We start from the raw sequence: 144,179 nt of genomic DNA, 5'->3' as shown, positions 1-144,179 counted from the left end.
ATCACTGTCAGTTGATAGAATTGGGACTGGTAGAACATCTGAAAGTTAAGAAAAAAAAAAAATCCTAGTGAGAATGAACCCATACAGAGGCAGCTCTCAAGTATTCAGCTAACCACTCCAAATTTTTGGTGAATCTCTGAACTGTAAGTGATACACCAAGGAGCCCAATGGGGGAGAGGGAAAATGGTAAAAGTCTGATAGGAGTTGGCAGAGATTTTAATTTCTTACTGACACCCATTCTGTGGAAAACAGAATTTGGAATTCAAGTCTTTCCAAGTTAGGCAGTGCTTATGAACACACTGAAACGCTTCAAAAATCCATGTCTTAGAAGTATAATATATTTTATTCCAAGGAATAAAATATGCACCTAGAATAAGGGCAAAGCCAAGCTAGACTCATCCTAAAAACAAAAACAGTATTTCTATACACTTCAGGTAATTTGCCAATAATTTAATTGCCTGCTAGAATAAAACAAAACATTCTCCAGAAGATGGTAAATTAGGAGCAGATTAAGATGGCAGATTGTTTACATGCCTGTATCTGAGCAGCAACCCACTACCCCAAAAAAGGAAGATCAGAGGACCCCAAGAAGCACCCATGTGGTCCCATAACCAGCAAGAAGCAAAATCCTCTGCCAACCCACAAATAGAGAAACAACTAACTGCAGGAAGAGTGGGAAGAATGACCTGCAGCTCCATATTCCTTATCCCTCACCCCAGAAGTTGCTATACAGCTCCAGGCTCCATTACTTGGTGGTAAGTCCCACTGGCTTGCACACACAGGAAACTGGAGCTCCACGCTCCCCCTAATCCAAGACGCTACCTTCACCCTGAAACACCAGGGAAACCAATATCCTTGTGTAAGCAGGTCCCATGGCTCCTATTGCTTCATGGGTAACAGAAGGTGCAAGACAGCAGGCTTGGTATCCCTGACAACAGTGCCACAGAACTGAGCCTGTCTCAGAACTCCAACTGCATGCAGGCTTTGTTCTCTTAAGCTGGCAGCAGTGCCACAGGACTGCACTTCCAGAAACTAGTGCAGGAGATCAGGCCCTAAACTCCTGCTGCCTGCTGGCTTGGTTCTCCTGAGCAGGCCACAGTCCCACAGAACTGCACGCCCTGAGGAGTGCCCACGCTCCAATGCAAGTAGACTCCAGGGCCACCACTGCCTGGTGGACACCAGATAATTCAAACCCACTGGACTTGCTGGCCCACAGGTACCCTCAACTTGCTACACAGAGCAATAGCCTGCCACCACACCCCCTCATGGCCTTGCTAATCTGCTGGCACCAGGAGGCTTCCTTGGAGGCCAACGCTCCCCACTGTCCCTGACAAGTGAGCCCTTGCTCCCCCATCAAAGAGCAAGAATGTCAGATTACCCACTGAGGAGCAGAAAGCTAAAACCTGCTACTCTGCAGGCAGCACCAGAAGGCCTGTTCCCCCAAGGCACACAGAAGCCCAGCACTAAACACTGCACCTCCCTGCAGGAGAGTCATGTCTCTTCTGTCCAAGATCTGAAATCCCAGTTCCTCTACTGAGTGGCAATCTGCTACCCTGTGGGTTCTAGGAGGTCCAAACTTCATAGTGCACAGGTACCCAGTGCTCCCCACTGTGACTGCAAGAGAGCCTCTGTGACCCCATAAAAGAGTGGGAACTTCTCCCCTCACTGAGAGGAGAAAAGAAGCAATTGGCACCACAACAATAACCCTGCAGGGGGTAACTTATCCAGCATACCCCTCTCTAAAGAACACTGTTGGATCTTCAGGAGGGAAAAAAAAACTCAAAACACCAACTACAGGGGCACAAGAGATAAAAACCATAATGAAAACAACTACAGATGCATAAATCTTGATGCAGAATGAAACAGCAAGACAACCACTCTCCATTAAAAGCAAATTCCACCACTAAAGATCCAATCACATGTCTAGAGGAAGAGCTGTCAAATAATGAATTTTTACAATAGTAAAAATGATTAACAACCTCAAAGAAGAAACACAAAACTTACTATTTGACCCCAAAGAGTACATGAACAAACAATTAAGTGAGCTCAAAGAAAATACAAACAGATGAATGAAAACTATCCAGATTATCCAGGCTATTAAAGAGGAAATCAATAAAGATATGGAAACCCTGAAAAACAGTCAATCCAAAATAAACAACTTAATATCCCAAATAAATATCACAATCGAAAGCTTGGTAAACAGAGTGGAGCAAGCAGAAAATAGAGTATCAGAAATTGAAAACAAAGTAGAGGAATTAAACCAAATAGTGAAAGATCATAAAAAAATACCAAGAAAATATGAATGGAACATGCAAGATATCTGGGACACCATGAAAAGGCCAAACCTATGTATCATGGTGTAGAAGAAGGAGAGGAGATACAAATTAAAGGAATTGACAACCTATTCAATAGAGTAATAGCAGAAAACTTACCTATCCTCAAGAAAAAGAGAGTTACTCAGGTGCAGGAAGCTTATAGAACACTAAACCATCAGGACCAAAAGAGGAACACCCACAGACACATCAAAATCAAAACATTCAGCACACAGAATAAAGAAAGTGTTCTGAAAGCTACAAAAGAGAAAAGACAGGTCACATATAAAGGCAACCCCATTAAAATAACAGCAGATTTCTCAACTCAAACTCTAAATGTGAAAAGGTCATGGAAAGACATAATCCAGGCCCTGAAAGAAAACAACTGTCAACCCAGACTAGTCTACTCAGCAAAACTATCCTTCCTAATTGAAGGAGAAACAAACCTTCCACAACAAGGAAAAGCTAAAGGAATTTGCAACCACCAAGCCAGCACTACAGAAGATACTGAAAGGACTTTTACATATAGAAAAAGAAACTAGAGTGAGACAGGTAGACAGAAAGAATAAACCCTTTGAGCAAGCAGACCAAAAAACAAGGAATAGGTAAAACTAAACAACAGGGAAACAAAAATGATTGGAAACAACAGGCACTTCTCAATACTAACACTGAATGTAAATGGCTTTAATGTCCCAATCAAAAGACATAGAATAGCAAATTGGAATAAAAAACAAGACCCAACCATATGTTGCTTACAAGAGACTCATGTAATCAAAAAAAAATAAACACTGGCTCAAAGTCAAAGGGTGGAAAAATGTTTTCCAAGCAAACGGACCCATAAACAAGGAGTAGCCATACTCACATCTGACAATGTAGACTTCAAACTAAAATCAATCAAAAGAGATAACAAAGGTCACTTCATATTAATGAAAGGAACAATACATCAGGAGGAAATATCAATCCTTAACATATATGCACCAAACACAGGGGCACCCATCTACATTAAAAAAAAAAAAACTCTAATGGCCCTAAGAGCACAGACAGACACTAACACAGTGATAGTGGGAGACTTGAATACCCCACTTTCACTAATAGATAGGTCATCTAGACAAAAGATAAGCAAAGAACATTTAGAGCTACTACACACAATAGACCAAATAGACATGGTTGACATCTACAGAGTATTTCACCCAACAACTAGGCAATACACATTCTTTTCTTCAGGTTATGGAATTTCTCCAAAATAGATCATATTTTAGGACATAAATCAAATCTCAACAAATTCAAGAAAATATAAATAACTCCCTGCATCATATCAGAGCACAGTGGAATAAAACTAGACCTCAAAAACAAAAGAATCACCAGAAAATACTCAAAAACATGGAAACTGAAGAACACGGTGCTAAAAAACCAATGGGTGACTGAAGTCATAAGAGAAGAATTCAAAAAATTCCTAAAATCCAATGAAAATGAAAATACAACATATCAGAATCTGTGGGACACAGCAAAGACCATACTAAGGGGAAAGTTTATAGCTATAAATGCTTACATTCAAAAAACAGAGACCTCTCAAATAAACAATCTAATGATTCACCTTAAGCTCCTAGAAAAAGTCAATGAAACAAAAAGTTGGTTCTTTTAAAAGTTTAACAAGATCAACAAACCATTAGCCAACATATACAAAACAAAGGAAGGAGAAGACCCAAATTAATAAAATCAAAGATGAAAAAGGGAACATAACCACAAATACCAGTGGAATCCAGAAAATAATTAGAGTATTTTGAAAACTTATTCAAGCAAACTGGAAAATCTAGATGAAATAGATAAATTCCTAGACACATGCAACTAAACAAAATAGAACCAATTAACTGTTTAAATAGTCCTATTACATGCATTGAAATTGAAATAGTAATAGTCTCCCTAAAAAGAAGTGCCTGGACCTGATGGATCCACAGCCAAATTTTACCAAACCTTTAAAGAAGAACTAACACCAATACTCCTTTAACTTTTCCAGGAAGTAAAAAGGGAAGAAACACTACCAAACTCCTTTTATGAAGCCAGCATTGCACTCATTCTGAAACCCAATAAAGATGTAATCAGAAAAGTTAATTATAGACAAATATCTTTATTTTTTTAATCTAAACTTTGAATTTTTGTATTTATTTTTATTTTATTTTATTATTCATATGTGCATACAAGGCTTTGTCATTTCTCCCCCTTGCCCCCACCCCCTCCCTTACCACCCACTCTGCCCCTTCCCTTTCCCCCCTACCCCAATACCCAGCAGAAACTATTTTGCCCTTATTTCCAATTTTGTTGTAGAGAGAGTATAAGCCATAATAGGAAGGAACAAGGGTTTTTGCTGGTTGAGATAAGGATAGCTATACAGGGAGTTGACTCACATTAATTTCCTGTGCTTGTGTGTTACCTTCTAGGTTAATTCTTTTTGATCTAACCTTTTCTGTAGTTCCTGGTCCCCTTTTCCTATTGGCCTCAGTTGCTTTTAAGGTATTTGCTTTAGTTTCTCTGTGTTAAGGGCAACAAATGCGTTTGTCCTTGATCTAATGTCCACATATGAGGGAGGACATACAATTTTGGTCTTTTGGGCCAGGCTAACCTCACTCAGAATGATGTTCTACAATTCCATCCATTTGCCAGCAAATGATAACATTTCATTCTTCTTCATGGCTGCATAAAATTCCATTGTGTATAGATACCACATTTTCTTAATCCATTTGTCAGTGGTGGGGCATCTTGGCTGTTTCCAAACTTGGCTATTGTGAATAGTGCTGCAATAAACATAGGTGTGCAGGTGCCTCTGGAGTAACCTGTGTCACAATCTTTTGGGTATATCCCCAAGAGTGGTATTGCTGGATCAAATGGTAGATCAATGTCTAGCTTTTTAAGTAGCCTCCAAATTTTTTTCCAGAGTGGTTGTACTAGTTTACATTCCCACCAACAGTGTAAAAGGGTTCCTTTTTCCCTGCATCCTCACGAACACTTGTTGTTGGTGGTGTTGCTAATGATGGCTATTCTAACAGGGGTGAGGTGGAATCTTAGTGTGGTTTTAATTTGCATTTCCTTTATTGCTAGAGATGGTGAGCATTTTTTCATGTGTTTTTTGGCCATTTGAATTTCTTCTTTTGAGAAAGTTCTGTTTAGTTCACTTGTCCATTTCTTTATTGGTTCATTAGTTTTGGGAGAATTTAGTTTTTTAAGTTCCCTATATATTCTGGTTATCAGTCCTTTGTCTGATGTATAGTTGGCAAATATTTTCTCCCACTCTGTGGGTGTTCTCTTCAGTTTAGAGACCATTTCTTTTGATGAACAGAAGCTTTTTAGTTTTATGAGGTCCCATTTATCTATGCTATCTCTTAGTTGCTGTGCTGCTAGGGTTTCATTGAGAAAGTTCTTACCTATACCTACTAACTCCAGAGTATTTCCTACTCTTTCCTGTATCAACTTTAGAGTTTGTTGTCTGATATTAAGATCCTTGATCCATTTTGTAACCTCAACTTAGGTACACACAATCAAACCTTCAAACAACTAAGACAACTAAATGACAGGAATCACCACATACCTATCAGTACTAACACTTAATGTTAATGGACTTAATTCACCCATCAAAAGGCACTGCTTGACAAAATGGATTAAAAAGGAAGATCCAACAATTTGTTGCTTACAGGAGACCCATCTCACTGACAGAAATAAGCATAGGCTTAGGATGAAAGGCTGGAAGAAGATTTACCAAGCCAATAGCCCCCGAAAACAGACAGGAGTAGCAATACTTATCTCTGACAAAGTAGACTTCAAACCTACATTGATCAAATGAGATAAAGAAGGACATTCCATACTAATAAAAGGGGAAATAGACCAAATGGAAATAATAATCATCAACCTGTATGCACCCAATGTCAATGCACCCAATTTCATCAAACATACCCTGAAAGACCTAAAAGCATATAGAAATGCCAACACAGTGGTTGTGGGAGACTTTAACACCCCATTATCATCAATAGCTAGGTCATCCGAACAAAAAATCAATAAAGATATGTTTAATGAATATGGATGCAAAGATTCTCAACAAAATACTGGCAAACAGAATTCAGCAACACTGCAAAAAGATCATATACCCTGACCAAGTTGATATCATTTCAGGGATACAAAGATGTTTCAACTAACATAAATCCATAAACATAATATAGTACATAAAGAGAAGCAAGGACAAAAACCACACGATCCTGTCAATAAACACAGAAAAAACCTTTGACAAAATCTAACACCCTTTCATGATAAAAGCTTTGAAGAAACTAGGAATAGAAGGAACAGTGCTCACCATAATAAAGGTTATATATGACAAAACTAGAGTCAACATCATACTAAATGGAGAACAACTGAAACTGTTTCTCTTAAAGTTAGGAAAAAGACAGGGCTATCCACTTTCTCCACTCCTATTCAATATAATTTTGGAATTTCTAGCCAAAACACTAAGACAAGAGCAGATGACATGATCCTATACCTAAGAGACCCCAAAATCTCTACCAAAAAAGTACTACAAAAAACTCTTTCAGGAAAGTCACAGGATATAAAATTAACATACAGAAATCAGTAGCTTTTCTATATACCAACAACTCACAGACTGGGAAAGAAGTCAGGGAAACAATCCCATTTAAAATAGCCTCAAAAACAATTATGTACCTCATAATAAATTTAACAAAAGAAGCCAAAGATCTTTTTTAATGAAAACTGCAAACCACTGAAGAGAGAAGTTGAACAAGACTCCAGAAGATGGAAAGACCTTCCATGCTCATGGATTGATAGAATCAACATTGTGAAAATGGCCATACTACCAAAAGCAGTCTACATGTGCAACACAATCCCTATCAAAATTCCAGTGACATTCTGCATAGAAATAGAAAAATCAATCCTGAAACACATATGGAAACACAAAAGACCTCGAATAACCTCGAATTCTGAGCAAAAAGTCCAATACTGGAGGCATCACAATATATACTATACTACAGAGCCATAAAATAAAAACATCATGATATTGGCACAAAAACAGACAGGAAGACCAATGGATCAGAATAGAAGACCTAGACATAAACCCACACATCTATAGCCAGCTAATCTTTGACAGGGAGCCCAAAACTCAAGATGGAAAAAAGACAGCCTCTCCAACAAATGCTGCTGGGAAAACTGGACATCCACATGCAGAAGACTGAAACTAGATCCCTGTCTTTCACCCTGTTCCAAAATCAATACAAAGTGAATCAAAGATCTTAATATAAGGCCTGAAACTTTGAAAAAACTCCAAGAAGCAGTAGGAAATACACTACAACAGATAGATTTAGGGAAGGACTTCTTAAACAGAACTCCAAAGGCTCAGCATCTAAGAGAAACAATAAACAAATAGGATTGCATTAAACTAAAGAGTTTCTGCACAGCAAAAATAAACAACCACCAGACTCAAGAGACAGCCCACAGCATGGAAGAAAATCTTTGCCAGCAACTCGCCTGACAAAGGTCTAATATCCAGAATCCACAGGGAACTCAAAAAACTTAGCCCCCAAAGAATCAATACCCTAATGAAGAAATGGGCACATAAATTAAACAGAATTCTCAAAGGAAGAGGTACAAATGGCCAGTAAATACATGAAGGAGTGTTCAAATTCCCTGGTTATAAAAGACATGCAAATCAAAACAACACTTAGATTTTATCTCACCCCAGTTAGAAAGGGCAGAATCAAGGGTAATAACAACAAATGTTGACAAGGATGTGGAGAAACAGGAACATTTATACACTGCTAGTGGGAATGCAAATTAGCACAACCATTATGGAAAACAGTATGGAGATTCCTCAAAAAACTAGAGATAGAACTTCCATAACATCCAGTGAAATTGATCCTGGGCAGTTTGCAAAAGAACGTAAAACAGGATACAGTAGAGACACCTGTATGCTGATGTTCATCACAACACTATGCACAATAGCTAAGCTCTGGAAACAACCCAGATGCCCTACAACTGGTGAATGAATCATGAAATTATGGTATATATACACAATGGAGTATTACTCAGCCACAATGAATAATGACATGGGGTTTGAAGGTAAATGGATGCAATCGGAGAACATCATGTAAGTGAAGTTAACCAGGATCAGAAACACAAAATATGCATGTTTTCTCATACATGGAAGATGGATCCAAAGATAAACATATACACAAAAACAAACATGATCATATACAAACTCGGTTAGAGAACATGTTTGTAATAGTGTAAATACTCTATAGAACTGGGGAAAGAGAAAAAAGAAAGGAGCATGATAGAGCAACAGTAATATCTCATACCACAAGATGTGAAGGTGGAGGATATAAGAATGTGTATTAAAAGATGTTGAAAAATGGGAGGTGGGTGTTAAAGGGGTAAGGGAGAGTATTCTAAGAGATTGAACAGACCAAAGTAAAGCACACAACAAAGGACATACATTGAGCCACCTCTCAGAACGTCAACTTAAATATTAATTATGAAAACTGGAATTGTAAAATAGGTATAGTGTGTGCAGAGGGGGTAAAAGTCAGAGGGGAGAGAGTGAACTAAGATTAAGGTGACGGTATATGGTAGATAGACTTCATATATCTATATGAAACAGAACTGGAAAACCTCTTGCAACTGTTTTAAGTGGGGTGGGGAGGGGGCAAAGGGGGAGAGATTATGGGGGCAATGTGACTAATTAATGTGCAATATAAGTCTAATTGAAATTGTCACTATGAAACCCCCATGTATCATGAATATATCCTAATAAAAATTTATTTAAAAAGAGAAGATGGTAAATTGGTAAATTAGAGTTGCTACAGTAAGACATACACAAGGAAGGGTATGCAATAAAGAATTGGTAGATATGTAAGAAATCAAAAATAGGATATACATCCAAGAGAATGATTTGTTAATAAGAGACTCACAAATAATTAATACATGAATAACTGTGACAAATATGTCAAAAATTCCTCAAGAAAAGACAGACATACTAGGGGGAAAGTGAAGTAATTCAGAAAGGATAAAAAAGATGAGTAAGGAAATCCTGCAACTGGAAGTTCAATACATAGTTACAAGATTCTTTAATGGTATCAGTTGCAGATTATCTAGAACAGGAGGAGGGATTATTAAACATGAAATAAATTAGTAAAAATCATACAATTTGAAGGATAGAAAAGAAGGATTTAAAAGGTGTATCTAAATCTCAGTAACTTTTACAACTGTATCAAATATTCTAAAATCCCTATCATTGGAATCTCAAAAGGAAAGACTGAATCAAATTCATGACAAAATAGTAGTCAAAAATAATATTCCATATATCTTTAAAAATAGTAATTTATAAATCCAGGAAGATTAAGAAAGGCACAGAGAAAGCCATATCTAGACATATCTTAATCAATTACAGAAAGTACATGATTAAAATATCTATGAAGAAGAATAAAGTGATACATTGTATTCAAGAGAACTCCAAAAACACTGAGAACTGCTATCTCACTGTAAGAGTTGTATATCATCAGACAGTAGAATAAATCTTTTATGTGCCCCTAAAAATCTTTTAACCTGAAAGTCCCCTAGAAAAATATCTTTCAAAATCATGGCAAAATAAAGTCACTTCAGGTAATTACATGTTAACATTAAGTTCTGCTTTTTGTCAAGGCAAGAAATGACCACTTCAATTCTACCTTCCACTGATCACAATTAAAAACACTAGACAAAATACAAAATCAACCACCTGAGGATTCTGAAATATGAACAATAATAGGTGCCTTGTGGAGGGAACTGAAACTTAGCAAAGTAACCCATATGGTGTGGAGAGGGTGAGGGGTAAGTTTTCTATCATTTTTTTTACACAGTTGCATAGTAGAACAGTGGCATAGGTAGATAAAACTTCTATAAAATCCTACTTATCTTTCAGAAGAATCTAGAAAAGGAAACCCTCACAGGGTAGAGTGGTAATTCTGGAAATAAGAGAGAAAAAAGGAGATTCCTTTTCTCTATATGAAAACCCCCACAAATTGCAGGCCCATTCCTTATCTCTGAATGATTGAGACAGACTCAAAATAGTAAAAGAAAGATGTTGGGAACTAAAATAAGGTTTAAAGCACAGCCCAAAGCTCAGACTAACCCTGAATGGTACACCTGTGTGGTAGACAAAACCACAGCAAAAACTTTGAAAACTAAACTGAGATTAGAAGTACCACCCAGAGGAAGCAAGCCAGAGTTTGGGTTCTGAACCTCACTATGCAGATTCCTTACTAAATCAATAACAACAATGACAAGCAACATTTTTAAGAGGTTCCTAATAGACTTCATAGTCTACAAAAAATATTAAAATTTCCCAGGATTGATCCAAAATTATTTGACACAAAAGACCCAGGAAACTTTCAAGTGAAACAATAATCTAGGAAAAGAGCTAGGTGTTGGAAGTTTTCAGTTACAGCAATTAATATGACTGTGTTTTATGAAGTTAAGTGGGACCATATAAAATAGATAAAATAAAAGTTTTCAGTTGAGAAACAGAAATCATTTTAAAAATTGGAAATGTTAGAATTGAAAATGTAAAACCTTAAGTGAAAAGGCAATGGATGGGTTCAATGACAAAATGGAGATAACAGAGGAGGGTCAGTGAAGTTGACAGTGGAACAGTGGAAAATCTTACGATTATCACATTAGATGCAGAAAAAGCATTTGGAAAAATTCAATATGCACTTGAACTGTCAGCAATAAAAGCTAGGAGCAATCTTTTTAATCTTATAAAGGATAGCTATTAAAGCAACAATAATGCTTAAAGCTAACATCATTCTTAAGGGTTAAATATTAAATTCTTGCCTTGCAAAATGCAGGAATAGTCAGGAAATGTCCACTCTTATCCCTATTATTCAACATTGTACTGGATGTCTTAATGAATCTAAAAGGTAGAAATAAACAAACACGTACATACATACATACACATGAGAAAGAAAAAGCAAACCTGTTTTTATTCAAAGAATATCCAATGATAAAAATGAAAATTCTAATTCATCTATAAAAATCTACTAAAAAAATTCATTGGCTTAAAAATGTCACAGGATTTAAGACTGAAATTTTAACAGTTAAGTGTGTTTCTAAATACAAGCAAAAGCAATTGGAAAATTGAATTAAAATAAGATTGTTTTTTAAAATAATGCAAAAAGGATAACATCTTAAGAATAATTTGATGCAATGTGTCCACAGCACCAGGATTAAAAGTATAAAAATTTTAAAGTACAAATATGACTGACAGAAACTAAGAAAATACATGCACAAAAGCCAAAAAGGTAATGCTTTCAAATTTATACACTAAATGTTGTTTAAGATGTCAGCACTTCCTAAATAAGTTTATACATTCAAAGAAGTCAAACTCCACCTAGATATTTTGTGGAAATGTAAAAGATAATTCTAATATCTGAATAGAAATAAGAAGCATGATAGCTAAAACAATTTTTAAAAACTAAGCTGAAGACTTTTTCTACTTTATGACTTATAAGGCTATTGTGATCAGGATAGTGTAGACATGGCAGAAAGATAGGCCAAGAGGTCAAGGGAATCTGGAAATAAAGCCATATATCTATAGTAAACTGATTTCCAGCAAAGGGACTAAAGTAATTCAATGTGTAATGAATAGTCTCTCCAACAAATTGTGCTAGAACAACTACAGAAGAATATTGGGAAAATTGAATTTCAATACTATCTCAGAAAAATTAATTTGATACTGATCACAAAACTAAGCATAAAAGTTAAATGCAAAATTTCTAGAGAAAATAGAGAATTATGTATATGAGCTTTATTGAAGGAAGCTTTCTTACTTAAGATATAAAAAGCTTAAGTGAAAAAAAAAATACTTCATCAAAATTTAAAATTTCTGTTATTCAAAAGATGCTATTTTGAGTATAAAAATTTAGAGATCCACGATGGTGGCTAGAGCAGGGAATCAGAAATCCTAAGCGCCATGATACCAGAAACCTCCTTGAGATGTTAGAACTACACTTGGGTAATTTTGGTTGTGTCTAGCCAAAATAATAACTGTCATCATATTAGGTGCAGATAAAATTTGAAGACTGAGCCTTAAACCAGCCTTTAATTACACCTAACAGCTTTGAAAATCCCAGGTGGCACAACCAGCAAGGCATGTCCTGCCCTGGGAAGAAAAGCACCCCCTCCAGCCATTTCTCTTTTTTTCTTTCTTTTTTTCTCCCAATAAGCAGAAGACAGAGCATCAATCAGAATCAAACTCTGCAACATCCTGGATCACTAACCCATGGAAAGCTTCCCTATGCTGCACTGCACTGAAAAAAGCAGCACCATTTCTCCCAGCCAGCCAGCTCCAAAGCAGCTTGCATGAAACTACAGAATGAACAGGTGAGCATCATGTGCAACTGCCCTACCCACCCCCCAGGAAAACAATCTAGCACAGCCCCTGGGCAAACTGAACCCCCTCACCAGCAAAACTGAAAAACATAAACAGTGAACTGTAATCTCACATTGACACTTGAGGTGGGGGTGGAATGCTGAACCTGCCTAGGAGAATGGGGGTGTGGCAAGGAGCTGAACACTCATCACTCATCACTCTCAGTGAAATATGGGAAAAATGGCAAAGGCTGGAGGGGGGGTTTGTGACAAGCCAACCTCCTCGAGGAGCCACTAACACCCAGCAGACATCAAGAGAAGCACAAAGGCTGACAGCAGAAGTGGGGAGACAAGCCAACTTCCCAAAGCAAGGCAGGTGGTAGATCCTGGAGCTGATCTCTAGGACAGAAAGCAGCATTCAAAACTGAATTGCCCCACCTTGATGAGGAGGAGCTGACCAAACAGAGTTATGGCTGAAGGGCAACAAAACTGCTGCCTGGTGAAAACAATAGCTCTGACCACCCTACACAAGCTGGCAGTCTTAACTTACCTCACAATTCCAACTAATCTTATGGACAGAAGAACCAAATACTACACACAAGCCTAGTGTGTCTCACCTCATGAGACCACATCAGAGCTTCCATTTGTATGCCAATAATAGGATTGGACACTTAAGGAATAACTCCAGAACTTTTACCAAAAAACTGAATTTTTGTGGTTCCTAAAACCTGGCATTTTTTATTGTTTCTCTTTTTTCCCCCTGTATTATTAACTTCACCATCACCATTCTCTTATCCCTGTTCTTACCCTCTTCACTTTCCCTCCTCCTGTGCTATAACCCTTTGTTCTCCTTCCCAACTACTCTTTCTGCCCCTTCTCATACATTCTTTCCATCATCTTCACCTCCCCCTTTTATCCTCCCCAAACCTATCATCACACTATCCAGCCCTCCTACACACTTACCACCCACTAACTAGCCTACTGTACCACTGTACACAACCCAAGCCCCCTGCAATACATCAAATAAGCACCCTCCACTACAACAACAGAAATACACCCAAACACACACAAGGGCCACAAAACCAGCACCACCCATTCCTCTTCCCCTACTCACCCACCTCTTTTCCTGACCCCTCTTTTTGGTGCCACCTTTACTGATTTCCCAAAAATCTATAACTTGCTTAACAATTATTACCCCCCCACCTCAACTACCACTGTTGATAGATATTATCCTCAAGGGGTTTTCTATATAAAATGTAAATAACTGGTCTGGCACTGAACCTGTGAATTTCTTATTGCTAAATTACACCTCCAGACCAGGGACAGAAAAAGCACATTGACCTAGCTAACAACCATGTCAGTCACAACACAAAAATTAAAACAGGGAAAGAAAACAGACAAAAAAATCACCAACTAGCCTATCACAAACATAGTTGCACAGTGGGGCTATGGGAAGAAGAAGAAGGGATGGAAACCACTCTCCACAAAAAGAAAATCCAATACAGAATTCAGTGGGAAATAAAGAAAATGGATACCCAGTTCCTGACCTCAACAAAACTATGATAAATGTCACTAAGGAACCCAGTGTCACCCACATAAAACATTCAAAGAAGAAATCTTGGACAATATTGCTGAGAAACTCATGGAGAAGATACTAGACATGGCTAACCAAAATGTAAAAGATGCTCTCAACAAATTTCAAGACACCAAAAATAAAGAACATGAGAAGACACAGAAACAAATAAAGGAACTCAGAAAGAACTTTGACAAACAACAAAGTAAAAAAAAGGACATTATAAAATGAGAGATTTATGAATTAAAGATGACAACACAAATTATAAAAAAAAAGTTGAACAAACATATGGAACACCTCAGAAAAAAAAATCAAACAGAAACCCTGGAAATAAACAGTTCCTTTAGTTAAACAAAAAACACAGGAGAGGGCCACTCCAGCAGACTAGAACAAATGGAAGACAGAATCTCAGACCTCAAAGATAAAATAGAAATTAAAGGAAAAACAGAAGAAATATTAGTAAAACAAATCAAGAGCTGCCAAAGGAATGTGCAATAACTCAGCAACTCCATCAAAAGACAAAACTAGAGGATCATGGGCAGTGAAGAAGGAGAGGAGGTGTAAGCCAAAGGGATATGTAATATAGTCAATAAAATAATAACAATAATAAATCTCAAGAAAGTTTTTCCCATTTAGGTACAGTAAGCTTCCAGGACAACAAGCAGAACCTCCCCACAACATATCATCATTAAAACAACAAGCACAGAGAACAGAGAAAGAATATTGAAGACTGTAAGAGAGGAAAAAACAAATAATGTATGAAGGTAAACCCATCAAAATAACAGCAGATTTCTCAGCAGAAACCTTAAAGCAAAAAGGGCATGGAGTGAGGTATTTTGGGCACTGAATGAAAATAACTTCAGCCCTAGGCTACTCTACCTAGTAAAACTATCATTCTAAGTTGATGTAGCAATAAGAATCCTCCATGATAAACAGAAACTAAAACAATATATTACCACCAACCAACCACTACTGAAGATTCTACAAGGAATTCTACACACAGAAGATGAAAGCAAACAAAACCATCAGAGGATGGGAAGTATCAACCCACAGGAGGAGAAAAGACAAGTAATCAGAGAGTAGCATTAGTTTGAATGCACACAATCAAATGCTTAAACAACAAAAACAACTAAATGGCAGGAATCACCACATACCTGTAAGTGATAGTGGGAGACTCTTACGTCCCTCAATCACCAATAGATAGGTCATCCAAACAGAAAAATCAACAAAGAAATCCTAGAACTGAATTATACCATAAATGAAATGGACCTAACTGATGTCTGCAGAATATTTCATCCAACAATGGCACAATATACATTCTTCTCAGCAGACCATGGAACTTTCTCCAAAACAGATCATATCCTAGGGCACAAAGTAAGCCCCAGCAAATATAAGAAAATAGAAATAACTCCCTGCATTGTATCTGATCACAATGAAATAACACTTTGCTCAATGACCAGTGGGTCATAGAAGAAATAAGAAAGGAAATAAAAAGGTTCTTGGAAAGTAATGAAAATAAAAACAGAACCTACCAGAACCTATGGGACACAGCAAACACAGTCTTAACAGGAAGGTTTATAGCCATGAGTGCATATACTTAAATGACAGAAAGATCTCAAACAACCTAATGCTACATCTCAAACTCTTACAAAAACAAGAACAAGCAAAACCCAAAACAAGCAGAAGGAGAGAAATAATAAAAAAAAATAATGGTTGAAAATAATGAAATAGAAACAAAAAAAAAACCCATACAAAGTATCAATGAAAAAAAAAAGCTGGTTCTTTGAAAAAATAAACAAGATTGATAAGTCCCTGGCAAATCTGCCTAAAATGAGGAGGGTAAGACCCAAATTAGTAAAATCAGAAATGAAAAAGGGGAGATAACAATAAACAAGGAAATACAGGGAATCATCAGAGACTTCTTTGAGAATCAATATTTCAATAAATTGGAAAATCATGAAGATACTTACGACCATCCAAAACTGAACTAAGAGGATATTAGCCACCTATACAGATCTATAACATATACTGAAGTTGAAGCAGCAATAAAGAGTCCACCAAAAAAGAAAAGTCCAGGACCAGATGGGAGTCTCAACTGAATTCTACCAGATCTTCAAATACCAACACTCCTTAAACTTTTCCATGAAATAGAAAGGGAAGGAACACTGCTCAAACTCATTCTATGAAGCCAGCATTACACTTACCCAAAAACCAGAAAAAGACACATCCAAAAAGGAGAACTATAGGCCAATCTCCTGAATGAACATCGATGCAGAAATCCTCAATATAATAATGGCAAACCAAGTCCAAAAGCATATCAGAAAGATCATTCACCATGACCAAGTAAGCTTCATCCCAGGGATATAGAGATGGTTCAATGTATGCAAATCAATAAATGTAATACAGCACATTAACAGAGAAGCAAAGACAAAAACCACTTGATCATCTCAATAGATGCAAAAAAAAAACCCCTTTGATAAGATCCAACACCACTTCATGATAAAAGCTCTAAGAAAACTAAGAATAGAAGGAAAGTACCTCAACATTGTAAAGGCTATATATGACAAACCTACAGCCAACATCATACTTAGTGGGGAAAAACTGAAACCATTTCCCCTGTAGTCAAGAATGAGATAAGGATACTCACTCTTCCCACTCCTGTTCAACATGGTCCTGTAATTCCTAGCCAGAGCAATAAGGCAAGAAGAAGAAATAAAAGGAACAAATTGGTAAAGAAACAGTCAAGATATCCCTATTTGCAGATGACATGATCCTATACCTCACAGACCCAAAAAACTCCACCCAAAAACTCCTAGACACCTTAAACAGCTTCAGCAATGTAGCAGGTTACAAATCAACTTACAAAAAATCAGAAGCCTTTCTATACACCAATGATGAACAATTGAGAAAGAATATAGGAAAACAATTCCATTTACAATAGCCTCAAAAAAATTCAAATACCTATGAATACACTTAACAAAAGATGTAAATGACCTCTAGAAGGAGAACTACAAACCACTGAAGAAAGTGGTCAAGGAAGACATCAGAAGTTGGAAAGATCTCCCATGCTCATGGATTGGCAGGAACATCACAGTAAAAATGGTTATACTACCAAAAGCAATCTACCTTCTCAATGCAATTACCTTCAACATCCCAATGGCATCCATCACAGAGACTGAAAATATACCCAAAAGAGCAATGCTGGAGGTATCACAATGCCCATCTTCAAGCTATACTACAGAGCCATAGCAATAAAAACAGCATGGTACTGGCACAAAAACAGATATGAAGACCAGTGGAACAGGATAGAGGACCCGAATATGAATCCATACAGCTATGCCCACCTTAGTTTTCACAAGGGTGTCAGAAACTTACTATAGAGAAAAGACAGACTCTTCAACAAATGTTGCTGGGAAAAGTGGTTATATACCTGCAGAAAACCGAAATTAGACACATGCCTGTCATCCTATACCAGTATCAATTCAAAGTGGATAGAGAACTTTAATATCAGACCTGAAATCTGTCAGTTAATACAAAAAAAAGCAGGGAATACCCTGGGAGCAATAGGCATAGGCCAGGACTTCCTCAGTAGACCCCCAGGACTCCAGCAACTAAGAGAAAGAATGGACAAATGGGACTACATGAAATTAAAAAGCTTAGGCACAACAACAACAACAACAAAATGGTCTTTAAATTGAAGAGCTCCCCCCCCCCCACAGAATGGGAGAAAATATTTGCTAGCTATCCATCAGACAAAGGACTGATAACCAGAATATATAGGGAGCTCAAAAAACTAAACTCCCCCCAAATTAATAAACCAACAAAGAATCAGGCAACTGAACTAAACAGAACTTTTTCAAGGGAAGAAGTCCAAAAGGCCAAACAACACATGAAATAATGCTCATCATCTCTAACCATAAATGAAATGCAAATCAAAACCTCACTAAGATTCCACCTCACTCCTGTTAGAATAGCCATCATCAAAAACACCACCAACAACTGATGTTGACAAAGATATGGGGTAAAAGGAACCCTCATATACTGCTGGTGGGAATGCAAACTAGTACAACCACTAAAGAAAACAATATGGAGGCTTCTCAAAAAACTAAACACAAATCTGCTGTATGATTCAGGAATCCCTCTCCTAGGGATACCAAAGGAATATGACTCAAGTTATTACAAAAGCATCTGCACAACCATGTTTATTGCAGCACTATGTACAATAGCCAAGCTATTAAACAACCAAGATGCCCCACTACTGATGAATGGATGAAGAAAATGTAGTATTTATACACAATGGAATTTTACTCAGCCACAGAGAAGAATGAAATTTTGTCATTAACAAGTAATGGATGGAACTGGAGAACCTCATCTTAAGTGAATTTGGCAAGGCTCAGAAGGGCAAAAATCTCATGTTCTCCCTCATATGCAGATTATAGACCTAAAACAAATGCAGTAATATTATTGGACATGGGTCACACACTAAGGGGAGAATGCACTCAGGAGGAATAGGGAAAGAAAAGGAAACCTAAACCTTGAATGTGGTTGATATGTCCACTGTAGAGGAGGAATATAGTAATCTTAAACTGGCAGAGGCCACTGTGGGTAGGGGACCAGGAAATAGCAAAGAGGTCTGGCAGTGATAAACCAATGTGGGTTGCAATACACAAATGCATGGAAGCAATACTAGGAATCTTCCTGCATAGCTATCTTTATCTCAAATTAGCAAAAACAATATGTATTTATTATCACTTATGTTTTTGCTTCAACAAAATTGGAGAACAGGTTCTGCCAGGACAGGGTGAGGAGAAGGGCAGGAGGAGGGGAGAGGTGGCCCAAAGAATGTGTATACACATGTAAGTAAATGTAAAAGTGATAAAATGAAAAAAGGGAAAAAAAGAATAAAATTTAAAGCATAAAATATTTGGAGAAAATATTACATATAGGCCTAAACATCAGTAATAAAAAATAGAAGCAATGTTGAACAAAATCTTGAGAAAACATGACACAATTTTGGCATACATTTGAAAACATGTTCAACATCATTAAGTATTAATTATTCAACTACCATGAACTGACTTATCATATACGCCAGAGAAAGGTAAAATTAAATGTTCTCATAGTGCTTGGTGTTGACAAGGATGAAGATCAAATGAAACTCTCTTACATTGTTGATGGGATATAAAATTACATACTTAGGAAGAAAGTGTGGTAGTGTTTCATGTAGCTAAAAAATTCTCTACAATCTAGTAATTTTGCTCCTGTGCACTAAGCTAAGAAAAATTAAAGCCATATGTCAAAAAAGAATTATAGAAGTGAATTCATTACAGATTTCCTCATAATGACCTCACTCTGTGAACAATCCAAATTTCCATCAATAATTGAATGAATTGATTGATATATGTACACAAATAATTTCAGCAATAATAAAGTCACATTCAGCAACATAACTGGACCTCAAAAAACATGATCCAAATAAGAGGAGCTCAGCATGAAAGAGCGTGATTCCATTTATGTGAAGTTCCGAGAGGCAAAACTATGTTGTCATAACAGTAAGAGCAACAGATGTTGCCTTTGGGATGGGTGCGAAAGGTTCAACTCCAAAAGGGTAAGGAAACAAAGAAATTCCTGTGTGGCTGAAATATACATAATATTATATATATATATATATATATATATATATATATATATATATATACACATGTACACATACATATATATTTACTTATATATTATATATTTATACATATAAATATAATTTATATTACTATATATAAATATACAGTAATATTATATATTATAAGTACATCCCTATACATATTTATAATATATACATAAAATATATATTATTATATTTTTGTGTATTATAATAGTTCTGATTACACAGATATGTTATATTTACAAATAGATTGAACTCTATACTTAAAATGGATGCTTTAAATGTATATAAACAATACTTCAATTAATATTAATTACATTCAAACAGCATTTCAGTTATTATCAACAGTCAGGAATTTATAACTGATGCAGTGATAACACACTGATGTGCAATCTTAAGCACACCACATGCTAACTTCTGAAAATTTGTGTTGTTGCTCTGAAGGTACAACCTAATAGTTTGCCATTGTGGAAATACTAAATGAGATAGTATATGTGAGGAATGTACAGTAAACAATAGCTATTTTGAAGAAAATGTCCAAAAAATACTAGTGGAGACTGAGTGTGCATGTGCTAGGTGCACTGCTGAGAGACATTGGGTAACTATAAGCTGTGACACTCTATTAGTACAGTCTAGGAAAGGTAATATTTTCAATTTTAAGACCCTCCTTCTTTGCACCACGTGAGTTTGTCTTCTTTCCCATAAGGAAGACTGTGTGAGGCCATCACACTGCCTCATTTCTCAAATCTGTGCCTCACAGCAGGGGACCCTGTACAAACTATGACACACTTAGAATCAGAAAACACAGATCTGGATGGGCATGGTTTTGTGTGCCTATAATCCCAGCTACTAAGAAGGCAAAGGTAGGAGGACCAAGGTCTGAGGTCACTACAGCACAAGTGCAAAACCATATCTGGAAAAAACAAACTGAAAAGACCAGGGACATGGCTCAAGTAGTAAAGCAAGACCAAGGCCCTGAGTTTAATCTCCAGTGTCACAGAACAAAATGGAAAAACCCTGCCCTGACTACCTTTAGGGAAACTTTAGAGGCAGAATTTGGGGTTTTCATTCTGCAAATTAACTCTGAGAAAATAAATTCATTTTTCTATCTAGAATCTTGGTAAATCTTTCCAGACTGCAGTTTCTCCTGGCTAAGTCTTTAGCTTACTAAAGTGTTTTCTCCATCTTTAAGTGTCCACTTTGTTATCCTGCTTAGCAAAGAATAGTATAAGTCTTTCATTTAAACCTATGTTGTATGGACTATCAGTAAAAAGATTATGGAAAATATCTACTTGCTTTTGTCATTATTCAGGGGATAAATAGCTTCTCTAACATATATATTTCAAAAGACATACTAATTTATCCAAAGATAGAGTTTCCAATAAAAATAGCCAAAACAATAAGGCTACTAGGAAGGATGGACATTTTCATTAAGATCTTTTTCCTAAAATTTTCAAGGTGCTATGCTCAAGGGAAATATCAGTATTGAATACAGAGTGTTTGACTCAAGAAAATGAAGAAAGGATTTACCAGTCTTCATGGGTCTAGGAGAACCTTCTTGATTCTAGTAAAATTGTTTAAATTGAATATGGCCTTAGCCACCTATTCTTATTCAAAACGTTCTTCAGTTGATTCCCACAGAAATGAGTTTTTATCTTATCATAAAACTGCCAATTAGCTTGTGCTCACTGAGTTAATTTTATGCTAGAAAATAAAAGCAGTCCAACAATTCACTAACTGATGAGTTGAAGGGTCTTGGTATCCCACATTAGTAGTCAAAACACCTCAGAAATAAAATTCTGCCTTCGCCAAAGAGGATGACATTTTGTAATTCTTGTGTTTTGCAGTCTGATACCTGGTAATAACGTAGTCTGTAATTACTGATTCCTTGAGACACTGCACTTTTTCCGTCTGTAGCAAACTGTTCAAATCTCATCTTCCACATTTAATGCAATACCTTAATTTTACTCTGTTCAAACTTTTAATCTTCTCATCAGCTTAATTTTTGCTTCATGCATATGCCCTCGTTGTCAAATAACTTAATGACATCTTTTTATCATACTAAATGACAAATTCAAGGAAAATTGTCATATAAATCTCAGGTTACTGTGAGAACTAAATGAGGTAATACAAAAAAAAGCCCATAGTATATTAAATGGCATGTTTGAAATACCCTGTGAACATAGCTATTATGTGTGATGAACTCCTTGTGGAGAGAGTCTTTGTTTTTAGATCTGTATGTGTGTGGTAATTAGCACTAATTCCTGCCATCAATCCTAAATTAATTTTGTACAGTAATTTCATGAAAATGATTTAAATTGGGAACACATATGTTTCTTACTACTCATGTACTTTCCTGATACTTTTTGAAATAAAATCTCTTTTCTCTTTGGTAGGGAGAGAGTCAATAAGTAAGGAAATGTATCAAGTAGAAGAATTGAAAAAACACAATGACATCCTCTTCTGTGAGTTGTCTGGATGCATAAAAATGCCATTAACTGTTAGTTTTATTGACGATCATAGATTACCTTCCTACTTTGAACCTATTCAATGAATCATAATTGACAACTAAAGTAAAATTTTTAGTGCTTAGAGACTTAATTTTAAAGTAATACTAAAGGATTCAGACAGTAGAATATCATACAGTGCTAGAAAAGGATTATCAAGCCAAGAAAGGACATGAAGGAAGTTTAAATTCATGATACAGAGAGAAAGAAGGCAATCTGGGAAAGCTACATACCATATAACTACAATTACATTGCCTTCTATAAAGGGCAAACTATGGAGATAGTGGAAAGATCACTGATTGCTAGGGCTTGGGAAATGGAGAGGTGAATAGACAGTGTACACAGGATCTTTAGCACAGTGAAACTGTGTGATAAAATAAGTGAGTGCATGGTATCAAACATTTTTCAAACCCATAGAATGTACCCAAGAATGAATCCTGAAGTGGACTATAGACTCTGAGTGATAATCCTATGTCAATGAAGCTCGTCAGTAGTAACTAACACACTCCTTTGTGGGAGGTGTTATGCAGGGGTGGGAGTAGGAAGTATATGACAAATCTCTGTACCTTAGTTTCAATTTTGCTGTAAACCAAAAAGTATGCTTAAGAAGATTAAAATCTTAAAAATGATAACCGAATGTTGGATGTTTCCTTTTTAGTAGATATTCTTCACCTAATCTCAGTCTAATCATAAGCATTCCTCTTTCTTATTACACTGAAGGTATAAAATTAGTAAAAGTGACAGAATAAATGTTTTAATAGAAATAGAAACACGTATTCCTTTTTTGGATCTCCATGTGCTCCGTGCTAGAATACAAAACTTTCGAAGGAGGTGTCTTTTTTTTTTTTCAGGAAAAAAATGTTAGCTTAATAGCAGTCTTCAAAATTTGCTTAGGTGTAGATTCTTCTCTGGCATACTGGCAATATATCAAAGAAGTGCACTATACTAGATTTCCTGAGCCATTCTTTTTCTATTTAGAAGCAATTTTTCTTTTCTCTAATTTCAGAGTGGCCAAGTTGTTCCTTTGACATTGACTAAGTGCTCTGCCTTAACATAGTCATAGTCCATAGTCTATCTTTACACACACACACCATTGCTCTGGTTGAAGCAACATTGATTATCCTAACTATAAGTCATTTGTACAAATTACCAAAAGAACTTAAATTGAGACTTTTAAAGATAATCTAAGAAATAGTATTTAATAGGTACTTAGAAGGACATTTCTAATTGCCTCTAAATTTAAATATAAGACTTTCTCAGAGTTAAGTAGAGCTGCATTTTATTTCTGAGCAGTAGGGCTGGTGGAATGGCTCAAGTGGTAAAGTGACTTCCTAGCAATCATGAGGCCTTAAGTTCAAACCCCAATATCACCTAAAAAATAAATAAGGGGGTTATTTCTGAGCAGTAAAATCAAATAATCATTGTCAACTATTTTACTGTGGTTTTCATGATTTATTCTTAAGACAATCAATTTTTTAAAAATCTGTCTTTAAAGTATTACTTAAATCCTATTATTCCTTGAGTGTTTTTGAATTGTACATCAACCAGTGTTCTCTATCAGGATATTTGAACATTGCTATTTCTCTAAGAATCTGCAGTCATGCTCTTCTTTCTAAGACACTGGATAATGGCAAACTTCTTCGACAAGAGATGTACAATTCGTGTGGTCATCTATGTACCAGGTTTGCATGTGTTGAAAATACTGAAGGTATTATCAATTATCTGAATGTTTGTGGGTCAGAAAGTTGTAAACATCTATTGATAGAAATTATAAGGAAGATTACCTAATTTTCCTCACCTTACTTTCTTTACATACAAATGGGTATGAAATCTTTGAACTACATATGAGAGAATTTATATTAATGACTTTGCATAGGGCCAGCCAATAGAAGTTATCATTATAATCAGTATGGTGATTACAAATACCTTATAAAAAGGCTGATGTTGGGAAGTAAGGCAACAGGATATAATGAGGAGAATCAGTATTTCACAATATAGGTATCAAGATATCAAACATTTAAATCACCCAAGCTCTCTTTGTCTCTTTGTAGTCAATTTCTCGTACCAATCCTGGCCACTGGAAACTACTGATTTACTTTCTGCACAATATTGTCTTTCTTTTTTAGAAATGAAAATAAATGGATGCATCCAATACTTTTGCTTGGTCTCTTTCACTAAACATAATGCTTTAGAAATTCATCTTTGTTAAATTTTAAAAATTTTCTGAGTACCGATATTTTAATTTTCCACTTTAGTGTTTCACACTGAAAAGTAAATATTACTACAGCATATACCATCAGTACATGTCGAGATTTTCCCAAATGTTTATTAATTTTATTGCTGCTCATTCCATTTTTGTATCTTAAATCTTCCATGTCAAAATAATTTTCATTCCTATTATTAAAAGGAAAACTTTAAAGAGTTTGTTTCAACAGAAAATGATTCATGAATCAGACAAAACTCAGAACAAGAGGCCCAGACAGCTCCATCCAGCAGTGTGAGTAGCTTGGGGTTTTATAGGTCAGACCCAAAAGCAAAGTGAAGAAATTAGGTGATTGGCTACAGTTGGGTGTCTGTCTCCTTTGAGCACCTTGTGATGAGTTGGCTACATGTAATTGGCTGTAGTTTGCTTGCAATTGGCTAAACTTGTCTATTTGTTGCAAAAATATATTTCTAGTAGGTTTTTTTTGTTTACTGATTAAGTTAGATTGAATTCTGTTATGTAGGAACTCAAAACACAATAGACAGTCTCAGCCTAATGGCTCTCTCCCAATTATTTAATTTGATGCTACTAACATAAACTTTGTAGAACTCCCTCTAGTAAGGTTAGATGAAAAATTCAGTATTTTGGTCTAAAAAAACTTTTTATCTAACTATGAGTCTTGAATGTTAATTTACCTAGGTCAAGATTAAGGTTGACAGAACAGAGATGGTTAGCTATTTAGGAAAGACGTCTGCATAGCTTTTAGGACATAGTTTTTAATTTTAGAAAAGTTGTGCCTAGACAAGGTCCTATATTTCTCATCCTCTTTTGCATCAAGGAGGACCTATATTATTAGTTCTTTCTAAAGCATTGTGATGCATGAAGCTTTTCACTTTCATTGCAAAATGTTTAAAAAGAGGTTTGCCTTTTACATCTACCTTTTCCCTATCTCTAGGTTGAGCATCTAAGGCTCTGAATGATGGCATGTCTCAGGATAAAAGGAGTCTTATTAAATCACCGTACAAAGGTCCATGAATCAAATACCACTTGAGCTTCAGATGAACAAGAAATAACTTCCTGTACCATCACACAAAAACATAATCATACAAAACGTAATTATCCGATATTCAATTTTAGATATAGCAGCTTTATTATTTTATTTAATACAATTATTTCCTCTCTGAATTTAGAAATTATTATTCTACTGTTGAAAAATTTGGTGTTGGTCTTATTGTATATATTTTTAGTATCATATCTGTCTTTTCTCCCTGATGAATTTTAAAATCTATTGTTGGTGTTCCACAATTTTGCTACACTTCATTCAACATCTTGTTTCGCAGTTATTATCCCTTCTAAACACAAGGATTTTGGTTTTTTCTTTAATTCTAAATAGCTCTTGGATTTTATTTATTTAAATGCCACCTCTACTTTATTCTTTTTTTCATTTGCAATTATAATGAAATATATTCAGAAGCATTGCATTCTGTCTCGCATTTTTTTATATTTATTTTTGTATTTCCAACCTCCTGGTAAACTATTTAGATCTCAGTTTATGTGTGTTTAATCTGATGCTTTGTTTATTTATTAATATCTTTCATTTTAAATAGCACTGTTATATTTTTTATGTAATCAATCTGCTCTCTTTAAATAAGTTGTTCCTTGCTTATAATTTTGATTTCCCTCACATTTTTTTAATATATGCTTTCATTTTATCATCTATATGATAAATCATCCATATGAAGATTTTGGTGATTTAATTCTACTGCATATTGTTCCTGTTGACTTGAAGGGGTTCATGTTTTCCCATGTGTTTTATAATTTTGTACTGGCTCTCATGCTAGTAAAGCTTTTATCCATGGAGTCTTATGAAACCTGACTTTAGGGTGCTTTTCTCCAGAGGGAAGTTGCTTTTACTTTTGAAGGGTAACTGGGGCACTAATAACCCAGGTTAAGTCTTTTTGTTTTTTTAAGATAGGGTCTTGTGCTTTTGCCCAGGTTGACCTGAAACCATGATCTCCCTATCTCCATCTCTCAAATAGGTGGGATTACAAGCATGAACCACCCCACTCAGCTTATTTGTTGAGCAGGAATCTCACTATCTTTTGCCTCCAGCTGCTCTGGAACTGTAATACTGATGTGTCTGCCAGTTGAGTACCTGGGATCACAGGCATCACAGCTGGGAACACCCAGGTTATTTACTCAGCAGATGTCAAACTGTATTTTACCTGAACTGTCCTAGAACTATGATCCTCCTACCTCAAATTGCTGAGAAGCTGAGACTACAAGTGTATGCAACCATACCCAGCCCACAGGGCATATTTAAAATGAATTTCTCAGTTTGGGCTTCCTTGTACTTACAATTAGTGCCAACTGATGTCTTAAATGTGTATAGAGCAATGCCTAATTTCACTTTAATCTTTTTTTCTTCTGTTAAGTTTGTATAAAATTAAGTGGGTTTATTAATAAATTTTAAATGATATGTATAGGAAAATCTGTCATCTGCCATGCTTGTTGCAGGAAAACCTTATAGCATTAGAGAAACATTTTACTGCAAATACCTCACAGAGAAGGAAGAATTAACATAGTGCAGTTTTCAAAATCCTAAACAAACATGTTTACTACTAAAATATTATTCTTTCAGTCATATTCTAGGGTACAATTTCCTGAGCAAACATATATTCTTTTGTAGAAGTTACTGCTACTTCTTGAGGACTTCATGCTGCTGAAATACAAATTAAAATAGTGATTATAAGTTCATTTACATTCATTTAGCAAACTTTTATTGTTGACTGGCAGCCATTTGAAAGTCTGTATTTAAGATTAGAGAGAAAGCTGAGTGGCAGAACATAACCTGTTCTGTCACCTTTAATTTTACTCATGGAAAGTCTTTGATCTGTGACATTCATCTATACACAGACTTACTGCTCTTTGATCCCAATTACTCCAAAATTATCATTTTCCTATTATGCCCCATACATTTTAGGAAATATTAGCATTATATAACTTCTATATGTAGTTCCTACTGCAAGCCTTAGTAATACTGGGTCTCTCCAAAATAGTACTGTTTGCCTAGACTCTATTCTGAGGTACTTCTTTATTATGTTACCAAAAAAGACACAAATATTTCTATATTTGATTTTAAAAAAAATATTATTAAATAACATGATTGTAAAAGGTGAACAGTTTGGGGGAGAAGACCAGTGGGAGGGGAAGGAGAAAGGAGAGGGTCATGGGAGCTGAATATGACCAAAGTACAATAGCATAATGAAACCCACTAGAATCTATAAAATTAAGGAGGGGAAAAGGGTGATGGGTTAAGAAAGAAGAATGGAAGTATATTGCACACACATTTGGAAATATCACAATGATATCCCTTTGTACAGTTAGTTTATGATAAAAGTTATTATTTTAAAATAAATAAAATGCTATTTACATTGCAGTCTCATTTTTCTGAGCATAGGTCTTATTTACAAGATAGATTTATGGTAAGCATTTTTTATCATCATCTAAATATATTCAAATCAACATTTAGCCCTCGTTCCTTATCCTAGTAACTAAAGTCTTATAATCCATGTGAACAGTATAGAATTCAGATTTGAACAGATCTCATTGAATTCTAGCCTATTACTTATTATCCTTGAATCTCTAGGTAAGTTAATGAACTCCTCAGAGATTTTCTTTGGGAAAACAACTCTCCTGGGATTATATAAAATAATGTTCAAACAATTTGGTTTATATTTCCTTTTACTATGGCTTCATTTTTGGCAGGTGATATTTCTGGACATAGTCTCCCTGTTCCAGGAATAAAGTTTATGTCATGTAGCTGACATACTTTCTTTCTTGATTTCTTTCTTCCTTTCATATTTATTTTTTTATTTTTTTATTTTTGGTGGGTGCTGGGGATCAAATCTAGATTTTGTGCATGCTGAGTAAACACTTTGCCATCAAGCTACATCCTTGGCCCTCCTATGACTTTTAATACAAAATACTAACTGTATAATAACTGCCAGAAATTTAATTTAATTCACAGCCATTGCTCTTGGATACTCTCCAACTCCTAAGATCTTTGTGCTCACTTTTATGACTGATTTTTCTATGGGTACTTTTTGAGCATGAATGTGTTTTCCCAGTTTCAATTCCACAACCATTTTAAGTAATAGATGATTTAGTCAGAGAGATTTTTCAATAGTAAAGCATCCACAACACACAACTCTTTTTTAATGAACTAGAAGAAATATCTAGCTATTATGGTATTTATATTCATTCATGTTTAGAAATTAAAGGTTAGCCCACCTAGGTGCTGTTTTGGACTTGCTTAAAGCTTTCCTGGACAGAGGCATAGGCACAAAGAGGCAAATCAAGGGGACATTCTGCATTCTTTGTCCTTAATGTGATTTTCTGTCCTAGTGTCCTCCTCTTAACCTATGGATTGACAACTTCTAAAAGATCTCTATCTCTCTGAATGCTTTTGAGAAGTTTCACTGTGATCCTGCATCCTTTCAGGTATTTGTGCCATAAATACTGCATTTATTAAGGTTCTTTTGCAGGCAAACTACAGAAGTTAATTCAGGCAAGCTTAAATTAAAATGTAAAAGAATGAGGAGAAGGAAAAAAACTATTTGAAGGATACTGTATTTTCTCAAAGAAACAGAAAAGGTTGCATAACCAAGACTTAGAAGGGAAGGGGTTGTGATTGCCTTGGGGACTTAGACACAGGAAAAGCAGGCATTTTTGTCTTTAGAATATGGTTCTTCACTAGACTTGGCTCAGTGATTAACAGTCACCATTACTCTTTGGTCCAGGATTCAGACTGGGGAGAAAGCATCTGCTTGACCCACTTGGACCAGGTGTCTACCCCAGACTGATCAATCACAAACAATGGATAACTATAGACAATTGCAGAATCATTGAATAGTCACCCTGAGCAGTAGCTCCTCCACCTAATGTGTTTCAACTCTATATTCTTTATTTTGCTGTTGCTACTGAACGTTCTTTTTTCTTCTCTCTTTTTATCTTTCAACAAGCCAGGCATGGTCCAGTGAAGTGAAATATCTTTATCCTCAAACAAAACAGTCTAAGATTTCTTCTTGTGGCTAGGGAAGGTTAATTTTTTTCCCCCAATATACATGGAGATGATGTTTGGAAATGGTTATTGCAGAAGTTTCCTGTTTTCCATTTTGAACATTTCCAATTATGGAGTCAAGTGGAATACACTCCAAAGGACTTTAATAAAACCTGCTGCATGGAAGAAAAGCCTTTCCTCATTGCTGCTCCTTGCTGGGTTTATACTGACATAACCGAGTTACTACAAGAATAAAATTAGTTCTGAAGTACACAGTGATTGTAATTCAAATAGATGTTTCCAAATCTGTGGTTCAAATTAAGAATTTAGTTTGTATAATTGTTGTATGGTATTAACTCTCAGCATTCTTAACAAGGTTCTTGGGCTTGGAGGTTGGAGGTGGATAGGTTAGAAAAAAGTTAATATTTTAAGAACTAATCAGAAAATAAAAGGAAATGTCATTAGTAATTATGTGAAATCACAGTTCACAGCAACTAAGACTAACCTTAATATTTTAAATATATCTATATCATATAAAAACCCCCATGGGTTCTGGGTTTAGACATGGGGAAATTTGAATAGTTCACATTTATAGCAATACCCCATATCCCAATGCTCTGAGTCTCCATACTTAATTAGAGAAGGCTCAGTGCTTCTCGGTTCTTCTGTATAATCTGAGCAATGGCCAGCAGCTCTTCAACATTCTATCAGAGAATCCACTGATCTTGACATTCTGAACCACTGCTGCCCTACTGCCCCTAGTACCTATACATTGCTGCTGCCTGGGTTGCTTTCCGTCCCTAATGCTGTGGCCACTGACTCATGGACCTACCTTATACCATCACGCCACTCACTGCTGCTTCTTCTCTACTTCTGCCCACAGGAGGGGATCTCCTCTTCTCATCATCTATTCGTTTTCTCTACTCCCAAGAGAGTTGTTGACTCTGTTGTGACACTTTTACCTTTTTGTCACAGTCCTCTATTTCTTAGGCCACAAAGATACTTTGTGGAATGGAGCTGTATATGTGTTACATGTGACAATTCCTTTGCATTTTAGCAATATATAAAAATATATACAATTTACCTTTTCAGTGTACATTATTGGCATTAGCACATATACATTGCCTAACCATAATAATTTTCCATTTTTAGAACTTTTCCATTATCCCAAACTGAATCTCTACATTAAATGCTCCCAATTACTGACTGCCTTATACTTCTAATACCCAGTATTTTCCTTTTTGTCTTTATGACTATTCTAGATGCAAGTAGAATCATATACTGTTTGTCCTTTTTTGTGCAGTTTATTTTACTAAACATAAAGTTTTCAGTGCTTGCCCATGCTGTAGACTGTGTTAGAATTTCAGTCTTTTCTAAAATTGAAAAGACTGTGCATGTATTCCATATTTCATTTATCCATTCATCTGTCCATGGACTTAGACATTTGGTGGGTTCTACGTTTTGACTACTGTGAATAATGTTGCCATGAAAATGGGCATACAAATATGTGCTCCTATTTTTGTTTCAACTGAAAAGGAATAAGAGTATCAATCTTCATAATTAAATTCTTTAAAATTAGGCAGATTTTATTCAGCTATTTCATTTAAAAATAGGCTTCAAGTGTTATATACATTATTTAACTAAATAATTTATCATATTATATTATATTATTATTATATTAATAAAGACGAATTCATTTATTTAGATTCATTAATTAAATTATTGAGAGGCTTAGGGATACAAATATGAATAAGATAACATTCTTGTATTTTAGGTTCTTATAGTCCTATTGAGCAGGCAGACAAGGAAAGGAATACTCAAAGGATGTGATAATTGTCAAAGTGGTGATTGATGTGGGTATCTGAGTGTGATGGTAACACAGAAGAGAGTACTTAGCTCCAAGAGATTCAGGGAGGTTTTCTAGGAGATATGATACTGACACTAGATCAAATCTGGAATTATCAGTAGGATATTCTCTTGAGAGATTGAGAGAAGAGGGGAGAGTTTTCTTGGCTAAGAAAAATCATGAAGGCTGGGAAATGAGATTCAGGAAATGGTTAGTAGTTAATATGTGTATAGCACTGTGAAAAGTAAGATGCAGTGAGAGCTGAGACTGGAGAAGTAGACAAATGTGTGATCATAAAAGACTGCATTCCTGCATGTGCTAAGAAGTTTGAATTTTATTCTAAAAGCAGTTTCCTGACAATGCAGTTAATTCTCCTGAATGTTGAAATACATTCAGATAAAAAACATATTTCTTGCATTAGTTTGGATCAAGTCTGTTTCCTGACAGGTAGAGCACAGCACTGCCACCTACTCAAGAACAAATTGTGCCAATACTTAATAGCAGTCCACCCACATGGACTTTTAAAACCAGTATAATTAGGAGAGATTATAGCTCTTTCATGCTAGTAATTTATTTGTTCTCTGTTTTTATCACTGATAAATGAAGAACTAATTCTGGATTATCTAGAAGTACCCCAAGTTCTAAATAGAGTTTTAAAACTAAAATGGCTCGAAAATCTTATTTTGTTTGAAGTTGGATCAGAGCTATTTTATAAAAGATTGAGTGTTGCATACCTGCTATTTATTTTCTTTTTGACAGACTCCACCTTCCTAAGTAAGGCCTTTTCTTTATATGCAGTTTAGTCATAATGTAAACTGATAAAATTAATGGATTCCATGGTAAAGAATCTTCAATAATGCATCCATTTTGTTGGCCTGCTTTGTAAATTCAGTACTACTCTATTCCAGTTAGACATTTATGACTCATAATTAACTGAGTGTATAACTTGAAGATAAAGTAACAAATTGCTCCAGAAATTAGTCTATTTGCCAATATACAATCAGGAGAGAGGGACTTTGAGTTATTATGTTTTTCCACTAACCTAACTTGCTTAAAGAGCACTCTTCTAAAGCAGTACATAATAACAATTGTTCTAAACTTTATGACAAAATATTTATCATTAGCTAAAGTTATGTAGAGATATTTAACAATTTTACCATGTTAAAAGTTACTGTGGCAAACGGAGACTGCCTGTCTAAGGCAGACTCTTAGGAAAAAAACTGTTAAATACTTTGTAACCTCCAAAAGCCATAGGTTTAATTCATTCTCCTAAAAAAATCTCTCATACAATTTGGAGAAACCCACAATGAAAGGTAGAAAACCTGAAAACTGTAAGCACACTTAAAAAAAAAAGAAAATCTACCCAAATCTAAAGGATTGCAGAATTTGGATAAAGTGACTGAGTTACAAATATTTTGATGTTTACATGATGAAAATCTTGAAGAACTGACAAGAAAACCTCTGTATATAGCACAGTGCGATGGATTAAAAAAAAGTGTTTTGCTCTATTGAACATATGTAGATAGTTTCTATAACATGCTTCTGGCTTATAACTTCTTTGCAACTGTGTTGCAAAGAATACAGGATAATTTTTGAAGCACATTTCTTTTGGAGAAACCCTAAGACAGAGCTATGGAGAGACAATCACATGCAACAAGCATTCTGGGGAAACAATTTGTTGTATTATATAGATCCTCATTTATACATTAAGGAAATTTATAATCTCTTTAACACAAGAAAGTCAAATCTCAACATAACATTAAATCCATGTTTTAGTTACTTCAGACTGCTGTAACAAACTACCTTACACTGGAAATTTATAATCCATACAAAGTTACTTTCTCAAAGTTTTGGAGGCTGAGAAGGCCAAGTTCAAAATACCAGTAGATTATGATGTGGTGAGGACCTTCTTCCTCTTAGTAGAAAGAGCGAGCACATTCCTCAGTCCTCTTTTGTAAGGGCATTAATTCTATTCATAGCAGTGAGGCTCTCATGATTTAATCACTCTCCAAAGCCTTTGGTCTCTCTCAAAATTAATGCACTACTTAATGTTTCAATTTTGATTTTCATCCTTAAAGTACTTCAGTGGTTAACTAAATGTAATAATTTCAAATTACATATCAGCTCAAAGCACACTCTGAAGATAATTGACTACTTTTGAAAGGGGAAGGCAGCCTGAAAGAATGAACCCCAGAAAATTGAAAGTAGTTACTGAGATTGTATAGTGGGATTTTGAGATTTTTGCCTTCTTTTTTGCCTTTATTCTCTAGCTCTAATTAGAATTATTTTTTAAAGCATGTAAAATGCTTTGAATAAGGTGTTAAATCTTCAAAGTGCTCAGAACTAATTTTTATTGTGAATAATTTCATGACTGTGATTATTAAACAAGGCAAGTTGTTTTTCAGAGTGTTGGTAATTTTGGACAAAATACAGCTGAAATAAATGAAAATTCAGTTTTACAATCTCACTATTTGTCAGACAGGAGTTTCTGTGTAGCTATCAGAGGAGAGGCTCTTGGAGATATCTGATTGTACATACTACTCCTATGAACCATTAAATGGGAGCTGAGCAGTTTAGTGGAAGAAGGAAAAAGAAAATGTGAAGATTTATAACTCTAGGCTTTATGTAGATTTTCACAAGCTTTTTTTTCAGACTACATTTGCAAGAGTTATATTCCAGGACCCATTCTTTCTTAAAGCCATTTAAAATGACAACTGCAGTGATTTACAAGAGCCAGCTTTGTATTGGAATGTAAGAATAAGAAAAGCAAGGCAGCATGAGCTGGGGAAGAGTGGGGGTGTGACCTTCTATTGGATATTCATAACAGTCTACTTCAGTTTCTGATTAGCAATATGAAGATACCAAATTTGTTGCTTTATTTTGTCTGTCCATGGGAGTTCCACCAATTCCAAACTATGAGCACTATGAAATAAATTTGTGGTAGTAAAAGCTAAACTTGTAATGAACAGATATAGGTAAACCTAGAAGAATCTTTCATTCACTTATTGATGTAGCAGATATTTACCAAGTATCTACCATGTGCCAAGAATGGAGCTAGATCCTGGGATTATAAAGATTCCACACATAAATTTTATCAAGAATAGCTACACTTTCAGAATGGGATGAAAGGAGTGAAATGAGGAAATTACAAACAAGCACTTTCATATGCTATGTGTATTAATTTGCTGTCACTGCTGTACAAATTAACAAAAATATAGTGCTTAAAACAGTCCAATTCATTCTCTTGCAGTCTGGAGGTCAGGAGTCCAATGGGTTTCACGGAGCTGAAATCAATGTGTATGCAGGGCTTTGTTTCTATGAAGAGTTCAGGGGTCAGCCAGTTTCCTTTTCTTTTCTAGCTTTTGCATTCTTTGCCAGTTGGGTTTGTTGTTGTTTAATTTTGTTTTTTAAACCTACAGAATTCAATGCATATGGGAAAGAGAGAGAGAGACTTCCTTTTTTTTAGAGCAGTTTTAGGTTCATAGCGAAATTGAGTGGAAGGTACTGAGATTTCCCATACTGTAACCTAAATCCCAACACATGCTTACATTTTTTCATTATCAATATACTCCACCTGACTAGTCTATTTGTTTCAGTTAATGACTCACATTGACACATCATTATCACCAGAGTCCTTAGTTTACCACAGGGTTTACTTCTGGTGTTATATATCATATGAATTTGGATATATGCATAATGTCATGTATTCACCCTGACATGTGGTAGTTTCACTACCACAAAAATCCTTTGTGCTCTGTCTATTTGGCCTTATTCTAAAACCCCAGATGGCCCACACCCTTGGTCAACGTTTATGATAATGGTCTTATCTCCTCCTTAGGGAAACCATTCCCCATATCAAAGTTAAATTGGGAAGGGCAAAGGGGATCACATGTGTGCAGACAGCCATTCAGTTGTCACACCATTTTTGGAAGGCCCATGGAGGAGGATTTCAGTTTCATACCACTTAGTAACTCCACCATATTTGATAAAACCCCAAGTCCCAACAGCTTCCACACAGTTGACTCTTATGCAACTGTTCACCTCACACCTCAGGGTATGCTTTTGTTTTGCTAATAAATCACTCCTTACTATCTTCCTACTCTTTATGGTTCTTTTGCCACAACTGGGGGAGCATCCTGATCTTAGGTATTGTACCCAAGAACCAAGGAATACCTGAAACACCCCAAACACTGGTAATACACTGTCCCTAGTCCCTGGCAACCATTAATCTTTTTACTGCCTCACAATTTTGCTTTTTGCAGAATGTCAGAGAGTTATGATAATACAGTACATAGCTTTTTCAAATTGGCTTCTTTCACTTGATAATTTGCATTTAAGTTTCCTCCAAATCTTTTCATGGTTTGAAATTTCACTGGGTCTACCCATTTACCTGTTCACCAACTGAACGACAATCTTGGTGGGTTGTAACTGTTGGCAATTATGAATGATGTTGCTATAAGCCATGTGCAGGCTTCTTTTTTGTAGTTCAGAGCTCTTTTGAATAAATACCAAGTTATGGCACAATTATTGAATAATAAGTTTAAGAGTACATTTGGTTTTCTAAAAATATCTTCTAGAGTGGTCATACCAACCAGCAATGAATGAAAGTTCCTGTTGCTTCATCCTCATCAACATTTGATGTTTTCAGTATTCTGGATTTTGGCAATTCTAATAAGTATTTAGCAGAATCTCATTACTATTTTAAGTTATGTTTTTCAAATGATATCACATGTGGAGCATCTTTTCATGTGCTTATTTTTGATCTTTATATCTTTTTTTGGTGAAGTGTTTTTTAAGGTCTTGACCAATGTATTAATTGTTCATGTTCTTGCTGTTGAGTTTTAAAGGTTCTTAACATATTTTAGATAACAGATGTTTATCTGACATGTCTTTTGCAAATATTTTTTCTCTGTCTGCAGTTTGTCTTTTCATTTTACTGCAGTTGCCCATCACAGACAAGAAATTTTTAACTTTAATGAAGTTTAATTTATCAATTTTTGCTTTAATGATGTTTTTGGTGTAGCAACAAAAAGTCATCACCAAACTTAAGGCAATCTAGATTTTGTTGTATGTTATCTTTTAGGGGTTTTAGTTTTACATTTAGGTCTATGACCCATTTTGAGCTAAATTTTGTGAAAGGTACAAGTTCTGTGTCCAAACTTATTTTTTACATTATGGATATACAGTTTTTTCAGTGCCATTTATTGAAAATACTTTATGGTATTGCCCCTGCTCTTTTGTGAAACATCAGTTGACCAAATTTGTAGATCCCTGTTTCTAGGCACACAGTCTTCAACTAATCTTCTTTAAATGCTGTCTTGAATATATACACTCTGATTTCCATTGAGGAATTAGTCTCCAGTGGATTCCAGGCATCATCCCCACTCTCTGACTGGTAGCAGATTGTCTAATCTATACAAAACCATGTTCAAAAGTAGAACCAGGTTCAAACTGTAGAACATGTATGGTGGCCACCAAGAATCAAAACTTAAGTCCTGAGTCTGTCAATGATCATTTAAAACAACTGTCAACTGTTTGACATCATAGTATATTTATTCTTAGTTTTTTCATTTAATATTCCAATTGTTGCTGACATCATTCAAATATGAATTACTTTCAGTTAAGAGCAAAGTTCTCCTTTTGACACTACAACATGAGTGACTAATACATTTCTAGTAATATTATTAATATATTTTACTTGATAGTAAAAATACTGCCATATAGTATCAAATTTCTTATTATTTTTTCCTCAAAACTAAGAAATGTAATAGTCTGTTAGAACAATTGGTTAGATTTAAATCATTTAAATACCACAAACTCAATAAAATAGAAATTTACATTGTACTAGAAATTTTTATAACAAAACACTTTTCATAAGGAAAGGGTATAGGAAGGAGAATGTGGTGAAAATATTATGTACTCATGTATGAAAGTGGAAAAATAATACCTGATGAAACTATTCCAGGAGTGAGAGTAAAGAAATGTTGTATCCCCGGTACAACAAAAATGCAATTATAAAAAAAACTGAAAATGATTATTTTCTGAAACAGTTAATTGAGACAATATATTGTGGAAGTTTTATGTGATAACAGTTATCTAAGGAATTTAAAGTATTTCCACATGTTGGTTCGACTTCCCTGCATTTAAAAAAGCATGCAAAATTTGAAAATTAAGTTCTGTGAGATAGAGGTGTTGTCACAATGAACATATTGAATGTTAATATGTTTATTTTACTTTTGAGGCATGCATTTACAAGGTCTTGGCCGTTTCAAGTTGGATAATCAGACTATTTTCCCCTTTGTCATCAAAATGTATTTTTTCTTTCAATTTTATATAGAATAAAAATAAAGGGTTTAACATAAACTCCTCAAAATATTTTGTTTTCAAGGTGATAAGTGACACTGATTTTTTACAATAAAGGCTGATGAAAAACCATTACTAGTCAGTTCTATGAAAGAAAATTGAACATTTCAATTGAAAAGAATAGTAACCATATCCAGTCATTAAATATTATTTAAGTTTTCTAAAATATAACTTGAAAACATTCAGCATGCTTATTTCAGTACATTGGATTCAAGACCAAGTATACATGTTACAGGCATCAAGGCTAGATTGCAAATTATCATAGTCATTATCATCATCGTCATCTTCTTCATGTTTTCTTTTCAATGAATTTGATGATTCATTGGTTGTATTTTGTGATGATACCATAATGGGGGTAATAAAGATGGTTTTGGACCCAATTAATGTTGGATTAATCAGACCATTTTGAACTGCTGATGCTGCAAGGAATTGGTGCTTTTATAGCAGGGGACTGAGAAGCAGGCATCTGTACTATAAATCTTTGCCCTATGAGAGACATTGGAGTCCCTACTTCAGCTAAAACAGACACGTTTTGTGGGGTTGGTGTGCCAGTGTGGAAGTGCTTGGTCTGTGAGTAACTGAACCAACAACCATGGAACAGTTACTCTTCCTGTGGAAGTAGATGCTTTTTGTGTGTGTGAAGACTTAAGCCTATTGTTTGAAGCTGTTAAGCAGTCTCTATCAGGTGACAATCTAGGACTTGAATATGACTTGATCAAGGGGTTTGATTCTTTGCCTTGCAATATCTAATAAAAAAATCTCTCAGAGGAGGAGAAGTGAAAGACTGATCAGCATGATACTGGATTGTCAATCTTCAAAATATTTTAATAATTTTATTGAGATGTCACTCATACAGCATAAAATTTACACATTTAAAATATAAAATTTGATAGTTTTTAGAATTTTCACAGAGTTGTGCAGTCATCACCACTTTTTATTACCCTAAAAAGAAACCCCAGAACTCATAGCAGTCATTGCCCATTTGCCCTCAATACCTAGGCACTTGCTACTCTATTATCTCTTTATAAGATTTGCCGATTTTGGACATTTCGTATAAATGAGTTCATACACTATGTCATGTTTTCCACTACCTTTTTCATAAATTTTTTTGTTTAAATGTTGTCAAGTTTTATAAATTTTGTTACATGTATCAATACTTGATTTATTTTCATTGTCTAGTATTATGCTATGTTATGAATATGGTAACATTTTCTTTATTCATTCATGAGTTGATAGGCATTTAGATATTTTGATATTTGGGCTATTATAAAAATGCTTCCTTCAAAGTACTTGTGTGTTATTTTCATTTATCTTTTGTGTATTGCCTAGCTGTGGAATTATTGAGTCACATGGTAATGCTATATTTAACATTTTAAGCTACTGACAGACTATTTTCCAAAGTGGTTATAACATTCTACATCCACACCAGCAATGTATCACAGTTCCAATTACATCATTATCAAATGTCTCATAGCCATTTTTTGTTTATAATAAATATTATAGGTGAGAAGAGGTATCTCATTGTGATTTTGATTTATGTTTCCCTAATAATGTTTAGCATCCTTTCATGTGCTTATTAGTCACTTGCATATTTCTTTAAGAAACATCTATTCCGAGCTTTTGCCCATGTATTAACTAAATGACTTTTCATTGAATTTTAAGAGTTCTTTACATATTCTGGATATGAGTGTAGCTGCATTTCTGATATATGACTTGCAAATATTAATATCATCTCTCTATCCTTTCCATTATCTTTTTCCTTTCTTTATAGTTTACTTAAAGCAAAAAGTTTTAATTTTTATAAAGTCCAATTTATCTATTTTTGTTATTGCTTATGCTTTTGTGTTATATCTAGAAAGGTTTTGCTTATCCAAGGCACAGGGATTACTCCTCTGTTTTCTTATTTGAGCTTTTTAGTTTTAGTTTCTACATTTAAGTCTACAACCTTTTTTGAATTAACTTTGTTCATGTGGTATGAGGAAGAAATGTAACTTCATTATTCTGCATGCGCAAATCCTGTTGTCCCTGAACCATTTAGTGGAAAAGACTAGTCTTTCCTCCATTGAATTGTCTTAGCATTTTTATCAAAACTCAATTGGCTATAAATGTACAGGACTCTTTGTGACTCCTCATTCTGCTCCACAGATCTATAGTTTACCTTACTGCTGGTGTTGCACAGTTTTGAAGTAAGATTTGAAATAAAAAAGTATGATTCTCTAGACACTTTCAATATTGTTTTAGGTACTTTGGGTTTCTTGCATTTCCCCATGATTTCCCGCAAACACTTTAAATTCATTTCATACACAATAGATGATATAATGAATATCTAACATTCAGTGACAGCATCTTGGATGTTCTTAAGTTTTATTTGAGCAGAAAACTCAGCTCACTGTCTATATTCAGTGGAAAACAATATCAATCCTACTGTGTTTACACTGAATTTTCCAGAATCAACATTGAGTTTTAGGTAACTGATCTCTCTCATCTTATAATAAGTGTCTGATTTTCTTGTTTCCCATTAAATTCTTACTTTATTAAACAGAAATTGTATGTGCCAGATACATTATGCTTTTTAAAACACCAAGTTCTTTTCAAAGATCAGTTCCCTTATGTCAATTTATTATTTTTCTGTAGCTTATGCTTACCTACTCAGTGGTTTTCTAAACCTATCTTTGCATACTAAAAAGATTTGGCTCTACATGGTTTTTCCTATATTTCTCATTTTGACTAACCCTGAAAAATATCAGATTTCAAAAGCATAATTTTTGGTTCTCAAATTGTTTTTAGAGGAGATGAAAATAAAGTTTAAAGTGCAAAATCAAAAACATTCTTACTTCAAGAAAATTTTCTTCTTTTGATTAGCTTGATAATTGTTACCATTTCTATCCAGATTGCTGACATGGCTAAAAATAATAATTTACCTTTTACTATGTAAATAGATCATTGAAATCCATGATTCTGAATATTTCAAAACAATGGAAAGTAGAACATGCTGTGCTTTATTTTATTCTGGTTCAATTAATGAGAGGCAATTTTCTCTCTAGAAAATACTTTTCTAAACAAAAAAAAGCAATTATTATGAAATGCCCTGTTGCTTTTCAAAGCATCAACATGAAAGATGAATAGCTGTCTACTGGCAAGAAAATGTAATAATTAGTTAAAATACATAAAGAAGAAACATGTTTTTCTCATTTTTTTTTTTCTCTGTAACACCCTCTGCTGATGACTGACATTTCTTTGCTGTGTATTAAATCGTGAAGGGATTGTTTTCTTTCTGGCTCTCAAAAAAATACCTCCTGTCTCTACACTGAACAAATATGAATTGATTACTTGGAGCAGTGCAACATATCAGTAATGAGGCAGTTTTAGCAAGATGCAGAACAATTCAATATGACTGGGTAACATTTGCATGCTGTTTCTAACAAGCTCACAGGTGATGAAAACAGGAAATGTAGCAAGGACTTAGAGAGCAACCAACTCCAAGATCTTACTTTGCATGGTAAGAAATGCATACCTGGAGAAACAATGCAAGTGCTATAATATACTATCTCTATTAAACAGTTCCTCGTGTTTCTGTTATGGTGGTTTCTTTTTTCTTTTTATTTCCTGTTCCCAAGGTCCAACTATGAACTTTTTAACTACAGCAACTTTAATATATGAAATTTGAACTGGAATTACCATGGCTAAACTGGCACCAGACAAATACATTCATTTTTAAACACAGATAGTATTCTTCACCTTGGTGGTTTTTGTTTCATTTTTTCATTTAATAATGACTTGGAGAATGTTCATCAGCATTTTGTTATTTCTAATCTACTTTCTAAATAATTGCTGCATGCAGAAAGTAATGCTATTAAGTTTATGTTTGAATAATGTAGGCAGCTAACCTGCTTGTTTCTGTTATTCCTTATGATTTTTTGTAGTTAATTCTCTAGAATTTTTCACTTGCATTGTATTAACCTCAATTGAATATAATTTTATTTCTTACTTCCAATATTTATACTTCTTATTTTATTCTCTTGGGTAATAATTCTAGGAAAGTATTAAATTTATAGTGATGATAAATGTTTCTTTTCTCTTTGTTTGACTTCAATGGGAATGCCTCTGGTTTTTAATTTACACTTTAGATATGATACTGACTTTAGTTCTCCCAATAAATCTCTCTCTCTCTCTACTTCATATATCTGTGGGGGGGGGAGGCGGTTCTTGTTTACAAAGCAGTATTAAGCATGCATCCATTTTTATGAATGAATGCTGAAAATGAAATTAAACCTTGCTTTGTATTAAATGTCTTTCTGCATATGGTGGTTTCTTTTTTCTTTTTATTTCCTGTTCCCAAGATCCAACTATGAACTTTTTAACTACAGCAACTTTAATATATGAAATTTGAACTGGAATTACCATGGCTAAACTGGCACCAAATTTGCCCTTCACTACATCTTCATTAAAGGATCTAAATTGAATGCATTCTAATTACAGTGCCTTGAAAAGTCCTAGATTGATATTTTTTCATCGCTACCTCCCCAGGTTGGGTAGGTAATTTGTACACCTGCTGACTTCCTTAGACATGATAGCTGTTTCTCAGACTCCCTACCCAGAATTGAGCCCTTATTCCTTGTCACCTGTGGTCACCAAGGTAGGCATGGAGACTACAATTTAAAGTTGATAGAGCAGTGCTCCATCACAAAGGTTACTTAGTAACCAAATTCTCAACCCCCAAGAGGTAACTGACTGGGCTGTTGATGATACAATATATGCATACACCCCTAGGGAAGGAGGTTGGCATTCAAGCACATGTTTTGGCTCAAGAATGATTTCTCTTTAAATATGGCATTTTGAAGAACTATATAAACATATTTAGTAATAGTGAGTCATTTTTTTGCATTCTTGATCTGTGCCCTATTTGGTCATAAGGTAGTGCTAACATAAGTTAATAACCTTATTGAAGTAAAAGCCAAATTGAACAAACTATACATATATAAAGAACACAATTTGATGAATTCAAGAATGATGTGTACATCTGTGAAAATCACAATCAAGATATAAAATATTTATGTCACATTGGAAAGTTTTCTTATGCCTTTTCATAATTCATTGCTTCTACCATGCCTGATTTCAGGTAACTAGTGCTCTGCTTCCTATCACTATACATTAATTTGCACTTTTAGAATTTTATATTTTATATAACTGAAGCTGTAAAATATGTATATTCTTATGTCTGCTTCTTTTGTATAACATAATTCTTTTCATATTAGTCAATTTCATTCCATGTACAAGAAGTTCTTGTTTATTGCTTAATAGTGTTTACTGTTATGGATGTACCATATTTTCTTTATCCACTAATCGGAAGATAGACATTCCCTTCAAGGTTTAGGTAGTCTCAGAGAAAGTTATGAACATGTGTGGACAAGTCGTTGTGCAAAGTTATATTTTCCATCTCTTGAGTATCACCTGTGAATTAAACAGATAGATCCATTATGGGTGTATGTTTACACTTATAGTTTTAAGATACTGTGAAACTTTTTTCCCAAAGAAATTGTACCATTTTATGTCCACCAGTAAATCATAAGAATTGGTCAATATTCTTATAAACTCTTACTATCCTCAGTCTTTTTGTTTTTAGTATTTTTACTTAGAATGAGATGGTGTCTTAATGTGGATTAAGTTTACATTATTATTGATCATTTTTCATGTTCACATTTTGGACACTTATATGTTTTATGAAATGTCTGTCCAATCTTTACCCACTTTTGTACTGGTCATTTTTTCTTCTTATTGTTGAGTTTTAAGAGTTGTAAAAATATTCTGGATATAAGCCTCTATGTTGTATATAATTTGCCAGGATTTTCTGCCCTTTTTTCTTAATGGAATCTGTCATATGACTTATTTTTAGATATGTTTGTTGACATTTCAAATGTTTGTCAATGTTATACCACCTTGTCAAGTTCAATTATAAATTTTTTAAATTTCTTTGTACTTTGGGGATTCTAGCTGATACATTTTGCCAATCTCAAAGCTGCAGAGGCTTTTCTAATGTATTTCTAGGGTCTTTTATAGTTTTATCTTTATATTTAGGTCTGTCACTCATTTTTAATTAATTTTTATATATGGCATGAAATAAGAGTTGTTTTTTTTTTTTCTGTACAAATATCTAATCATTCTAATTCCATTTGTTGAAGAAGCCTTTCATTCCCCATGGAATTCTCACACTGCTATGCTTCAGACTACTTTCAAGCCTCATCCATCTAAATGTATATTATCCACCACTACCTAGTTATTTTGGTTGCTAAAACCAGGCAGTTTACAAGGCAATACTGAGCAAAAAAGAGCAATGCTGGAGGTATCAAAATACCTGACTTCAAACTATACTACAGAGTCATAGCAATAAAAACAGCATGGTACTGGCACTAAAACAGATATGAAGACCAGCAGAATAGAATAGAAGACCCAGATAAGAATCCACTCAGATATGTCCACTAAATTTTGACAAAGGTGCCAAAAACAAAGGATGGAGAAAAAAACAGTCTCTTCAATAGATGTTGCTGGGAAAACTGGATATCTGCCTGAAGAAAACTGAAATTAGATCCATGTTTGTCACCTTGTACAAGATCAACTCAAAATAGATTGAGGACCTTCATATAAGACCTGAAACCTTGAAGCTAGTACAGGAAAGAGCAGCGAATACCCTAGAAGCAATAGGCATAGGCAAAGACTTCCTCAGTAGAACTCAGTTGGCTCAGCAACTAAGAGAAATGATTGACAAATGGGACTACATGAAATTAAAAAGTTTCTGCACAACAAAACAAATAATGTCTAAATTGAAGAGGCCACCCACAGAATGGTAGAAAATCTTTGCCAACTATACATCAGATGAGGGGTTGTTAACCAGAATATACAGGGAGCTCAAAAAACTAAACTCCCAAAAAAGTCAACAACCCAATGAAGGAATGGGCAAATGAGCTGAACAGAGTCTTTTCATAGGAAGAAGTCCAAATTCCTAAAAAATGAAAAAATATTCACCGTCACTGACCATAAAGGAAATGCAAGTCAAAACCACATTAAGATTCCACCTCTTGTAGAATAGCTATCATCAAAAACACAGACAACAAGAAATGTTGGCAAAGACGTGGAGGAAAACGAACCCTCATACATTGCTGGTGGGAATGCAGGCTAGTACAACCACTATGGAAAACAATATGGAGGCTCCTTAAAAAACTAAACACAGATCTGCCATACGATCCAGCAATACCACTCCTAAGGATATAGAAATGGAATGTGAGTCAGCTTACAACAAAGGCACTTGCACACCCATGTTTATTACAGCAGTATTCACAAGAGCTAAGCTATGGAAATAGCCAAGATGCCCCACTACTGATGAATGAATTAAGAAAATGTGGTATTTATATACAATGGAATTTTACTCAGCCACAAAGAAGAATGAAATTTTGTCATTCACAGGGAAATGGATGAACTGGAGGACACCATCTTAAATGAAGTTAACCAAGCTTGGAGGCCACTAGCCACATGTTCTCTCTCATATGTGGAATACAGACCTAATACAAATGCAGCAATATTATGAACACTGGTCACAATAAGGGGAGGTCAAACATGGAAGAGGTAGGGAAACTAAGAACTTAAATATGGTTGGTTAATATACTCTATACAAGAATGAAATAGAAATCTTAAACTGACTGAAATGACCATAAGAAGGGGACTAAGGTAGAATGAAGAAAATTAGAGAAGTTAGACCAATTGGGGTTATAATACATATATACATGGAAATATCACAAGGAAGTTTCCTGCTACCTTTATCTCAAACAAGCTAAAATGCTGTTTTTCTTTTTATCTTTTCTCTTTCTTCTTCTACAAAATCACAGAACAGGAGGGTAGAACAGGTCCTGCCCAAGGGGGGAGTGCTGGCACCAGTGGGAGGGGAGATAATAGGGAAAAGGAGTAGGAGGGTGAATACTGTACAAAAATAAGTACATACGTAGGTAAATGCAAAAATGATACCCATTAAAACTATTCCAGGAATCGAGGGAGGGACTAGAGGAGAACGGTAGAGGGTGTGTTGGAGTTAAAGACCCTCAGGTGCTGAAAACAGACACACAAGAAACAGAGGAAATCTTGACAAGGCAATTTCTTTTGATCAAAAGGGTGCAAGCATGTATTCACTCAGGCAGAGTGGACATGCATGCACACATTGCCAGCAGTGGCTCCTCCTTATATCCCTGACCCGTTATTCCCACCCCTTGTCCTGGACTGGTCCAGGTCAAAGGTTCACAACCTCTCCCGATTGGTTAAAGGTTTAGGGGACAGTTTGGTGGGCAATGGAGCTATACAAGAACCCAGAAGAAGAAACAGGAACTTTTAAACAAAGCAAGCAATTTAAGATGGCAACATAAGAAACTTAAAGTAAGCTAAGAGGGTGACATCCTTTGATAGAAAAGACTGTTTTCCTTACAGGTGAGAATTCAAGTATGATATGTTTGATACATTGTAAGAGCCTGTGTAAATGCCACAAAGTACCCCACTCAGCACAACAATAAATGTAAAAAAATAAAATAACCCACAAACAACAACAAATGTTGGCAGATATGCAGGGAAAAAAGGAACCTTCATACACTGTTGGTGGGAATGTAAACTAGTACAACCACTATGGAAAACAGTATGGAGACTCCTTAAAAAACTAAAAATAGACCTGCCATATGATTCAGCAATACCACTCCTAGGAATACACCCAAAGGAATGTGAGTTAGCTTACAACAAAGGCACCTGCACACCCATGTTTATTGCAGCACTATTCACAATACTTAAGTTATGGAAACAGCCAAGATGCCCCACTACTGATGAATGAATTAAGAAAATAAGGTATTAATATACAATGGAGTTTTACTCAGCCACAAAGAAGAATGAAATTTTGTCATTCACAAAGAAATGGATGGAAATAGAGAACATCATCTTAAGTGAAGTTAGCCAGGCTTAGAATGCCAAAAGCCACATGCTCTCTCATATGTGGAATATAGACCTAACACAAATACAGCAATATGAAAAACAGGTCACACAAAGGGGAGGTAATGCATGGGATGGATAGAGCAAGGGAAGGAAACTAAGAACTTGAATGTGGTTGATGTGCTGTCTATACAAGAATGAATATAGAGATCTTAAGCTTGCTGTGGCCACCATGCGAAGGGGACTAGGGAGGAGTGAAGAGTATTGGAAGAGATGAACCAACTAGGGTTATAATACATATATGCATGGAAATATCACAAGAAAACTTGCTATGTAGCTATCTTTATCTCAAAAAAGCAAAAACATCATGTTTTGCTTTTTCTCTTTTATCTTTTATGAAATTGGAGAACAGGAGGGCAGAATAGGTCTTGCTTCGGGGGGATCAGTTTGGCATCAGTGGAGGGGGGAAGGTAGCAGGGAAAGGGGTAGGAGGGTGACTACAGTGCACAAAAGGTATACACATGTATGTAAATGCAAAAATGATACCTGTTGAAAATGTTCCAGGAATTAGGGGAGGGGAAAATAAAGAAGAGCAAGGAGGTGAATTCAAGTATATATTTGATACATTTTAGATCCTTTGTAAATGCCACAATATACCCCCACCCAGCACAACAACAACAACAACAAAAACAAAATAGCAGTCTAGCTGGGTGTGGTGATGCACTCCTGTAATCCCAGCTACTAGGGAGGCACAGGCAGATGGCCAGTCTTGGCAAAGTTAATGAGACCCTACATCAAAAACAATGGGCTGGGGACATGACTGAAGTCATAGAGTGCTTGGCCAGCATTCATCAGGGCCTTAGTACAATTTCTAGTACCACAATAAATAAATAAATAATAACTCAGTATATGTCTTCCAACATTATCCTTCCTTTTAAGATTGCTTTGTCTCTTCTGAATGATCTGCATTTCCATATCAGTTTTAGAATCATCCTGTCATTATCTATATAAAACCTTCAGGGAAGGGAGGAAATGCCAAGGTGAAAACGTATTGAGTGCTAACTCAGAGAGTAGAAGCGTTTTCTAGGTGCCCCTTCTAGCTCAAGGAGATCTAGGCACAGGTGCCTGAGGAGGGCCTTAGGTGAAGGTCCTAGGTGAAAGAGGCCTCTAATGAAGGCACATGGACTAGACTCTCAGGTGGTCTAAATTCAGGGATGTTGGGAGCTGGAGTCTTTGTCTCAGCTCCCTTCAGAGATTGCAAAACATGGACTGTGAATCAAGGGCAGCCATCCCAGGAAAAGTTTTGTAATTGCCCAGGGCTAACCCTGAAAAAGATCACACAGAAGCTTTTACCTCTAGAAGCTAGACTTCTCGAGGATCATTCTTTCACCAGAAGAACATTTTTCACATTTGTCATGATGCTCAGCTGCTCCCAATCTCTCAACCTTTATTGTCATTATTTGCCTGGGACACAAATTGAAGGTTAATAGATTTAGTTTCTTTTATCCTGACAAAATGTTGGCCCAACTGTCTTCTAGCTTGTAGAGACTCTGACAAGAAGTTTACTTTTATGTTTATCTTTGTCTCTTATTCTTATTTGGCCTTTCCTCATGGCTATTTTTAAGAACATTTCTCTATTACTAGTTTTCAGTGATGTGGTTTTGCTTTGCCAAGGAATGGTTTCCATTACAGTGTTATTTTACTTGGGGGTTCATTAAGCTCTTTGGAACTGTGTGCTTATATTTTTAGCAAATTTGGGAAATTTACAACCACTATTTCTTTTTTTTTTCTTTTATTATTCATATGTGCATACAAGGCTTGGGTCATTTCTCCCCCCTGCCGCCACCCCCTCCCTTACCACCCACTCCGCCCTCTCCCTCTCCCCCCACCCCCTCAATACCCAGCAGACACTATTTTGCCCTTATTTCTAATTTTGTTGAAGAGAGAGTATAAGCAATAATAGGAAGGAACAAGGGTTTTTGCTGGTTGAGATAAGCATAGCTATACAGGAAGTTGACTCACATTAATTTCCTGTGCGTGTGTGTTACCTTCTAGGTTAATTCTTTTTAATCTAACCTTTTCTCTAGTTCCTGGTCCCCTTCTCCTATTGGCCTCAGTTGCTTTTAAGGTATCTGCTTTAGTTTCTCTGTGTTAAGGGCAACAAATGCTAGCTAGTTTTTTAGGTGTCTTACTTATCCTCACCCCTCCCTTGTGTGCTCTTGCTTTTATCATGTGCTCAAAGTCCAATCCCCTTGTTGTGTTTGCCCTTGATCTAATGTCTACATATGAGGGAGAACATACAATTTTTGGTCTTTTGGGCCAGGCTAACCTCACTCAGAATGATGTTCTCCAATTCCATCCATTTACCAGCGAATAATAACATTTCATTCTTCTTCATGGCTGCATAAAATTCCATTGTGTATAGATACCACATTTTCTTAATCCATTTGTCAGTGGTGGAGCATCTTGGCTGTTTCCATAACTTGGCTATTGTGAATAGTGCCGCAATAAACATGGGTGTGCAGGTGCCTCTGGAGTAACCTGTGTCACAGTCTTTTGGGTATATCCCCAAGAGTGGTATTGCTGGATCAAATGGTAGATCAATGTCTAGCTTTTTAAGTAGCCTCCAAATTTTTTTCCAGAGTGGTTGTACTAGTCTACATTCCCACCAACAGTGTAAGAGGGTTCCTTTTTCCCCACATCCTCGCCAACACCTGTTGGTGGTGTTGCTGATGATGACTATTCTAACAGGGGTGAGGTAGAATCTTAAGTGTGGTTTTAATTTGCATTTCCTTTATTGCTAGAGATGGTGAGCATTTTTTCATGTGTTTTTTGGCCATTTGAGTTTCTTCTTTTGAGAAAGTTCTGTTTAGTTCACTTGCCCATTTCTTTATTGGTTCATTAGCTTGGGAGATTTTAGTTTTTTAAGTTCCCTATATATTCTGGTTATCAGTCCTTTGTCTGATGTAGAGTTGGCAAATATTTTCTCCCACTCTGTGGGTGTTCTCTTCAGTTTAGAGACCATTTCTTTTGATAAACAGAAGCTTTTTAGCTTTATGAGGTCCCATTTATCTATGCTATCTATTAGTTGCTGTGCTGCTGGGGTTTCATTGAGAAATTTCTTTCCTATACCTACTAATTCATGAGTATTTCCTACTCGTTCCTGTATCAACTTTAGAGTTTGGGTCTGATATTAAGATCCTTGATCCATTTTGAGTTAATCTTGGTATAGGGTGATATACATGGATCTAGTTTCAGTTTTTTGCAGACTGCTAACCAGTTTTCCCAGCAGATTTTGTTGAAGAGGCTGCTATTTCTCCATCGTATATTTTTAGCTTCTTTTGACTGAGTATTGCCTTGGCTATTTGTGGCCTCTTGTGTTTCCACATAAATTTAACAGTAGATTTTTCAATCTCTTTAATGAATGTCATTGGAATTTTGATGGGAATTGCATTAAACATGTAGATTACTTTAGGGAGTATCGACATTTTTACTATGTTGATTCTACCAATCCATGAGCATGGGAGATCTCTCCACTTTCTATAGTCTTCCTCAATCTCTTTCTTCAGAAGTGTATAGTTTTCCTTGTAGAGGTCTTTCACATCTTTTGTTAGGTTTACACCTAGGTATTTGTTTTTTTTGAGGCTATTCTAAATGGAATTATTTTCATACATTCTTTTTCAGTTTGCTCATTGTTGGTGTATAGAAATGCTAATGATTTTTCTATGTTGATTTTATATCCTGCTACCTTGCTATAGCTATTGATGATGTCTAGAAGCTTCTGAGTAGAGATTTTTGGGTCTTTAAGATATAGGATCATGTCATCTGCAAATAGGGATATTTTGACAGTTTCTTTACCTATTTGTATTCCTTTTATTCCTTCTTCTTGCCTAATTGCTCTGGCTAGGAATTCCAGTACTATGTCGAATAGGAGTGGAGAGAATGGGCATCCTTGTCTGGTTCCTGATTTTAGAGGGAATGGTTTCAGTTTTTCTCTGTTAAGTATAATGCTGGCTGTAGGTTTGCCATATATAGTTTTTATAATGTTGAGGTACTTTCCTTCTATTCCTAGTTTTCTTAGAGCTTTTATCATGAAATGATGTTGGATCTTATCAAAGGCTTTTTCTGCAACTATTGAGATGATCAAGTGGTTTTTGTCTTTGCTTCTGTTAATGTGGTTTGTTACATTTATTGATTTTCGTATGTTGAACCACCCCTGCATCCCTGGGATGAAGCCTACTTGGTCATGGTGAATGATCTTTTTGATGTGTTGTTGAATTCGGTTTGCCATTATTTTGTTGAGGGTTTTTGCATCAATGTTCATTAAGGAGATTGGCCTATAGTTCTCCTTTTTGGAGGTGTCTTTGCCTGGTTTTGGGATAAGTGTAATACTGGCTTCATCAAATGTGTTTGGCAGTTTTCCTTCCCTTTCTATTTCGTGGACCAGTTTAAGGAGGGTTGGTATCAGTTCTTCTTTAAAGATCTGATAGAATTCAGCAGAGAATCCATCAGGTCCTGGACTTTTCTTTTTGGGGAGACTCTTGATTGCTGCTTCAATTTCATTTTGTGTTATAGATCTATTCAGGTGATTAATTTCCTCTTGGTTCAGTTTTGGATGATCATATGTGTCTAGAAATCTGTCCATTTCTTTTAGATTTTCAACTTTATTTGAATATAGATTCTCAAAGTAGTCTCTGATGACTTCCTGGACTTCCATGGTGTTTGTTGTTATCTCCTCTTTTGCATTCCTAATTCTACTAATTTGGGTTTTTTCTCTCCTCATTTTAGTTAGGTTTGCCAGGGGTCTATCGATCTTGTTTATTTTTTCAAAGAACCAACTTTTTGTTTCATTAATTCTTTGTATGGTTTTTTTGGTTTCTATTTCGTTGATTTCAGCTCTTATTTTTATTATTTCTCTCCTTCCATTTGTTTTGGGATTTGCTTGTTCTTGTTTTTCTAGGAGTTTGAGATGTAGCATTAGGTCATTGATTTGGGATCTTTCAGTCTTTTTAATATATGCACTCATGGCTATAAACTTTCCTCTCAGGACTGCCTTAGCTGTGTCCCATAGGTTCCGGTAGGTTGTGTTTTCATTTTCATTGACTTCCAGGAACTTTTTAATTTCGTCTTTTATTTCATCGATGATCCATTCTTCATTAAGTAATGAGTTATTTAGTTTCCAGCTGTTTGCATGTTTTTTGTCTTTACTTTTGTTGTTGAGTTCTACTTTTACTGCATTGTGATCAGATAGTATGCATGGTATTATTTCTATTTTCTTTTATTTGCTGAGGCTTGCTTTGTGCCCTAGGATATGATCTATTTTGGAGAAGGATCCATGGGCTGCTGAGGAGAATGTATATTGTGTAGAGGTTGGATGAAATGTTCTGTAGATATCTACTAGGTCCATTTGATCTATTGCATATTTTAGATCTTGGATTTCTTTATTGATTTTTTTGTTTGGATGACCTATATATTGATGATAATGGGATGTTAAAGTCTCCCACAACCACTGTGTTGGCATTTATATATGCTTTTAGGTCTTTCAGGGTATGTTTGATGAAATTGGTTGCATTGACATTGGGTGCATACAGATTGATGATTATTATTTCCTTTTGGTCTATTTGCCCTTTTATTAGTATAGAATGTCCTTTTTTATCTCGTTTGATCAATGTAGGTTTGAAGTCTACTTTGTCAGAGATAAGTATTGCTACTCCTGCCTGTTTTCAGGGGCCATTGGCTTGGTAAATCCTCTTCCAGCCTTTCATCCTAAGCATATGCTTATTTCTGTCGGTGAGATGAGTCTCCTGTAAGCAACCAATTGTTGGATCTTCCTTTTTAATCCATTTTGTCAAGCGGTGCCTTTTGATGGGTGAATTAAGTCCATTAACATTAAGCATTAGTACTGATAGGTATGTGGTGATTCCTGCCATTTAGCTGTCTTAGTTGTTTGAAGGTTTGATTGTGTGTACCTAAGTTGAGGTTACTCTCTACTGTCTTGCTTTTTCTTTTCCTGAGGTTTGGTGCTGCCTGTCTTTTCATGGTTAAGTTGGGTTTCACTTTCTGTGTGCAGAATCCCTTGAAGAATCCTTTGTAGTGGTGGCTTTGTGGTCACATATTGTTTTAGTTTCTGCTTATCATGGAAGACTTTTATTGCTCCATCTATTTTGAATGATAGCTTTGCTGGGTAGAGTATCTTGGGGTTGAAGTTATTTTCATTCAGTGCCCGGAACATCTCACCCCATGCTCTTCTTCATTTTAATGTTTCTGTTGAGAAGTCTGCTGTGATTTTGATGGGTTTACCTTTGCATGTTACTTGTTTTTTCTCTCTTACAGCCTTCAATATTCTTTCCTTAGTTTCTGAACTTGTTGTTTTAATGATGATATGTCATGGAGTAGTTCTATTTTGATCTGGTCTGTTTGGTGTCCTGGAGGCCTCTTGCATTTGTATGGGAATATCTTTCTCTAGATTTGGGAAATTTTCCGTTATTATTTTGTTGAATATATTACGCATTCCCTTTGCTTTCACCTCTTCTCCTTCTTCGATGCCCATGATTCTCAAGTTTGGTCTTTTGATGGAGTCAGTGAGTTCTTGCATTTTCTTTTCACAGGTCTTGAGTTGTTTAATTAATAGTTCTTCGGTTTTTCCTTTAATTACCATTTCATCTTCAAGTTCTGAGATTCTGTCTTCTGTTTGTTCTATTCTGCTGGATTGGCCTTCCATTTTGTTTTGCAGTTCTGTTTCATTCTTTTTTCTGAGGTTTTCCATATCCTGGCTGTTTTCCTCTTTACTGTTGTCTATTTTTTTCCTGAATTCATTTATCCATTTATTCATTGTGTCCTCTCTTTCACTTTGGTGTTTATACAGTGCTTCTATGGTTTCCTATATTTCTTCTTTTGCTTTTTCAAATTCTCTAATTTTGTTGTCTTGGAATTTCTTGAGTGTCTCCTGTACATTTTGGTTGACCCTATCCAGTATCATCTCTATAAATTTCTCATGAGTACCTGTAGTATGTCTTCTTTTAAATTATTCTTGTGGGCTTCATTGGGTCCTTTGGCATAGTTTATCTTCATTTTGTTGGAGTCTGGATCTGAGTTTCTGTTCTCTTCATTCCCCTCTGGTTCCTGTACTAATTTTTTGCTGTGGGGAAACTGGTTTCCCTGTTTTTTCTGTCTTCCCGTCATTGTCTTTGGTGTTGTTACTGTCCCTGTACTGTGTGCAATTAAGTATTTTCTAGCTTGTAATAATAACAATGGTAATATTTAGAATGGAACAGTGAGCTGAGATGGAAAGCAAGAAGTTAAAGAAAAGGGGAAAACAAATACACAGACAAGAGGGAGAAAGCAGAACAAGGTTTCAGATAAGAAAGTTTCAAAGGTATAAACAGGGAGCGTTAGTGTACTAATTGACAGTAAGCTGAACAGACATTAGAGAGACAGAGAGAGGATTGAAAATCAAAGATAAAAAAAATAAAAAATAAGTAAATGAAAGAAATATCTATATATAGAAATGAATTAAAATAAAACGGAAAATAGAAAATTAAAAAAAAAAACCAAAAAACCTCCAAGTTTATATGCAATGCAGTTTCAGTCTTAATAATTTGGGTGTCTGTCTCAGTGTCCAGTCCTGGAGATGGTGCCGCAGATGTTGTTCTGTAGTTGTCTCATCAAAGGGGACGCATAAAGTAGAACAGAACTACACACACACACACACAAAAAAAAAGCCCCACCAAGTGTCCCAAGTTCGAATGCAATACAGTTTCAGTAAGTTTTTCAGCTTGCAGGTGTAATTAGGTTGTTCTCTCATTAAAGGTAGGGAGAAAAAGAAAAAAAAAGAGTCTGAGACAGTTCTGAGAGTGGTATCTGCAACTGTGGCTTGCCTGCCTGCTGCTCTCAGCCTGCTGTAGCTGGAGGCATTATTTATGCAGATTTCTGGGGTGAACTTAGCACTCACCTGGTCCCACAGGCTTTGTTTGTTCAGAGTTCTCCTATGAGGGAGCCTCTGCTACAGGCTTTCCCCTTTCCAAGCACTGGGAAAGGTGACACTACACCCGCATTGTCAGGCCTGCGTGTTTATTTACAGTTCATGTGGGAGGTGGGTCTTCCGCCCTCTCCTGTGCAATTTTCCTCCCACCGCCACTTTCACAAGCTTTCCTGCTCCTAATTACTGGGTGGTGTTGCTGCTCCTGCCGGCCGCCATGTTTATTTACAGTTCATGTGGGAAGTGGGTTGACCCTCCTCTCCTGTGGAGTTTTCCTCCCTCCACCACTCTCACAAGCTTTCCTGCTCCCGCCAGAGGCTCTCCGGCCCACTGGCTTGTTTATTTACAGTCCCGGGAAGGATTCCCTTCCCCCAATCTTCAGTGCTCAGGGCGCCCCACCCTCTTTCCAGTGTGTCTTAATTGTTCTTATTGCTTATTACTCAGTTTCTCTTTTTTCCCCAGGTGGAGGTCAGTCTGTCCAGGGGGCTATGCTGCTCTGGCCCAGTTTTGTCTGTGGGAGAACTGCAGTACCGTGAAGCTCACCTGGTCCATGTCTTCCCAAGCCATCTGGGCACCGGCCACTGGCGACCGGGGGGCCCTCCTCGTTTCTCCATTTAACGTGAGGTGGAGATTCTCTGCGCTGGCTGGAGATGTGGAGGGGTCAAAGTTATGCCTTTTCTCAGTGATTATGCCTGCAAAGTGTGTCTCCAGTGTCTCTCCAAGATTTCACTATAGGAGGCTCGCTTTCTGCTTCCTACCTCTAACATCTAGGTTTCTACCGCCATCTTGGAATCCTAGCCACTATTTTTTGAAACTGTAAATTTATAACACCTCTGTCCTCTCTTAAAAAACTTAATTAACTTTGTGTTAGACTTCTTATAAGTCTCTGATATTCTGTTCACTTTTTTTTCATCTGTTCTCTTTCTGTGCTTCAGTTTAGGTAACTTCTATTGCTATGTGTTCAAGTAAAATGACCTTTTCCTCTGCAGTGTCCAAATGCTATTTATCAACTGTTGTATTTCTCTTTTTAGACATTGTACTTTCCATTGCTAGATGTTTCATTTGGTTCATTTTACTTTCCTCTTCTGTCTTCATCATGCTAATTTTCCATAAAGTTTTTGAAGAACATGAAATATTTTTTATAATATTATTCTTGATACCTTAAAATTCTTCTTGGCTAGTTTTGTCACCTATTTCTGAGTCAACTTCTACTGACTGATTTTTCTCCTGGTGAAAGGTATTGTCTTCCTGCTTCTTTACATGTCTGGTAATATTTTGCTGGTTTCAATGATTCCATGGCTTTGGTCATTGCATTTGTTGTCTTCCTTAACCCTGTTTGATTCTGTTCTGACCCTTAGTAGAGTACATCCAGAGAACTCCTTGTATGAAGCTTTTATCAGCTGAACTACTAAGGTGATCCTCCAGAGGATTCTGTCCAATGGCATAGGTGAATTAGGTTGGTAAAAAGATGATGTATTCCCAATTCTATGTGAGCTTCAGTCTCCCTTTCCAGTGATTTGCTCCCTTGTGCTGAGTAGTTTCCTCTTATATATATGTGTATTAGTACTCAGTCAAAAATCGAGAGGACTCAATACCTACTGATAGTAAGAAATCCCCTTTTGTAGGCCAGAAATGGTGGCTCACTCCTGTAACTCCAGCTATTTGGAAGGTACAGAACAAGAAGGCTGAACTTGGAGGCCAGCCTAGACAAAAATTTAGTGAAACCCTATCTCAATCAATAAACTGAGTGCCTGTAATCCCATCTATGTGGGAGACCATAGTAGAAGGATTGCAATCTAAGACCAGCCCAGGGCAAAAATATGAGATCCTACCTGAAAAATAACTAAAGAAATAAAGCACTTAAGTGGTAGAGTGCTACCTAGCAAATACAGGGCCCTGAGTTCAAACCCCAGAATTGCCAAGAAAGAAAAAAGAAATTTCCCTTTAACCTCACCATTTATTCCCACAGATTTTACTTAACTAAACCATTTATAATTTTGGTGCTTTCTTTCAGGAACATTAGTTGTGAATATATTATCTCTTATTCCTATATTTCATAACTAATTTTTGGTGGTACTGGGATTTGAACCTGCAAGACAGGCTAGCTTCACCACTTGAGCCACTTCACCAATCCTTCATAATCAATTTTTTAATTAAAAATCTTTGATTATTTTTATTTTGTCAATTCTTTTATGAAAGTTTCTCATTATACTTTTTTGCAATTTCTATTTTCACATGTATTACTTCAAATAGACCTTTAATCTTTGTCTTTATTTTTCTTTTGTACTTTTCTCTTGTATTTTTATAGTGTACTGTATTTCTTCTCATTCTTTTATTCCACCCTAACAGTCGTGAGTATTTGTGGCTGTTTAAAATATTTTTTATTTTTATTATTATTTGAATTCATGGAACCACCAAAATGTAAGGATATCTAAAACAAAATGTAAAAGTAGTCAGACGCTTCTTTGATCCATTCAGTAGAAATGTATTTTTCATGAATGTCCTTCTTCCATTTGTGTTTCTGGCCATTTCTTCCTCTTTGTAGAATATTGTTCTATGTATCATGTACATGTATATGTATATATTCAAGTATGTGAATGTAATTTTTTTACTAAAGTTACTTGTTTTTGAATAAATGAGTCTTCCATGCATGGTTAGGAGCTTCGTGTAGAGAAAGGACTGGTAGGAATTTTTTCCTACAATTAAGGTGTTCTGGGATGGAAAGTTGTATATGTACATGAGTTCTTTAACCTTTAATTCTTCCCGGCCAACTAAAACTTCCAACTGCTCAAATTCAGATTCCCACTTTTGTACTCAGCCTTAATGGTTACTAGTTACTTAAGAAGTGAGAGTATATAAACATCATTCAAATAATTTCTGTTAATATTATATGTCTGATTGACCTCATTCAACTTTGCTTTCCTAGTTATTTTGAAGTTCCCAGATGGATGCAAGGAAATATATACTATCAATCTGCGAACTTTTTTCTTTGTTCCAAATAAGTAGTTATTGACTTTCTACAAACAAATAAAAATATGTTCTTCATTTGGTCATATATCTATATCTACAGAAAAAGTTTCTCAGCATCTTTCTGTGTAATATTTATACCTTAACAGTTTAGACAAACAGATATCACTTGTCATTTATCAATGATGATTTTTTTCCTTTTTCATATTATCTTTCTTATTTTGGGACATGTTTAAAAAGATGTAGAGATGCCTTTACACCACAAGTTTAATATTAGAATTCAAATTCTACTTTAAAATTACAGATATTTAATAACTGTGGTGCTAAAAAGTCAACAAGTATAATAGATTCAACAATAGCAAGTTTGAAGAAGAAATATTGGTAAAAATTCATTTTAATCAGTAGATATCCAGTTATTTTGTTATTGGATAGTATGAGATGAATGATGTCTGAACAGGCAGTGGTACAGAATGAATCTTTATGGAAAGCAAAACTCAAAATTGGAAGAAAATCTAAAATCAATATTTTTCTCATTAAACAATGTTTAAATCACCTCTATGGTACAATTGCCAAATAATTATACAATCCATTTCTGGCAGATTCTAATTCTGTTTTTACCAAAAAAGAGTGCTCAGATTTACAAAGTTGCCTAGTACATCTTTGGAGAGCTTTAGTATAAAACAAGTATTGACCACATTTCTTTGATTTTTAAACATCTCAGTTCTCCAAAGAACATCTTCAAATTTAAAATCTTTGATTCACCTTGGAAAGGATATTATTCTCAAGGATATGCCCTTGGTTAAAACTGTTTCCTGATACCATTTTGCTCATAGAATATATACACTTTATGCATATGACATAACAAAGGACTGAGGGAAAGGGAGAAGTATGTGATATAGGTGTAAGCAGCAGCTCTAGATAAGTAACTGATTGTAATATTCACTTTTTTAATAAAACTCTACATGCTTCAGCCCTTTCAAACTCATTTATTTAGAAAGGCTAAAAATAAAATCCTATTGATTACATTTTCTTCTTTTATAGAGCATGACATTAGAAAATGAAGAGCTGAATATTAACATGAGGGTTTTTGTCTCTTTGATTTAAAAGCTGTTGCCTAACTAAAATTGAATAACTTATGCTCATATATTTTATTTCAAAATAGGGCCTGAAATGCCATAATATTACATTGTAGATAATCATGCCCATCAACTACTTTTTCTTAATAAATATTGGTATGAAAGACTGTGTTGATTTTTCTTTTTCCCTCAACAATTTCAAACTAGCAGAAAAGAAACTGAAGAGTATTCAGTATCTTCAAAAGTATTCCTTTATGTCAAAAGATGAATTCATTTCAATATACACAATTTTCTGAACAGGTAATAAAAAAATTACATTTTGGTTTGAAATAATTAATTTCAGTGAATCAAAACCTGGGGCTCAATGTACAAATCTGGACGTATAACAATTTTACTATTATCTGAATTTGGATTGGCCTCACCATGGTCAAAGATATTGTCTGACACTGTTTTCTAAAATAATAACATTATGATAACCAAAAGGCTTATATATCTCAAAGATTCTACAAATTCTTGCTCTAGTGGAATTGTATTTCCTACAGCAACAAGAAATAAAGCTCAAGTCTGTGCTGATGTTTCATGTCTGTAAATCCTAGCTACTCAGATGGTAGCGATCAGAAAGATCACTGAAGCCAGCTCTGGGCAAATAGTTCGTGAGATGCTATCTTGAAAAATACCCAACATAAAACCATTCTGGTGGAGTGGCTCAAGTGGTAGAAGCACTTGCCTAGCAAGCATGAGCCCCTAAGTTTGAACCCCAGGGCTGCCAAAAAAAGTATAAATAAATAAATAATAAAGTCCACATTTTCTGGGAAATACTTTTTGACTTTGAGTCAGTTATCCAGTGTCTCTGGGCCTTAATTTTCCCATTCACAAAAGTAGATGTTTAATCTCTAACACTCTATTCTTTCTACAACTTTAACTATGAAATATTTTTGCTAATCCAGTAATAAAATTAATATTCAGCATATCACAAATATGTCTTGGTAGACAGGTTCAATCCCAAGAAAAAGAAGGGATAAAGGGAAAGAGACTGAGAAGGACAAGAAATTATACCAGTGATGTTCCTGTGCTGGTCACTGTCATAATGAGCTGTTGGAAGATGCAGCCATTCACCCAGAAAGAAAAGCTGGTTTCAGTTTTTAGCTACAAACTGAGCAATATGGGTCATTTATGGAGGATCTACCTCAAAACAAATCATTGGGATAAGTAAGGAAAGAGCAGAACTACCTCTTTTCAGTTCTCAGTCTTCTTTGTTATTTGTCAAAGTTTGTCCTAAAGGAAGATGATCCCCAGCACTTCTAAATTGCATCATCCCACTCTTCACAAGCTGCTCAAGAAGTCAGATGCTGCATCATGTGATGTGACATTTCGTACAAGTCATGATAGACCTTATATCCAGGAATTTGGGGATGACAAAGTATGCTGCGGTATGGTGAAGACAGTAAAGAACTGAGGTTTGCATAGATATAAAAAACCAGGAGATTCTGAGGAGCTTGTAAGATGTGCCAACACTGAAGGTCCTCAATATTGATTGATGGAGACTATTAAGAAAATATAAGCAACATAAAGGATGAATTTCACATTGATATTTTTCTAAATATATGTACATGTTATGCTATATTCTGATTGTGCTATAGTATCTTATTAGCAAATACTTTGCTTTGTACAGTTAAATTTGAGATGTTTTTGGATATCAAAGTGATAATATTGGGGATAAAGTCTTGAAACAAATTTGGAGCTTAAAAGAAAAAGTTGAACTTAAGCTATAAAGTCAAATACCATCAGTTTATATATACTTAAAAACCATGGAAGGTAGATATAGAAAAATCAGTTCTAAAATTCACATGGAAGGATAATAGATGCAGAATAGCAAAGTAATCCTGAGCAAAAAGATCAACATTCGAGGTATCACAATCCCAGACTTCAAATTATATTGCAGAGCTATAGAAACAAAAACAGCATAGCACTGGCACAATAACAGATATGAAGACCAATCAAACAAAAGAGAAAACCTAGATATAAAACCACAGAGTGACTGCCATTTGATTTTTAACAAAATAAGCACTAGAGAAAAGATGGCCTCTTCAATATATAGTGATGATTATCTACATACAAAAGACTGAAATTAGACCCCTATCCCTCACCCTGTACAAAATCAAATCCAAAGGGATCAAAGGCTTTAATGTAATACCTGAAACTCTGACACTACTACAGGAAAAAATAGAGAAATCTATGAAAAATATAGGAAGAGGTAATTATTTTCTGAATAGGATGCCAATTATCTAGGAAATAAGAGCAAGCATTTACAAAATGGACTGAAATAAATTTCAAAAGAAACATTTACCAAAATCAATAGAGAATTCACACACTGGGAGAAAATCTTCACTGGTTATCATCAGAAAAAGGATCAATATCCAGAGTATATAAAGAGCTCAAAAAATAAACAGCAAGTAAAATAAAACAATTAATAAATGTGCAAATTAATTGAGGAGTTTTAGAAGGAAAAGTTCAAATGGTTAATAAACACATGAAGAAATGCTCAACATCCTTAGTCATAAAGGAAATGCGAATCAAAATAACTCTAACATTCCATCTCACCCCTGTCAGTTTGATCTTTATCAAGAAAACAAAAAACAACAAGTGTTGGTGAGAATGAGGGGGAAAAGGGAACCCTCATAAACTGTTGGTGGGAATGTAAAGTGGTGTAACACTATGGAAATCAAAATGCAGTTACCTTATAACCTTACCATACTACTCTTTGCCATATACCCGAAGGAATGTAAACAAATATATATGACAGATATCTACATATATATATTTATTGCAGCTCTGCCCACAATACCTAAACTGTAGAATCAGCCAAGGTGCCAAACAACAATGAATGTATAAAGAAAATATGGTATATACATTATGAATATATATATATAATACATATCTATATTCTTTACTCAGCCATAAGAAAAATAGAATTATGTAATTTTCTGGAAAATGAGTGGAACTGGAGTTCATCTTTAGTGAGATAAGCCAAGATCAAAAAGTTAATTATTGCATGTTCTCCCTCACTTGTGCAAGCTATACCTAAAATGATGATGATGATGGTGGTGGTGGTTGTGGTGGTGGTCATGAATGTGAAAGGGGTAGTCTGAGGGAGATCAACAAGAGAGGTGAGGGGATAAAGAAGAGGGAAGTGGTTCAAAATATGTTAAATATATATGCTTGAAGACAGCATAATGAAACTCACCAAGCACTGTATCAAAATGGGGAAGAAATGGGGAGAATGAGAATATAATGGAAATGGTGAACTTGTTTAAAGTGCCTGTACACATGTATAGAATTACCACAACAAAACTCATCATACTATTGTTGCATCATATTATTATTGTATATGAATTTAAAACATGATAAAACCATTAAAATTTAAAAATAAAACCATGGGAATAAATACATTGTACCTTTGCAGTAGTATATAATTTATCATGTACGCTATGTATTTTCCTTTCTGTGTTCCAGGAGTATGGAACACTCAATACGTGCATACTCAATTTGTGTCCAAAACATTTCTATGTATTGTTGACTGAGAAAGGTTATAACTTGAAGATAGTGGAAAAGGAAGGAAATTGGAGATTTAAGGAGAAAGAAGCTATGAAATCATGTTCTATCAAGTTGGGAACTCAATCGACTAGGGAAATGACACATTGATAGATAAGGTCCAGAACTGAGATGTGTGTTCACAGTGTAAAGTGAGTCTACTTAATGTAGCTATTGTTTTCCCAGCCACACACAGATGCAGAACTAGAGAAGTAGAGTGTTCAAGGGGTTGGGCTTAACTAAGAATTTTTGAGGAATTAAAACAGCAAGAGACAAGGCAATGAAATTCTTGAAATCTTAGCTGCCTATGGATTTAAAGACAATGAAAAAGTAGTTAGATAAGTAGATTTAAGATCCTGATAGATGATCAACTGCGTAAATGTGGATTGGGGGAACTTAGTTCATGAGGCAGAAAACCAGAAATCAGTGATCTAAAAATAGGATAGTTGAAATTAAAATTCTGGGTGTGATACAATTGAGATTTGAAACAATATGCAAAAAAGAAATGTTTGATGCATCTGTAGAATATTTAGCCAGAGTCCAAATTCCAGACAGTTTCTAATAAGAAGAGTGCACTGAAGGCCCATGATGACAAACAAAATTGGAAATCTTATTTAGAAAGGTGATTTAATATGCACACTTTCACATATAGGCCAGAATGTCCCCAACGTACACAATAATCACAAAGCAGAGTGCCAAAGACATGTTTTCAGAGTCCCAAGAGGAGTCTCTTTTTTAGACTCCAAAGAGAAACAATCTATTCATCATTTTATTGTAGTTAGAATTTATATCAAATTAAATTAAAGAACAGATTGAATAGCTTAATGTATTTCAATGTTGATATGGCATTGAAAATCCTTTGGTTAGCAGCTGTATAAATCAGCAGGAAATCAGACAAAGTCAGGGAGATAATGGATTATTTAGAAGAGGAAATAATAGACAGTGCTATATCTAAAACACTCCTTGCTGCTTACATGGCAATATCAGTAATTAAGAAATAATTTTACCAAGTTACTAACATAGTGTTGAAACATAGTGGTAATTAAAACATCATGATTTTTAATATATACTTACTTAAACTTTTCAATTTTAAGAAGCTAAAGGACAGAGAAGCATAGATCTTGAGTTGTGTAGCTCTCACTTCACCTATAAGTTCCCTAAAATATAAACAATCATTGTTATAATCGCCATGTCCATGGGACATCCAAATTTGGCTCATCTTTGAGACATAGTCCAAAAGTGACTTCAATATTAAGCACAGTAATTCATAAACATATTCATAGTTACATAATTACCAGTAAATTGAAATGAGCTGAATCCTCATATTTTATTATTTCCCATTTTTGTGAAGATTTTCACACCTACTCAGAAGAGAAAGAACACTAAGATGACCTCCCACATACCCATAATACAGATTTTTTAATTATCAAATTGTTACCACTTACTCATTGCTTTTTTGCTGAAATATTTCAAGGAAACATGTCAAATATATATTTAATTTATCCCTATATATTTCACAATTGCATAACTTGGGATTCTAGTGTTATTAAATTTATTTAGAAGTATTTCAAACATTGTCATGTTTTATCTATGAAAAAACTCACTATGCTTCTCAGTGCATGTCCATTGAGTACAAGTAAAAGGAAAAAAATAAATAGGAAAATTTTAGGACACAAAACAATCAGATAAAACAGGTAATATTTCTCAATAAATTTTTCTTTGGATACTTGTAGATTTACATGCAGTTGTAGGAAATATGACAAAAAAACACCATGCACATTTTGCTCAATGTCCACTCCATGATAACATCATGCAAAACTGTAATACAATATCACAACCAAGATATTGACTTGCTACAGTCAAATACAGGATATTTCCATCACCACAAAATAGTGTGTATCCCTTTAATAGACACACCCACTTCCCTCCTGCCCCCAGATCCTCTTTAATCAATGGTTAACAGTAACCTGGTTACCATTGTCATAATTCTATCTTGTCAAGAATTTTGCACCAATGGAACTATATAATATGTACTCTTTCGGAATTGGCTTTTTTCTATTTAGTCTTTGTCAGACTTAATGAATTCTTATTGATTCTATATTCCACTTAAAAAGATTTAATCAGCATATATTAATTGTAAAAAGTAATGGATTTCATTATGATATTTTCACATATATATATGATATAATTTGATCATATGCATCCCCTCACACTTCTCTCTTCTCCCCCACTGTGCTGTTCCCTTTCCTATTCCCTAATAGTCCCCCTTCTAATTTCATGTCTTTTGTAAAATCTGCATTCTGCATATGAGAGAAAACATGCAATATTTGCCTGAGTTAGATTTATTTTGCTTAAAATGATGCCATTCATTTTGCTGTAAATGACACAATTTCACTCTTCTTTATGGTTAAACAAAACCCCATTCATTGTGTATATATATGTGTATATACAGGGTATGTATATATAAATTATGTATATATCTCTAGATATAGACAGATAATAGATAAATAGAAAGATATGACATTTTTATACACTCATCAGTTGGTAAGTTTGTAAGCACCTATGCTAATTCCATGCATTGACAATTTTCAATAGTGCCACAACAAATATGTATGTGCAAGTGTCTCTATTGTAAGTTGACTTTGATTACTTTAGGTATATACCTAGAACTGGTATAGCTAGATCATATGGTGGCTCCTTTTTTAGTGTGTTGAAGAATCTCTGTACTGATTTCCATAATTAACTCCACTCACTTACATTTTCACCAACAATGTGTAAGGTTTCCTTTCTCCCCACCCCCCCGCCATCCTTGCCAACATTTGTTCTTGTTTGCTTTCCTATGATAGCCATCTCTAATTAGGGTAAGATGGAATCTCAATGTAGTTTGAGTTGCCTTTCCCTAATGGTAAAGCATATTGAACATTTTTCATATATTTATTGTCCATTTGTATTTCTTCTTTTAAGAAATATTTGTTTCATTTGCCCATTTATTGAATGAATCAATTGTTCCTTACATGCTTAATTTTTTTTTTTTTGAGTTCTTATGTATCCTGTATAGTAAACCCCTGTCAAGTGAATGGCTGGCAAAGATTTTCTACTCATCTGTAAGCTACGTCTTCACTTTGGTATTTGTTTCTTTTGTTGTACAGAAGTTTTATAATTTGGTGCAATCTCACTTGTTAATTCTTTCATTTCCTAAGCTATTGGCATCCTTTTGAGAAAGTCCTACACTAATCTTGAAGTGTTTTCCCTAGGTTTCCCTCTGGTAGTTGCAAAGTTTCACATCCTACAGTAAGGTCTTCAGTCCAGTTTGAATTGATTTTTGTACAGTGAGGGATAGGGTCTATTTTCAGTACATGTGAACATGCACATTTCCCAACACTATTTATTGAAGAGACTATCTTCTCTCCAATCTGTTGCTTTCGACCACTTTGTTGAGAATCAGGTGAAGCCACTTGAGTTTATCTCTGGGTCTTCTACTCTATTGCATTGGTGTATGTGTCTGTTTGTGTGTTAGTACCATGCTAACTAACTACCATAGTAGTTTTTGCTACCATGATTCTGTAGTGCAATTTAAAATCAGATATTATCATACCACTAGCATTGTACTTTTTGCTCAGGATTGTTTTGAGGTTTCGAGTGTTCTGTATGAATTTCAGGATTTTTTTTCTATTTCTATGAAAAATGTCATTGAGATTTTGATGGAGATTGTATTTAATCTGCAGATTGTTTTCTGTAATATAGCTATTTTCACAATATTAATTCTGCTAACCCATGAACATGGGAGGCATTTCCATCTTCTAGTATCTTCTTCAATTTCATTCATCTGTGTTTCATGGTTTGCATTGTAGAGGTCTTTAACCTTCTTGGTTAGGTTTATTCCTAGGGATTTTTTTTTACTAAATTATGAATAGGATTGCTTTTCTAATTTCTTTTTCAACATAGTCATTATTAGTACATAGAATAGCTACTGGTATTGGTACGCTGATTTTGTATCCTACAATTTTGTTGAAAGTGTTCATCAGAGCATCTTGGTAGAGCATTTAGAATTTTTATGTATAAGATCATATTATATGCAAATACAGATCATTTGAGTTTTTTCTTTCCTATTTGTTTCAATTTAATTTCTCTTTCTTGCTTCATTACTCTGGCTAAGAATTCAAGCATTAAATTGAACATGAGAGGAGAAAGTGGACACTCTTGTCTTATTACTGTCTTTAGAGGAAATGATTTCAGTTTTTCACCATTCAGTATGATATTGGCTATAGGTTTTGCATATATAAGCTTTACTATGTTGAGGTATGATCTTTTTTTCCTTGTTTCCTCCAGGCTTTTATCATGAAGGGATGTTGAATTTTGTAAAAGGCTTTTTTTTTCTATATCTATTTTGATGATCATGTGATTTTTGATCTTTGGTTTTACTCTTGTACTGTATTACATCGATTGATTTATGTATGCTGAACCATCCTTACATCCCTGCAATGAAACTAACTTGATTGTAGCATATGATCTTTTTAATGTGTTGAATTCAGTTTGCAAGGAGAATTTTTACTGAGAATTTTTGCACCTATGCTCATCAACAAAATTTGTCTTATTTTATGGTGGCCTTCTCTGGTTTTGGCAGTACTAGGGTTTGAACTCAGGGCCTCAAGCTTGCAAGGCAGGTGCTCTATTTCAGCCTCACCATTAGCCCTGCCTTCTCTAGTGTTGATATCAGGCTAATCCTGACTTCACAGAATGAGTTTGGAAGCATTTCTTCCCTTTCTGTTTCATGGATTTTTATGAATTCCAATGGTTGAGGAATATTGGTGTTAATTCTTTAAAGGTCTGATAGAATTGAGACTTCTTCTGGTTCTGGGGTTTTCTTTGTTGAGAGACCATCATTGCTTCAATTTCATTGATATATATCTGTTTAGGTTTTTCATATACTCTTGGTACAATTTTGATTCATCATATGTGTCTAGAAATTTATCATTTCTTCTAGGTATAAATTTTCAAAATATTCTTTAATAATCCTCTGGATTTCAGTGATAGTTGTTACAATATCTCTTTTTATCTCTAATTTTATTAATTTTTGCCTTCTATCTCTTTCTTTTGGTTTGTTTGGCTAAGGAGTTTTAAGTCTTGTTTATATTTTCAAAGAAGGAACTCTTTGTTTCACTGATCCTTTGAATTCTTTTAATTTCCATTTTATTGATTAATCTTTATTTTTTTCCTTTTACTAATTTGGGATTTGAATTATTCTTATTTTTTCTAAGAGCCAGAGTAGCATTTTTAGTCATTGTTTGCAATTTCCCTGATTTTTTAATGTAGGTTCTCACAAACTTGAGTTTTAGAACTTTATCCCAAAGACTCTGGAAAGTTGTGTTTTCACTTTCATTTGACACTAGGATTTTAAATTTTTTCTCCTTCAATTATTCAATGACTTAATAATCATTTGAAAGTGTATTGCTAAATCTCCTCATGTTTGTATAATTTCTATAGTTTTTCTTCCTATTTTTATTTCTATTTTACTATGACCCGAAAAGATACAGTAAATTATTTCAATATTTTTATCTCTCAAGACTTGCTTCAGTGCCAAAAATGTGATCTATTTTGGAAACATTTCCACGTGAGTTCTGTAACTATTTCACTTAATAATCTGTAGATGTCCGTTAAATCCATTTTATTTGCAGTGCAGTTTAACTCGGAAGTCTCTTTGTTGTTCTTGTTTCTTTGTTTGCTTTGATCTCAATGACCTGAACATTGATGACAGGAATGAGAGTAGCATTATTGTATCTAGACATTTGTTTTTTAATGTCTGTTAGTGTTTGTTCTATGAAATTGGTTGCAATAAAATTCAGTGCATATATATTTACAGCTGTAATATCTTCATGGTAGAATTTTCCCTTTATTTATATGTAGTGATCTACTTTATCTCTTTTGCCTAATTTTGACTTGACATTTGCTTCTGGTGAAAGAAAATGGGAAATCTGTGTCTATCCCCTTTTCTTGAAATAGTGAAATGCCATTGCTAAGATGAAAATAATTAATATTCATATGCTTTATTTTGAATTTGTAGAAACCCAACTTTCTATCATGTTTCTAAATAAAAAAATGCAACAAATTAACATATTTGCACAGATTGTTTGTATGAATATTTTAATCATTTTTAGAGGAAAAAGATATGAGTACCATTTATTCTAAAATGATGCTTGCCAGCAAGCTTGCTAATATTTTTCACTATTTAAAATTTCAGAGTGACCAGAAAATTTGGACAAATCTAAGAATATAAATTCCACCATTCATAGATTACTCAAGTTTTAAGAACACATACAATAAGGCATATTATTTATTTCTTATTTATATTATCTGTTTTCTACTGTGATGGAGGTTATCTGCTTTTGGACCAACTAAAGATTAGCAGTCTTGATAATAAACATGGGCAACAAATACAATTGCTTTCAGTTATAACAATATCCTAAAACACCAACATGATTTTATAAATAGCTATTTTCGAAGCAAGGTCAAGGTCATGAACTTTCTGAGAAAGAAGTGAAACAAGGATTTTCTTTTAATTTGTTGACAAAACACCACTTCAACTCTTTACTCATTATTTCAGTCTTTACTAGTTTGCAAAGTTAAATAATCTTTTTATTTTTACCTTATCTTCTGTTTTACAATAAATATATTCCTGAAATGTGATAGAGGACTATAACTTTTAGACCTATCTGCTTTGTAGTTACCTTTCAGACTATCTCCAAAGAAATATTAAAAGCAAAGTAAAGCAGAAAAAATCATGATATGGTCTTTCCATTTTCCTGATTTTGGGTGCTTGAAAATTGAAATATTTCTTTGTCTTACTATAGATGACTCTTTGGGATTATATTCCTTAACCCCTTTTCTATTTTTTCCAGTTTTCTGTGTTTCCTTGTTTGGCATATAAAATATTTTTGTAGTAGTAGATAAAATAATTTTATCATAGTACCCACTTAAAATTTAGTTTTATACTTCTTAAAGTAATTGACAAATTGGGAAGTAATTCTAAGCAAAGTCTTTTCCCTTGTCTTCACAACCAGCAGATCTCATTAACAATCACTGCATTCCAACAGTACAATGTTCTTCAATTCTGAAGAACAGTTACAAAGTATTAGGAAATTCAGACAAATTATAAATCCTTAAAAAAATATTTTAAATTAGAACTATATTATTAAGTGAAGTTTTATAAATAATACTCAAACATTTACCCTTATGAAATACCGGAGGAAATACTATAAAATTGTTGTCTTACAATAGCTAAAAGGGGAACTATTCATCTTTTCAGTTTCAATTCAAGTGAAACTATGTCAAGAAAGACATTAGTAAGTTGGACAACATCTGGTGAATTCCTTGAGAAGTCTTTTGCTTTAGTTAGTTAGATTACTAGCAGAGAGAAATATTTTTAATTGTGTATCCCACATGAGGTGGCTATACCCTAGTGTCCAAGAAAATCAATTTTTCCAGTGTTAGTTGTTTCTCAGTGACTTTTTAGCTAATTATACTTCTGATCCAATTTGAGATCATTTATATAATTCGTTAAAATGCGTGTTTTTCATTTTACCCATTGGATTTACTTTGTTTTTCTCTTCGGTCCTTGACATTTTAGTGAATGTTGACTCTGCAGTCAATTAAATATTAGCAGTACTTTGCTCCATCCCAAGTACTACAGTTTGCAATGAGAGTGAATTTCTGAACTCTCCTATTCCCAAGTCAAAGAAATAGAGAATGTTTTCTACAGTGGAATTCCTTGTGTTGAAAGAGTACTCTTCACAATAGACTGATATGATGACAAACTTTGTGACTTGGCAGACGGTACCCTCGCTTTGGACTTGGTTGATGGTGTGGGCTTGGTAATAACAGACGTTCTGCCCTAACCTCTGCCTCCTCACTCTACAGGCACTGTGACTGCAAGATCATTTCTGAGCACTATCTTGGCACTTCTGTTCATTTTCTCATCTAGCTCATCCTTCCCTTTACCAATTACACCCAGATGGATGAGTCACAAGCTTATAATTTTCTTCTGCTTGGTCCTTAAAGGCTCCTTAAAAATCCTTTCTCTTTACACCTGTACTTTTCATTGAATATAAATGCACTTTAGAATGTATAAATAACCCAATCAACACAGAACACTGCTTCAGTTACTGACAAGCTGCTGTTCACTAGGTGTTCACACTGAGCCTCCGTGCTGTTTGCATGAGCAAATCTTTTCCTTTTAATTTACTCAGGTACATTCTGTGTACTATTCACTTTGAAGTTTTGAAAAAAGATCAAGAGGAAAATAGAAGATTCTGCTACTAATCCTCTCAAAAGAGCGTTAACAAGTAAAAATTTAACTACTCCTTAGAATTGAAGTAACTGTGGTCATAATGAGGGAATTGTTTTTAATCACAGTCATTTTTGCAAGAAGGTTATTTATTTTTTGTTTTATTTATGCTTTCTTAAGATGTCTATGGCCTGCAACAACTTTTAATATCACTACAGAAAGCCCTGGAATGCTGCCTAATTTCGCTTAATTGGAAAATCACATGGAAGATGTAATTGTTTAATAGGAAACCATTATTGAGGATTAAAGATCACCTTCATTCTAGACATCTTTATGAGAAACCTCTAAATATTCCTGACTTATAATATATCTACTTCTTAGCAGAAATAGGCCAAAGGTAATCATAATTAGGGAAATATGCATCATTCTTGAAATCTGAAATAGTTGTTCAATTTCAACCAATATTTGGTAATTTTATATATAAAACTTACAATCCCCTTTTAGAAGAAAAGCAGTATAACATTGTAACTCATTGTAGAAATTGCTGCAGAAGCTCAGTTTTGCCCCCCAATTTGAGTGGTGAAAAGTGAGGGTAAATTCTGGAAGCAGTAGACATGTCATCCCAATATATGTCAGCAGGAGCAGCAATCAGCAATGTCAGGATTTCAAGATTAATAGGTGCCATCGTTAATTTTCAATCCATATCATTATCCCAGAAATGTTGAAGAGTTCTGAGTTTTTACACTGATGCAAATTCACATTAGTATAATTAAAAAAGAAAAAATCAGAATTTTAACATTTTTATGTTAGAAGAATAAAATACAAATTTTTTAAAGATAAAATTCTGATTTTTAAAAATATTTAATAATTCTATTTCTTTTGTAAGAATATAAATTAAAAATTTTAAATAAATGTGAGAATTTTGTTTAAGTGGTTAAAAGTAGATTACTTATAGTTTTACATCAAATATATTTTTCCTTAGTTATATATGGCACTAAAGTGAAATTTACTCTAAATACTTTGGCAAGTACTGTGTTGACAGGAAGGCAATTAACTGAAATTCCTTTCTAACACAGAAAATATGTTCTAAGATTGGGTTTTTGGTTCCCGCATTTAATTCTAGCAGCTATGTGTCTCATTCCTCTTATTAGGACAAGAATGAATAACTTTAAGGAAAAACATACAAACATCAAAATTTTTGTCAATAAGAAACTTACAACTGGAAAACATATATGTCAGAAACTGGACAAATTGTTTTGAAATATTTTATTGAGTAAATGAAACATGACATTTGTTCTACAGATAATATATAATGCATGCTTTTATCTTCTTTCCCAGGAATGTCTAAGTAAGATGTTTAGTGTTGTTGTCTGGGTGTTAGAGTTAGTTTGCTCTTCCTCAAATGAAAGAGAAATAACGAGGAATAACCTAAATGCTTTCTACTTTGAGGTTTTTAATTTTAGATAATTAAGTTTTTATGTATATGGCAAGAAGTAATGTGTACCAATAATAGTAATAGTTTTCCAGTTACAACTGATATGCAACAATTTACCCTTAAAACTTAGTGGCATCAAATAAAATCCATTCTATTATACCTCATAGAATCTGTGGAATAGGAATTTGGCCACAGATTTACTGAGTAAGTTTTCTGCTCCTTGGTGATTAGTCGCTGAGGCTAATCATTTATGCTCCAATCATGTATGTGGTTTGAAGAGCTCAAGAAAACTTCACTGGCATTTCTGGGCTGAAGAGAGAAGCTGTGTTCAGTTGGGACTGTCAACTAGAGTGCATTACTAAATGGAATAAAATGTCTAGAGTAAATTAAAATACTGCAATTAAAAGCATAAGCAAATAATGTACTATACCTCTGATATAAAACTTAAGAAATTGTATGAATTTCTACTTTGACTTGATCTTCAAGAAGTTATAAACTTTTAAGGCATAATTAGAAAGTTCTGTTTAGTTCACTTGCCCATTTCTTTATTGGTTCATTAGTTTTGGGAGAATTTAGTTTTTTAAGTTCCCTATATATTCTGGTTATCAGTCCTTTGTCTGATGTATAGCTGGCAAATATTTTCTCCCACTCTGTGGGTGTTCTCTTCAGTTTAGAGACCATTTCTTTTGATGAACAGAAGCTTTTTAGTTTTATGAGGTCCCATTTATCTATGCTATCTCTTAGTTGCTGTGCTGCTGGGGTTTCATTGAGAAAGTTCTTACCTATACCTACTAACTCCAGAGTATTTCCTACTCTTTCCTGTATCAACTTTAGAGTTTGTGGTCTGATATTAAGATCCTTGATCCATTTTGAGTTAATCTTGGTATAGGGTGATATACATGGATCTAGTTTCAGTTTTTTGCAGACTGCTAACCAGTTTTCCCAGCAGTTTTTGTTGAAGGGCTGCTATTTCTCCATCGAATATTTTTAACTCCTTTGTTAAAGACAAGTTGGTTATAGTTGTGTGGCTTCATATCTGGGTCCTCTATTCTGTTTCACTGGTCTTCATGTCTGTTTTTGTGCCAGTACCATGCTCTTTTTATTGTTATTGCTTTGTAATATAGTTTGAAGTCAGGTTTTGTGATACCTCCTGCATTGTTCTTTTGACTGAGCATTGCCTTGGCTATTTGTGGCCTCTTGTGTTTCCGTATAAATTTAACGGTAGATTTTTCAATCTCTTTAATGAAGTCATGGGAATTTTGATGGGAATTGCATTAAACATGTAGAAGAAATTCAAATGGCCAAAAAACACATGAAAAAACGCTCAACATCTCTAGCAATAAAGGAAATGCAAATTAAAACCACACTAAGATTCCACCTCACCCCCGTTAGAATAGCCATCATTAGCAACACCACCAACAAGTGTTGGTGAGGATGCAGGGAAAAATGAACCCTCTCACACTGTTGGTGGGAATGTAAACTAGTACAACCACTCTGGAAAAAAATTTGGAGGCTACTTAAAAAGCTAGACATTGATCTACCATTTGATCCAGCAATACCACTCTTGGGGATGTACCCAAAAGACTGTGACACAGCTTACTCCAGAGGCACCTGCACACCCATGTTTATTGCGGCACTATTCACAATAGCCAAGTTATGGAAACAGCCAAGATGCCCCACCACTGACGAATGGATTAAGAAAATGTGGTATCTATACACAATGGAATTTTATGCAGCTATGAAGAAGAACAAAATGTTATCATTCGCTGGTAAATGGATGGAATTGGAGAACATCATTCTGAGTGAGGTTAGCCTGGCCCAAAAGACCAAAAATCATATGTTCTCCCTCATATGTGGACATTAGATCAAGGGCAAACACAACAATGGGATTGGACTATGAGCACATGATAAAAGCGAGAGCACACAAGGGAGGGGTGAGGATAGGTAAGACACCTAAAAAAATTAGCTAGCATTTGTTGCCCTTAACGCAGAGAAACTAAAGCAGATACCTTAAAAGCAACTGAGGCCAATAGGAAAAGGGGACCAGGAACTAGAGAAAAGGTTAGATCAAAAAGAATTAACCTAGAAGGTAACACACACGCACAGGAAATTAATGTGAGTCAACTCCCTTTATAGCTATCCTTATCTCAACCAGCAAAAACCCTTGTTCCTTCCTATTATGGCTTATACTCTCTCTACAACAAAATTAGAAATAAGGGTAAAATAGTTTCTGCTGGGTATTGAGGGGATGGGGGGAGAGGGAGGGGGCAGAGTGGGTGGTAAGGGAGGGGGTGGGGGCAGGGGGGAGAAATGACCCAAGCCTGTATGCACATATGAATAATAAAAGAAAAAAAGGCATATTTAATTAATTACAACTAAAATTTTAACTATAAATGCTAATTATAAATGTTAATTGTTTAAAAAGTCATAATTGATTTTATTCCATGCTCTTATAAATCTTTTCTCTGCCAAACAATGGAAATAGATGAGCAACATTTATTTCCAAATTCTTTCAAAATTTCCAGAGGCACTTCAGAGGCTATTTTCATTGCTTAGGAAGGAAGCATTTGGTATAATTTGTTTGCTCAAAGGAAATTGTTTTGGATGAAAAAAACAAAGTTGCCATGGCAATACTTCAGAAAAATAAAAAATATATTCCAGTACTATATAAACCTATTTTATTGTTTTTAAGACAATAGTTCAGATTTTTTAAATATACATTTTATTTTTGAAAAGTCTTTATAAGGAAATAGCATAATAAATAAAAACCAATTTTTGATTTGATTATATTTCTGTTTTATAAATTAGCATATATTAAATATAAAAGGGGTTTTATTATATTTTCATTATGCATAATGTACTTTGATAAAATTCACCTACTCTGTTACTCCTTCTTATTAATTATGTTCCAAACTTTTCATGAAAAGAAAACACATAGGATCTCAATCAATCTGTTTCTTTCCTTTAATTCTATTTGTTAACCTTGGAAAATATCTAATACTATGTGGTTAACATAAAGGGACCACCTTTGACTGGTTATGGAGAAATAACAAAGAATATATATATATATATATATATATATATATATATATGTATATATATATACTATAGAATTTATTTAATTCAGATATTGGTAGATTTCTTTTAAGTATTTGCATTATCTAAAATTAGCATTAGTTAGTTGACTAGCTTACTTCCTAAGATGGTGGAGAGAAAGGTAACAATTCAATAGGCAAAAATGTGAGTAGGGAATGACATTTGTTACCTGCAGAACTGGAATTGAATTATTTCTAACATTTTTTAACTTAGTACTTAAGTAAATATTCATACAGATAAATAGATGATAGATGATAGATTGATAGATAGATAGATAGATAGATAGATAGATAGATAGATAGATCTCAATGAAAAAGGCAAAAGTACCCTCTGCTTTGACTTCTGGAATAGCCAGTCTTTAATGAAATTATTTTGTTACTCTCTTGGACTTGGAGTTCCATCTGGTTCTAGGTCAGTCTTTATAGATTCAGACATTTGTTTCAGGCCAGCTCTCACAAGTGCAGTTTGCTCTTCTGGATCTCTCCAGAGATTCTGACTCCTCACTGTCCTAACAATACAGTAATGCATAAGCTAGCATGTGGAAGGATGGCAAAACTCTTCCAATCTCATTAAATTTGTCTTGTATAGTGCCAAGTGATTATCTATATGGTAATCAGGCTTTGCATTTTTATTCTCTATGGACTAAAGCAAGCACACGTCTCATTCCCGAAAGATCAAAAGCAATTTGCTTACAGGCACAAAATTTTTAGCTTCAAATTAAACCTATGGAAGAATCTACTAAAGAATAAATATAATCCCTCAACCAATTTAAATATCTTTCTTATTATTCTAAGAATGGGGGAGGGTAAATAAAGGAAAATGATGGAGGGGGTGAATTCAACTATGATGTACAGTAAGCACTTTTGTACATGTCACAATGTACCCCAGTACAACAACAAAAAAGAAAACAAGGTCAGACCTTGACCCAAATATTAAGAAGCTCTTCTACTGATGACAGGGTTCTTCTATTGATGATGCCCAGTAAAAAATTATTAAATTTTCATTTATACCCATAATCCACCCTGGAAAGAAGGAAATGTTTTAATTAATTGGGTTTTTAATAGCAGTTTTATTCCCATGAAGATGTTTAAAAACTCACTTAAAAAATAAATATCTTTCTTCTTAAGTTGCCAATTATTACATATATACAGCAAATCTGGTGGAATAGAATAATGTCTCAATAACACAAATTCTTTTACTTATTTTTTCATGCTGAAAGTGCTTTTTCCTAGAAATTACTGAAAAATCACTTCAAGATAAAGCAATACTAATTTTAATGTTTCATTCCTTATGACAGATTAATCTATTGTTATATTATAGCCAGTTCCCTCTAAAGTGACAATGGAAATAGTAATGCATTGAGAAGAACACCTTACCTCCAGAAGAATAAAGGTTTAAAGAAATCATTTCCAACAGTACCTGCCACCAATTGTTACACAGACCTTTAATACTTCATTAGCAGCTATGTGTTTATGCGTGTAGTTTTTCTGCTTTTAAGGTGAGATGCTTATTTGTCTGCATCTTCCCCAGTAATAGCAGAATGATTTTCAAATAGAAAGTGCTATCCCAAGTATTAAGATAAATGTTTATTTAATTAGAAATGTTGCTAAGTTATAAGAGTAGGTGTTGATAACAGGATTTGGATATCTTGCCCAAAAAAAGACAATTCTGTGATTTTTAATTTAATTAACAACACAAAGGGACAGTCCAACCAGAGACAGATTTCAAGGTGATAATAAGAACAGATATGCAGGTCTTGTCAGGGCGTTGTCCATACCCCTCAGCACTCATTGTGACCTTACTCTCAAGGGCTTCCTCTGGTCAAGAGAGCCTGTGCCACCATGAGACCCAAGATCATGGCTGTCTGCAAGTGACAGGGAGGTCATGGCACCGGGAGCAGCAAATATCAAATGCAGTTGGTGGATAAGCACTTCAGAATCTACATCCCTCATGTGTAAATTCCCCACCAGAACTGAGCCTCAGTCGTGCAACCTGGGTCCCTATCCTTCCATCAGCTTTCTGCTTCAGTTCTCTCTGCTCAAGAAAATCACTATTCAAAAAAACTATGATACCTACATTTTTCCTCAAAGTATGAGTGTTCACTTGTTTTATCTGCTATTTTCACTTGTCTCAGTTGAATTCTAAGTGATTTACCTATATTTAATTTTTCTTTTGTTCAGTAGGTGTCTAGTGTTACCTGCCAAGTACAATAAATTCCTACAGACACTAAGACGTTCTTTAAATAACCATTTTCAAATAGAATCCCTATATTTAATAAGGCTTTAAGAAATAATTATTTAAAGTAAACTGGTTGATCTTGTTTGTTTTTAGATCCTAAGCACTGGGGTCAAAGTACCATTTATTACTCAGCCTCTAGTAGTTTGCAAACACAAACACATTACCCCGTAAAATGTACATCACTCATGATAGCTAGGATTCTTATGCTGCATGATTCCATCTCGATGATTTTTAGAAATGCATAACTATTGAAAGAATTTGGTGCTTTATTTACCAAAGAATTTAAAACCCTAGTGACAAAGTTGAAGAACTGTGATTAACCTTTATTGAAGCTGTAGAAACCAAAGCTTACTTCACAAGCAAAAACCTCATAAGACAACTTGTTGCAGATTCTCTGCAACTTGTAGCACCCAACAGACTTGCAGAAGTATTTTTTTGCAGTCATTTAAATCAGTCTGCTCACATTTTATCAAGACGTGAATTTTGTTATTTTTCTTGAAAGGAAAAGCTCAGAAGAATATTGGAATTATTTCCTTCTCTGGCCCAAGTGATAATATCATATAATCATATATCTGCATGGGCAATTTGTCTTCAAAGAGGTTTAAAAGATATTATTTCATGCAAATCTACTATTATTTTCATTTTTGAGTAGAAAAACAAGTACTCCTAAAGGTTAAATGATTTGACAGCTATAGCATAGTATCAGGGATAATCCCAGGTATCCTTCTGTTCATTCCAAGCTAGATCCACTTGACTTTACCAACATGGGTGGAATAGATAACACGTCCCTATCTGGGAAAAATGCTGATTCATTGTTAATTCTGTATTGTCAGAGAATCCTTGGTTTGTCTGAAAAGAATAAACATTTTCAGAGGAAAAGAAAATCCCTATGACTACCTTCGAATCTCCAAGGAAAAGACAATGTTTATTTTACTTCTTTGTGTTGAAAAAAAATTGAATTTTTGGATGAATGAATCTATCAAAATAGTCATTATGTAGAAGATTTAAAAGGCATAAATCCTGTGCAAATGCTTGGGTTTTAATGAAGCAATGAAGTCATTGGTTTCATTTGCTAAAGCTAACATCTGCTAAATTTATAGCTCACTGTACTGTAGCTTCTTGGCAATACAAAAATACTTGTCATCATATCAAGGGTTGACCAACATGAAGTTATTATCCAGAAAATAATCCCCTAAGAAAATGTATTTCTAAATGATTAGCAAAGCTGGCTCATGCAGACCCTACATAACAGGCAACTTGTTTCTTAGCAACAGAAGTATAATACATTAAAATATGATGGGTTTGACAAAGACAACGAATGGAAAGAAATCAGTGTAACTTGAATAAATCAACAGGTAAGAAGTTTGTAGACACTGAGGAAAGTATAGAATACATTAGTTTTAAAAGACTTTGAGCATAATTCCAGAATAGAGAGGGACATGATATTTATACAGAAATAAAAATCTTAGGGAAAACAGTTCATTTTGTATAAGAAAATGATTCACTTTTTTATTTATATTAGGATCCATGACACCATATCATCCAATGTGTTAAGGAGTGAGATTAAAGGAAAAATTACACTTTTATACTTTTAAAATGCTATTCAAGTGATCTAATCATGGCAGGAAATCCATTTTACACATTAAGTATTAAGAAGGAATTTTCACAAAATGCCATGGTATGTAAAGTCTTTTTGTTTATTTTCCCAGAACAATGGGATATGGAAATTGAATGCACAATGGGAACATCTCATTCACTGCAATGATCATTGTTGATTAATAATAATAATTCCTATTTAGTGAGAGCTTACTATGTATTGAGCTCTTGCTACTTAACCTACATAGTTTTATTTGATCTTTAAAATGCCAGTAAAAGTGGGAATTAATTTTTCCTCATTTCACAAAGGAAAGCAGATGCCTAAAAAAATTTGCTTATGCTAACAGAATTCTAAATTATCCATAAGACCCCTCCCCTGCTAGGTGCCCACTTCCTTCTCCTTATGGTTGCCAATTCCCCTTACCTTAAGTATGGGCATAACCTGAGAATATGGAAGGTCAATCACTCCTGTGATTATGTTACAAATTAGTTGATTTTGAATTATACAAAAAGAAGATTGTTGAGTTGGCTTGATGTAAACTCTTAAAAGTGTCTGGCTCCTTCCTGAAAGTAAAGAGATTGGGATTTCGAGAGGTTTTTTGGAGGGACAGTGTGCCAAGGACTCAAGAGCCATCTCTAGGAAGTGAGAACAGCAAGTCCTAAGCCAGCAGTTTGCAAAACAATAGGGGCATGAGTAATGCAATTGTAGAGAAAGGAATTTTGTCTATAACCAGTGAGCCTGGAAGAGGAAACCTGAGTTGGGAATCAAGGCCCCACAGGACACCTGGATTTGTGACTGTGACAGGAAGAGAACCCAACCAAGCAGTACCTGGATAAATACTGTCAAGAAACTGTGAGATAGTACACAGGTGTTGTTTTAAGTCACTTAAAGTGATTTGCTAATTTGTGATCATTTGTCATACAGCCATAAAAGGATAATACAAGGCTTAAATTGTCTTGCCAGTAAGTGAGATGAAACTGAGAACAGTCTGACTTTGACAACCCTGTTTCAAAATGTCTCATATCAATTTTCATATAAATTAGGGATTTTCCTTTGCATTCTACAGAAGCTGACTTCTAGCTAACTGAAATCAAAATAAAAGTTGAAAGATTTCTTTGCAGATGCAATTCTGGATCTTGCATAGAATGAAGAAAGAAGAGCTAAGCAACCAGCCTCAGGAAAAACAAAACTGAGAGCTGTTTCCAGAATCCCAGCTGATAAAATGGCAGTCTTTTCAGGCAACTTTTTTTTGGAAATGGTAGTTCCCACTGCTTCAATCCCGAATCTCAAAGCTCAGATTCCCTGGAGAGAAAGCCTGATTGTCACTAATATGTGACAGGCCCATATGTGTGGTCAGAGGAACTGAGAGTGTGATTGATTTAAAAACATCCGGAATGTCTTATAAGTGGAGCAAGAGGTAATGTATGCTTGCTTTACTCTGTTTTATAAGCGTTAAGGGTGATGTTAGGATACTCTAGAGAAACAGAACTAATAGGAGCTATAGAAAGATAGAGATTTATTTCTAAACATTGGCACAGGCAATGGTGGGATTGGCAAGTCCAAAACTCACAGGGCAGGCTGGAAATTCCAAGAGTTACTGTTGCAGTCTTGAGCTCAAAGACAGTATGGAAGGTAAAATTCTTTACTCTTCCAGGATCCTGATCTTTTACCTCAAGGCCTTCAACGGATTGGATGAGGTTCATCTACATACTCAAAATCTACTGTTTTGCATGTTAATCACATCCAAAAAACACATTCACTGCAGCATCTCTACTAGTGTTTAACAAAACAACTGAGAAACATAACCTTGCTAAGTTGACACATGAAGCACAGAATCTAAAATTAGGGGAGGCTTCAAATGTTTCCAAAGCCTCTTGGGCTTTTCTACATGATAACTTTTGCTATGGACCAAGGAAACAATGAAAGAACTCCAAAATTTGGAGAGAATATCTTTTAATAATTAATGCCATAATGTTATCAAAGTTTTGCTTTGAAAATTATGAAAACACAATAAGTAATCATAAATTTTATAAAATTTCCATTGACAGAAAAAATTATTTATTTACTTCATTGACCTTTCAAACTAAATGGAAAAAGTGCCATAATCTTGACCAAACATTTACCTGAAAATTTCTTTCACCATATATCATTTTACTATCAATTAAGTGAACACCATATATGAAGAAGCATTATAGCAGATTGACTGGATTTTGACAAGAAAATCTTTGGGACCTGCCTTGGATATGATTTCAGAATTGTAGTGAAGAATGAAGACATGTCATTTTTAAGAAAAAATATATTTGAATTCTTATGCATTCAAATTAATTCATTTTTAAACAGACATTTATTGAATGCTGTCTCTAAAGAAAAGTAGTACTCTGCTAATACTAATATGTATTCTAGTATTCTGTTAATACAAATATGTAGTATTTGCAGTCATTATGTTGAAAAAATAAAAAGGAAAATTAGTAAGTGGGATCTCAGATTCCCTTAATCTTTACTTGTGATAATTTTCCACTCTGGCAGAATATAGTAATCTTAAACTGGCAGAGGCCACTATGGGAAGGGGACTAGGAAGTAGTGAAGAGGTCTGCTAGAGATGAACCAATGTGTGTTGTTGCAATACACAAGTGCATGGAAGCAACGCTAGGAATCTCTCTGTATAGCTATCTTTATCTCAAACTAGAAAAAAACGCTATGTCTTTCTTATTATCTCTTATGTTTTCACTCCAACAAAATCAGAGAAGAGGGTGGGACAGGTTCTGCCACCAGGAAGCAGGGGATGGGGGTGGGAGGTGGCCCAAACAATGTATACACATGTGAGTGAATGTAAAAACAATTTAAAAGCAATAAAATAAACAAACAAAAAACAAAAACAAACCGAACACATATGGCTTCAGGAGGCCTGGCTCAATGGTGGCACATCAATACTTCTGCCTCTTTCAATCGGTCAGAGCAAATCACAAAACCAACCCAGATTCCAATTATAGAAAAATTAACTCAGGCTGTTAATGGGAATTGCTGAAAAGTCATTACCAAGGGCATAGATTCAGGAAGTGGTAGAGAATTGAGGCCAGATGTAGAATTAATGTTGAACAGAGATAAAATCAACAAATGAGCAAACCATTAGAAGTTTGATCTTACCAAATGACATTCTGCTTGCATGTAATCTCAAGGTCTTAATCAGAATTAGGAGTAAAGTGAGTAAATTTGGGAAATCACAGTGTACATCCTCTCTTTCTTCCAAAATTAATGAAGATGTAGAAAAACAGAAAGATTTCATGATCTTTCAGAGTCACACTTAAGTATGTGTCGAAATAGGATTTGGGTGAAGGAATAGATCATAGCTTATGATAAAATGTGTTAAGTAAGTACTAGCTATTTACTTCCCAGCAGAAGCAAGTTATTAAAGTCAAACTTTGGATACAGAGTATGTATAAATAACAATTACTCCACTATTCAAAAACCAAAAAAAAACTGACCTCACTGCCATGAATGTGAATCTGCATTAGCCAATGATTTACTGCTTAACAGATTCACTCAACAGCCACCCCTTTGTCAATTTCTCTTCTGGAAAACATTAATTCACTCATCAGTCTCCCAAAGTGCATCTTGTATAAGATGGTAGCAGTAAGTTGCATCAATAATATAATAAATTAGTGATTGTGACTTATCATGAAAAAAAAAGAAAGAGAATAGTGGAAGTATTATTTTATATTGAATGATCAAGGATTTTTATAAGGAGATGAAGAAGACCAAAAACAAAGTCCCTAAGATAGAATCATGTCGGTTTGGTCAAACATCAACAAGAAAGTCAGTGTGGTTGAAGCAAACTATATGATGGAGACCATAGCATGGACGAGATCAGAGTGACAGGGTAGGTCAACTGTATTAGCTTCCTATTGTTGTATAACAAATTGTCATATACTCAGTGACCTGTTGTGACACAAACTTATTATCTCACAGTTTAACTGGATGAGAGGTCCAAGCATAACTTAACTAGGCCCTCTGCTCAGGGAGGCTGCAATTAAGGTGTTGGCCAGGCTATGTGTGGAGGCTTGACTAGCTAAGAGAGTGACTCCATGTTTACTCAGGTTGATGGCTGAATTCATTTCCTTAAGGGTGTATCACTGAATTTACATTTTCTTGCTAGTTCCCAGCTCCTAGAGGTTGACTTCAAATCCTTTCCATGTGGCTCCTTCAGTAAAAATGTCTTGGTTTGTTTTTTAAATCCAGTATAAGAATCTAGGCTCAGGAAGGGTCCCGTCCCTCTGCTAATGAATTTCATCTTATAAAGTCAGGAACTCAGGACAATTTGGCTATTAATTTACTCAAAACAAACTGTTCTGATATCATAATTATTTTTGTAAAGCTCTTCATCTTTTTTGATACAATGTAACTGAATATAAAGAGTGAGTGACAGTTCATATATTGACAGGTACCATCCACTTTGAAAGGTAAGGCGTGTTAATTGGTTTTCTGACACTATAACATATACCTCAGACAATCAACTTGCAAAGAAATTTTATTTTGGCTCCAGTTTTAGAAGTTTCAGTTCATGGTAGATTGACCCTGCTGCTTTGGGCCTGTGGTGGCAAAAAAAAATGGCAGATGTTATGATTTGAATATGAAGTGTCCCCCTTAAAAGCCTCATGTATTGAAAGTTTAGTCCCTAGGTGGTGGCACTCTTGAGATGTAATTAGATCATGAGAGTGATAACTTCATTAATGGGTTAATCTGTAAATGTGTTTAAACTAAATGGTCTATTTTAAGAGGTAGAACTTGGTTGGAAGATGTAGGTCACTGTGGGCATTTCTTTGAATGGTATATTTATCCCTGGCCCCTTTCTGCCTCTATCACTGCTTCCTCGCCACCACAAAGTGACTGTTCTGCCACATCCTCCTGCTGCCATGATGTTTTGTCTCACAACACGCCCATCCCAATGGAGCCAACTGACCATGGACTAAAACTTCCTAAACTGTGAGCCAAAGTCACTCTTCCTTTAAGTAGTTTCCTTCAGGTATTTGACACAGTGATGAAAATTGTCTAACACAGACACTTGACACTGGGAATGGGGCCATTGCTATGACTATAAAACCATGTTTTAAAAGGGTTTGCAGGAGGAGTTTGGAATGGTTTAGAAAAGCAGGCTAGAGAAGCTATAAATGTTAGTGGAGCTTAGTGGGAAATTCTGGTGTGAACTCAGACGAGCAGAACACTATTATGAATGCAAACAGAAAAGACTGTGCTTCCAAGGTTTTAGATAGAAATGGGGACTGTAATGAAAATTGAACTAGAGGACATTCGTGTTCCATTCTGACAAAGAGCTTGTCTACATTATGTCCATGCCCTTGCCTCTGTAGGAGGCTGAACTTAAAGGTGAAAGTCTAATTAGAGGTGGAGGAAATTTCAAGGTAGCCCAGCATTCAGGAAGTAGCAGTACTGCTGATCGTCTTTACACAGATTTACAATGAGAATTAGGAACAGAAAGTGGGGCAGAAGGATTTGAAAAACTTGAAGTTTGGTCAGTAAAAGAGCCCATTTCTTATAGGCATAGTTTCTGATGAGATTAGCTTGGGACACCCTGTCCAGCTCATTCAGAGCTGCTTGGGGAAGTCTTTCTCCAGGATTTCACTGTGCTCAGCACTCCATTTAGGTGCTCAGAGGCCAATATAGCCTTTGAGTACAAGGGTGGACAACTATTGTTCAAGCCATTTGAAGCTCACATCACACTATTAGGGGCACTGGATCATGGGCAAGAGATACAGGATTTAATGTTTGGCCTGCTGGGGTTTAGTCTTATTTTGGTCCAATCCTTCCTTGGTATTTTTCTATTCCTCATCTTTGGAATAGGAGCTTGCCCTGTGCCTCTCTCACCATTGTATGTTGGAAGAATATAGTTAATTTCTTATTTTAAAGGGGCTCACACTAACAGTTTGTCTTGAATCTCAGGATAACTGTAAACTTGAATTTTGAGCAATGCTGGAACTATCGAGGCTTTGGTGACTTAAGGAGATGGCATAAGTACATTTTGCATTATGAGATGGACATGAGCATTTAGGGGCCAGAGATGGAATGTTGTGGGTTGGTATGAACTGCACCCCACCCCCAGCGAAAAGTCTTAAGTGTTGAAGGCAGGAGTGCATGGCAGAGCAAAACTTCTGGGAATTGAAAGTGAGAGAGGAAGGTACCAGAGTCTCATAGTTCCTTTTGAGGGAACACCTCCAGTGACCTGAAGACTTCTTACTAAGTCCCACCTCTTAAAACTTCCACCACTCCTAAGAGCACCAAGCTGGGGGCCAAGACTTTAATAAATGGACTTTTGAGGGATGTTTTCCAAAAAACAGCAACAGGTTAATATAAGACAAGTTCACCAGAGTAGGTGTCTTGAGAGCCATCTTACTATTTTGTACGATACCAAGGAAAGGACCTTATTTTGAGCAGAAGGGTGACATAAATTTTTAAAAGATTATTCTTACTAGTCTGTGGAGCATTTACTGTAGGACTATTTACTATAGTGCTGGGTGCAGTGGCTCAGGCCTATAATTCTAGCTTCTCAGAAGGCTGAGAGCAGGAGGATTGCAATTCTAGTCTAGCATGGTCAGAATTTTCAGACCTCATCTCAGCCAATAAATGCTGGGCAGAGTAATGTGCAGCTGTCATCCCAGCTATAGGAAGTATAAATAGAAGCATTGCAGTCCAGGCCAGTGTGGGCAATAGCAAGATCCTACCTGAAAAATAACCAAAGTATAAAAGGCTGGGGACATGGTTCAAGTGGTAGAGTGCCTGTGTAGCAAGTGTGAGGCCCTGGGTACAATCCCAATTACTGCCAAAAAATAAAATTTAAAAACATGGAGGCTGTGAAAACTTAAGAGACTTGTGCAGTAGTACAGGAGAGAGGTGATGATAGCTTGAGTTAGTGTGATGCAAATGAAATGTAGTCAGATACATTTGTAAATTTTGAAAGTGGAGATGGCAGGATCTGATGATGAATAATATATGCAATAATAGCAATTATATTGCAAGGTTGTTATAAAAATCAATTAAGATGATGTATATGCATATAGCAAGTAGTACATGCTAAACTATTCATATCAGATGGTATTTTAATTATTATTTGGAACTGACATTTTAGACCTAATGCAAATACAAGCAATATTATAACATAAAAAACCACTTCATGCTAAGGGTAGGTCACATATGAGAAAGAGAGGGTAAAAGAAGGGAAGTTTTTTTTTTTTTTTCATTTTTCTTTTATTATTCATATGTGCATACAAGGCTTGGTTCATTTCTCCCCCCTGCCCCCACCCCCTCCCTTACCACCCACTCCACCCCCTCCCGCTCCCCCCCCTCAATACCCAGCAGAAACTATTTTGCCCTTATCTCTAATTTTGTTGTAGAGAGAGTATAAGCAATAATAGGAAGGAACAAGGGGTTTTGCTGGTTGAGATAAGGATAGCTATACAGGGCATTGACTCACATTGATTTCCTGTGCGTGGGTGTTACCTTCTAGGTTAATTCTTTTTGATCTAACCTTTTCTCTAGTTCCTGGTCCCCTTTTCCTATTGGCCTCAGTTGCTTTAAGGTATCTGCTTTAGTTTCTCTGCATTAAGGGCAACAAATGCTAGCTAGTTTTTTAGGTGTCTTACCTATCCTCACCCCTCCCTTGTGTGCTAAAGCTTTTATCATGTGCTCATAGTCCAATCCCCTTGTTGTGTTTGCCCTTGATCTAATGTCCACATATGAGGGAGAACATACGATTTTTGGTCTTTTGGGCCAGGCTAACCTCACTCAGAATGATGTTCTCCCATTCCATCCATTTACCAGCGAATGATAACATTTTGTTCTTCTTCATGGCTGCATAAAATTCCATTGTGTATAGATACCACATTTTCTTAATCCATTCGTCAGTGCTGGGGCATCTTGGCTGTTTCCATAACTTGGCTATTGTGAATAGTGCCGCAATAAACATGGATGTGCAGGTGCCTCTGGAGTAACAGTCTTTTGGGTATATCCCCAAGAGTGGTATTGCTGGATCAAATGGTAGATCGATGTCCAGCTTTTTAAGTAGCCTCCAAATTTTTTTCCAGAGTGGTTGTACTAGTCTACATTCCCACCAACAGTGTAAGAGGGTTCCTTTTTCCCCGCATCCTCGCCAACACCTGTTGTTGGTGGTGTTGCTGATGATGGCTATTCTAACAGGGGTGAGGTGGAATCTTAGTGTGGTTTTAATTTGCATTTCCTTTATTGCTAGAGATGGTGAGCATTTTTTCATGTGTTTTCTGGCCATTTGAATTTCTTCTTTTGAGAAAGTTCTGTTTAGTTCACATGCCCATTTCTTTATTGGTTCATTAGTTTTGGGAGAATTTAGTTTTTTAAGTTCCCTGTATATTCTGGTTATCAGTCCTTTGTCTGATGTATAATTGGCAAATATTTTCTCCCACTGTGTGGGTGTTCTCTTCAGTTTAGAGACCATTTCTTTTGATGAACAGAAGCTTTTTAGCTTTATGAGGTCCCATTTATCTATGCTATTTCTTAGTTGCTGTGCTGCTGGGGTGAATATGGTTGCTGTACTTCCTATACAAAAATGAATATATAATTTTTAAACCTGTTAAAATCACCATTAGAAGGGGACTAAGGTAGAAAGGAAGAAATAGAGGGGATGAACCAATTCAGATTATAGTACATATATACATGAAAATATCACAAAGAAAACCAATGTATAGCTATCTTAAACAAAAGTGTCATTTTTTAAAACAAAAATGAAGACCAGGAGGGCAGAATAAGTCCTGTCTGGGTGGGGTTGGTTCAGTAGGAAGGGGGAGGATGTGGAGAGTGGGTGTAGGAGAGTGAATATGGATGATGCAAATTCTGTGTACACATGTATGTGAATGGAAAAATGAGACCTGTTGAAACTATTCCAGTAATAGTTTGAGGGGAGGGGAATAAAGGAGAATGATGGAGGGGGGAATTCAACTATGATATATTATAAGAAGTTTTATAAATGTCACAGCAATAATATGTAAATTATACATATATATTTATTTTTTAAAAAGGCAAAAAATCCCTCATAGCTAATACCCTGATTGAATATTAACTTTTACAGAGATTTTAAAAAAATAACCCATCAGAGATATGAAAGCTGAAAGAAGAGCAGTAAAATTTTAGAATATAAAGAAGTTAATTTCTTTACCTCTTTCTCTGAAAATTCAGTGTACATTGTTATTCCATTTGTTCTATACTAAACCAGAAAATCAAGGAAGACTGATTTTTAGATATAAGACTTAACTACATTTAATTGCACCCTTTAATTAAATCTGGCTTATGTCTGGAAACAATAGGTTATACCAAAGAAAAATGGCTCCTTTCACCTGTAAGCGATCCTATGAGAGAGAGAAAAAATTATGGTTTCAAATCTCTGCCTCTGCAGCACCACTGAAGTAAAAAGATTTGTCAAAACAGCTATAACCATGGGTCTCTTTGCTACATCCAGAAGCAATATTTCAGAATCTCCATTATGTTTGTATGCAAGAAACAGAAATGAGCCAGCTCTCTCCACAGAAGATGACTGAAGTTTAATGAGTTTGTGGTTGTAGGACCTTTTAGCTCCTGTGTGTACAAGTTTTAAATACACTACTTTATTATGAGTATAATATACATAGAACATACCTTTAGCCTTTTAGAAACAAAGATGATTATGTTTAAAATAAGAATGATAAAGATAATTTCTCTTGCTTGCTTTTCACCAAAAAGATTCTCCCATTCATTAATCAAAACTATGGACTGATAGTTTAGACGGTTGACTATTGATGTGGAGACCACGTTACCAAAACTGGGTTTGCAATTGAAGAGACAGAAAAGGTAGAAAATACTTGCATGAGTGCATGCATCCAATGTCCACGATATAGAGTTCTAGAATAGAAATTCTCGGCCCTATGTGCATATTAATATTTACTTTTAAAAACTGGCCAATATCTAGTTTTCACTTCAAGAAGTGATGATCTAGTTAATCTAGAGTAGATTCTGGGCATAAATAGATTTTAAAACTAAATATGATGGGCAAAAAACATTGCATGCTATTCCATATGTATAATTTTTGTGTTTTGTGTACCCATTAAAATAAATTTAATTTCAAAACTTAAAATAATTTTCCCATCAACCTGAAAGAACAAGAAAACAAACCCTGCCCTAGAGACTAGGGAGCCCAGGGAGGCTTATGTCAGAAGATATTTATGTTGTTTAAGCTCTTATTTGTTCATAGCACAATAGAGACTATAATAGAATATTTTGTATATTATAGAGAAGATAACTGTAGAACAAATTTCACATCTTAAAGCAGATTTAAGTGAACATAAAAGTTGCAAAGGTAGTGCAAAGAGTTCCCATGTATTACATATCAAGTCTCCTTTGTTCTTAACATCTTATATAAGTATGTTACATTAACAGAAAAATATGGATACATTTTTATTAACTAAATGGTTACCTCTGCGTCTCCTGATGGATACTTGGGTATCCTTTTGAAATCTTTACCCTGAGAAGCTGATAAGATTTATAGAGAGAAAGTCAAGAAAGCCTGGAATCTCACTCAGGCTACAGCCTGAGTGGAATAGTAACCCCTCCCTTTGCCCCTGCATTTGCACAAGCATCCTGCAAGCTTAATGAACTCTGGTAGCTTCTGGACAAGGAGATTGGAGCTGTTGAATCATGCTGCATGTGCCCCTCTTTCCAGGTTTTGGGGTGGTGATTTGTGCTGCATGTTCATTTCTCTGATGGGTGCAAGAAAAGTCATGCTTGTCACAGGGATGGCAAGAACAACTTCCAAGCTGTTAGAACTGAAACAAGAAGTTCAGAATCAGTTTTTAAAAGCTCTCTCAGTGATTCTAATCACTGAAAAGAGCATGGGCTTTAGAGAGCAGGGATTTGTGAAAATGGGCTGCCAGCAACAGCATAAATTTAGAGCTTGGCAACCAAATGGAAGTGGATCATATCGAGAAGAGGCCAAGGAACTTTGCAGAGAGTGATAAGGGGAGCCAATTCCTGCCTGGGTCCTGACAGGGAACTAAAAGAAATTGGCAGTATATTCAGGGTCACTTTGAGGGTGGTAATGCTCAGGTAACACTGTGCCTAAATCCATGGTATGCCAGTTTGGAATATTTGCAGTTACTTTCTTCCATTCTTAAATCTAAGAGTTTTCCTCGTTTGACATATGTCTGTCTTCTTTCTTTAAAAAATTGAATGGACTATTATAGTGTTGAACATCTATTTCATTATAATGCAAAAATCAAAATCATTTGGGGTTAAAAAATAAATGATCAGTAATGCTAGGAATCTCTCTGTATAGCTATCCTTATCTCAACTAGCAAAAATGCTTTGTCTTTCTTATTATTGGTTATGTTTTCTCTTCAACAAAATTAGAGATAAGGGCAGAACAGGTTCTGCCTGGAAGGGAGGAGGATGGGGGGGAGAGGGAGAGGGCAGGGGTAGGGAGGAGAAATGGCCCAAACAAAGTATGCACATGTGAATAAATGAATAAAAATAAATAAATAAGAATAAATGAAATTTACGGCCTCATCCTAGACTTGTTGAACCAGAATTTCTAGTCAGGGGCCTGAAAATGTTACTAATATTTCTGATTATCAGACTGGTTTAGAAAGCAGTTATTAGTCATCTACTGCCTTTCATTAAATTGTACAAGGATTTTTCTTTTTAAAAAATATTAATTAGCATGTATTAATAGTACAAGGGGGTTTCGATGCAATAATTCCATAGATATATGTACAGTGTATGCTGAACAAGTTCACTTCCTCTATTATATTCCAATACCCCCCTTCAAACAATGTTCAGTGGGTTTCATTGTACTGCCTTCATATACATATACAAATATATATGCAATCATATGTAATATATAAATATATATGTACATATAAAAATACTTTGATCCTCTTCATCCCTCCTATAGATCCCTTGTGGCAGGTTCCATTTTAAATTCATGTCCCATTATCATCACCATCATCACCATTTTAGATCTAGATTCCATAGATGAGCAAAAGCATGCAATGTTTGGCTCTTATGCTTGGCTTATCTCACTCAACGTAATGATCTCCAGTTCCATCCATTTTTCTACGAATGATATAATTTCATTTTTCTTTATAATTGAGTAATAACTCCATGGTATATGAATATATGTATATACATGCAATATTTTCTTTATTCATTCATTGGTTGTTGGGCACCTAGGCTTATTCCACAGCTTGGCTATTGTGAATATACAAAAACATGGGTATGAAGGTATCTCTCTTGTATATTGATTTCTACTCTGGACATATGCCCAAAAGTGGTAAGGTGGGGTCATTAGGTAAATCTATTTTTAGTTTTTTGAGGAATTTCCATTCTGATTTCCATAGTGGTTGCACTGGTTTACATTCCCACTGACAATGCATCCTTCTCAATGTTTGTTGTTTTGTGTTTTCTTGATGATAGCCAGATGATGACTATGACAACAACCACTATGTTTTATCTTATATGTTCTATGAAAAATAATAATGAATGGTTATAAGTTAAATTTGTTAGTATTTACTTGTGCCAGACACTTTTTTGAAGGTCTTAATACACTTTAATAATAAGACATAAAATTAATATAGTAAGGTAAGCATGTTTTCTATACCGTGAAATGGTAAATAAACTCAGCATATGCTACTGTGCTAAATATAATCAGCCATGGAAAAATCTAGAACTCCATGTGATTCCCACTCATCCCATATCCTTCTCTTGAGTTCAGCTGGGCCAAAAGCTCTGCCTGGAATGGATTGTACCACATGTGCCAGACACTTTTAAAAATGGTTTCATAGGGATGGAGGTGTGGCTCAAGCAGTAGAGCACCTGTCTAATGAGCACAAAGGCCTGAGTTCAACCCAGTACCACAAGAAAATGATTTAATACATTGCAATCATTTTGAATTATAAATATTTCCATAGATTAACAATTTTGATCATTACAAGAACCCTATGTTGTCAACTTTCCTATTTGAGCCCACATAATACCCTGAATTATTCTCAGGGGTAAAGAGAGATTCATCTCTGAGCACAGTGGTAGATGGAAGAACACTTTCCCAGACAATCCTAAAACCATGTTTGGAGCCTGGAGCCAAAATTCCATGTTCTCTCCCCACTTAATTTCTACTTTTAGGAAAGACTCTCAAACATATAAATTAATCAATTCTCTACACAGTATATTGCCCAGAGCTTGCACTTTTAAACCCCAGAAGGTGCTGGGACAATAGATGCCAATTATAAACATGGGAGAATACTTAATGATTTTATTTCCATAAAAATAAAAAAAGAGCCAGGCACTGTTGACTCCCACCTGTAATCCTAGCTACTCAGTAGGCAGATGTCAAGAGATTCACGGTTTGAAGTGAGCCTGGGCAAAAAGTTTGCAAGACCCTGTCTCGAAAAACCCTTCACAAAAAATGGCTGGTAGAGTTGCTCAAAGTGTAGGCCCTGAGTTCAAAACCCCAGTACCACAAAAAAAAAATCAAAAAAGAACCAATAACATGAGCTTAATAAACATGTAAGTGAATGATCCTTTCTGAGTACAAACAGAGGACCCATAAATGTCACTATATTCTTTAAAAAAACACAAAGACCTAATGGAAGTCTTTTGTCAGAGTTGTCTTTAAGCATTATTTTCCAGTGGGACCACCTATAAACCTTCACATCAGCTTTTTTCAGAATTAATTCTTAACAGTCTAAAAGAGAAGAGAGGCAGCTATCAGTGAAAGAGCAAACCATCTGCTTTATCAATTTCCTTATTATCAGTGCTGTGTAACTGTCTCCTGCCTGCTGAGCTGGGCGCCTTTAGTTCCTGTTGGTATGTGCTAACCCCTAGGCCACGTATTATTCTCTGTAGAGTTTTCTGGTTGTTAACCCTGTGCAAGCATGCACTATACCTTCTACTCATTTTCCAGCTTCTAAATTCCTCTGATTTTTGTTTGACTACTTTGTGATCCTTGGCTAAATATGAATGTCCTGGGCTTGATTCTCTTTCCAATACCTACTTCCTTATTGTATTTTCTCAACCTGTTTTCCATCCACACTCTAAATTCTAGGGTTGAAAATTATATGCCTGACTTATTATACAGTGTGCTCATATGCTTTCATTATCCCCCATAAATAGATGGAATATAATGTATGTAATCTAAAAACCTGAATTCTCTTAAACTTTTGAGACTGCAATAAGATGGGAAATAGAAAACAGGTTATGCCACTAGAAATTATGGAGCTCTTACTATTTTTATTCAATGATTTTGTTATGCACTAAACACCAAAGAAGAAAATGGAGAGATTATACAGGGGTTTCTCTGCACAATCAAAAAGTTCTGATCTATAAATCATCAGGATATCTTATTCCAGAGAAGGAGAAATCCTTCATTAAAAATGTAAACTAATGCTACATTGGTTATTATTCCAACCACACAACTGCAGTAAATAGAACAGAAATGAGCTAAAAACATCAAATTTTATATCTTGCTATTCAAGTTAGGAAGGTAGATTAAAATATCACGTGTCATCAATGTCATAATTATTCCTAGCTAATCTTCAATAGTTGGGCAGCTTTTTAATTTTAACTTTTTTCTTTATATTTTCTACTAACTGAAAAAAATATTTTTACAAGACTATTACGTGATATCAACACCTAGTAAAAATGTGATGTGTTTAATACACTGTTAGTGTGGTACAGAGAGCTTAAATGACTGTGCATTTTTGTTTGCTTATTTACAATCTGAAATCAATGTATGTAAAAAATTAACCTAATCATGAAAGATTAGAAAAGGTTTTGATTTAAGAAGTTTTTATTTAATATTTGTGTATGTGATTATCTATATACTGAAATTAGACAAGACCTGAAATAACATTAACAGAAAACTTTGCAAGAGAAGAAATTAAAATGTACATTAGTATAAATTATTCATGCTTTATAGTAAAACAATTAAAATGAATTTTACCTACCATATTGGCAAATATTTTTCTTTAACAGTGATAATGCTATGTAGACAAGGGTGTGAGTAACATACTTTTGTACATACATCATAAGAGGATGTGAACGTTAGCGGCTCAGTTTTGTCAAAGACATTTAGAAGAAATGTCAAAGAAATTGAATACTTTATAAGCTAGACCCAGCAAACCTTTTATGAGTTAACCTATCATGAATCTTCCTGTTAGACCTCCTTCACCCCATATTCTTCTTTTTATGATTTGAGATTAACACATACAAGTTGAAAGAGCTTACCTTTTCCCCCCAAAAAACCCCAAAACAAACAAACAAAAAAGACACCTTATTGTAGTTGTCCACTGTTACTGACAGGGGTGTTTTGACACCTTTAAATGTCTTACACCAAAAAATAAAATTGAAACTGGTTGCAATAGTGCACATCTGTTATGCCCGCTACTGGAGAGGCTGCAGAAGAAGGATAGTAAGTTTGAGAACACCTTTGGGAAAGTTAGTGATACCCTGTTTTGAAATAAAATTTTTAAAGTGCTCAGAATATAGCTATATGGTAGAGCATTTGTGAGGTGCTGGATTTAATTCTCAGCAACAAACACACACACACACACAAGAAAAAAAGTTTGATATCCAGGCCCCATCTCAGACAAAATATAATGGGAGTCTATCCTCAAAAGAATGATTAATATCATGACACAGTATTTAGAATATTTTAAATGGCAGTTTTATCTTTAAAATACATATATAGTGAAAGAACAAGAAAAATACTTGGTGATGTGTTAATTATGTTTGTATCAGGGAGAATAATTAATTAAAGAGATTTAATGAATTTTTCTTATTTATATTTCTGATATGAATAAGTATTTTGTAATAAAAATGAATAGCATTTAACACACATATTTTCCATCCCTGCATTTAAAATTATGTTTTCTTGACTTTTTATTTAATTGGGTCTGAAAGTTTAAGCAGAATTTTTTAATATAATTGTTCAATTTTTCAAATGGGAATCTGATGGAACATAAAAAGCAAAAAAAATAATAAACTTAAGGAAATCTAAAGATTATGCCAGGTCCAAGTTCTAGTGAACAGATCTTCATAATGTCTGGCACATACACTGAGAAGACTCAGCTCGATGTGCAAGAATTTCCTCCAGTGTTAGCTCTCTACCATAGAAATTTATTTTTCTGACAATAGTCCAAACTTCACTGATTTTAAGATTTTTTTCAGTTTGGATTGGTTTGATTTTGATTTTGGGTTCTTTTGCAGTGTTGGGGATGGAACCCAGGGCTTCACACATGCTCCACCACAGAGCTATATCCCCAGCCCTCAAACTTCATTGTCTTTCTGCAATTTTGAGGGTTCATTTTGTTCTTCTCTCTAACTTTCAACATTTCTTATCCTGGGAGAAAAGAGCTGCCTTGATATATGGGAGGGACAGAACAGAGGGTCATTCTTTTTTCTCTTTACTTGGAAATGAGGAGAAAGAGATGAAGAAAGGAAATGTTTTTATTCACAACTCCAGAACTTCTTGGCATCACTAACTAGTTCCTCTCTTTCTTCTTGCTGTCTTACCAAACCCCTTGGGTATGATCCCATAACTTTCCACTCTCAAAATTCAGAATAAGTTAACAAAGATGGAGAAGTCATACACACTCAGTCAAAGTAGAGCTTCCCACTTACACGCCCAAGTAAATTGATTACAGGCATGCTGGAACAGCAATTCCTTTGATTTTCCCTAGAGTAGTTGCCTCGGAAAACAGCCGCAACTCTATACCTCAGAGTACTCTTTGTGTGTCATGATGCAAAAAGGTTTGAAAGGACTCAGAGAACACTGAACACTGAGACACCTCATAAGAGCACCTCTAGTTTGCTAACACAATCTGGTGTCCCAGGAATTTAATGCAATGAGAAATAATGAAAGTTTTCTCATTTCCTCAATGGACTCACCATAAAGATGAGTGACTTTATGGTTCTTGGGTTCCTGAAAAGAAGAGGTCAAGAAGAACAGATCTCCTTGAGTCTGTGGACTGCTATTAGTAGACAAAAGTACAAAGTAGAGACATATACCTAGGTGCCAGCACAGCTAGGTCTCTGATACATTTCTGTAAATTTCTTTGGATTCATGATTCTCATCAAAATGATATCATTTATCCCACAGTTTTGGCATTTACTTGTCTAATTAAAGTAAAATGTCAGAAGTTACAGACCACATTTCCTCATACAATGTGTCCATTAGTAGCAAAACCTCTCAGAAACTCAATTTGGAAGAGAAAAAAATTGGATATTTTAAATAAGAGTTGCTAAAGTAGATATGAGCTATTAAAGAAAATGGAAGACTAAATTCAGTAAACTGTATTATTAAAAAAGAAAGGAAATTAGAATATTCTGTCAGTGCTTTTAACCATTATTTTTATTGAATGGCTGTATCTGTTTAATAAAAGAAAGGGCATTATATCTCAAGATAATGATTAGGATGTTTTATTTTTATTGTCATTTCTTAGATTGTGACGAGGTCCATCATCTTTAGATATGAATGAAACCAGAAAGCCCTTAAAAAATGTTATGCATTTATTACATACTTCACAAATTCTAAGAGAAAATGTGCAAAGTTATAGCAAAATAATCAGAGAACGATTCAGAGTGAGTCTCTCACATTAACCGTGCTAAGAACTTCTAAATATTTTGAACACATATCTATCTTGAGAATAATCGTATTCTCAACAAGACACTTACAGTGGGAAATATTTCTTGTAATATTTCACTTATCTTATAAGTGAGCCAGTTACAGGAAAACATTGATTATTTGAGCAAAATAATGTTCTTATTTTTTTGCATAGTGTTCTCTGATAGATAGAATGTACAACACCAACTTGGAGATAATTTTAGGAGGTTTATAGACACAGCATTAAATAGGATTGGATCACATGATAAGAAAGTTACTGAGTATGAAGCTCTTTTTGCACTCCTCATTTATAAAGTTAATAGACATCATGGTGCTAATTTCTTTCCCATGTTCCTGTGCTTACACTTAAGCACACCCCCAGCCCTTTTGCTTTTCATTTGTTTTTCAGATAGAATCTCCCACTAACTTTGTCCCAGCCATACTTGAACCACAATCCCCTTGTCTCTCTCCCAAGTACCTGGAAATGAAAAATATGTCACCATGCCAAGCCCTCCTATTTTTACATTGTTGGGGAATGAACTCAAGGCCTGTACGTGGTCGGCAAGCACTCTACCGCTGGCTTATATCCTCTATCTTTGGTTTGCTATAATTCCAAGCAAATAATGCAAATATGTTGTTCATTAATTGAAACATCTATAAAAATTCTTCATCCTTAACTTAACTCTTTACCCTTTCTGGAGGCAAACACTGTCACTAGTTTCTTCATAATTCTTCATTATATATTTATTTGAATATATAATCATTTTTCTTACCTAAATAATAAGCAATTCTGTGCTTTGCATTTTCTTCCATTAAAAAGAGACATTTGCAAATGTCTCTTTTAAATAGAAATACCTTAATATTTTATCAAGTTAATGCTCAAACTAAAATTTAATAATTTCAGTTTCATTGTGTTGGTTTTAAAGTTGCCATCTGTTTTGTGGCAAGGAAGAATTATATAATATAATGTTATCTTTTAAAAATATTTTAAGTAAAATCTTAAAACTTCAATCCATTTTGAAGAAAAATAATCCAAAGAGAAAGAGCAAACAAGATGGCCCCAGCATCACTGAACCATTAAAAATACACTCCTCATTCATTAAGTAATGAAAAAGTGAACTGAATAGATGTGGGTGGCCAAAAAAGATATATAAACTATATCACCTCAAGTCTAGTGAGTTATGAATTGCAGATACTACTTCTACTACTTATTTTATTTTTGTAAAACTTGGAAATAAAATTTCTGTATGACAATGAAATAAAATTGGAGAGGGAAGAGCAAAAAGGGTACTTAAAATGTACTGTGATATTTATTTTCTATAGACAAAGATATACATAAGGAAATTTTAATAAATATGTTTAAATTAATGTTTAATAACACAACAAACTATAACTTCAGATTCAAAACCAGTCAAGGCATGGAGATAGCAGCTGCAACAAATAAACTCTATTAATCCAACAAAATAGAAGTGGGAAGAATAAAAGAAAAAAGACCTGGCATAGGGAAGGTAGCAGATAAGCACAAGATACTTAAATGTGCTTTTCTAAACATTTGTTGCAATTTTAAAACATTACTCCAAATTCTTTGACACTGTCCACATCAAGAATGTTGTTCTATTCCTTCTTTGATTAGTCAATGTGGTAGTGACTACTTTGACCAACACTGCATGACAGAAGCACTGTGACTCTCCAGGTCATGCACTCCTCTTCTGGGTCTACTCAGCTATACCCTCTCAGAGACCCAGTCTTCAGATTGTAAGAAGCCCAATCAACACAGCACTCATGCACCAGTGCTCTGATCAACAGTCTTCCATAAGACCAGCCTTCTGCTTATCTGACTCCAGATGGAGACTATGGGGATAAACCTTCTGGCTAATTCCAGCTCCCAGCCATTTGAAACACTGCAGAGATGCAAATGCTTCTATCTGAGTCCCCAGACACCATGGAACAGAGAGAAATCATTTTCTTAATTCCACGGAATCAATAAACATAAAAAAGTAGTACTTAGCTTATGCCACAAAATTTTGGGAGAGGTTTTTTAACTTACAATAACAAATTGGGCTATCAACATAGCTCATTACAAATATTTTTGACTTTTATGTAACTGGGCTTGTAATTATGTATTTTTTGTGTCTGGTTTCTTTCTGCCAACATTGCATACTTAAAATTTAGACATTTTACCATGAGTAGCCATAGTTCATTTGCTTTCATTGCTGGATAATATTCTACTACAGAAATATGTCATAGTTTATTAATAATTCTGCTGTCAATGAATACTTGGGTTGCTTCCAATTTAGGAGTTACCAAGGACAATGCTGCTATGTACATGTTTATTCAGGTTCCCCAAATTTAATCCTTAGGACTGGGATGAAAGTTGTTTGCCAAAGTAGTTGAAACAATTTACCCCCTCTCAAAAGCCATGCGTAAAAATCCACATTTTCCCCAAACATGGGTATTGCTACTCGCTTAGATATTGTTTGCAATCTTATGAAGCCTAGTGGTGTCATTGTGGTATTAATTTGCAAATTATTACTAATAAGGTTGGAAAGTATTCATGTGTTTAACAGGCCTTTGAATCTCATCTTTTGGGAATAACCTACTCTTGAATTACATTTGAAGGAGTATCTCACATACTTTCTGAAATGTTATATATGTTTCAAATACCTTCTCTTAATCTTTTTAATGGTTATTTTGTTCTCACCATTTCTGTTCAGTAAAAATTACCAGACTGGAGAAAATAGTGGGGAGGGGAAAAAGGAAGGGGTTGATTAACAGGTACAATGTTATTGTTTGGTAATAGGAATTCATTCTGGTGTTCCACAGCCCAGCAGCGTGAATATAATTAACAATGATACATTATATATCTCAAAATAATTTTAAGAGAGGAATTTAATTGTACTCACCATAAAGAAATGCTAAAAGTTTATGATTATTGATATGCTAATTACCCTGAGCTGATCACTACCCAATACAAACATAACTCAAAATGTTACATTGTACCATATAAATATATGCAAATAGTCTCTGTTGATCTAAATAAATAAGTGAATAAAATTAGTAATTTTTCCTTTTATCCATACATTTTCAGAGGAAAGTATTGCCAAGCCTTGAAGAAACAAGACATTTATTTTCTTTATAAACTGCTTTCAAATATTATTTCTAAAAAAGAAAGGAACCTGTCTCATTTTATAAATCAAATATGAACTGGATATGAAAATTAAATGAGGACAAGACAAGAAAATCATAATCAAATCTACCTTATAAAATGAAATTCTGTGGAGAATTAGAGACCCTAAGGACATATTCTTGCATTTGGGGGATTTAATGTATGACAGAACATTTCAGTCATTGAAGAAGGATGAGCCATTCATTAAATGCTAAGATAACCAGATTTCCTTCAAAAATATAAGCATAGTGCAGTATTTAATATCAAACATAATCAAAGATGTAAAGATAAAACCTTAAAACTGTTGAAATAGAATAAAGGAAACATTTATGACCTTGATGAAGGGAAAGTTTACTTAGACAAGAACTTCAGAATACAAGTCAAAAAAGAAAAAAAACAGCTAATTTTTAGCATTTCGAAGTTTATATTCTTCTTTTGGCAAAAATAAAAAGGCATTAAACTAAGTAAAAAGACAAGCCACATTTTGGGAGAAACTATCTTCCCAAAATATAGTATAGACCAGAACCAACTAAAAATCAAGGGAGGAAGTGACCTAATGGAAAAATAGTCGAAGCATTTGAAAAAACAACTTAGAAAAACAGGAATCAATGGCTAATATTTATATGAAAAGATATTTGCATCATTACTTGATGAAATAAAATCTAAACTATAGAGAAATACCAGTGCATAATAATCTGATTGACATACAAAAAAATTCATTAAATCCTGGTAATACTAATTTTGATGTAGTTGTGAAGAAAAAGGAATCTCATACATTCCAAGTTCGAGGTAATGGGGTATAGTTAGCTTTGAAACACTTGTCAATATTTGGCATATTTGAGAATGAGAATGGCTGCATAATAGATATCCATGGAACTACTCCCTATAGTGTTCTGGTTTTGACTTTTTTCTATTTTTGGTATTTGAGGGCCGGGGGCAGGCAGTTGTACTGGGATGAAACTCACAGCCTTCTGCATACTAGGCAAGCGCTCTACCGCTCAGCTACACCCCTAGTCCCAGATATTCTTTAAATTATATTTTTAAAAAAACAGAATAGGCTGTGTCTACAAATAGAAGAATGAGAAATCGAACAATCTGCATCTATATGGATCACTAAGGATGGCTTGACCAATCAGTACTAAATTCATGGCAAAGATGCTTTTGGATAATGAAGAGGAATTGAGAGGACAAACACCCAGTCCACTTATGTAGTGCTTTATTTCTTTCATAGAAAAATATATAGCAAAATTACAAATGTAAATATTAACTCTTGATAGCAAAATATATGCACACAAATATTTCAGTAAGAATGGAATGCAAATGTGTTGCTCAAATGAATAAACTTTAAGAAATAAATTCTAATTTTTGTAGGTTCATGATAGTCTAACTGTATTAATAGAACTGTCAGATAACCAATTTTTGCTGGACTAAATTTATTTCCGATTTAATATAACCACATACACAATCTTGGTATTTTGTTTAACACTTTTTCTGGTAATTGAGCATATCACTCTGTCAAGTGACTCAATAGTTTGTGTCCATTCATTCATAACTGAGCTGCAAATTACCTTGAAAGAAGGAAGAACCATATGCAAAACTTTCATCATTATCACTACTAACCAGCTGTTCACTCACAGATGCAGACTGTGCATATGGTGTCTTTCCTATCACATATGGACGAGTGTGGAATTTGATTATTTTTTTTAATTGTTTTGTAAATAAAATTGCCAACTGTCCACATTCATTTTGGTTCCATATCTGAATCCAGAACTCTGCTATTCCTGAACATTTTTTTTGCACACAGGAAAATCAGACCAGTGCTCACCTTTATGCATTCAGAGTTTTCTCTTCAAGAAGGACATACATACATTGCCATCCTTTATTACTATTGCCTTTATGACTCCTTGGTAGGAAGACTCAATTAATTAAAATACATTTAATGAGTCCTACATTAGACCTATACTAGGTATTGTACCATGTTCTGGGGATATAACAATGGATGAAATCCAGAGCTTACCTTAGAGAGTTGATAACCAGGTTGTGATTACCATTATGTCTGCTCAGCTGCCTTTTAAGAGGAAAACAATGTAATTCCTCTAGAACATTTATGTATTCCCTCTTATATATCTGGATCCTAGGCATTTCATTCAGGTTAAAGAGATCTGAGTCAATATTAACCAAGCTACTGGAAAGGAGACATGATAAAGTAAACATGCACGAACTCCTCTGAGATTGTATACTATATTGGACTAAATGGAATAAAATAAATTTAAAAGAATAATTATGAGCATAAAATCAGAAAATGATGACCCCATGTAGAAGCAAACCAGGCCTTCTATAAACGTATACCCAAGGATTGGAATTTCCTTGCTGAATTTTAGGAGGACTCCATCTCCAGGGACTGGCAGAGAGTTCTACAATTTCTGCTGACAACAAATGATCTGTTTTATTCTGAAAGAAGAATTTAACCCTGATTATACAGAATCCATGAAGACATCATCTCCACAGATAGTCTTGTCACTCTCCACTCAAAAAGACAGATGTCTCCCAACACTCTTAATGTGGTCCGCAAATGTTGACCCTCATAGGGAAAAAGAATAAGAGAGACAGAGACAATGAACCAAACTGAGGTACTAAACTTAAGAGAAGTACTAGTATCATTAAAATTGCCTTTTGCAGTGCATAGTCAAAAGAAGTGAATTAGTTTATCATGTTTAACTACAAATAAATTTGATCTAAAAGAGTTATGATTTCTATAAAGCCCTTTTTCATTAAATTCAAATAAATTTGGTCTGAAATAGTAATGGTTTTCATTCTTTCCTCCAAGGTATTTTTCATCAACTGTTTTAGTGTTTTCAAATATTATCATTTATAGTAAAAAGAAAATATACATTTTCATATTCCATTGACAAATGAAAGCACATTTTGAAGGTATACTTACAATACAAGTCAATCAAAATATCTAATAAAAACCCCTAGTGACTGAAGAATTTTCCTTTGTTAAAGTTTAACTTTTAAAAATGCAGTAAGAGTTCTTTATTTCAAGGCTGCCTAAATGCAGCCTATGAGACACCCAGGGAACTGACTGCACAGGAAATGGCAAATGCATTATCTAGAGTATAAATGCCCTAAAAGCAGTCGTCACCTCTTTGACATACTGGTGATTTAATAGACTAGATAGTTAGGGGAAAATGGATAATTTGCTCCTTTAAGTTATGTGGGGTTGGCAGTGTCAGCTTGATGCCTCTTTACGTCATAGCCTAGATGCAGCTTTGTGCAATTAAGGAAAGAAGGAAAGATGTGAGTTATGCATTTAGTTATAGCATGAAGTTTAAGGTAGGCAAGGGGCAACTGAAAGAATCAGCAAGCAGAAAAGCTGTCATTATTGTCTAATACATTATTGACTTTGTCTGAAGAGTTCATTTTAATGATAATTAAACTTGAGCACTTTTACAAATGAACTGCTCCATTAACACCTTACTCTGCTTTGGGACATTCATAACAATTGAATGGACCTAGTGCCCAGACATGAACGGTTTAATTATTTTAGTCTGTTACTTTGACACAGGTAGGTATGATGTATGCAGCCTGAAAATATATATTTTATAATTAGTTTCACTAATTCTAAGTTATATGAAGAGAAATCACCCAATTTTTGTACTATTTTTCTCTTTAGCTTTTTCTATTACTTAACTTGGATTTTATATTTCAAACATTTCACTGCTTAACAGATCATCTATTGGAAGTTAGTAAGTAAAATTACAATGGTTGAATTTCATTTACTTAAGACACATGTAAATAATATTTATGGAATATGGAATAAATATTAGGAGCTTGAATTCTTTGCCATAAGTGGTATTTATGATTAAACTGTTTAATACAATGAAATTTTCATTTTTCTTGGGCATTATCATATTAATATTAAACAGATAACTGAGTTATTTCAAAAATGTTGATAACTGATTTTATGTAGCTTGTATAATACATTTTATATGGCAATAATGTGTCAAGATTTAAAAATCTATTTTATGAGATACACTGATCTGCAGTTTTCTTTCCATGTAATGTCATTTTCCAGCTTTAGCATTAAGGTAATGTTGGTTCCATTAAAAGAGCTAAGAAGGATTTTTTCTTCTATTTTCTAGGTAGCTCCTATCATTTCTTCTTTAAATTATTGGGAGAATAATTTTGATTTTTGTAACATGGGTAATTGCTGATCAACTTCTTTAATACAAGCCTATTTGGAATATCTATTTCTCCTATGTATGAGATTTGGTTGTTTATGTTTTCAAGGAATTGGTTCACTTCACATAATTTATCAAAATTTTTGTCATGGGGTTGTTAGCTGTATTCCTTTTTTATCCTCTTAATGGCTATGGATTATTCCTCTCTCATATTTTTGACATTAGTAGTTTGTGTCTTCTTTTCAGTTACTCTAAATAAAGATTTATCAGCTTTATTGATATTTTCAAAGAACCATCATTTTACTTTATTGATTTGTGTTGTTTTTGTTTTACATTTCATTAATATCTGTTCTACTTTTTGTTATTTTCCCTCTTGCTTTAGGGAAGCAAGTTTCCTAATTGAAAGCATGAATTATTAATTTTAGATTTGCTTTTCTAATACATTTATTTGGTGGTATTCATGTCCCTCAAAACTGTGCTTTTACTTCATCTTAAAACATTTTCTTTTCCCTTGGGAAGGTCTCACATTCAAGGGCATTTTGTTTTTGCATTTTTGTTTGTTTTATATGCATGGGCTATAAAACTATATATTATTTTGAGCTAATAATGTAATCTTAAACTGACAGAAGCCACTATGGGAAGGTAACCAGGAAGGAGTGAAAAGGTATGGTAGAGATGAATCAATTTGGGTTGTAAAACACATGTGCATGGAAGTAAAGCTAGGAATCTCTCTGTATAGCTATCCTTATCTCAAACTAGTAGAACACTATGTCTTTCTATTATCTCATGTCTTCTCTTCACAAAATTGTTGGGGGTGGGCGGGGAGAGGCAATGCATACACATGTGAGTAAATATAAAAATGATAAAATAAAAGGAGAAAAGAAAGAAAGAAGATCTTACAACGTTTGATGGTAATATTTTCATTTAGTTCAAAATGTTTTTAAATTTTCTCTTGAGATTTTTATATTGGCCACTTTGTTATTTAGAAGTATACCACCTGGTCTCCACATAATGGAGACTTTCAATTTCTCCAATTGTTTTCTAGCTTAATTTTATTGTGTTCTAATATACTTTTATATTTCTATTTTTTGGTAAAATGTGTTTTACAGTCTATCTTGGTAAATATTTCATGTGAAATTGAAACAATGTGTTTTCTGCTGTCATTGGGTAAAGTTAATTAGAGTTAGTTAATTTACGGTACTGCTCATTTCAACTATATTCCTAGCATATCGAACAGTTACTACAGGAGGCATGTGAAATCTCTAGTTATAATAGGAGATCAGTGTGTTTCTCCTTGCAATTCTATCAATTTCTCACTCATATATTTTGATGCTTTATTATTAGAGCATGCCTGTTAAAGATATTTATGTCTTCTTAGAGAATAAATACTTAAATCATGATACAATGCCATTCTTTATCCCTGATAATTTTCCTTCCCTGACATCTTCCTTATCTGAAATTTATATAAGTACTCCAGAAATTTTTATTAGTGTTAACATGGTATTGCTTTTGTCAATCCCTGTAAACTTACCTGTGTCATTATATTTAAAGGGAACTCTTACACACAGCATATAGTTGAGTCTTGTATTTAATCCACATTAATAGTTTTCATGTTTGTATTAAAATTATTAGACCATTTGTCTTTAAGTGATTATCAATATAGCCAATTAACATATGTAATTGTTGTCTACATGTTGCATTTTTCTTTGATTTTTATCATTCCCTATTTTTCTACATTCTGTGGTATAATTGAGCAATGATGTTGCTTTCTCTTCCTTTTAGCATGTCAATTGTATTTCTTCTTTAAAAAAAACAAAGTGTAATGGTTTCCCTAAAGTTTGCAATATGCATTTTACAAATAATCTACACCCGCTTTTAGTAACAGTATATTCATTCAAAAGTAGTGCAGTTGACTTAGATGCTTTGTTCTTATTTTTTCTTTTATTTATTTATTTTTGCTATATTAGGGTTTTAATTCAGGGCTTTGTGCTTGAAGGGCAAGTGCTCAACCACTTGAACACACTGCTAGCCCTGCATTTATTTTTATCCTTGCATTTCACATGCAAAGTTTTCAAGCTCTAATATTCTTTCCACAGCCCTGTCTGGTCTACTGATGAACAACAAAGAAGTTCTTCATTTTTGCTATGGTGTTTATTTCTAGCATTTCATCTGGTTCTTTGTTAAGGTATCCATCTCTCTGCTAATATTATCCATTGGTTGCTTGCATATTGCCTACTTTTCATTTGTGTCCTTCACTTATTAAGCATATTTCTTAAATTCCCTTTTTATTAATTCTAAAATTTCTGTCACATCTGACTCTGGTATTGAGTCTCTTTAAGCTTTTTTATGCATTTGCCTTTTAACATATTTTGTGATTTTTGTTCAGATTTAACACAATGTATTATATAGTAGGAAGTGTGAAAACCAGGCCTGTGTTCTCATGGTCTATATTAGTATGGCTAAGACTTGGACTATATTTAATGGTTGTTTTAGCTATCAGTATCAAAGAATTCAGTTTTCCTTCATGTTCTCATTTTTTTTGTTTACCTCAGCCTTTGGGCTCATTTTTGAATACAGATTGTACCTCGAAGGAGGTATAATAGGGGAACCATCCATATTCTAACGATTAAATCTCAGTCTTTTGGTGGTCCATGTCCCTGGTCTATTACCTTCCTAATTGTTTCTTAACTATCTACCCTAAGATGAGACAGGAAGGCTAAAGGCTAATGGAGTTGGACAACTTGCCCTTCTCTCAGATTGGATAAGGAACTGGTAAAGCCTTTTGCTTTGAAGTATAATCCTTTGTTATGGAAAATTCCCTGTGCCTATTTTGAAATGGTGACTTTTCTCTTCCTCCCTCCAGAAACATGTGGTACTCTTGGATCTTCATCATGAGAACCTGGGTGGCTTCCTTCCAGCATCTCCAAGATTGTGTCACTAGGAATAATCACTCTCAACTTAATCCATACTCGGTCTCCAGAATTTAACTGTCCCTCCTATTTTATAGCTGCAATAATACCTGCTCTGTATTAGACAATCTTAACTGGGTTCTTCATATTCAGCTTTGCCTTTGTATTTCTCCATCTATTCAGATTTTGGGGTGGGAGTTTATCCTATAAATTCTACTCTCTGATGAGTCCAATAAAAGTCATTGATCTTTAGTTCATATAACATTTTTGTTGTTTTAATGATGTGGAGGTGCTCTTTACATGTAGGAACTGAAGAAACTAGTTCTATCATGTGTGTTGGGGGGCTGGCACTAGGGTTTGACCTCAAGTCTTGCTAGGTTGGTTATCTATTCTTGAGCCATCTATCCAGTCATTTTTTGCTTTAGTTATTTTTCAGACAGGATCGCGCACTTTTGCTCAGGCTTCCTCCTAAATAGCTCTCTCCTAAATAGCTGGGATTATAGGTGTGAGCCATCATGTCTGGCCTCTTTCAAATTTGATTTAAAAAAAAGACAACTTGGTATCATTCTAAAACAGACAACAGTAAAACTAATGACATGTCAATAAAAAGATTTTCTGAGCAATTTGTAAAATGTATTAGAAGGTAAGAAATAAATCATGTTTACTGTAAACATTAAATAGTATACACTGATCACTAGAATTTTAATGATGATTAAGGTACTGTCACAGGGTTTATAGAATATATTGGTCAGCATGGCAGTTTGCCATATTTAATAGGAAAATGACATGTAGTTCCACAACAGAGGGGGAAGGGAGTACACAAAATTACTATTTGTCTTTATCTGAGTGTTTTACATAAATATGCATTATCTGTAAGTAAATTATTAATATAGCAATATAAAGAAGAGATAGGGGAGCAAGGAGGAAATAAGGAAAAAAAAAAGGAGAAAGCAAATAACAAAGTTGATCCATCACTACATAATGTAAGTTTTTTGACTTTTTGAAACTCTTGACCTCATGGTGTGTTGCCAGGAAAGAAATAGAATAGCATGAATAGCAGTGGGCTGGATTTTGGAGATAATCACAAAATTTTAAGAACTAATAGATAATATACAGCACAGCATTGTGTGGATTTTTAAGTGGTTGTTGATGAGTCACTTTGAGACCCTAATTACAACTATCAGATTCCTGAGAAATATGCACATGTACATAAAATTATGCATTATGATTTTATAGTATAGACTAGCACACTGGAGTGTATCTAGATAGCAGGTGATATACTGGGGTATAGTGCACTGGCTAAAGCTAGGAAAGGCAGTGAAACAAGAACCATTAAATAAAAGAGTGAGAAGAAATTACTAGAACAAAAGAAGGCAAACCAGAACAACTTGCTGTCATTCAAAAGAACAGAGTGTTATACTATACCCAGTCAAATATAACAGAGATCTGGAGAGACAGTGATTGGAAATTGTTCAATTTCCATGCATCTGAAATTACTGAAGTTAAGTACAAAAATTCCATTGCAATTTCATATGAATACTGAATATTTAGAGTAGATTTATATAGATTATATAGTGAATGGGAAAGGAGTAAATGGAGACTGTGAGGAGTAAACTTAGGTTTAGATGAGGGAGGAAGGAGAGAATAGAATAGAATCTATGAGGGCATAAGGTTTAGGGAGGGATTGCTATTTTGCCATGGAAAAGTCTGAGCTTGTTCATAGGAAGAAGTGGATGGGAGAAGTTGAAAGGAAAATGCTGAGGTGAGAGGAAATAAAAACTGATGGAGTAAAGTCCCCAAAAAAGGGAAGAAAAGAGTAGATCATGACACAGAAGCACTAGGTAAACATAAGTAGGAAGAGTGACAATTCAAAGGCCAACCTGACAGCTCTAAGGCAAAAGGGATATGTCTCACTTATACATTACTATATTCCTGGCACAGAACCTGGAGCAATGTTTTCATCTTTCATGAAGATTTTTTTCAGCTTTCATGAAGAAATTATACTAGGATCTGTGCACATGAAAAACACCTTTTTAGTTAAACACATATTTATTTCTTTCAATAAAATAATAATTGATCATGGTCCTAAAGAATCATCAGAAAAAAAGACAAATATTTACATGTAGAGTTGTTAGTTATATTTGGATAGAGGACAAATGGAAACAAATGTCTTAAAATACAAGAATTCTTAAGCAAATAGTACTACATTTAAAAATACAGCCATTGAGGATCAAGGATCTTAATATCAGACCACAAACTCTAAAGTTGAAACAGGAAAGAGTAGGAAATACTCTGGAATTAGTAGGTATAAGCAAATAGTACTACATTTAAAAATACAGCCATTGAGGATCAAAGATCTTAATATCAGACCACAAACTCTAAAGTTGATACAGGAAAGAGTAGGAAATACTCTGGAATTACTAGGTATAGGTAAGAACTTTCTCAACGAAACCCCAGCAGCACAGCAACTAAGAAATAGCATAGATAAATAGGACCTCATAAAACTAAAAAGCTTCTGTTCATCCAAAGAAATGGTCTCTAAACTGAAGAGAACACCCACACAGTGGGAGAAAATATTTGCCAGCTATACATCAGAAAAAGGACTGATAACCAGAATATATAGAGAACTTAAAAAACTAAATTCTCCCAAAATTAATGAACCAATAAAGAAATGGGCAAGTGAACTAAACAGAACTTTCTCAAAAGAAGAAATTCAATTAGCCAAAAAACACATGAAAAAATGCTCACCATCTCTAGCAATAAAGGAAATGCAAATTAAAACCACGCTAAGATTCCACCTCACCCCTGTTAGAATAGCCATCATCAGCAACACCACCAACAACAGGTGTTGGCGAGGACGCAGGGAAAAAGGAACCCTCTCACACTGTTGGTGGGAATGTAAACTAGTACAACCACTCTGGAAAAAAATTTGGAGGCTACTTAAAAAGCTAGACATTGATCTACCATTTGATCCAGCAATACCACTCTTGGGGATATACTCAAAAGACTGTGACACAGCTTACTCCAGAGGCACCTGCACACCCATGTTTATTGCAGCACTATTCACAATAGCCAAGTTATGGAAACAGCCAAAATGCCCCACCACTGACGAATGGATTAAGAAAATGTGGTATCTATACACAATGGAATTTTATGCAGCTATGAAGAAGAACGAAATATTATCATTCGCTGGTAAGCGGATGGAATTGGAGAACATCATTCTGAGTGAGGTTAGCCTGGCCCAAAAGACCAAAAATCATACGTTCTCCCTCATATGTGGACATTAGATCAAGGGCAAACACAACAAGGGGATTGGACTATGAGCACATGATAAAAGCGAGAGCACACAAGGGAGGGGTGAGGATAGGTAAAACACCTAAAAAACTAGCTAGCACTTGTTGCCCTTAACGCAGAGAAACTAAAGCAGATACCTTAAAAGCAACTGAGGCCAATAGGAATAAGGGGACCAGGAACTAGAGAAAAGGTTAGATCAAAAAGAATTAACCTAGAAGGTAACACACACGCACAGGAAATCAATGCAAGTCAACTCCCTGTATAGTTATCCTTATCTCAACCAGCAAAAATCCTTGTTCCTTCCTATTATAGCTTATACTCTCTCTACAACCAAATTAGAAATAAGGGCAAAATAGTTTCTGCTGGGTATTGAGGGGGTGGGGGGAGAGGGAGAGGGCGGAGTGGGTGGTAAGGGAGGGGGTGGGGGCAGGGGGGAGAAATGACCCAAGCCTTGTATGCACATATGAATAATGAAAGAAAAAAAATTAAAAAAAATACAGCCATTGAATTTATATCTTCTGTTTACATTCTTCCTCATGTCTAGAACATAGCAAATGCTCAACAAATAGTATTTGAATAAATAAATAATCACCTAGACAGACAGCTCAATATGGGCCCATTTGTGGCATGCTTATATCTTGAGAGAAGGATTCCTAATTCTTGTGAAATTCCATTTTAGACTATAAAACTTCTAGCTTGTTACAGGGTTTTTGGGTACAAAAGATGTATTAGGGAAACTTTCCTACTGTGTCTTCTGTCTGTGTTGCTACAAAATAGACATGAGCATCAGCTTGCAACCCTTCATTCAATAAACAGCCTGAGCCTCTATCATATACGATGCTCTGCAGTCAAAGATAATCCCTTCCTCATTTGCCTGATTTTGGAGTGTAACCAGAGATCATTTCCTTGTAGCTAGCACTAATCTCATGCTCTCTCTTATATTACAGGGATAGAGCCTGGCAATTCCACTTTCAGAACCCTCAGGAAGCACTTGCACAAGATGAAGGTGGAAGAGGGGCAGAAACCATCAGTTTCTTTCCACAGGAGCGGACAAATACCTCCCCCTGGAAGATGTGAGGTTTCAAAAACTCTCCCAGGTGCTTCCATACAACAGCCTACTAGCTGTGTCTATTCACCGGTTGCTTTAGATACTGACCTGGCAGCACAGTAATTTCCTGATTCCTCTGTAAAGGAAAACCAACTGTAAAATTAGGACCAGTTGTTGGCCCTGCTGAAGTGTTACAGCTCCAGTTCTTGGAGAGGCTGTAGGATCACTTCTTCTAAACTCCTATTACTTGAAAAAACAAGAACAGTTCAATTTTTTTCCAAACCAAACACCAACTGATAAAGTTGCCTGCTAACTGGAGGTGAAAGGCTGAGTTATAAACAAATGGGATATAGCTGGCCTGATACTCTCTCCAACCATTCTTACTCTTTTCACCTTTACTGCTGGAGATCTGCTGTCTTCTCCATCCCAAACAGAGTTCTGAATGTGTTCTCATTACAATTATGTTGGATAGATTGTGGTAGGGTTTGGTATGGATATCCTACTGTTTGGAAATTATAACTAACCTAGGAATAATTTCAGAAGTCTTTCTGAAAAACTCATAATTAGGTAGTCACTGAATCATCTGGACATTTTCTACCATTTATTTAGTGCTCCAATCAAAATCTTTTCATTCTAAGTTTATAATATGCTGCATTTGCTGAGCAAAATTTTAAGCCTTCTGGTAAAGCTATCCTTTCAAAATGATGCCCCTTGTGGAGTTTTAGTAAGAAAATAATGGTGAACTTCAAAGTAATAACAGAGCTTTGAAAATTAAAGAAATCATTAATAAATACACGAAGGCACCCTATCTCCCTTCCTCTTCCAATTCTGCCTCTATACTGCAGTCAGGATGTCTCTCGACTTTTGAGCTTATGTATGACATTTCTGAATAAGGTATCACTATGCTTAGATCTTTCCAGTCTTATCATGAATATAGAATAAATAACAGACTCCTAAGTCTGACATATAAGTTCTTCTGTGATTTATGTCTTCCATTTGCTTGTCCGGGCATTTGCTTCCTTTTAATGCACACCTGGCCATCTAAAAAGACTGGTCCATAGTTCAGTCACTAATCAGATTATCACAAGTCTTGGTTGATTGCTCATGTTTTTCCTGTTCATCTTCCCTTGTTAAAACTTTATCCACTGTTTAGATTTCAGACAAACATAATTTCTCCATAATAGCACCTGATCAAATCAACGTTTTATAAATTCTCAGAGGACTTTTACTTTGTGAATTTCATAGGTTTGAGGCAATTCAGAGTAGTGAGAAAAGACAGATAAAACCACAGAATAGAATCTAGCAAGATGGCCAAGGTTGACAACATAGATTTTTTGGAACTCACTACATAGAAGCAATAAATGAAAGTGCTGTTAGAAATGATTATAATTATTGCAATGTTCATGTGCAGACATTTATTTTATGACTACTGAAAGTTTACTTCTGGATTTCTGGCTGATCTGTCCAGCACTCTAGAAGGAGTGTTCACATTGGCTATGTGGACAGCCATCAGGAACAAAGGACAAACCAGCCTCTCACCATAGAGAATGGTGCCTCTTCTCTACCATGGCAACAGTCACTCCTGCTTCTGCTTTCAACTTTGAGTACCAGCCTGAGCTCAGCTACTACTGATCCACCTCCTTAGAGCTTCAGAGCCCACACATTAACCTGAGTAGTAAAGCTGCCTGCTCATCAGGACACTGCTGTGCACTGTCTCTGTACCATACTTACTGTTGGATACAGCCCTGCTGCATGACATGCCTCCTCTACTCATGGGTCTGCTATTTGTCCCAACAGACTTCACTCACAAAACACAAGTTCAAAGATAAAATAAAGCTGCAATATATAGATAAACACATACATCATCACATATACATAAATATTTGTACGTATGTAGAACATGATTGCAATAGTGGAACTGCTTGGGGGGACTCGGGGGAGGCAAGAGAGGAAAAGAGAATGATAGAGAGTGAATAATATCTAAATACATTGCATCTGTGTATGAAGATGGCAAAACAAAGCACACCGAAAGCTATAGAATAATAGAGGGGTAGGGAAGATAGAGAAAGGGAGTAATAGAGGGGTAATCTGATTAGAGTACGATACGTGCATGTGTAAAATATCAAAATACCTTTAAACAATTAATATACACTTTAAAAAAATGAAGGACAGGAAGGTAATACAGGTCCTGTCTGAGGGCAGATGCCAGAGAAAGGGAGAGAGTGAAGGAAGGTGAATATGGCTCATGTGATTTGTGTACTTATATGAAAACAGAACAATGAAACCCATTGAAAGGGGATAAGAGGGAGATATAAAAAAAACTGCAGAAAAAGGAGATGCTGAGCACAGAACATTAAACTAAATGTGGGGACCTCAACAACTTAGGGCCTGTGGGATTGAACAGGCCACATGGTCACAGTCCAGTTCTGCACATGAGGGACAGGAAAACATCTGAGATGATAGAGATTGTGGTATGGAAGTGAATAGAAGAAACCAGCCCCTGAAGAACTGCCTTTCAAGGGGTAGGAATGGAAAGAAGCAGAAGATCATGAGTTCAATTTTGATAACTAGCTGAATGGGGAGGTAAAAACGTAACACTTGCCAAAGTTTAAGCAGTGAACTCCAGATGGAGACTTGTTTGCTAGAAATAAGCAGCTACGCAAGAAGCTTCCTCCTCTTCTTCCCCAATCTTCCCTTTTCTTCTCTGGGTTCTCTTTTCAACTTTAGTATGTCTTCAACATCTCTTTCATGGCCTAATGCTATAGTCTGGATGCTGGTCCATATGGTTCCCAAGGTGGCACTATTAGGAGGTACAGAAAATATTAGGAGGCAGGGTCTAGTGGGAAGAAGTTAGGTCACTGGAGGCATGCTCTTGAGGGGGATTGTGGAACCACAGTGACTTCTTCCTCTTCCTGCTTTTTTTTTTCCTGGACATGAGTGGTTTTGCACCACCACCTGCTCCAACCATAAACTACTGCCTCACAACTGGCCAAAACAATGAGCCAACCAGTCATGGACTGAAACCTCCAAATTGTGAGCCAAAATAAACCTTTTCTCTTATAAGCTAATTATCTCCAGTATTTTTTTTTAGTGATGAAAAGCTGACTGACACACCTAGGAATACACTAATTCAACTCCAATGCAGTCAATTCTTTGACACTCCTCTGGAAAGATTGAAACTACAACCAATAAAGTAAAAGTAACACATAGAAACTGTGAGGTTTCTGCCTGGCTCTCTCAGTGCTCTCACTCTCCAGATGTCTCCTGGGACACTGCCTCTCAGAACTTAGCAGCACACTGCAAAAAGCTCAAGGTAGATGGAGAGTTGATGGGGAGGTCTGCATAATACATCCCAGCTGAGCCTGGCCTTTCAGTCATCTCAGCTCAGGCACTATGCCTATTAGTGAAGACGCCTACAGCTAGGCTAGCAACAAGCCTTTTAACTCTGAGTTGTCACCCTGAGCCTTGAAGTCTTCCCAAGCAAGATCCCAGATATAGCAGAACAGAGACAAGCCGTGCCCACTGTGTCTTGAATTCTTAGCTCACAAAAATCAAAGCATACTAAAATGACTGTTTTGCACCGGTAAGTTTTAAGTTGGTTTGCAACTCAACAATAGTTAACTAAGAAAGCCTGTCTCTCCAACACCAGTGGGACAGAATCAGAATTTCTTTCTCTTTTTCCTTTCAGGCCACTGGGGTAGGCTGGCATATTTTCAAGACCCCACAAATGCTAATGGTAGCAAAAAAATAAAAATATAAGGTAATATAAGGCACATAGATAATATAAGGCACATAGAAAGTGTACAGAAAACCTTGAACTTACAAGGGTTAGAGTTCTGAGATGAATACTCTTAATTGATTGACAAACATTTTTTATCATATGAGAACCCAGAGAAGACTATTTTTAAATTCTTTTTTATTATAAATTTTTATTAGGATATAATCATTATAAAGGGGAGATTTATAGTGACAATTCCATTATATTGTACATTACTTGCATTGCCCCCACTGTTCTCCCTCTCAGCCCCCTCCCCACCTCACTTAAAGCAAATGCAAGAGGTTTTTTAGTTTTGTTTCATATAGGTATATGAAGCCCATCTACCATGTACCATCACCTTAATCTCCTTCCTTCACCCTCTCCCCTTCCAGTAGTACTCCTGCCCCTGCCACACACACACTGTGCTTATTTTACAGTCTTGGTTTTTATTATTAATATTTAAGTTGATGTTCAAAGGGGTGTCTCAATGCATGACCACTGTGGGCGTGCTCTACTTTGGTTTGTTCAAACCCTTTGAATACTCTCCCTTTCCCCTTTACCACACACCCCCCGTTTTTCAACAGCTTTCAATATATATCCTTATATCCTCTATCTTCACATCTTATGGTATGCAATATTACTGATGCTCTATCATTCTCTTTTCCTTTCTTTCTTTCCCCAAGTTCCATAGAGTAGTTCCACTGTTACAAACATGTTCTACAACTGATTTTGTATATGATAATGCTTGTTTTTGTGTATATGCTTATCTTTGGGTCTATCTTCTATATATGAGAGAAAATATGCTTCTTTTGTGTTTCTGATCCTGGCTAACTTCATTTAACATGATGTCCTCCATTTGCATCCATTTACCTTCAAACTCCATAACACTATTCTTTGTGGCTGAGTAATACTCCATTGTGTGTATATATATATCACAATTTCATGATCCCTTCATCAGTTGTAGGGCACCTGGGTTGTTTCCAGAGTTTGGCTATTGTGAATAGTGCTGTGATGAACATCAGTATACAGGTGTCTCTACTGTATCATGTTTTATGTTCTTTTGGGTAGATGCCCAAGAGCAGTATCACTGGATCATATGGCAGTTCTATCTCTAGTTTTTTGAGAAATCTTCATACTGCTTTCCGTAGTGGTTGTACTAATTTGCATTCCCACCAGCAGTGTATAAGGGTTCTTGTTTCACCACATCCTCGCCAACATTTGTTGTTATTATACCCTTGATTATGACCATTTTAACTGGGGTAGATGAAATCTAAGTGCTATTTTTAAATTCTTAAACTCTTCTACAGCTCCTCCTTTTATACTTCTTCTCCCACAAGGAAGAAGTAATGAAACTTCAAGGGAAAAAATGAGAAGACATAATTCTAGATGAACATTACAAAACGGTCCTCCAGGTTGCAGAACATCTACTTATCCAGGCAAAGAAACTCTAGTTTCCCTCCCTTCAATCCTTTTTGGGGGAAGGTCAGTTAAAACCTTACTAAGCGGATGAGAATTAGGCCAGGTCTTGAAGGACAACATGTACCTGGCAAATACCTAGAATTCAACAAATATTTTGAAGAAACAAATGTAATAAACAAAGTGCCAGAGGTGAGGGGAAGAAAACTGAAGAGGAGAAGTTGTGTCTTGTTATATTGCACAGCTTTACAATGCTGGGTTTCCATATGAGCTTCTTTTATTTTTTTCTTTTCTCCTTTTATTTTACTATTTTTATATTTACTTACACATGTATATGTTGTTTGTGCCACCCTCCCCCACTTCCGGGCAGAACCTGTTCTGCTCGCTTCTTCATTGAGAAAACATAGGAGATAATAAGAAAAACATCATTTTTGCTAGTTTGAGATAAAGATAGCTATTCAGAGAGACTGTTGCTTCCATGCACTTGTGTATTGCTATCCACATTGGTTCATTTTTACCAGACTTCTTTGCATAGTGGCCTCTGCCAGTTTAAGATTACTTTATTTGTTCATCAACAGTGAGCACATCAACCACATTCAAGTTTTAGGTTTCTTTTCCTTTCCCTATTTCTCCCATGCATGTTCTCCACTTAGTGTGTGACTCATGTCCAATAATATCACTGCATTTGTTTTAGGTCTATAATCCACATATGAGGGAGAACATAAGATTTTTGGATTTCTGAGCCTGATTAACTTCGCTTAAATGATGTTCTCCAGTTCCATCCATTTACTTGCAAATGACAAAATATCATCTTTTTGTGGCTGAATAAAATTCCATTGTGTATAAATATCACATTTTCTTGATCCATACATTGGTAGTGGGGCATCTTTGCTATTTCCATTGCTTGGCTATTGTAAATAGGACTGCAATAAACATGAGTGTGCAGGTGCTTTTGTAACAACCTGAGTCGCATTCCTTTGGGTATCTCTAGGAGTGGTATTGCTGGATCATATGGCAGATCTATGTTTAGTTTTTTAAGGAGCCTCCATATTGTTTTCCAAAGTGGTTGTACTAACTTACATTCCCACCAGCAGTGTGTAAGGGTTCCTTTTTCCCTGCATCCTCATCAGCATTTGGTGGTGGTGGTGTTCTTGAGGCAATGCAGTCAGGTGTGGTGATTCACTTCTATCACCCCAGCACTTGGAAGGTAGAGGCAGTAGATTTTGAATTTGAGGTGAGCCTGTGCTACCTAGTTAGTCAAGGTCAGTGTGGGCTCTGAAAAACACCTTCCCACTAAAGAAATCAATAGCTAAATAAATAGAAATAGAAATAAAGGCAATCCCTTTATTCAGTTGAGTGCAGTGTACTCAAAAAGAGGAAGGTCAGTAATTCCTCAGTAAAATCAGACACTGGAAGCTTTTTCTGTCAAACACATGATCCATGATATTTATTTGGATCTGAAACTTACTTTTATAAACTTTAATGTCACAGAAATATTTCTTTAGGCAAAAGCCCCTTGGTACTTTTCCATTTCAATATTTAATTACTAAAGCTATTTTTAATATAATTCATATCAATCGCATATTGAAAATGTCTATAATGAAGACTTTTGAAACTTAGTAAATTTCACCAGATACCTTTTCATTTATCTTTTTCTGCACATGATTTGAAAAATCAAAGCTATTTTTCTAGACTTGAAAGACCATTTTACTTAGTGTTCATAGGCCTTACAATCACAGCAATAAAAAGCTGCTTAACAACTGAAAAGAGAAACAGTGATTAACAACATTTGATTTTGAAAAAATTAATGTTATTTTGAAGAGTAGAACCTACATATGTCACATGGCTATTGTTCATCTGTGCAGATAGCATGGGGGAAGAGTACACTGCAACTAGAGATTTATGCTAACATGGAAAGTCAGCTAAAATTTTGAAAATTCAATGCAGAACATTTTGGTTTTGTGGAAATGTTTTTATCTAAGCCAAAAATGTAGACTACGTCTCTCAGACATCTGAACATTGATTCACTTAATATTCTCCTTGAAAATGTATATTGATATGGGAAAAATGGTCCCCTCTGCCCTCTAGATGTCAATGGAGGATGACTCAGTCAGATAAGGAACTCAAAACTTCCCCAAAACTCAAACCTTTCTGTAGCTTTTCACAAGATGGTAATAGCAAACACTGCAGTGCCAGAGACAGAGCACAAATGTTTTATGCTTCAGTTTTGTTTCAAATTCATGAGAAAATTATTAATAAAATAGGCTTAACTATGGTTTTGTGTTCTGTGAATCTATTATTAGATAACAACTGCCAAAAATATTTTTATCTAACTTTAATTATCTTTTTATGGAGGGAAGAAAAACATTATCAAGATTTTTCTTCTTTCTTTCCTCACTCGCCACCTTTCTATAATGTTTGGGAGCCATTCTACACTGACGCTTCTAGATCATAAATATACTCATATATGTTACAATGTTTGCATATAATTAAAAGTCTCATATCTTTACAATTTTTAAAGACTTTATACTTTGCATTGGAAACAAAATAAACTGTTGGATTGTGGCAAATAATATGTCCTGAGAAAGGATATTTTAATTTTCAGTCACTTTCAACTTCACTTCCATGATTTTGGATCTTGTCATAAAATCAAAGTATAGACAAATAAGTTTGCTGAGGAACAAAAAGAAGTTCCTTTCATTTGTTGGTTCACTTAAAATGTTTTGCTTTTAGCACCCATCACATTGAGCATCATCCCAGACAACTGACATAGAGAGACAAACCAGATAAATGAGACTTGAACCTTCAAAGGACTTCTATTTTAATCTACACCAAAGGAAAATGGGTGTAATGATGACCATCATGTTTTAAAGTCAAGGTCATTTTGAAAACTGCCAAATTTAAAAATAACTAACTTTTGAAGGCTGTATCTTACTTTCAGTCTTTTATGCACAATAAGGGAAATATTAAAACTTCAAATACTGTATCTCTGTCAATGGTTTTGCTATTTTTTGCTGTTCCTGTTTCTTTTGTTTTTAATTCCTTCATGCCTAGGCAATGGTAATGTTAAGCATCTTTCATATATTACCTTCATGAATTCAGCCATATGCTAACAATGGAGTTGTTTCAAACATTCTTGTTTTCTTGCATACCTGACCTGGCAAAAGCTGCGGGGACAAAGAATAGTCCTAGTGGTCTAGGAGATCCTGTGCACTTAGTCCTGTGTACATTGTCATTTCTCTGCTTCAGAGATGAACGTTTCTGACCCCTTTGATTTCCTCTTGGAGTGAGGAGGGGATGAAAGTCTAATTGTAGTCACCTACAACATTTTAACCAAATCATGAAGACAAATCTAACAACATCTCTGGAAAATGACTTGTTATTCTCCTGTCTGTACTCATGCCTCCTTGTAAAGTGACTGTAGCTCTTCTAATCAAGAGGTGGAATGTAATTCTCTCAGTGAATCTGAATCAGAGTTCACATTAAAACCCACTTTGTCTAATAGAACATAAAGGAGACAGTTCCAATCCTAGGACTCAAAAGCTCTCATTAGAAACTCTGCACTACTGTGTCATCAAGTCCCAGGCCAGGTAACCTGCTGGAGGAAGAAAGACCATGTGGAAAGAAACTTCAACTCCCCTGTCTTCCTGTGAGCCTACCATAGGCTCACTATCTCTAGGAGACCACAGCTGACTGCAGAAAAAACAGTATGTCTGGACAATATCAAACCCGGCTGTCCCAGACCAGAATAACTACTTAAATAAAGTTGATCCTCCAAAATCTGAGCATAAAGAATTTTAAGCCTCTATGTTTTGCAATGGCTTTAATACAGCAAAAGCTAGATGATATAATATTGGATTATTCTTTAACATAATTTGAGAGCCAGGATTTTGTAAACCTGACTTTTCTTTCCTTATTGCAATATATGAAATACACCACTTGGAAAAGGTGAAAAATGGAAGCTTTGGTAAAATTTACTTAGTAGGTAGTTGGATACTAATTTCCCCACCTTGTAAAATTCAGCCCAATAAACAATATTATCATCTATGACTTAGTCTAAGCAACACAGAACATTCCTGGAACAAATGTAACTAAATAGTTCAGACAAATGTAATTGGGCTACAGTATTATTAGTAAATACAGTTGAAACTCATAATGAAAATCCTCCAAAATTTCCAAGCCTTTTTAGAATTTCTCAATAGTGATCAATAGGGACCAAGGTTAAAATAACTTAAATGCCTCCAGCTCTAAATTAAATAGATGCTAAGCAGAAATATAAGTATACACTACTCAGAAGGCAGAGCTAAGGGAATCATAGTTCAAAGTCAGCACAGGCAAAAAGTTAGCAATCAGAATGGTTTGCTTTGCAAAGAAGAAGGAAACTCTAAGAGAAGACCACAGTTCTGCACCTCACCCAAGTATAGTAGTACATGCAAAGAAATGTGTGCACTGGCTGAGGAAATTACTTAGGAGCTTCAATACATTACAGAATTCACAGAGAATGAGAATGTTAGTTATCTATTGTTTCTTTCTGTCTCTGTCTCTATGTCTGCCTCTGTCTGTCTCTCTCTCACCCCTTCCTTCCTTCCTCTCTCCTTCTTCCCATTCATTGCTCCTTCCCTTCCTCCCTCTCTCCATTTGTCCCTACCTCCTTCGTTCCTTTTCTTTGTTAGTTAATAACATCTACATAAAAGAATGAAAAGTATATACAGCTTACACTCAAAATATTTTCAACAAAATTATGTATAACTTTTGTGGGATTTTGATATATGTTTTTATTTTTCCTCATCAAAGAATAAGTGATAAGAAAATATCTTGTTGGCTTATAATTCTCTTTTCCTTACTTATTTCACACTGCTAAACATTTTGCATATGTGTTAATCATGTCTCACACTATCTTTGCTTTATTATACCAGGGTCTGTCCTCTGGACATTGTTCATGGACTTGCTCAAATTCATTTTCAGAGTTCCTTGTAGAGCTTTCTTTCTTCTCATTTCATCTAGTGTCACCCACCTGTATTAACCACAACACAATTCTGCTTTGCTCACTATACCTCATCTGACCACCCTGAGTCTTTGGGTTGTTCCCCTGTGATTTATGCAATCAATTAAAATTCTGTATCCTACATTAATGGAGAAAAGGAGAAATAAATTCCATTTACTGAGAAAAATAATTTCAAATGACAAGTACATCAACATTTTGTGTAATTGAGTAGAAACAGAATTTAGCTTTGATGTGAGTTGAAACAAATTAAGCATCTTATAGAATCAACAGGAGGACAGGAGAGCCATGTTTTTTGTTATATAGCTGAGACAAGAGCCTAAGTCATACATAGAACTAATCTGAAGAGGAAACTTATCTCCCCGCCTCTCCTAAGTACTGCAGTTTGTACTGTAAGTCATGCTGAGCTGAGAATTACCACTGGAAGCAACTCAGGTTCTGCTTCTTTGGGCCCAATGTGTTTCCGATTCTGCCTTTTTGGCAGGTGTATGTGATTGTCATAGTTTCAATGCCTAGATGAAAGATAGATGGGAAAATAAATGTCTAACATTTTTAGTTTCTGTAGATAAAGTTCATTCTGCTGTGCATAGGACTCATAAACTCTCACAATATTATCCTAATATAGGCAAAGAATTCAGATAGTATGCAGTCAGAAAGAATGACAAAAGTCTACTACTGTCTCTGAGTTCAAAATTGTTGCCATATTGGGTAGAAACCTAAAATCCAACACACTGCCAGACTATAAGTCTTTTAAGCAGCCTAAACACGCATTCTTATTTATTCATGTGTATTGTCAGTTTCCCATAGGACACAAGTGCATACAGATGCACACACCAGAAGGAAATAAAATCACAAAGACACTTTTTCCTAAATTGTTACAGAAGAGTTAATGTGTTTAAATGTTGAAATATTCCAATAAAAATATAAGATGAATAGATATTAATCATTTGGGATAATTTTAGCACAATTTTTGTCTATCCTGATTTTTTTGCTTGCTGATGACAATTTTATATGTCACATCATGATAATTTTGACAAATACCAGATTGAATAAATAGAATATATTCCTATAATCACATTTTTGAGGCAGTTTTTATTAGTGTTGGAATACAATCAAAATATATATAGTGAGTTCTAGCCTGTGAAAATGTAAGGGCACATGTTTCTTCTTTTAATATGGAAAGTTTAAAATATTAATTATAATTAAGCAAAGAGTGTATAGCTTCCCTGTACATAAACTAGTAAGAGCTTTAAGTTTATATTCATGTGAAATTAAATAGGTAGGATGTTGAACAGTGAACCCATATAAAAAGAAAAACTCAATTGCTGTATAAATTTTTCTATTTTTGAACATATTCAAAAGAAATATTTATTTAAATACCCATGCACTACATAGCATTAATATTACTGACCATTTGTTTTGTTTTCATTAAGGAATATAGTCCTATTCATCACTTCAATGAAATCAAGAGAATCAAGCAGTTGAAATAAATCTGAAATACCACTATTGTCCTATGCTGTTACCACTGTGTAATGGTAACATGATACAATGTGGTGTGTATGCAGCACACTCTATTGGAGATGTAGGATAATGAATGCGGTCACTAATGCAACATTTTAATCTCATTCGATTCTTTGTTTATTTTTAATGCCAGAGTATTCTTAACTTTATAGAATAAACTGAAATGGCATCATACCCTGGAGAAATTCAGAATTTTGGTACAACTGAAAATAAGATATGTAAAAATTATGCCCATTTTATGCGTGCCTAGTAGCCAAGCTAATCATCAGTAGGACAATGGAATGAAGAAATGAGAATGCTTTCAGACCATGGCTTATCATGTGAAACAGACAGACCAAAACACAGAAACTGAACTTTTAAGCAACACTTCTCGAGAATCCATTATCTGTAAGACAGGCTGACAGCTTGGATACAAAGATGGCTAAGACATAGCCTTAACCAAGCATTCTAAAATAACCCTTAGGGCTAAGATGTTTATAAAGTGTGTCCGATACTAAGAACGTAAAATACAGACACAGCTTAATTTTTGAATGTCCAGTGCCATAATTCTTGGTATTATGAGAGGTTTTTTTTGTGTGATTTAAGATTTTTCTAAGAAAGAGAGGAGAACAATGATTAAGACTGCGGTCTCTTAGGGGCACTTACTGTTCATAGTTATACGAGGTTATAATTCTCTTTTTTAAAAATTTTTTTATTCATTTATTCACATACACATACATTGTTTGAGCCATTCCTCCCCCCTGCCCCCTGCCCCCTCCTTCTCCCACCCACCCCTCCTTGCTTCCATGCAGAACCTGTTCTGCTCTTATCTCTAATTTTGTTGAAGAGAAGACATAAGCAATAATAAGAAAGACAAAGCGTTTTTGCTAGTTGAGATAAGGATAGCTATTTTATATTGTAAGTAAATGTTGTTGGGCTCACTTGCCACTCTATAAATTCTCAGTGTCATTTGGCATGATGATAAAACTGATGGTTTTTGTACTTAGGATATTCTGAGCTCTTTTCAAAGCATTTAGAATGTGTTCTCTTATTTAATCCTCACAACAACCACAGTAAAAATTATTTTTTCTTACTTTTTTGCTGTACTGGTATTTGAACTCAGGGCCTTGACCCATCCCACCAGCCCTTTTATGGGTTTTTTGAGGTAAGGCCTCATGAATTACTTGCCTGGATGGCTTTAAACCATGATCCTTCTGATCTTTGCTTCCCTAGTAACTAGGATTACAGGCCTGAGCCACCGGTGCCCAGCTCTCTTTTTCCTACTTTACTGATGAGAAGGTTGAGGACCAAAGAACTTAAGCACATACCATAGATCACACAAATTGTTACCATGTCACGGTTCCAACTCAGGACGCATGATTGAGTGCTCTTCCTCTTATGCATCACAGGATATTTCTGTGATAAATGTATTTCACTAGAATGTTGGGAAGATACTAATACTTCCCAGCAACTTTTAGACCATTAGGACCCCAGGGAGTGAGACAAAAAGATGGCATCAGATTATCTATGGATGAAAACGGGATACAATAACCCAAACTGATGAGTTTAGAACTTGCATTTAAGAAGTTCTCTAGTAATAGGTCACATCAACATTGCTGAGATGAGCGATGCATATGTGGTTGCATATGTCTCTGCCCTCATATACACCATACGTTTTATATTTGTTTTCTTATCCCAGGATGTATGCATTACTAATATAAAAAAATCAGTTGACATTCTTTATAAAAAGGAAAGACACACTTTAGTAATTACTGTGAGAAGTCAACTAAACTAATTCATACCAATACAATGAGGTGCTCTGGCTTATCAATATCATTACTAATAAATTCTACATGACTTATATAACCATTCATTTAGTTCCTATTTCTTTTTAATTTTTTGGTTTCTTTTAAGTATGCCACACAATTACAATTTGGGACCTTGGTTTTATTTCATGAGTCAGTAACTTACATAACAATACCAAATGTTAAACATAAAACTTAACTGCCTCATAGTCAAAATAATGATAATTACTAACATCAGAAAATCAATTCCCAAGAGATGCTTAATTTAATGACTAACCTACTAGATTTAATAAAAGCAAGTTGTTTCCAAGCAATTGTCACTTCTGTTTCATAAAAATCAAAATGCTTAAGACCTAACACAAATTAGAAATTCATTTACATGCATATTTTAATATTGTGCACATAAGGAATCCTAATAATAATTTAACTTTAAAAATCAATGTCACACTCCTAGAATGAGGAGTACCAATAAGAGCAAAAATACAGCAAAAAATGATAGAACAGAAAAAATTATATGAAAGCTATGAGAACATATTCTCATGTTTTGCACCACACCTGTTGGTTCAGTCTAAGTGGATCAAGTCAAAACTACTTGCTGTTTTCCACTAATCAATAACTATTTTTTTGAGAACTTTGAAGTCAGAAGGATCTTCTGACTCATTTATCCTTGGGGAAAGCTCTTGGTGGCTCTATGGTGCCAAAACATTCCATGGAAATGTCAAACTTGAATTAATTAGTCAATTATGTATTTTCTTCTCTTTCACTATTCAAAATAAAGGATTGGTATGATTCCATTTTTGTCATACTAAACAAAAATCAAATTAAGCAATCTTTCCTGACATTATTTGGGGAGAACAGTACATTGCAAAAAATGCAATTAACTGAATAACACAAAGTCAGGGAAACATTTGCCTTGGGGATGTAGAGAGAGAGAGTGATGCTTTAGGGAGAAGCACACGGATCCCTCTACAGATACTAGTAGGGATTCTTTAAGTATTAATTTTAGATGTGGGCATATCGATGTTCATTTTTGGACAGTTCTTTAAATTGTACATGTGTGTTGTATGTCCTTTTCCATGTATGATAAAGTTCACCATTAAAAAATTAAAATGATTTTTAAATTGCTGGATGAACTTACTTTGTCAACCTGCATAGCCTTCTGTTAGCCTCTATGTTTGGCAATTTCAGTGTTCGGTTATTTCACATTTTTCTTTATTTTTATTTTTATTTTTATTTTTTTATTATTCATATGTGCATACAATGCTTGGGTCATTTCTCCCCCCTGCCCCCACCCCCTTCCTTACCACCCACTCCACCCTCTCGTTCTCTCCCCCACCCCCTCGATACCCGGCAGAAACTATTTTGCCCTTATCTCTCATTTTGTTGAAGAGAGAGTATAAGCAATAATAGGAAGGAACAAGGGTTTTTGCTAGTTGAGATAAGGATAGCTATACAGGGAGTTGAGTCACATTAATTTCCTGTGCATGTGTGTTACCTTCTAGGTTAATTCTTTTTGATCTAACCAAGTCTATTGAGTTTTTGGTTCTTAATTTGTTTTAATTTGGATTACCTTCTGCTTTAAGTAAAAGCAGAAAGAGAAAAGGAGAAAAAAACAGTAGATTTTAAAATGTTTTTTTTCTCACACTTAAAATTTCTTGTGAGCAGACAATCCAGATGTGATAGCATTGCTCAAAAAATTCCCTAAGGACTCAAGCATCTTAAAGCTTTTGGTACCACTAACTCTAGACAATGGCCTTACACTCAACATGAGACAGAGTTTCAGCATCTCCTTCAGGTTACCAGAAATTGGGTAAATAAACAGAGCTAGAAGACATATATAATTTATAATATATAATATTATATATAATATATAATAACACTATATAATATATAATTTATAATACATAAAAATACTATATAATATATAATTATATATGTATATACATTTTTTTCCTATTTCCATCCCATTGGTGAGCTGTTAGTCTTATGGTCACACCATTCTTCAGTGGAGCTCAAGAAATGAAGTGAGCTTAAAATTATGTAGTTGAAGAAAGAATGTCATTCAGATTATCCTAATTACATTTTTGTAACTTTCACTTTCAGGATTATCAATTTAGAAAGTTCCTTTTCTGATGTAACTTTTCTATGCCTTTAGATATCCAAATTCAGAGACTGAATATTTTTTCAAAGGCATTCAGTATCTAAAAATACTCAATTATATTTTAATAATAATAAATAAAACAAATACAAGCAAATAAAATCAATGTTTTCAACTTGTGTTAAATAGTTGGTGTAAATTAAAGACTAAAATGTGTATGAATAAGATAGTGCTATTTTCTACCATTTATTTGATAATTATATTGAGTATTTATACATAGTTCAAATATATTGACATATGAAGGTAAATTTTAAATATAAGAAATAAAATTTTATCTTTATGATCATAATTTGAACTTAATATTGCATAAAATTATTATAGTCAATGCCTGCTTCCAATGATTTATCTAAAACAATATATCAGAATGTTAACATCACAATATTTCTTTTTTAAAAATCTAAGCCAAAATTTTAAAACATTTAAAAGATATTTATTAAATGTAGCATGCTTCTTTATTTATAACCACTTAACTCATTGTTTTTAAATACTCAAAGAAAATATAGGCTTATCTTTGCTTCTGAACTTCAAATACTAGTGACAAATCAAATTCTCTGTTTCATGAGTAATGCTTTAAATTTTCTCACCACCATCAACATATTAAAGTATGTATATACTATTTAATAATATGATTGTCAAATCAGAAAAACAATGGAGCACAGAGAAAATATTAAAAAATAAATATATAACAGGTATATATTTGCTTTCAGGAATTGCTACAATCTGCCTGTTCCATAAATGGACACTTCTTTGATTAACACAGGAGGAAGTATCAAAGAAGTGTAAGTAGAAGACATGGTGTGGAAGGATCTCACACAGGAAGTGCTCACCTACAAGTCGAGCAGCAAGCAGTGCCTTCACCACTCTGAGTAAACAATTGCTCAAACCATTAGGAGCTGCTTATCTATGTGAAAGCCTTGTTGAAAGAAAGAACAGCTTTTGGGAGTGTCTTTACTTTCTTTTTCTCTACTGTTATTTCAGCTTTCCTTTCCAGGCTCAAGAGCCTCCACTGAAGACCTCATTTGGGTGGCAACCTGGAAATTTTGTTCACAGGCTGAAGTTGTGATAAAGCCACCTTTGTACTTGGCAGGGTAACTGTATGTTAGCAGCAATCTAAAGCTAGTGTTCTTGAGTCAGGATGGTTGGATTCAAATCCCTGCTTCATCCTTTCATATTTTGTGAACTTGGGCAAGTTAACTAACCTCTCAGTGCTCAATTAATCATTCACACCATGGATAAGTTTATAGGGGTGATGTATAATAAGTAATGTTTGGTTTTGGGGGGAGTTAATTTTTTGGCTGTACTAAGGAATGAAATCACTGGTGATTGCTTACCAGTTGCCCCCCTCAAAATGGGTAATATTTGTAAAGTACCTTTCATCTACCAAGTGCTCAAAAACACATATCATCATCTATTTTATTTCTGTAGACATTTTAACAAAATGATCAGGTAAAAGTATTGAAAATTGAAATTGTTCCATGTCAAAATAATGAAGAGGAAGAGAGTGATCAAAATATCAGTTTCCTGAAAACTGCTATGATATTATTGCCCTGTTTACTTTTTTGTTTCATCCCTGATGGTTCTGTTGTGGACCTAGGTCCATATATAATTTTTCATTTCCCAAGTAATAATATCTGCCCAAACTGGGAACGCCTTAATGAGACCCTCTTTATCATTGATCAGTTTTCTGGCACGAACCCACATTTTCAACCTTCTCTGACACCACTATGGTGCCTTCTCACCCTGCTACTTTCCTGTTCCTTAACTACATCATGTTTTGCTTCCTTTATCTGTGGATTCTCATGAGCTACTACTCTGTTCAAATTTCTTCCTCAGGCTGTCTCATCCACTCATGTTGTCTTACTCAACCAGTATGTCCTTTCCTTGCTGAACAACAAGGTTAGTGGATCTGTCCTCTGAGCTCTCTCAGCCCTTTCATGTGCCTTTCAGGATTGGACAGGGAGCTAGAAATTAGCATTCCTGTAAGAAATGTCACACTGGCATGAAGATGGGCCATCACAGGATCCCTGAAGCTAGAAGAAAGATTCATTTATCTCCATGCATTATTTCCTGGCTTTTGTTTCATCTTTTCTCTAAGTTGTAACACTTCTGTGGGCAAAGCAGAGACAGATTCAGAATTTCTCTCTCCCCACTTTTGGCCAAAACTCACTCACTCACTCACTCTGCCTCTCTCTCTCTCTCTCTCTCTCTCTCTCTCTCTCTCTCTCTCTCTCTCTCTTCTTTTAATGCAAGTGAGCATTCAGACCCTAAGCAGGCTTTTTGGTCAGGGGCTCCAATAACACAACTGCTATGGTCCCCATCCTATTTAAACCAGTTTGGACCCAAACCCCAAACTCCTGATATTCCATATGTCAAGTCCAGCCAACCACCCCTAAATACCAAATAAAGAGACATGGTGAAGACAGAGAAAGGAGGTTTATTATACAGCTTAGGGCTCACCTTGGGAAGAGGCAGAATAAGTACTCAGCTCATATCCAGCCATTTTCACTGTGCAGACATGAGCTATAGGTTTAAGTAAACAAAAGAACTGGAGGCAAGAGACAAAGGTAGCAATAAAAAGTCCCAATCACAGGTGTGTTCTGGTTGACCGTTATCTTAGTTCCCAGAGGGGTTCTGGAGAAGATGTTATCATTGTCATCACTTGAGGAGAACATCTGATTCCCATGAGCTGATTGCTCCTCATCATTATAGATAATTGTCCTCTTTTGGAGGGGTAGCTGTCCTACAAGTCTCCTCTAGTTCCTTATGGGAAGTTTCAGTCTCTTGTCATAAAGATGTTATCAGTTTTGTCCTTTCTGGAATACAAGGTAATTGTTAAGTGACTGCAAAGAGAATGGCTTAGATACAAATACAAAATGGAGGCAGGCATGCCAAGCTTTTTCTGTTTTTAGTTAATTCATGTGCCCAAGTAAGGAGTCAAGGCTTTTTAGCAAACACAGTTTAAGTGCCTCTTACACCATCTCATATGATCATCTGTTTCCAGAATGTCACCATACTGGTGTGCTCTTTAGAGTGGCAAAGATTTCTCTTATTTTGTTTTCTCCAGTACCTTGCACACTACTTGATACACAGTAAGTACTCAAGGAATGATTGAAATGCCTGGATAAACTCAAGTTACTTGCAGAAAACTCAGATATCTATAAATGACTTTAGTACAAGGGTGATGCCCTGAGAGTAAAATGTGAAGTTAAGATAAAATATCAACACACAAAGACATGCCAAGACTTTTGTTGTGTTGAGCCACTCTTACATCCTGCAAAGGACCTAGAAGAATATGTGATGTAATTCTTGCTTACCTTCCTTGCAATCATGTTAGTGAAGAAAAGAATGATATTCAATTAAGGTATGAAATTAAGAGACTTACAGAAGTCTAGAGATGGGGAAGTCCTACAAAGTCAACCAAGTTAGCATACATGAAGATAAGTTTCTTGAGGAGGCGAGACTAGCTTTTGATATCAAAAAAGACAGTGTTTGTACCAAGTAGGGGAAAAACAGATGGTTTTGTAGAAGTGTGAAGCAAGAGACAGAGAAGGGAGGCTGCTGTGTTAGGGAACTGCTGAAACAGAGCCCAGCTTGCATGTGAGGAAGTAGTGGGAAATAATGGGAGATCAGTAGGTCACTCCAGATTATAATGAAGCTGTCAAAGTTACTAACTGCCAACTAAAGTTTGAGATTTTTATGGCAACTGAAGCAAATGATTGATTGATGAAGGGGTAAAAAAACATTGTGTTGATTAAATGTTGACCATTATAATTTTCAGTGCAACAGCTGCTACTGAAATTGCAGTAATTCAGGCTGAAAAATAGACACTGTTGTTCTAAAATAGCTTGGACTATTTGGAACCCTGTAGCATGAGTTTATGCCATGTAGTTTTGCTAAGAACATGATGGGGTGCATGTTCCTTGTTTTTCATTTTATCATAATGGCTTGTTCTATGGGTGGAGAATTCAAACTGAGCAACAATTTCACAGCTAGAGTTGGAGTGTGGGTTGTATAAAGTTGTAGAAGCACTTTCCAAAGATATAAAAACTCCTTCCTATTACCTAATCACAATTTCTAACTAGAGTATTTCAAAAATGAAACATATGAATAGCTTAAATTATTTATCTATTAAGCATCTGTTTTTTGTCAACTCATTATTTACATTGCATTACTTGTTTATAGTTATTTTCCGAAAAATTAAGTTACACAACCTATTTTTCCTGCCATTATAAATATTTATAACACTAACCATGTTTTACAAACTTCTAAGATAGAAATAATCCAAGAATGTAATTTACAGGTAAACTTGTGGGTACTTATTGTTGCCTACTCTAGATAATTTATTTCAAGATCATGGTTTTAGCTTCTTTGGGGTTAGTAATAACTATAATCAAATAAATCAAGTTGTGACTCAGCATTAATTTACTATATACCCTTTTATTTACTATATCTCCTTAAACTTCTAATTTATTTTAGGATACTTTGTGTCATATCAGGACATTTTGGACATTATTTCATAGTAGATATTTGAAAACAAGGAGAAACTGGAAAAATCCCAAGCTATTTTGGAAGGATGATGCCAGTATGGCAGGAGGATGAATTAGAAGACAAGGGAAGAGAAACAAAGGTAAAGAGATGAGTTGTAAGGTAAGTGGACAGGAGATGCAAACTTGTGGAGAATAGGAAAAAGGAAATATTTTAGGTGTTAAATGCACCATATTATTGCACAAGTAGAATTAATAGGTACACACAAAGTGTCCTTTCAGTGCCACAGTCTTAGCCATGCTTAGTCAGAGTGAAAATGGACTTTGCATAATTTAAAGGGAGGATGGCACAGGCCTTGCAAGGTAGCAGGTTGCTATAGAAACAGTATCCTACCAAGTGCAAATAGAGTCCATTGTCTTTGCCAGTGACTAAAAGAGGTTTTCAGAAGGCCAAAAACATATTAGTATTCTGAGCTAATAGGTCTTCTGTTAATGGAAAAGTAATCATCAAATTGTATACCATAAACAATGGTTAACATTTGAACCAAAGCAAGACCCAATCTATTCAAACATTTACAGTAGTGAAACAAGACAAATTTTATGTAATGATACACTCTTTAATCCTTCTACATTAGGACAGTATAGCTGCCCAACACCTTTGTGGTTCATATTTTTCATCTGTAAGACAGTATAGTAACCATATTATAAACTTATAAACCATATATAAACTTATATATCACTTAGAAAGAGCATAGTGTTACAGAAGGGTCAGTGTAGCTATCTAGATTCTTGCATGCTGCAAGAGAATAATTCAGGCAAGACATAAAGCACAGTGAAAGTATGGTTTACTAGATTAGAAAAGGCACTTTAGAGATGAAAGTGGGGTACCTCAGAAAGAGAGATTGAGAAGGACCATGACATACACCCAAGCATAGGTTTTTATCGAGATTTAGGGGACTTGGAGGGTCTAGTTCCTCCTGAGGATCAGCCTACCAAAAGTGATTGACATGAAACTTGTGAAAGAATTACCAAGCACCAAGAATCACTCTACACATGTGATCACCTAAGAAAAAAAAGACACAATGGGAGGAGGGAGAAAATTTAAATGTAGGATAAAATTAGAATGACATGGTAATGGGCTAAAGGCAACTCTGAGTCAAAGTGGTCCACCTAAACCTGTTTAAACCAGAACTTTTTTGCCCTTTACCTGGAATCAAGTGCAAGGGAGTATAAATGATTAACCAGAGCAAAGTTATTCCTTAGGAAGATATGGCAGTATGGGACTTCTCTTTATCAGGTCTCACCAGGATTCTCCCTGGGGGGTTGCGGGTATTTCACAAGGATGTAGAACCAGAAGCCTAGGTCTAGAAAAGTTTAGCTTCCAGCAGGTAAGAAAATAAGCAATGAGAGAGAGATAACAGAGCTCTCAGCTTATACACACTGAACTAAGGATTCTCATCTTAGAGTTTTCTTTGCACATCGCATGGCCCACGTCTAACTGCTACCTATCAGTACCACATATGAATCCAAATGTTAGTCATTCTTATATCATCATCACATAAGTATAGAACTTACAGTGGTTAAGAACATTCTGGAAACAGAATGTCTGGATTTATTTTTACTATTATTTCTTAATATTTAACCTATTTGGCTTCAATTTCCAAATCTATAAAATGAGAACTAACACTTCTACCTCATAGTAGTGTTATATGAATTAAATGAATTAATATTTGTGAAGTGTTTAGATCAGTATCTGATACATTGTGAATATTAAACAAATGTGCTAAAAATAAGTAAGTGGAAATGTTTTTGTTAGATTTCTGTTCTAGTTCTATCATTTCTATAATAGCTGTCCTTTCTTAATGGGCTTTTTTTTCCTTGTCAGTATTGGGTTTTGAACTCAGGGCATGGCACTTGCTAAGCAAATGCTCTATTACTTGAATGATGCCCCCAGTTCTTTGTTGCTTTTCAAATCTTAGTTTACTTTATGTTTTGTCATGGTTTCTGAATTAAATGAATGCAAAAGGGAAGGTAAAAAAGTGTGAACTAAAATTTATTGAATTTCTACTCTGTCCCAGGCCCTCTCTGAAGTTCTTTCTCATTTAATGATCCCAAAAACCATCTGAGGTATAAGTGATACAACTAAGAAAAGAGACCCAGAGAAAATGGCATAAACCCAAGACTCAGTGGTGGTTAATGTTAAATCCAGAATTGAAATCTACATATTACTGATTCTAGCATCAATAATTGTAGGCCACTATGACACAGTATTTTTTGGGTAAATTTAAAGTAAATAATAGCTACTATCAAATAGTTATTAAGATTATTGATAAACATAATGTGGTAAATCTTTTATTATTGTTTTATTCTTATCAAATTTTATATTTTAGTACTTACAACATTTTTTTCCTAAACACTGTGGTGTATATCAACCTGCTACATTACTCCAGGGTAAGTTATCTGAAGTTAACCTGACACAAATTAACTTGCCTATGCCCAGGAGACAAGTTAAATGGTTAATTCATGGTCTATTTGAATTATTAACAACGGATTCAACCAAGACCATGTCCCAACCATGACTTTCATAGCCAGCTGCAATATTTAAATTTACCTGAGTTTCTATTAAATCCATATTATTTGCTTTTTTTCCAGACTTTTGTGGGCTATATTTTTTTTTATCTCTTAAAATTATTTTTAGCACTTTCCATCTAATAGTTTTACTGGGTTCTCAGGTGCCTTTATCCACTTTAAGCAGAGGAAGCACGTATTAAAATATTTTTAAAGAAATGACTTATCATTCAAACTTTTAAATTCATCATATATAAAACAAAAAATGTAATCTCCAACATGAATTTAAGATGAGTGAAGTATTTGAGATACACAAATTCCAACATTGCAGTTTCTAGTACCACCAAATTTAGACTTGATACAAATGACTTCATCTGTTATTTTCCAGTTAATTTTCAGTTCAGCATTTTGTCACATTTTATTTATAGCTAGTGTCCCCAACTGTACAGAAGCAACCATCTCCACATCAAAGTTTAAAGGAAAAACAGAGACACTTTCTCAGATAGCAAGAAAGGAAAACAACTACTGCTGTTAGTCATGCCTCAAGGAACAAGGAGAAAATAGAAATTATTTTAGATGTAGATGAAAAGGTAAAATAAGGTTCTTGTCTCTGCCATGTTCTACTTACAAAGTGATCTAATGAATTAGAGTAGTATCAGATAGAATACACAGGGGGCCATCCTGTGTTGCTTCCTTACAATTTCCAGTAAGTCTTGTCCATTGCTTAACCTTTAGAATACCCAACTAAGATGTTTCTACCTAGAAATTCATCAACTGATAGTTCTTTCATTCATTTTATTTACAGTCTTTCAAAAAATAGAAGGAAAAGTTATCCATTAAAAAATTCATGGTTAGTTATCATTTATGCTTTGAAATGTCATTGAGTTTGTGAAACTGAAATTTTTCTTAAAAATGGCTGCTTTAAGAAGTGGTTTTAGAATACTTGCAGCAAGTCCAGCATTACCTGTACCTTAAGTGTGTAAGATTAAAATATTTACAAACAGATTTAGGAGAAAGGTGGAAATGTTGGTGAAAAAGTCAGCCTGAAGAGTAGAAATTGTATGTCTTCAACTGACAGCATAACATTCTTAAAGGAAAATATGCCTCATGGGGGATTTAAATTTATTGTAAGGTGAAAGGCTGAAATGAATGTTGAGTGTGTAAGAGACTTAGTATTTTTACACTAGGTTCTTTTCCATCCTGCTCTATACCCTGGGAGGATGAACTTCATGAATTGCACAGGCCCCCTCTGACCTCCACTTGGATTTGACCCACTGATAGGATTAGCAGGAGATCTATACATGGAAGGAAATGGACCAGAATATCCTTGCCAAGATGCAGCTGGCGGTGACTTTGTTACCCTACCCAAAACCAGATCACCTCTGTCCCCTAAGACCACAATCACATCTAAAGCAAGGAGTGACATTTCTTTCTGGTTTCTAATGCCTGCTACCTTTCCTATCTAAAATGAAAGGCTATCTCAGTGATAGCTTTCTGCAGGTACTAGTCTTGAAGTATATCATCCCTTGCTGGTTTCCTTAGTTCAATGTACACATTTGTAAATAATCTTCTTATTAAGCTGTTCTTAGTTATACCATTTGAGTGTGCCATCCTCTTTGTGGACAAAGATAGGGAGCAAATAAATTCCTAGTATTAACTTGTGAGTTTCTTCCTTGAACCATTAGAGGAATTAAAGTGACTTAAATGTTTTTGCAGGTTCCTAGATAATAGAAAACTTCATTAGGTTAGGTATAGCTAAGTAAATCAATGATAATTTAATATTTAATTTAAAGTTTAAGGTTTAACAATCTGTATGCAGGAAGAGAAATGTATTTCCACAAACTGGTAGCTTATCATGTGAAGAGAAGCACAGTTAGTTATGGAACTTCTATCAAGGATTCTCCTGTGTGTGCATTTTGATCAGGCATTAGTCTAAATATTTCAAATAAACTGACTTCCCATATTTCCTAAGTTTTAAGCATATCCCTTACACATCATCTTTTAAACAAAAGCAATATTTTATACTGATGTTGCTTCATCACAGATTGTTTTGGTTTTAAGACCCACAATAGCAAAACCTCCGACACAATCAATATAGGAAAGCTTTCAGGATGACAGAAATGTTCATGTTCTCTCCATTTTTTACAATGAAATAGTTAATATTTCACACATGTCCCAACTGGTCAACATCCTTTATACCACACCGAAGTATAATTGCTGAATCAATCATGTTCAAAACAGGTGGACTGGGAGAATTGGATGCAGGCTGTAAATTCTCTGGCTCTATAATCATAGCTTGGTTACATCATTAAAGTACTGATAAAAAGTTATTATAACCAGATTAGAATCTGAAACTTTAAGAACCAGAAAACCCCCACATACGAAATTAGTAGGCTACCATGTACATGTTAATGTCTTCTTTTGCAACTCTTATGCAATATGCACAGCTACATGAATACACTTTATTTATTGAATTCCATTATGATATTTTTATTTATTTGGTAAAAACAAATAACAAACATCTTCTAAATTTAATATGAAAAATGGAAAAGTTAACTTGTCATGTTTGTTACTCAGTGTGTCTAATTATGATATATTTTAATGGTTCACATTTGAAGGCGGACTCCATGAAGAGTCCTTGTCATTGCCATTTATCTGAAAGGTGCTGTCCCAGAAGACACACACAAAGACTAGGCAGTGTAAAAGTTTCTCCCCATAACATTCTGTTCAACATCTCCACCTTGCCTCTCCCAAGACAGAATTAAGAAATGGGTTAGAGAATGCAATAAAATATCTTGCACAGTTTTCACAAAGGACTTAAGACAGTGTGCCAGCTCCAAGGGTGACCTTGTAGCAGGAGTCTCCATATTCACAGTTCATACCTGTCTTTTTACTGTAATTAGTACTTTAGAAAGTTATTGAGGAAATTCTCTAGAAAAACTTACATCCCTGGATAAATGAATGTAAAACATCACAATACTTTAGAAGTAAAAAACTATTTTAGTTGGTGCTCGGTTATTTTGTCAGTGTACTGTTTACTTCATTCACATCTGCATGTGCACCCCCAAATGATAATGGATATTCCAAAATTTGACGTGCATATTTGCTTTTTGTTTTGTGTGTTTTCTTTGTTTGTCTATTTGTTTTGTTCTCAGAAGGAATTGCTTCTCAGAAAAAAAAATTAAATAATCATTCTTTCCCTAGGCCAACTTATAAAGTTATACTGAGCTCCAAAACTTAGCAAGGAGGGAAAATAGTAATATTTTCATAATACTAATAGTTAAACCAAGTAGAATATTAACTAGACAGAATTACCTTGAATGTGATATTTGAATATATGTGGCTGCTTATTGATTCATTCAGATGACATTTGTTGAGTACCTCCCATGAACCAGACACATGCCAGGAATTTCAGAGATAAAGAAGAATCTTTGAGTTGTCAATCACTAATGAGCTGATAGACTAGGCTAGACACTGAGATACAAGTGTCACCAGTGTTCTAGTTCTAATAGTCTTTAAATATAATCATAGTTGTGTTTATGTAAACACTGCAAATTTTGGTGCTCTGAGTTCCTCCTCATGATATCAGGACCTGGTATTCCCCTCAGGGAGTCTATGGTGCTGATAATTCTTATTCATTTACTCACTACCTGTGTTTTTGCTCCACCTCGTGTCCCACATTCCACTGCTTGCACTAATCACACTTAAAGTTCCAATGGATTGTTACCATTGCCCTTCTGTCTTGAGATAAATGAGAATCCAGGGCAAAGATGAGTCTCCCTTTCCTCTCTGTGTAATAGATACAGGGCCAGCTTCATGGGCCTGTGACCAGGACGGTCCCACAGGGCTCCACTTTCAAAAGGACTCTTGTGCTAGGAGTTTAATATTCTGTTGTAAACATCTTGCAATTCTAAACAATTTTATCCTTGATTTTGCTGTTTATAAGTGGAGTCCAATGGGACAATAAAGCATGGACCAGGGACTAGCAGTCCCAGGTCACACATGATGCCACCTCCTACACCTTCATGATCCCACAGCAAAAGCTCTGTACAGCTGACTCCCCATCATCCCATTCCTGTGTCCTGTCCTCTGTCCCTTTCCTTACCTCTTTACCCCCACTCTCTAATCTCTACCCCCCTACATCTAGGGCAGCATCCAGTTCACATTGGTAGGGAGAGACCTGCATCCTTTTATTGCTCTCTACCCCGTGAGGCTCCTGGACAGGGGTCATGTGGAAGGTCAGGATCTTTTGCATATTCCTTGCAGTGTCTAGTGAAGGGACATGGTGCTGATCATCCTGCCCCTGAGCTGGCAGTACCATGGCACATTTGATGGGTGCAAGTCCCTTTCCCATAGTTGATCAAGGTACTGAGTGCATACCAGCTCAGAGGTTACCATCCATGGGAGACTCACCCAGTTGGTTATCAGTTGGGACAATGGCAGATACTAAGTTCCTTTCTGACAGGGGTTCTGCATGTTCACGTGGTACTGGGCCTCACCAATTAGGTAGCTAACACTGCAAAGGCAACACACAAAATAGCGTAGATATCATTCTGAACAGAGGGGGAATAAATTCTACTATTCTATGACAGAGTATAAGGGGAGAAGAGACTTTAATCATGTTAGAATAACATGGAATCAGAGGGAATTCAGTTTCAGATTTGGTCATAGCTGGACGGAAGCAAGCCTTCATGTGTGCATGGGTTCGACAAAGGAGATCACCCATGTGGTTAGAAAATTAGTTATATATGCAGACATACTACCTAAGTGAACAGACTGATAATTATGGGAGCCAGATCTCTCACCACTTGAGAAAATAAAAGCATAGAAAGGGAGAAGGTAAGAATAAACCTTGAAGTATTGAATTGAAATTGTCAACTTATAGTTTGTAACATATATAGATGAATGGGTTTAGACAGAGATGCAGATGAAAGTGGGCGTATTCATATTCATTCCTAGTTCTGCCTGATAAGAAGGCCTGGAAGCCTTGCAGCACACCGAGAAGCCAGATGGTAGTTTCTGAATACTGTGCTACACTAAATAAAACCAAGACTCTTGGAAAAGTGGATGATTCCAAATTATAAGGTGTGTTGGAACATTTTGTAGTGTCAGAACAAAAAGAAGCAATCCAAGAGTAAGTAAAAATGTCAAAAGAACTAAGAAGACACCTTAAAGGGGCTCTCACTGTCCCAAACTGGGACAACTAGAGAATTAAATAACTAATGATAATAATGAAATTATAACCCCAGAATAAAATAGGAGTCAATAAATTAAATATTTATATTATATAAATATGTAGTGAATGAATAAGTGAATGAAAGAAATCAGAGAAGAGGTAATATTCTCCATTGAAATAAAATGCCAATAAATAAATCTAGAACGAGTTCTAGAATTTAGAATGTTACCTTTTGAACCATTCATTCAATCATGTATTGAAAGTTCCTTACAACCACTGAAATTTTTATTGTCTCATGGTTTTGGGTTTTTTCCCAGAATGTCATAGTTGCAATCATATAGTAATTAATCTTTCTGACCGGCTTCTTTCATTTAGCAATGTGTTTCTAAGGGTCCTCTATTTCTTTTCATGGTTTAATAACACATTTCTTTTTACTGCTGAATAATATTCCACATTATAGATGAAGAACAGTGTATTTATCTATTCACCTATTGAAGGATATTTTGGTTGCTCTGAGTTTTTGGTGATTGGAAACATAGCTGCTATAAACATACATGTGCATATTTTTGTGTGGGCATAAGTTTTCAATTCAATTAGGTAAGTATTTAGAAGCCTGGTCACTAGCTGTTATGATAAAACCATATTTAGTTTTGTAAGAAACTGTTAAACTGCTGGGAGCCAGTAACTCATGCCTATAATCCTAGCTACTCAGTAAACAGAGATCAGGAGGATCGAGGTACCAAGCCAGCTGGGGCATATAGTTTGCAAGGCTCTATCTTGAAAAAAACCCATCACAAAAAAGGACCAGTGGAGTGGATCAAGGTGCAGGCCCAGAGTTCAAAACAAAATCAAACATAAGCAAAAAAAGAAACTACCAAAATTTCAAGGTATGATTTCATATTCATACAATAAATGAATGATTGTTGCAGTGGTTTCATGTTCTCTACAGTATTTGGTATTGTCAGATTTTTAGATTTTTGTTGTCTAATAGGTGCATAGTGGTTCCTCACTATTGCCTTAATTTGTGATTCCTAAATGACATAGGATCTTTTCATGATTTTTAGCATTTTATCATATGAATGTATGTCACCAGCATATCTTCTTTGGTAAGATAAGATTTTTCATCCATTTTTGTATTTGGATTATTTGCTTTCTTATGTAGAACTTTAGGATTTTTGGTATACTTTGGATAAGACTTCCTTATCAGATTTGTGTTTTCTCATACTTTCTTCTAGTCTGTGCATTAACTTTTCATTCCCTTAACCGTTTCTTTCACAGAGCAGATTTTTTTTTAATTTTAACAATCTCTGCATCATTTTTAAGGACTTTCTTTTCGCTAAATTTAAAAACTCATCATAAAACCAAGATTGTCTAGATTATATCTTATATTATCCTTCAGAAGTTTCATAGTTTTGCATTTTATATTTATGTATATGATCCAATTTTAGTTAAATTTTGTGAAAGATACAGGGTCTATGAGTCTGTGGATCTAAGAAAAGTTGATTTTTCCTAGCTCTGAGAATCAGAGTGATGACTTCCAAGGTCTTTACATGTCAGAACTCCCCACAAAGTTTTAATGAGCACAAACACTGACCAATTAGCTTACAACAAGTAGTCATGTGAATACCATCTCAACTAGATGCTATGCTCTGTTAGGAAGAAATAGAAAATGTCTAAAAGTAGCAAGAGTAAAAATTCATATTGTGAAGAAAGTATGAAGGAGAAGAAGGCTAATCTTGAGAGGTAAAGCTAAGGACTGCAGAAATTCCCATTGTTCTTTTCCCCTGAGATCCTCATGTTCAGGAATTCTTAGTAATCCGCAGGTTTTCAGTAAAGGCTAATCGGAAAACGGAATGTGAGAAAGCAGTCTTTTCTATCGAAATGTGTGTCACCATTTTAACTACTTTCATTGTCTGTCGTTCTGGGTTCTTCTTCTGGGTTCTTGCTAAGCCCCTTTGCCCATGAAAATCACCTGCCATGCTGTGTTATCTTAACCCCTGCCCCAAGTTAGTACAGAATTTCACCCATTCAAGAAGACTGTGAACTTTTGATCTGGACCAATCCAGGTCAAGAGGCAGGGTCAGTCATGTCAGGAATATAAGGAGAGTCAGACCACCTGCCCCTTGTTGTGCGCTGTGCCGGTGTGCCTGTGCACCCTTCTGCAGAAGTAAGTTTTGCCTTGCCAAGACGATTCTCTGTTTTTGTGTCTTCGATTGTGACCTCAGCGGTCTTTGAGAATCTGAGTTTGGGGTGTGTAAGCAATTTGAGAATACAGTTATGAAGTCAAAATTCATTTTCACAGTCTTTGTTTTTATGTGTGTTTTCTTGTATGTTGTTTGTTTTCTTTTGTGTCTGTTACATAGTAAACACTCATGAAAACTTGACACTTGTGTTAGTGAATTATTACTAAATCATAATTGTTAATAATTACTAATTAATCAATAAACAACATAAATGTTGATATACTTTTTAGAGAATCTAACATGTTATTTGAATCAAACTCAACCATAACAGTAGCAGTTACATTCTACTATGAATGAATATCTTATACAATGTTTTTATTAGCATACATTAATTGCACAGAAGTTCCATTGTGATAGTTCCATAAATGCATATCATGTACTTTTATCTAATTCATCCCCTTGATTATTCTTTCTTAACCACCCTTTCTCTTCCCTACCCCTGTCAAGTTTTTTATGGGTTTCATTATGCTATTTTCATACATACATACAATGTACTATCTCTCATGCAAATCTTTAGGTTACCTAGGAAAGTAGAAGCTGATAATCATATCTGGTTTCTTTTACACACTAAATAGCTCAAGAGCAGCAAGAAATGTCCATGATGCTCATAAGTGGAATAAAATATCTACTTAAACAAATATGCAGTATAGTATAAAATTATATTTTGTACTGTATATATTTAAACACTTAGTACCCAGACTTCCAGATGTTCTCTATATAGATTGACTCAAAATTTTATTGTCTCACTGTATTATGTATTCAAACATATCTTTTATTCCTCCTCAGCTCATTTCCACATAACATTTCATAATACTTTCCTCTTTTCATCTATTCATTGTGCTTATTCTCTTTCTTTGATGAAGCAAAATTTTTGACACATTATTGAGTTACTCACTCTCCCAAGTTTTTTTTTTTTTGAAAGTTTGGATATTATTACGGCTGTTCTTTCTCATCTGGAGAATATAATGTACAAAATAATTTAAATGGATTACATTTAATGATATGTGTCAAGCATCTGATTTCTTTCTGCTTTGCCACAAAGAATCTCAAACAGCTCAGACGTCAAGATTCAAAACATTTTGTTCCAGAGATCTGTGGAACTCATCTGAAAAGGAAATAGAATTAGACAAAATACATCGCACACCTGTTTCCTGTTGTAAGCCAATATGAAAAATATTTTCTGTGTGAAATATGCTTACTTGAGTGAATGTGTGAATTCTACTTATTTTTGGCTGACATTAGTGGAAAAAAGAGTGTAGAGGAGAGGTCAGGGTGCTAGGTGAGTTGCCAAGAGGTGCCATCTCAAATTTTAGTAGGCCATCTGAAACAAAAACATTTCCAAGTAGGCTGTAAGAAACCACCTTAGAAATCCACAAAGAGATTATTTTCCACAATGAAAATTAAAAAACTAGACTTCAAAACCTTACAAATGCACTGAAAGGTAAATTATGATGCACTGTTTCTCAATGAAAAGCCAGTTACATTGGCATAACTTTTTCATAAAGTTAATCTAAGTTCAACTTCTAATAGATTCTATGAGTTGACTTGGATAAATGATATTAAAATGTGAAATATCAAATATGTATGAAGTATTACCAAACTGAAATGTTCACTTTTATTTGATCTTAGAAACTAAGCCTTGTACATCGAGTGAGTACCCAGGAATATGACTATTAGCATTCCATCCCTATAATAAAATTTGGGGGATAATTACCTTGTAAAGATAAAAGGTTTATTTTGGTTCACAGTTTCATGAATTCATGAAATCATGACTGATTTGTTCTTTCCTTTGGGACTGTGCTGAGACAGCACACCATGGAAAGAGCAAGTGACAGAGTAAAACTGCTCACCTCACAACAAAAAAGCAAAAATAAATAAATAAATAAAAAGAGCCTGTGATCCCACAATTCCCTTCAAGGGCACTCTTCAATAAACTAAGGACCTCCCACTAGGCATTTTAAGATGCTACCACTTTACAATAGTGCCACCTTGGAGACCAAGCCATAAACACATGGGCCTTTGGGGAGCACTTAAGATTCAAACTATAACAATGGATTACAGAAAAAATTGAGGTAGTTTAGAAAGACTGTAAGAGTAAGGGGAAGTTTTATTCTATTCAAAATGGAAGACACAAGAGCACATTTCTTTGCTGGTGCACTAATGGATAGGCAGCCCAGGACTACTTGGGGTTGGATTGTCCTGTGTTCTGAGTAGGATGGTGGCATCAGACAGCCTACATGAAAAACTTATCATGAGTTTTGTCTGTGGTGTGTGTGTGTGTGTGTGTGTGTGTGCGTGCGTGTGTGTGCGTGTGTGTGTGGGTGTGGGTGTGTGGGTGTGTGCGTGTGTGTGTGTGGGTGTGTGCGTGTGCGTGTGCGTGTGTGCGTGTGCGTGTGCGTGTGCGTGTGTGTGTGTGTGTGAGTGTATGCCATTTTACTTTGTCATTAAGGGTCAGCTAGGTGTAGGGGAAAGAACATGATCAGACACATGTAGAGCCAGCCCAGAAGACACTGTTGATGAAGAAGTAAGGTGGAAGAGGAACCAATATTTTAGAGAAGCTCAGTGGTATTGTCTTTTTTAAGCCAGGACTGATAATTAGAGATATTGTTATTAGAACTGGGCTCCCCAATAGCAATGTGGGTTCTAGGTTTCCACAATAGAAGAAGCCTT

General features: G+C 35.1%; 1 pseudogene; it reads right to left on the bottom strand.

The window, feature by feature from the left end:
- Positions 1 to 38,133: 38,133 nt before the first annotated feature.
- LOC109678989 (transcription initiation factor TFIID subunit 9-like) lies at positions 38,134 to 138,444 on the bottom strand (annotated as a pseudogene).
- Between the last annotated feature and the right edge of the window lie 5,735 nt (positions 138,445 to 144,179).

This window comes from Castor canadensis, chromosome 10 (assembly GCF_047511655.1).
Source record: "Castor canadensis chromosome 10, mCasCan1.hap1v2, whole genome shotgun sequence".
NCBI lineage: Eukaryota > Metazoa > Chordata > Mammalia > Rodentia > Castoridae > Castor > Castor canadensis.
This window is presented reverse-complemented; position numbering and strand designations above follow the sequence as displayed.